General features: G+C 41.8%; 9 protein-coding genes across 12 annotated transcripts; 4 read left to right on the forward strand and 5 right to left on the reverse strand.

Moving 5' to 3' along the window:
• Window positions 1-1269: 1269 nt before the first annotated feature.
• hat1 (histone acetyltransferase 1) lies at window positions 1270-20216 on the reverse strand. 2 transcript variants are annotated; one of them, XM_084084042.1, is made up of 11 exons: window positions 20140-20216; window positions 19288-19359; window positions 18937-19012; window positions 16894-17014; window positions 7530-7706; window positions 7193-7314; window positions 6513-6617; window positions 6023-6129; window positions 5033-5184; window positions 3847-3963; window positions 1270-1992 (listed from the first exon to the last, which is right to left on the reverse strand). In XM_084084042.1, exons 1-11 carry the CDS (start codon window positions 20144-20146, stop codon window positions 1822-1824), a joined length of 1227 nt encoding a protein of 408 aa, XP_083940168.1. In that variant the 5' UTR covers window positions 20147-20216; the 3' UTR covers window positions 1270-1821. The 2 variants fall into 2 exon arrangements, with proteins under 2 accessions (XP_083940168.1, XP_083940167.1); XM_084084041.1 differs by having other exon boundaries at window positions 19288-19365.
• A 4585-nt stretch (window positions 20217-24801) lies between these two features.
• LOC311065037 (electrogenic aspartate/glutamate antiporter SLC25A12, mitochondrial-like) lies at window positions 24802-44494 on the forward strand. Its single transcript, XM_084085206.1, has 18 exons — window positions 24802-24870; window positions 25366-25419; window positions 27872-28014; window positions 28941-29056; window positions 29967-30106; window positions 32118-32264; window positions 33198-33336; window positions 34300-34393; window positions 34913-34997; window positions 36328-36409; window positions 37480-37638; window positions 38606-38658; window positions 38874-38954; window positions 40676-40816; window positions 42077-42215; window positions 43152-43310; window positions 43467-43557; window positions 43650-44494. The coding sequence occupies exons 1-18, from the start codon at window positions 24859-24861 to the stop codon at window positions 43855-43857; spliced, it is 2043 nt and encodes a 680-aa protein (XP_083941332.1). The 5' UTR covers window positions 24802-24858; the 3' UTR covers window positions 43858-44494.
• On the reverse strand, window positions 44444-65523 carry dync1i2a (dynein, cytoplasmic 1, intermediate chain 2a). The gene is made up of 16 exons (XM_084085207.1): window positions 65415-65523; window positions 64097-64216; window positions 63689-63803; window positions 61196-61283; window positions 59471-59592; window positions 53395-53481; window positions 52986-53148; window positions 52806-52905; window positions 51796-51921; window positions 50596-50742; window positions 50055-50168; window positions 49148-49281; window positions 47155-47299; window positions 46844-46984; window positions 46127-46252; window positions 44444-45491 (listed from the first exon to the last, which is right to left on the reverse strand). Exons 1-16 carry the CDS (start codon window positions 65472-65474, stop codon window positions 45378-45380), a joined length of 1902 nt encoding a protein of 633 aa, XP_083941333.1. The 5' UTR covers window positions 65475-65523; the 3' UTR covers window positions 44444-45377.
• Window positions 65524-67872: 2349 nt separating this feature from the next.
• Window positions 67873-76816, reverse strand: cybrd1 (cytochrome b reductase 1). Its single transcript, XM_084085208.1, has 4 exons — window positions 76523-76816; window positions 74931-75139; window positions 68528-68682; window positions 67873-68387 (listed from the first exon to the last, which is right to left on the reverse strand). The coding sequence occupies exons 1-4, from the start codon at window positions 76707-76709 to the stop codon at window positions 68123-68125; spliced, it is 816 nt and encodes a 271-aa protein (XP_083941334.1). The 5' UTR covers window positions 76710-76816; the 3' UTR covers window positions 67873-68122.
• LOC311065036 (uncharacterized protein) lies at window positions 68731-74762 on the forward strand. 2 transcript variants are annotated; one of them, XR_014602787.1, is made up of 2 exons: window positions 68731-73930; window positions 74023-74762. XR_014602787.1 is itself a non-coding variant. In XM_084085205.1 (2 exons), exon 2 carries the CDS (start codon window positions 69735-69737, stop codon window positions 73842-73844), a length of 4110 nt encoding a protein of 1369 aa, XP_083941331.1. In that variant the 5' UTR covers window positions 68731-69267; window positions 69360-69734; the 3' UTR covers window positions 73845-74762. The 2 variants fall into 2 exon arrangements, 1 of the variants encoding a protein (XP_083941331.1); XM_084085205.1 differs by having other exon boundaries at window positions 68731-69267; window positions 69360-74762.
• A 1050-nt stretch (window positions 76817-77866) lies between the features above and the next one.
• Window positions 77867-85022, reverse strand: dcaf17 (ddb1 and cul4 associated factor 17; the record flags this gene model as incomplete). The annotated part of the gene is made up of 14 exons (XM_084084723.1): window positions 77867-78272; window positions 78381-78536; window positions 79448-79531; window positions 79756-79843; window positions 80132-80241; window positions 81223-81368; window positions 82023-82125; window positions 82733-82837; window positions 82910-82999; window positions 83912-83990; window positions 84197-84333; window positions 84458-84551; window positions 84645-84748; window positions 84849-85022. The coding sequence occupies 14 exons, from the start codon at window positions 85020-85022 to the stop codon at window positions 78165-78167; spliced, it is 1578 nt and encodes a 525-aa protein (XP_083940849.1). The 3' UTR covers window positions 77867-78164.
• Window positions 84990-92961, forward strand: mettl8 (methyltransferase 8, methylcytidine). The gene is made up of 10 exons (XM_084084730.1): window positions 84990-85076; window positions 87288-87430; window positions 87778-87869; window positions 87971-88287; window positions 88425-88474; window positions 89455-89515; window positions 90663-90802; window positions 91707-91813; window positions 91979-92044; window positions 92127-92961. Exons 1-10 carry the CDS (start codon window positions 85011-85013, stop codon window positions 92276-92278), a joined length of 1194 nt encoding a protein of 397 aa, XP_083940856.1. The 5' UTR covers window positions 84990-85010; the 3' UTR covers window positions 92279-92961.
• Window positions 92962-93239: 278 nt separating this feature from the next.
• On the forward strand, window positions 93240-113048 carry tlk1a (tousled-like kinase 1a). Its single transcript, XM_084084722.1, is given in 25 exon segments — window positions 93240-93642; window positions 93644-93669; window positions 93671-93713; window positions 93716-93722; window positions 98343-98464; window positions 98926-98997; window positions 102360-102398; window positions 102510-102585; window positions 102690-102733; window positions 103329-103424; window positions 103517-103603; window positions 103730-103822; window positions 104064-104174; window positions 104278-104414; window positions 104647-104835; window positions 105140-105206; window positions 107106-107203; window positions 108667-108748; window positions 108839-108930; window positions 109162-109251; window positions 109597-109766; window positions 110023-110158; window positions 111331-111442; window positions 111528-111635; window positions 111914-113048. Coding segments are annotated over 25 exon segments (2310 nt in total). The 5' UTR covers window positions 93240-93600; the 3' UTR covers window positions 112085-113048.
• Window positions 113049-113363: 315 nt separating this feature from the next.
• Window positions 113364-120752, reverse strand: LOC311064785 (Golgi reassembly-stacking protein 2-like). Of its 2 annotated transcripts, none has more exons than XM_084084729.1 (10): window positions 120603-120752; window positions 117673-117753; window positions 117358-117561; window positions 117149-117223; window positions 116887-117017; window positions 115501-115633; window positions 115244-115370; window positions 114938-115024; window positions 114650-114763; window positions 113364-114295 (listed from the first exon to the last, which is right to left on the reverse strand). In XM_084084729.1, exons 1-10 carry the CDS (start codon window positions 120663-120665, stop codon window positions 114039-114041), a joined length of 1272 nt encoding a protein of 423 aa, XP_083940855.1. In that variant the 5' UTR covers window positions 120666-120752; the 3' UTR covers window positions 113364-114038. The 2 variants fall into 2 exon arrangements, with proteins under 2 accessions (XP_083940855.1, XP_083940854.1); XM_084084728.1 differs by having other exon boundaries at window positions 117137-117223.
• Window positions 120753-144179: the final 23427 nt, after the last annotated feature.

The raw sequence follows: 144179 nt of genomic DNA on the forward strand, positions 1-144179 counted from the left end.
GACTTAAAATGTGTATTTCTTAACACATAACTCACTACTTAAAGTTGCCTCATAACTGCAGACACAAAACAACCTCTATCTCTTATAGGTGTAGGTGTTGCATCAATCTATATCTGGCCAGGCTGTATCCGAGTATTTACAGGCAGGTGCACCGGGCCGGCCTATAATGGACTCACAATGAACTGCTACACAGTGCTGTGGGGGCAGTAATTAAACTTCTGTAAACACAACCGTGTGGTCTGGAAGAACGTTCAGGGTTACATAGCCCTCTGACAACTTCACAGAGGCCTGTATGTTGTCTCGACCATTTCCACACCCAACACTCCCTAAGTCCCTTCAATTTGTAAAAACTGGATAAATATATTATCATGGCATTTTGCCACATAAAGGCTGACGACATTGCTACTAACAACCATGCACTGGCTAGACTGGACTTGACATTGGCTGGGAATGCATGTGACCTCCATCCAGTCCAAAGCAGCTTACTACTTCCATGTCAGACAGTTGAGCCTCCACAGTGCTATGCAAAGTGAGTGCACCCACTCACACCATATAAAATACAGACAACTAAAGTGAGATGACTCCCCTTGTGGCCATGAGTGGATTCAATCATTCTGAATCAGAGCTGGTGAAGCGTTCTGAGGTTTTGTCTTGTTTCAAGTGGAGAGAAAAAATTGAAAATTAACCTAGCAGCCTTCATTTAGTGACAATGTGCTAAAGTATTCAATGATGGCTATTCATCACACTGATCTGCACAAGTGGGGCAACACAGTGGCACAAAGGTTTTAAATTGAAAACCATAACGCTCATTAGCACTCAGCATCAATGGCAATCACAAGTTGCATTAATGACAAGAGGGTGCCTGAACAAAATTACATCCCTAAAATGGTTAAAACAAATAAAGCAACTACTGGAAAATGCATGAATGAGGCCAACTGAAACTTATACTGCTAGAATACACTGGTAAATAAATGAATCTAAACCAATACGTAGTGGGCACGGTTTCCCAGAGCATTCAGTGGGTTAACCGTTTGATTCTACAAACCTTGAGACAATGCTGTTTGAAAGGAAAAATGTTTTGTCAATAACTATTAGACAAATTAAGCTCTTAGAATACTAGAAAATACCTTTTAAAAAACTCTGCTGGTAACTGTGTGCTCAGTGTACTGTACTGTATACGCAGGTAGAAGGAAGTAATCAATTAAACATCATGTAATATTACATTCACCCAAAACAATTATATTACCAAAAAAAGGAATAGAAACACAATTTGAGCAATATACAAAACGATTTATTTATTTCAGTATGAAGTGCTTCAAAACCAGCATTCTAACTTCCAAGAAAGTATTTGACAAGAGATCTGAGAAAAGGAAATCAAGCCAGTCTATTAATGGAGAGGATTCATGTCCTTGCTGGATGGATGGAGCTCCTATCAGCTGTGAATGATTTATGAATCACTGAAATGTCACAGCGTGATTACACACACACGGGACAAAGAGCAGGGTCTTACCCATCAGGCTGCTCAGCCTTTACTGTACATCTACTGTATAAACATCAGTGGGGGATGGGGGTTTCAGTTGTACAAATGGGTTGGGCCAGGCTCGCACACACAGAGAGACAGTCTACAATAGTTCCCCTCCGCTCCAACCCAGCACCAGTAAACCCTACTCAACTATTATAAATCCGTAACGCTCTCCCGCAATTCAAAATCATTACGGTTGAAACCAAAGTCTGTGGCTATGGAGGGCTTTGTACAGGCAGAGTGTGGAACACCCCATGTTTTTGTCTGAGGGTGGGCTCCGGAGTCACCGGGTCGCCCGATCAGACCTGCGATGCAACTCTCTCGATTATTCTCCTGTACTCTCCCAAGATGTCCTGGTAGCTCTTCTCCAGTTCCTCATGCTGCAGTTGAGTGTCCATCTGACCAATATGGGACACCAGCTCCTCTGGCCGCAGGCATTTCATCATCTTGGTCAGTTCCCTCTGGTTCTTCTACACGTGAGAAGTAAAGACACAGTGTCAGAGCACTAACGTACTCAAACTGCTTCTTCACAGATGTGTATAAATCTGTGATCGCTAATAAGTTGCCTTGTCTTTAAGTTCTGAAATTGTTTCAAAACCACAGGAATTGCAATGATAAATAATACTATTATAAATGCTTCTCATGCTACAGACCACATACAGTTAGTAAGACAAAAAATTGCATTGGAAAGAGGGGGAAAGATAGACAAAGTATTATGTAGCGAGTCCGTATGAGTGCTGAAAGGCATTGGACGTAGACCAGAAATTTGGAGCCTGCTGCAGGATGCTTCATTCAAAACCTGCGCTCACTCGCATGCGTGCACATAAGTAACATTACGCACACGTCCACCATTTGTTCACTGGGGAATTGCGGGTAAGAGAATCCAGGCTTGAGCAGGGATGTATAGCCCCCCCCCCCCCCCCCACACACACACACACACACACACACACTGTGCAGGGGCCTCTGCCTAACTACGAACCAAACCTCCTCGGGAGAAAAAATAAAAACAGCATGCATCTGGCCACCAGATCTCTCCTAGCCACTCTCCCAAGGAATTCCTACTTCCCTTTTCACCGCATTGGCTAACCCCCCCCCTCCCCCCCAGTCAGATACTGGCCGTTTCAAGAAATGTGGTTGTACTGCTGACAGCAATCCTCTAATGGTCAGTATGCAGAGTTTCACTGAGACACTAAAATATAAAATGTCACCAACAAACAGGTTGTGGGGAGTGATACAGGAACATGTGCGTACATACACTGACTAATCAGTGATACGCATGCATCCAGGTCTATTCCTTTACAGGCTGATTCAGTGATGTGTGCATACTACAGGTCTGTCCCTTCAGACTATGGTTCTGTTCACCCAGGCCCCGAGTAATATTACAGTATGTTGAGCAAAAACCTGACTATCAATATAAAAGGACTTTTGCATATTATAAACATCACAGACTGCTTAACGAAACGCAAATCGCACCTTTCAATTGAAAGTGAAAATGTGGGAGAAAACTACGAAAATGGCAACAATATGGTTTGATTTGAGTGAGAATGACTGCTGTCCTGGTGAAGTTTGAACAGCACAGCAATAGTCACAATATTCTGAGGCCACTACTTGATAGAAAACATGAAAATTGCCTAAAGAAATATACACACTTGCATGAAAATTATTTCTCTCAATAAAATGCAGATACCAACTAATGGCTCCCGCCTGAATAGAAAAAGGCACAGCAGGGGCAACACCACGGTGTGCACTATTGTAGCTACAACAATGACACATTGATATTTTATAAATTTTCACAGGAAGGAGAAGAATCAATCTTTCAATCTTTCTCCTTGCTCTACCAGGTAACACAAAAAAGCAGCACTAATCAGCTGAAGGCAGATAAAGCGTATAGTACAAATGGACCTTCTTGACTGCTGCAATAAATAGCTGTAATGTCATGTTTTTTCTCTCGTGTTGCAACACTGAGCGTGTTTCTGAAGCAGCAGCTTTGAGGTTAGTCTTATTTGTGAGTGTGGAGGATCTTGAGGAATGGGGCAGTTGTAGCTTAGTGGGTAGAGGCCATCTGGTAATCAGAAGGTCACTGGTTCGACCCAGTATGTGTGTCCCTGAGCAAGATACTTAACCCGTAACTGCCCCCCAAACCCTCATCAAGACTGTCTGAGCACCCATCAGCTGGGTGAAACTGAAACAGAATTTTACTGGCAGGATTAAAGGTCTACCCCTCTTAGGACATTTCTCATTTCAGAATGAGTTTTGTTATGCACGTATTCATTTTTTATACAACATAATATATAGTACCCGATACAATAAAAGTGATATGGTACCTTGTATGGTCCAAAAAGCCTCCTTTTGACCTCAAGCCGGTATTCTCTTGCCTTTTCTTCATCACTCATGTCTGTCCCTCTCAGGCGTAGAATCTCATACACTCGCCTTGCATGTTTCTGTTAAGAGGAAAGAAGAAGGGGGATCAATTTCTCTCTCTTTTGGAAATCTACACAGTTTGTCTCAAGAGGCATATAAAACGCATCGCAGCAGGATGGCACCAGGTCTGCTTGAGCCATTCATGCCTGCTGATATCTTGCCTTTAAGGGGTCTTTTCCATGAAAGGGCCAAGGTGGCAAGAAAAGTCACCATTTATAGTCCCTTTATACAGCAGGCCTCAGGCTGTGACAATCAGCTGCACCAAGAAGGTGTGCACACATACACAGAATTCTTATTTTTGCATAATGGGACTGGGGTTTCCCAATGAGGGGGGTGGGCGGGGGGATTCAGATGAATATTTGTTTTAATCTATAATGTACTATTGCATAATATGCAATAGCAGATAAAATGTTTAAAGAATTGCATGTTATTTCACACAATTTATAACATTTAATTGTTTAGTTAATTAACTGGATTTAATTAAAATCTATTTCAACCTATACAATCTCACCAAGTCTAGGAGAGAAGCTGATTTTCAGCAGGAATAAAGACCTCTACACGCTGTACGATATTTGACCAGATTTGGCTCTCGGGGATATTTTCGCCGACAAAACCACGATCTCAGTCCAGATCGGGCGTTCCTCGGCGAGGTGTTGATCGCGCAGTGTGTAAGGTACTCCGAGAAGAAACACCCCGATAAAATGCGCTCGGCGAGCGATTCCCGATAATTTTTACTTTTCTAGCATGTTGGATATTTGGGTTTGTCGGATCCGATGAGAACCGTGCTACAGCCAATCAGAGCTGACCATTTCAAATATCGTACAGTGTGTTAGTTAGTCAAACTCTCTCCGTTTGTGTACACAGACACACTAATAAAAAGATGACAGAAACACAGCGAGTCAATTGGTTGGTGGTTATGAACTGACATCCTGTATTACATTTGGCACATTACCCTTCTTGCAGTGACTCAGGTTGGAGGTAATGATAGATTTTCTGTCACTGCGGTCACGTTTAGCATCGCAACATGGTTGTGCTTGCAGATGACATTAGTCATTATGTTATTGGAATGCATGGATGTATTGCACGCACCTTGTTTATCTTGAGCTTCTCCTGAGCCTCTGTGACCATGTCATCGGAGAAGCCATGGTGCAGCTTGTCTGTAGAGAAGGCAGGCAGGTCTTGACACAACTTGACCAGGACGAAGTCTCTCAGCTTCACGTAGCTCTCGGAGGGGTCCTCGGCTAGAGGTTATACAACACAGTACGACTATCACAGGCTGATTGTGACGATTAACTTATAAGCCTGTTCAGAATTTTAAGTGATCCATATGCCTCTGTAACTTTACATGGAATACTTCAATATATGTTTCACTTTCTGTCGTGGAGATGTAATTCCACGTGTGTTTGTCCAGTCTGTGCACATGCACATATCTGGGCCACAAGGGTTTCTGTTAAAATGCTAGTAATATACATACAGTATTTCCAATCTCCACTTCTGAGTACTCATTGCCAAGCAACAAGAAGTCTGTGCACATGCACATATCTGGGCCATGAGGGTTTCTGTTAAAATGCTAGTAATACATATATAAAGTATTTCAATCTCCACTTCTGTGAGTACTCATTGCCAAGCAACAAGAAGGAAATATTAATCCCAGGCCCTATATGGGTACTACCATGCTAGCGGGAACTCTCATTCCATTCAGTGGCCAAATTCAAAGTGGAGTAATTTCACAGAAAGGGTTCCTGTCTGAAAAGAAAAAGGGCTGGGATGCTTCTTTAGTATTCTGCCTCTGTCCCTGTGCAAAGCAATTATTTCTATGTAGCTGGTTTCAATAGAGCCTCAGTAAGTATATATTACCAAGCCTGCCTCTTCAAATGAAATCTACATAGGCGGCACAGGGCTCATCCTATTCCGACAGAACATTGAACAATCGATGTCAATGTAATGCACAAGAATATAGGTCATTCAAAATGACCCGTGATTATCATGACAATCTTACTGGGTCATGAAGGTATAGTCCGTATGGTTAATATATATACTTATACAATATATAAACAAAACATTTAGATGCACACACACCTGTAATGTCTTGTACTTTGGGCAACGTGCAATAATATCTGTGCACTGCTTCCAGAAGCTGAGCTCCATGTCCTTCTCCTTGGAATGGTGGCAGGACCAACATTTGGCTGGTTAGTAGAGAGAACATACACAAATGTCATTGCATACTTGGGACTAATACGATAAGATTTTATAGAGAAGAAGAATTTAACATAGGAGAGGAATAATGATGTTGTGCAAGAATTCAACACAGGAATGGAATTATTTTCTATAACAGCAGCCTATGTAATAATCGAAGTTGTGTCCATCAATGTATCAAACAAAATGCTTATCTATAAAGATGTTTTTAGATATTAATCACGTTGGTTTCATAATGAAACAAAATGTGGTTGAATGGTTGGCTATATAAGCCCGTAATTTGGGCTTTTTAGGAACAGGAGAAAGAAATGTATAATTTTCCACTCCTTTTTATACAAAAGAATGGGAAGGCACGTGCTACCCCAGCAATTACCTTACACGTGGTCGGGTTTTGTCTGGGTACACATAGTAATTATAAACTGTCATGTAGCCAACAGTTGCGTAGAGAGTCTCCCCATCTTTATTGTACTTCTCAAATCTGCAGATAAAACACAAAGGCAAGCAGGTCAATTACAGGCACACTCCCATGCAGCGTCCATTTTATGCTCTCCATTCTCCTGTCCCCCTCTTTCCCCCAATGTCAGCATGCTGAAGCAGCCAGGCTCCGATTGGTACACCTGCTACAACCTGAATACATTATGCACTTAATTGGAGTACTGCAACTTAGAGAAGGAGAAGGGGTTGGAGGAGGGATTGAGCTCCTCCAAATCACTTCAGTCCATTTACCCATTGTCAGTATTAATAGGTGCCAGAGTAAAGAAAACACTGGCAGAGGCTCTTTTTACTGTTTAGACATTGTTCTGTGTTTCAAAAGACAACAGTATTCAATTCAGCTCTTGCCCCTGAAAAAAAAATGAAAAGGCCTTCGGGCACAAAGGAACCTCTTGCCAGATCAACATTTCTCCAACGAGGAAATATAATCAAACTGGCTGAGTAATTGGTCACAAGCGCCTCAAAGGGGTGCTTTGTTTTTCAATGACATCCAATAAAGGCTTTAGGTGGGATGGAGAGGGGGGGTTGGAGTGATGTTGGTAAAGGAAGATGGCCACTTACACAAGAAAGAAGTCCCAGTGATCGTCGTCCACGTCAATGAAGCTGGCCGTCTCGATGAACCACATGAGGAAGGTCTGCAGGCGCTCATGGTACTCTCGGAATCCTGGACAGGTCATGTCCACCTTAGGCAAATATTCCACACAGTGTCTGATTAGGTTCCCCATAGAATGCAGGATTGCTGCATGATGATGAACTGTGCCATGGGCATGCTCCACGTACAAATCAAATCCAACAGTGGCAAAACATTTAAAACGTGCTCCAAGATAACAAATTGATGGAAATGTATATGCTTGGTGGTGGTTGTGTTTTTTTTCCCCGATTAGATATGGGTGTGTACCTTGTAAATCTGGTATGTGAGTTCTCCCGCTTCCTCGTTGTGGACTTTGTAAGTGTGAAGTTGGGTGCCGAAGGGCTTGAAGTTGGCCTCTTTCTCCAACAATGAGATGAAGTCGTCAGTGTTGCAGCCGAAGCCAGCAGGGATGATCTCCCTGATCTTCCCTTCAACATCATCAGGCTGGAGAATTACAAACAAAGATTTTTTTATGTAAGTATCAGATATATTTTTGACAGACGTTTTCCTGGTTAACCACTTCCACCCTGGTGTCCCTCTTATGTCATTATTATATTACAATATTTGTAGAAATATTTGAAAAAAATCCAAACATGCCTAATCTACAAGTTAACATGTTGCACATCAGAATATTCACTGATGTGTCATCAGTTTATCTGGATACTGGCTAGTCCATAATGACTGGAGCACTTGAGAGAAATTGAGACACTTTCTGCTTTCACACTCAATCATAAAATGTGCATCAAAACAGTTATTTTTGTTCTTTAATTAACAAAAGCTGCAGTTCTGGCAGAATACAAAAAATGTAAATGGATGAATACATATTTTGTGCCAGTGAAAGGAAAACCATTAGGCAATTAAAACTGTCAGCTGAGCAGAGACCAAAGCACGCCCTCCCCTGCCCCGGTGAAAGAACATTTAATTCAATACATTTGCTACTTAGGTTAAACCATGAATATGTGATGAAGTTGCCACAATAACGCATTTCTGCTTCTCACTGGGCAATAAAATCTAATGAATTGATCTCAACTTAACAAACCTACCTCGGGCATCTATAATAGAGGTCTCTCGTCTAATCCTGCCAATCGAACTGAATAAAATGAATTTACCCTCACATTTTCAAAGAGCCTTGATGACAAAGAGGCCATACCCTTGGACATTTTACTCACTAGATTGTGTGGTTAGTTCAGCTGTAATGTTTGCATTGTATCCATTTCCACAAGGATTGACATGAGAACACTTCGCTAAGCAGTCCTTTCACACCATTTACATGTGTGATGGGCATTAGTTCTGTACAGAAACCCTTGCTGCTCAGCATTGAAAACTGGGAAATGAAGAAGGCCTGAGCAAAATGCACTACAAAAGGCTAATACAACACACTGCTAATTCCTCCCTTTCAGACATCAGCTAATCCAACTGCAAGTAATGCACCTGCAGCTGAATGCCTCTTAACCATTGTGATTGTTCATCCGCATTTCTAAGGAACAAGGAGCATGCTTAAAAGGCCATGGACAAACAAGTCACATTGTGCCGGCCACTCTCCTACAGACTAGACACTGAACTGCACAACCTTTGAGAATAGATGCCACAGTTTGGCATAAATATAACTAAACAATACACCTTTTCAACGTTTTGTTACATTTCTTTTCATCTCTGAGGATGAACACACAAAGAGCACACAAAGTATCTAATTTGTTGTTTGAAATGCTTTAATCGATAAGAAAAAATGAAAATATCTGGGCAAGTAAATATAAAAACCATGCACAAGAATTTCCCAACCAAACACATTTTTATAATTTACAAATGTATCCTATTCATGCGATTACTAACTTAGATATTAATCCAAGTAAATAATATTTGTATTTTACTGACAATTATGAACTCGACATCAAATCAGCCACATTATGGCTACCTCTAGCTTTTGCAATTTTCACAAAGTGCCAGATCTGTGTGCAACTGCAACAGTAATTGGCCTAGCGCCTAAACAACGTTGGCTACGAGCAGTGCAGGATTATAGTGATTCTGGCTGGTTTTAGTGGTAAAAGGTGATCTGTGATGAGAGACTCATATGAAAGTGGCAGCTGCATGAACTCTATCCCTCCCTCTTATGGACTCCTGCTCTACCCTCTCACCAGCTGCACCGCACCCAGACAGTCAGCATGCTCTCAGAGACAAACACTCTTCAGACGCAGCCTGAACTCTGCTACTCCCTAACTCGCTACCTCTGCAGCAGCTGCACTCAAATCCTTAACAAGGTGAACACTCAGGGGTCAAAACAACGGTCAGTAGAGGCAGACAGACAAACAGACAGCCATTTCAGTTTGCTAGTAGCATTAGTTTACTCTTCAAAAGCATGTTGCCGAAATGCTATTCTATTTTGGAACAGGTCATAAGAGCAGGTCTCATGGAATTGAGGATGTACAAGGTACCAAAGATGCAAGTTATGTGTCACTGTCAGTACTAGTCATCCAATTAAATCAAAATAAACTGATCCCGTTTACTGATTCACATTTCACAACCACACACTTTTTAAAGTGAGCTCTTACTCCGACACATTTTGGAGGCAACTTATTTCATGTGTGCTTACAGCTAAGGGTCATACCTTCAGCATTACCCTATCAGCAACCATTTGAAGAACAAGGTCGTACTGACAAAATCAAATATCGCAATATTTGACCAAGTGCCTTGATATCGATAGTATGATGATAGTATATTGTGATGACGGTATATTTATATTTTTTCTATCTAGCTCAAAATGTGTCCTGTAGATCGTCTATTTCCGCAACTTTTGAAAATGTTTTATATTATAAAATATTAAATAGGGTTTAAGTGATAAAAACCAGGTTACGAAATCCAAAGGGCCACACTAGGGCCCCCTGCCATTTCCCAGCTGTAGAGATTCCCCAATGTCAAATCATCTGACCGCTATGGTGAATTATTTCACATGTTGCCAATATTTTAAGAAATATTCAAAGCAGCCAGTGTACTTTTATGAAATCTCAAGGAAATCTGTCGTCCATGCAATTTGTATTTCTCCTTGTGAAAATATGAATGCAATTATTAACCTTGAATATTAGTTACATGTTACAGCTCATATGGGCTAAGGTTTACAGCATAGCATGATAATCGCCTCTTAAATGAGATAGTATCCTGCTTAAAGACAGAATGAATAATTGAGATAACTTTATCCTGCTTAAAGACAGAATGAATAATTGAGATAACTTTAAACATACCGAGTGACCATATATTTGAAAAAACGAATGAAAAGCACTTACGCATCCATCAATTTCTATTTACTTCAAATTCAAAAGTTTCAGTAATTAAAAACTACAATTTTTATTTTCTTTCATTCCTTGTCCAATGTCAGTTCATGTCAGATTTTTTGTAGTTTTGAAACCTGCTCATTTTAGCAATGTATAGAAAACTGGAAAATAAAGATAGTTTCCACTAAATTCCATCCAAAACCTTCCATGAAATTCCATCCAAAACATTACAGGGGGCCCAGATAAACACATTAACGCCAATACAGCAATTCTATTGGGCCTACACGTACAACACTTTGATACAATCTTAAGCAATAGGTTGAGTTTTTGTTCTAAACAGTTTCCAGGTTAAAAAAAAATGTAATCTTCATTTGTACTTAGAAATATATTAGAGATGTCAAGCAGGAAAGCAATTCTCCTCTTCCTGCTGACTCAATCACAGAAGCCTCAAAGATCAATCATGTCTCTTTGACCCCTATACAAAACCTTCCGACAGGGAAAAGAAGGATTAGTGTACTGACATGGGGGTCTTTGGTGGGCTGTGATTAGTCCAACAAAACAGGAGATCTTTTACCAGCATAATGTCACTAGGCAGAGACTGGTCCTGGCTCACTATCAGTTAACTAACATAAGGAACAAAGGAAATGGACCCCAGACCAGGCAGTCTTTTACTTCTATTCAAAGTTGGCTAAGTAATCAACTTTTTTTCCAAATGTCTGCATATGAGGGGTAAAATGTGATCCAGTCACCCTCTTGTACAAAAACTAACCACACTGGCTATTCTGTAATAACATTAAGTTATTACTTATTATTTGGCACTATATAATTTCCCAGTATTGTAGCTGCCATAAAATAGAATTAAATCCTTGCCCTGTTGCAACAGGGGAACTGTTGCAACCTTGTGCTTGGTAATGACACCAGAGAGGGACATTTTTCATGGGACACTGCTCATGCTGTTTGGTCATATCAATTTACCTACATTTAAATTGTCTTCACTTTACTGCCCGGCAGCTCAGTGAAGTATACCAGACTGGCCACCATTAAAAAAAAATGAACAAATGCATATGGGACAGGGACCTCCAGTGTACTGCGGTTCCTGTTGCTGACAACCCTGCTCTTGATCTGGGGATGGTGTAGTTAACCACATGCTTCCTCTGATACACCAGCCACTACTTTTCACCTGACAGTGAGGAGTTTCAACAGGAGAGTATAATGTGTGGACGTTCATGTCATCTTCCCCAGTTCCCCTACAAGATGAAAAGGCATCCCAACCAACAAGTGGTAATTCACGTGTGCATAATCCTCTGCCAGCTTCCCACCTGCATACACTGCCAATTGCGTTCATTGGGAGAGCAGTACTGATGGGAGACAAACATGGGCCTCTGTGGTGGTGGTAGTCTTTTACCTACATGCCAGCCAGACACCCTATTTGTATACCCCTGCAAAAAAGTTAAATACATATACTAGGGCTGTCCAGGACCAACAATGTCCTCACTCGGCTGAAAAAGTGAACACAAGTCTGCTAACTGGGGTGTGGGCGCTGTCAAACAGGCATGGAGGATGACATTAGCTAGAAGGGATAGATGAGCAAACATATCATTGGTGGCTGTTGATATAGGCACAACACGAATAATAAATAACTGTTCGCCAGCAATCCAGCATATAAATACACTGTAAAGCCACAACTCCTCCTCCAGCCGAAACCAGGAGAAGGGAGAGCAGTGACTCAGTCTAGCATGATTCCTATGCTAGTCCTTGCTTTTCATTATTGATGTATTTTGTTTTTTTAAATATTGTATTCATCTTATTTTTAATTCTTACTTCTGCTCAATTATCTCCAAGGATGCGAGATGCACAGGCAGTTTGGCCTTCACTCGAAAAACATTCCATCTTTAATTTTGTTCTTTCAGTCATACTCAAGCTTATTACCAGTTTCTACAATTTGATTTTAGCCCTGAAAGATTGTCTATGTGGATTTCCAATTTAAATGTGTGTTATAGGTTATTTGTTTGCTTGTGTCTACCATATTTTGAGAGAGACAAATGAATGCAGAATTGGTGGGTAATCACACCTGTATGAAACTGTATGTTATGTTTTAGATACCTGGTAGCTTAATAACATTGCACTCAACACTATAGGCCTAGTGCCATTGTCAGAACAGCAGACTTTATTCCTATTTATTTTCATCTGCAATTCAGAGCACTATTCATTCACTTTTTGTTCATGTTGCTGATAATCACTTTCCATCCACTTTCAGACACACAACCTAGAAAATGATTCAGCGCTGTGCCTTTATTACACTATGTCAGTGCGGTATGTGTGCAATTGCGTGCGATTGTGCATAAATGTTTAAGTGTCTAACATGTGTCAAACACATGTAAATTGTGTTTGACAGAGGAAAAGTGAGAGGCAGGCTGGCAATTTTAATAGAATGAAGCTCTCAATGCGTTTTATTTTGATCTCGGGTTTGGAGGAAAAATTAACAGCAACTGTCAGGCTCGGGTAGGACTTTTATGACATGGGTCAATCTCAGGTCTGTGTAGACCTCTAAAAAGGTGAATACTTATTGAAGATGCAGATTAAAAGTTGTATGTAGTTCTGGGTTTCTTTTGATCAATTGACATCGATGTTGAGGTGTGTTTTCACTTAATTTCATGGCACATAGAACCTGTATTTTTTTTTTGGGGGGGGGGGGGTTCTACAAGCAACAACGACAATATTATGCTCTGCTTGGACAGCAGAACACTAAAAACATGAGCAGTGCTTGTAATGGTACTGTAGGATGAGGACTGCGGAGCAACGTGTCTAACATGTTGCAAGTCACCTCACACCAGCCTTCTATGGTGAAATATACATTACCAATTCATTAGTCACTAGTGGTAGACCATTCATTAACACAGGTACTCAGTCAGCCACAAGCTCGACTCTTAAGTCTCCCTTCAGTCAAGTTAATGCCCAGTCAGTGTAACCATATCAATCAATCAACTTTTTTGTCACAACACAGTTGCAGCTAAAAGTGAGGTGAAACTCTTGATTATGCAGGCTATCACGTTTGCGGTTCAAGGGGTAAAAGATTAAATTAAAAGTAAATGGAGAATAAAAAGAGCACAAAGTCTGAAGATTGCAGCATGTTAAAAATCTGTATTCTGTCATATAAAAAGGTCCTAAATCACATGTTGTGCATTCAATAAAGTGCATGTCAGTGTCATGTCAGTCCTAAAGTCCTAAATGAAGACCTAAAACATGCAAATGGTAAATGGTGCATTTATACAGCGCTTCTATCCGAAGCGCTTTACATTGATTGTGCCATTAACCCATTCACACACACATTCATACACCGATGGCGGAGGAAACCATGCAAGGCACCAACCTGCTCATCGGGAGCAATTAGGGGTTCAGCGCCTTGCTCAAGGACACTTCGACACTAACTCTAGGGGAGCGCCCCAGCCCGGGATCGAACTGGGAACCTTGCGGTTTTCCAGTTCACTCTACCCGGCCACTCTACCCATGAGCCACTGCCGCCCTGTGTGCATCAGTATAGTGCAAATCAGTTAAGCACAGGCGACAGGCTTAGGTTTTGTTCAGCAGCCTGACAGTTGCTAGATAAAAACTTTCCACACAACTCTTGCCACAGTCTCTTGTTATGGCCCATGATCCTCCGGTATCGCTTGTCAGGTCAAAAGGTGCAGCAGTGATTCGAACAGGCTGTGGTTGGGTGATGTCCATCCTTGATGATACTCTCAGCTTTGGCTACACATCGTTTCTCACGCATTTCCTGGAGGGGAGGGACACTCACCTCCTACGATGCGCTGAGCTGTCCGCACCACTATCTGTAGAGCTTCGCGTTCAAGAACAGTACAGTTCCCATACCAGGCAGTGGTGCCACTCGTCAGGACGCTCTCGATGGTACGGTTGTAGAATGCCCTGAGGATGCGAGGGCTCACCTTGAATTTCTCAGTCTCTGGAGGCAGCAGAGCCGTTGCTGAGCCTTCTTCACCACTTGCATTGTGGACCATTTCAGATCCTCAGCGATGTGTATTCCCAGGAATCTAAAGTCACTGACCCGTTCCACCTCAACGCCGCTGATGTGAATTGGGGCGTGTCCTCTCTTCGGCCTCCTGAAATCCATTATCAGCTCCTTGGTTTTGGCGACGTCAAGAGAGGTTATTCTCCTTAAAGTGTACTGACCTAGTCTCTGTAGGATGTCTCGCTGTCGATCAAGCCCATCACCGCCGTGTCGTCCGCGTACTTGATGACGACGTTGGAGCGGTGTGTGGCCACGCAGCCGTGTGTATACAGGGAGTAAAGGAGATGACTCAGCACACAGCCTTGGGGGGCTCCTGTGTTGAGGGTCCAAGGGTCTGACTTGGTGTTACCCCTTCTCAACACCTGACGGCGGCCTAGCTTCGTGTCCAGTCTAGCAGGTCCAGTGGTGTTGAATGCTGAACTGTAATCCACAAACAACATGCGCACACATCTGTTCTTCCACACATCAACATGCGTGAGGGCAGTGTCAGTGTGTAAGGCCAAGGCAACTGCATCGTCTGTGGATCTGTTTCGATAATATGCAAATTGCCATGGATCCAGCATGAACCCTAGCATCCCTATTCTGGGCATGTCATGATCAGGAAAACATTCGGCATCTACACTCTCGCAAAGCATAGACTGGCTATTTTCTGTGAAGAGATTTAGGCCCCTTTTAGACGACAACAGTCTCTAGAGAAAACGGCAAAATTAAATATCAGATGTGCCTTCCGTTTACACGGCAACAGCATTTTCGGGGGTTGAAAACGCAACAAAGTGAAACCCCCTTCCAGAGTGGAAATCTTTGAAAACTCTCCGCCTTGCGTCTCCATGTAAACGGGCAACACGGGGGAATCCGCAAACATGGGATGACATGGCTCACGCCGCGTATGCCATTACATTGTGTATTCAACAGCTGTGATAGGAAGTAGAACCGAAGTGGTTCTACTCGCGTGATCTGGCAGCATGTCACCGACACCTAGCATGCACACTACAGTGTTTTCAAATCACTGTTGCGTCTCTGTGTAAACGCAGAATAAAAATGCAATGGCACTTTGTCATTTTCTGTTCATTTCTTTATTCTTCTTTTAGAATAAACAATATTTTTTTAACCCTTTTTCTCTCCAATTTAGTCGTTATGCTAATCGATTCCTCCCCACACACATTTCTGTGTTGTCACTGCTGTCGTCACTGCTAATGACTGACCTGCCAGTGAGGAGCCCTCACCAGGCGGACGTAGAGCCTTTGTCCTACTCCTCCCGCCCAACACTCCCCGCTGACAGGTGCCGCCCCAGCCCATATGAGTATGTGCAATGACCGCTATCACCCTCCCCCGAACACGGGCCAGTTGTGTTCGTGTAGACACTCGACAAAGACGGATGCACCACGGTGGATTCGAACCCACAACCTCCGTGGTGGTGGGTAGTGACTTTACCACTGCGCTACACGAGCGCTCGTTTTCTGTTTGTTACCGTGTAAACGTGGCCTTAGTGAAGAAGTAGCGGGTCAAGGATAGACCCCTGGAGGACCGTGGCCGTTCAAGTATATAGGGCTTTAAGCAGTTAAAAGGCCATATAGGAGCCAAGTCTGGCATGTTTTAGTTTATCGACTACAACTCAGGGGTATGCTTGACATTATTTCTGACCATTTTCTAAAAGATATTCGTTTGATTTTTGAGAAAGCCATTGGATCATTCCATTAATTTCAGTATATGAAAATCAACTTGCTGAGACTTGCAACTTTATTGACATTAGTAATCCAACACAGCGAACACCCTGACACCTTTACTTATTGTCAAAGTTACGTTATTGATGCATTGAAAGCACAGGTTATTTTGAAATGCTTAGCCAAAGTTAGTCACAGGACAAAATGTTGATTTACAAATGAAATTCAACCACACATTTCTTCTAAAGCACTCAATGATAGATGACTCGATTCTTCAGGTAAGTTCAGTTAATGGTAAATGGTGCATTTACATAGCGCCTTTATCCAAGGAATTTTACAATGATAACATTTAACTATGGAATATGTTAATCTAAAAATGTAAATGATATACTGTATGTCCAAAGCTGAGAATAGACAATAATATACTGACGGTGGTACAGTCCTTAACCGACTGGCCTCTTATGGTTGAAGAGGTAAGGCAGCAGTGCCATTAATTCTGCAATTTGTCAAACTGGTTCATCTTCCAATCAAACTAACATCCCAAAGCGGCATGCCGATTGGCACAAAGCAAATTGTTCTTCACGTGTCATGTGTAATGTTTAATTTTGAGACTTTGTTTCCTGTGCTACAGAGCACACAAAGGATTTTAAATATACTAAATTAAAAAGGGAAAGTCTTACCTCCACACAGTCAAACGTCTCAGTGACCTTGGAAGAGTATTTCACTTTGAAGAGGGTGTTCAGATTTCCTGCACTGTAGTATAACTGTATTTGGAGACCTTTGTACCCAAAAGCCACCTCACTGTGGAGAGAACAAATGACTTTGAGCACTGTAAATCAGTCTGAAGAGTCATGGTGCATGTCTGCTAATTTACAAAGAGGGACATAGTGCTGTGCATCATTTACATAACCAGTGTGTTTTCCAGAAATGAGAGGCTCATGATGAACACACACTATCGATCTATCCACCTACAGTGTATATCACATCACAGAAAGGTGCAATTTATTTTCTTTACCAGGCATTACACTGTAGCCACCTCCTGTAAGCTGTTTGACAAGTGAATCACCTGTAGAATAGTATGGCCATTTATATAGCAAACAAAGAGAGAACCTACATTGATTATGCAATTGAGCATGATCTGCTATTAGACTTGCTGAAATGTCCCACTGACTGAGGTAAGTGTAAAAATAAGTACACCTAGTTCTGCCTAATTTATATTAACATAATTGAGATGACATGGCTCCCATAACCTATAGATGCTGAGAAGCACATGCACTAGTGCATGTGCTACAACAAAAACTGTATTTTTTAAGCGTCTCATTTGGTTGCCACTCATCAGTATAATGCTTTTCAAAACATCACACACGACAGACATAACTGCCAATTAACCACTTAAGTAGTAGTGTAATTTGTTGTACAATGACAAATAACAAAAACAGCTCACACCGCATCACTACACATGAGCTTGAACAATTATTTTGTAGGGCTGCCCCCTGAAAATCAACGATTTGAGTCGTCAATCATATCACTATGACTCAGCCATAACCATGTAAGGAGTTACCAGTGCAGCTGCGCCAAAATATGGAGCGTGTTGTCTAAGCTCAATGTGTCGTCATGGCATCAAGCGCAAACAAATCAGTCAGCTCCATGGCGCCACAAAAGGGGGCAATATATGGGCATGTACTGATGACGCGGTTAGGTGATGCACGCACATCTAAATATTGCAACGGGTGCCGGATCCAACTGAACAAATATAAACAAAGAAAAAGAGTCCGCACACCGTCTTAATGCTCCCGATGATTTAATGAACATGTACTGATGACACCAGGGATCTCCATATTTGGGCATTAAAGGGACAAGGACTGACAGATACAGATATTTCCATATATGGGCATATCGGTCGGATTGGCGGTGCGACGTAGGAGTGAAGGCTGCGTAGCAGCCAGAACTCTAGATGCGAGGGCCCAGGCGGCGTAGTGGCCTGAACCTCTGGTTGATTTTAAATGCTCAAAAACTGTTCATGACATTAACCAGTATGTTAATGTGATCTAAATTAAACTAAAATATTCACATTCATTAAGGTAATAAGTATGTATCGAAGGTGGTGTACATGTTTTGTTTTATGAGTGAAGAAAAAATGTATGTCCACACACGATAAACTGCTCTCCCGTCTTTTTTTATTTTAACCCAAAGTGAACAACGTTTTGCCCATGTAGGGCTTCATAAAGTTGTTTTGAGTGTTATATAGCTCTACATTCTTATAGCAATCATGACTATAGAGTGTGTTCAGTAAAGGGTCTTCCCGTCTCTCCAGCTCTTTTAATGAAAAGACGATACATTGTCAGGTTGGATACCAAATTCATACAATCAGGAGGGAGAACAGATACAGGATACAGCATAAACAAGTGAAATGGGAAGTGATTAAATAAAACAATCAATTAGCAGACACATTTAGAACTGCAACACTATATTGAAACTGAAAATGGGTTCTCTCTCCTGACTGGATGAAACTGGCAACCCACCTGAAAATGTATTTTCTGTTCAGTAGAGAGCTCGACAAAGGGAGACCGATGTTACTGAAGACGTCTCTAGCAATGATTACTATCACAATATAGCGTGTTAACTTGAACACTTTTTTAAAAATCATAAAATATCACTTACAGCACCTTTAGATAAGAGACATTCCTTCATATTATATCATACTGTATGGAGACTTGACTCACTCATCTCCATAAAGCTGATGACTGTACTCAGGGTGGAATGTCGTGCCATCATCATCCACATCCTCTGGAAAGCGAACTGAGAGAAAGGGAAACTTATAATTACAAATAAAATTCAACGACAAGCTCTAATCAATCACAAGTTAACTGGGATAAATTAAGCTTAAGTGAACAACAGTCTCTGCCGGTTTAGGCAAGTCAGATTTAAGACTTTCTAATGCTTCTCAGAATCAAATTTAAGACTTCTCATCTGCCCATCACACACACGTTATTATTTATTAGTGGCCTGTTAGTCAATAGTGCAATTTAAGTAATACCATGCTTCTTTGTTGTTATGGCTTCATTTTCTCATACCTAGCTTTAGACAGATGGCTTCATTGGTGTCACACTTGTACTCTGCAAGTTTCTTCTCCATTGCGTTTTGTCCTGGTCCTGGATGAATTTTTTTTGGGGGGGGGCCACAGATTCATATTTCAGGGCTTCATGTTATATTCAGATGGACAAATGTGGCCAATACAAGAAGCTGAGAGAACAAATCTACATGGCTATTGGTGCAGGGGGGGGGGGGAATAGCAAACCAAGAACAGAGCGAAAGGTCAAGTTTACTAATGAGTCTTTATCAAAAATTAATATAGAAGGTAATGTGCAAAAAAACATGACTGTATACAACATGATAGTGCTGTCAAACAAGTCTATGAAGCTATCTATGAAATTAGATTATTTTTGTATCTGCGACACAATTTTATACAATATGTATTGGGGGTCCAGCTGCTTCATCTCTCTCTCAGCTAAGGGGGTCCTTGGGCTGAAACGTTGAAAGACCCGTGTTCTACACCTGACCCAACCATTAACTAGCCGCTGCTATCAACACATTCAAACATAGCCTTTCAATCAAAGGTCTTATCAAATCCATATAAAGGTACCTGGGGTCTACACACTACAGCCAGCTAGCATGCTATTGACGTTAGCAGATTGGGCCTGTTGAGCTGTTTGGAGTGCTTACTGTTTGTAGTAACGATATAGCTAGCTGCAGCTACATAGCATAGCTTAGCTTGCTGATAGAAAATGCATCCCAGCCCAGTTGTTTTGTTTGACAGTAATGCGAACTCAAGCCCGGCAGGTCAACAGCAGCATCTATGGTAAATTGCCAATGGCCCAAACGACTGTAACGGCGTTGTTAAAAGTACACGTTTACCCCCCACTTACCCGCCATTTCCGCACACAGTGTGTAGTATGTGTTGTAAATGTGTTGTGGTGCTCACTGCTGTCCTAAAAGACCCGCGTAATCGGTAGGGCTTCCGTACAGCGTTGCCAGGTTTCGCGAGAGAAACAAGCAAGCATATCTATGCCAAAAAAAAAAGCCCAAAAGAAGCGACTAAAAACAGGCCACCATGAGCACTTTAGTTTAAACGTAATGGCATTGGCTGTTTGAAAATATTTGAAAATAGCCGATCAGCAAGCTCACAGCACGTCGCAATGCGACATTAGGAAGCAAGACCAAATAAGCAACTACACTTTAGAAACAAGCCAAAAACGCAACCCGGAACTACCAATATTTACAAGCAACTTTACAGAAAAAGAAGCCCAAAGTCTCTTGTAATAAGCGGACATGGCAACACTACTGCCGTATGCGTTTCCGCCGCTTGTTGCATTCAGCCGCGTGTAGCCGCGAGATGACAGTGTGTGTGTGTGTGTGTGTGTGTGTGTGTGTGTGTGTGTGTGTGTGTGTGTGTGTGTGTGTGTGTGTGTGTGTGCGCGCGCGCGCGTGCGCGTGTGCGTGTGTTTGTATAAGTGTATTTGGCCGCGGAGGCGCGGACCCCCATCTGAAAAGATTTTGTGGTAGGGATCCCCAGAAGAGAATTATAAGATTGATTGATTGATTGAAATTTTTATTAGGCAAAAAGAATGTAAAACAACACAGTTACATTTATAATACTTTTGTCTAAAAGGTCCGGCCAAAAAAGTCCTTGCGGGCTTGTTTCCATTGGGGTCCTTGAATTAATTTCATAGACATATATAGTAGCAACCAAACAGTTCAATAATCAACATAAGAATACAGAGGGGGAAAAAAATACCATTATGTACAAAAAAATATATATACAAAAAAAAAAAAACATTAGAAAATAAAATAAAAAGTATGTACAAAAAAAGGGGGAGGGGGGGGTCGTCTGTCTACAGGGAAACTGGTACTAGCTCCTCTTTAGGCCTCCAGAAAGATGAGTTTTTAGGGCTGTTTTGAATGAGCCCAGCGAACTGCATTTTTTGAGGGATGGGGTTAGACTATTCCATTCCTTGGTGGCAGTGCTATAGAAGGAGAATTTGCCCATGTTTGTTTTATGGGTGGGTGTTACCAGATTATTGTTTACGCTCCCTCTAGTTTTGTGACTGTGGGTGTCACTAACTTTTTCGAGGTACTTATACAGATATGCGGGTATAGGGGGCATTTCGGGCAGATCTGCATTTACAATTTTGAAGACCAGTCCCATTTTTAGTTGTATAACCCTGTCTTCCACCCTGAGCCAGCCTAGGCTGGCAAAGTGAGTGGGAGAGAGGTGGGTCATGGGCCCCAGTCCGAGAAGTAGTCGAATCAGTTTGTTTTGGGAGGTTTGAAGCTTAGTCTTCAGTGACACTGAGGTGTTGGAGTACCAAGAGGAGCTAGCATAGTCAAAAAGGGGCTGAATCAGGGCCCCCGAGAGGGTCCTGAGTGCCTGAGGGTTGACAAAGGAGGAAACACTGCCCATAAATCTGGTTCTCTGGTTTACTCCTTTGAACACCTTTGTTGCCATGCTTTCACCTGACAGGTGTTTGTCAAGAATACATCCCAAATAGGTAATCTCTTCTTTGCTAGTGATGATTGTGTCATCGACTTTGACCTTGAAGTCATTTACCTTCATTTTACTGAGGGAATGTTTGGTCCCAAATAGGATGGATTCGGTTTTCCCAAGGTGTAGTGACAGTTTGTTATCGGTAAGCCAGGTACGGATTTTTGAGAGTTCAGAGCTGAGAGCTTCCTCGACTTGCAACTTGTCCTCTCCCGAAATCAGGAGTGCCGAGTCATCAGCGAACAGGAACAGTTTGCAGTTACAGGCAGCATTCATGTCGTTAATGTATAGAAGAAACAGTAACGGCCCTAGAATGCTGCCTTGAGGAACCCCGCAGCTCACCGGGAGGGATGAGGACATGGTTCCGTTGATGTCAACCACTTGTTCTCTACCCTCCAAGTAAGATCTCATCCAATTTAGTGATGAAGAGAGATTATTATTCAAAATGTTTGATGTTTTTCAAATATTTTCAAAAATAGCAGATGTACAAGCTCACAGTGCAGCACGAGCTGTGAGCTTGTAGATCTGTTGTTTTTGAATAGCCAACATATACATGGATTAAGTGGTTAAAATGATTGTGATGCTATATTAACTACTTTTGCTGGGGAACTCCCCCAAGGACCCCTGGGGGTCCCCGGACCCCACTTTGAGAACCACCAAGTTGCCACTAAATAAATAAGCTATGGTATATCGTAGATACTGTGTAGACTTTAAATGCAGAGGGATTATTATTTCTTCTCAACATCAGGCACTGAAGATATTATCATTCCACATACAGTATTTTAAACACCTCAAATAGGTTGCTATTGGGGATACAGGATAGGTGGGCACTAGGGACATCTGGGCACCATATTTTTGAGAAGACTGGGCACTAGGAAGAATGGGCACCTGGAAGAGTGGGTACTTTGGGGTGGAGAAAAGTGGGCACTATAGGGAAATCTGGGCACCAGGAAGACTGGGCACCGGGAAAACTGTTTAGCTAGCTATGTTTTCTCTAAGCCAGCAATCAGTTCAGTCCATTGTTTTGTTCAGTTTTTTTCCCATTTTTCAACAGTAGGCTACTCGTTTTTATCAATTTTTAACAGTAGGCTACTATTTATCTGTTTTTTCTATCATTTTATAGTGTACTGTTTAACTATGTTGTCTTCTTTTCTTCTTTTTTATCATTTTATAGTGTACAGTTTAGCTATGTTTTCTCTATCCAAGCATTTTTCTATTTTCTACCATTTTATAGTGTACTGTTTAGCTATGTTTTCTCTATCCATAACATTAATCATTTGACCATGTTTTGGTATCCTTAACTTTTCTCAATTTGTTCTATTTTTTAACAGTACTACTATTTTGGCAATACACTCTTATATTGTACTTTGAAACTCTGTTATAATGTACTTTTGACCTCAGTACTATTTTGGCAAATAAACTCTTATATTGTTACCTGCTGTTTGATGTCTGAATTTACGTGTGTAGTCATTTTGCTTACACAGGAAGATTTTGCAATCAAAGACAACATGTAACGTAAACTATTAATTCACAAATCACAAATCCTGATCGAGAATGAATAATTCAAGACTGAAATTTAGGCCTATAATTCACTAAACATTCACTTTTCAGTCTGGAAACATGGGTTGTATAATTAGTTTGATGCATGGTGCATCAGGAGCCATTTGTTTCTGATTACAGAGGGACTGGTCATGCCCTTGTTGACACCTGTTGCCATGATCAAAATCATATGGTTGAGCCCAGCAATTGTGTTTTCATTTTCATTTTCAACATTGAACTATGTCTTTAATACACCTTAGAGCTGTTGTGTGGAAATAAGAGAATGAAATAAGAGTAACATCTGATGCATTGAATATTTTGGTGACAATTTCTGCCACTTGATAGACAATATATTGTCCAATAGGCAGCACAACACATTTTTTATCATGGCATTTTCAAATTCCAAAATGCTTCCTCCCTGTGCAACTCATTCTCACAAATAGTAGGCTAGTATCGGCTAGACATCCCCTCTGCCCCTTAGAATGGAGATTTCCCAATAACAGAGTAACTGGATATTTCATGCATTTTCTATAGGTTATGCCAAATGCATTTTTATTTGCAGTGTGGCTTCATAAAGTAAACAAAATCATACAGCTCTAAATATATAGAAAGCAGTATTCCGGTTCAGTTGTGAATCTTGTCCTTATTTGACCGAAGTGTGAGGGTTGAGCTGGGTTATAATGTCTTTGCTTATAATCCTACAACAACGCGTGGGCAAAAACTCTGATACAGACGCAGACCCAAAAGTCCATGATTACAGTAGGTCAAGTAACAATTGTGCAATTGGGCAGCGGTGGCCTAAAGGTTAGGTGGGGAAGTGAATGGTCACCACTCCCCCAAAACTGCTGAAGTGCCCATGGGCAAGGCACTGAACCCCCAACTGCTCCAGTGGAGCTGCTTAGTGGCCAACAGACAGTGATTGTACTGGTCAGCTCCCAGGTTTTAATGTATTTGTCTGTCTATGTGCAGGGCGTTGCTGAAAATGAGCACAAGTGCTCAGCTACTACCCTGGGTAAATAAAGAAGAAGAAAAAAACAAAATAAATGGTGTAAGTAACAAAGTACAGTTACTCAAGTGCAAGGTTGAGGTATTTTTACTTTACTGGAGTATTTCCAATTTTCAATACTTTTACTTCACTATATCTCAGAGGCAAATATTGTACTTTTACTCCACTGCAATTATTTGAAAACTTTAGTTACTATACTTTGCAGATATATATTATTATATAATAAAACATGCATTAACCACTTTTGCCCTATTTTATACATGAGATGCATTGTGAGCTTGTAGATCTACTATTTTCAAACATTTTAGAACTTTTACTTTAGGTACTTTAAGCATATTTTGATGCCAATACTTTTGTACTTTTACTCAAGTAACATTTTGAAGCCTTTTACTTATAACGGAGTATTTTTATATTATTTTATATTTATACTTAAGTAAGAATATCTGAGTACTTCTTCCACCACTGCCAGCCACTGTGTGACATCATACTGTCTGCTTCAGATTCCTTTATGTCAACGACAAGCGCCTGCGCTAGTCTGCATGTGACGTCACACCCAGCATGGCGGTCAAGGTGACTCCGTCAATATTTCTTATCAGATATTAATATTTTATATCGATATTAACGCTGCTAATCGCTGTCGGATATGGAGGACAGCTTATCCCTGTGGACGTGTGCGTTTATTTGAACGTCGTTTACGGATCGCAGCGTGGTCCTTATGAGCATCTTTATGCACATCTCTGCTGGCCTGGGAGACAACTGTGATGTTTACTTTGTTACATTGTATCGGTGGATTGATCATTCATGTTTGATGTTCTTAAACAGTTAATTTAACATTCCGTTTTGTTCGTTTGATGGACGCGTACCGCAATAACCGATCCTGCAGACACGGACTGCCTAAAGTCACATCTGAATTGACAGACAGTCTCTGCCGGTCATTCACTTGTGATTCACTGGTGAATGACCGGCAGAGATTATGTTTGACACTATAATCCCAAACTGTAGACAAAGTGTCTGTCTTGGGTTGACAGACCATTTTGATGTCCTATTTCTACGTTTCTGTTATAGGTGCAAGCAACCAAAAGAGCCGACCCTCAAGACTTGAGGAATATATTTCTGAAGGTAAGGAGCGTTACTCATATATGTATGTAGGCCTATTCATTAAGTGAATGCATAATGTGTACTTCAAACGTACACATGGATATTGATGCACACTCATGAAGGGTTTAGTGAGTGGGGTCACATTGGTGTAGCCCATAGTCTGTGTCTTGTGTCCAGTGGGGTACAAAGTGACAAGGAAGGTCATACAAATGCTTCAACTAATTCTTAATGTGATGCAACAAAGAATCCCCCTTGCCTTCACTTGGGGACAATTAGCTACTTTGATTATCACCAGATATCAAAATGTTATATAATGCACATTGTCTTCTCACTAGCAAAGTCATAAGTCCTTGACATTGGTGTGTGCACATTTGTTTACCCCACACACAAACTATTGTTTGGACTACAGTAGCCTACACACTTGTTGCTGGAAACAGAACTGTATTAGATCTTCTACAGTTCCTCACTCTGCACTGTAAAGATGATGTTGTAATATCTAAACGTACAGTATAGGCCTACATGTGTTGCTGTTGGATGATCATTCTGACCTCCTGCATAATATCATCAAGAACTACATGAAGCATACTGCTAGGGGGTGAATGGACATATAATTATGGAAAAGTAGAATGTGCTAATACTTTGGTTGGAATTACAATTCATTTAAAATGTCAATTTAGGAGTGTGCATTGTAGTTTTAAAAGACACGTGGTATGAAGACTCCCACACACACACACACACACACACACACACACACACACACACACACACACACACACACACACACACACACACACACACACACACACACACACACACACACACACACACACACACACACACACACACACCCCACACACACACATACATACACATCTATCTTTTGCTCTCTCAAACTGAACAGGGCTGGATTCTGAATGCCTGGCCTTTCTGTTAGTGGTTCATGCAGTGCTTGTGTTTCCAGAGCTATCTCTGTGCCAATTTGAAACCCAACCTAGACTCTAAAAATGACCTTTCGTCTTAGGGCCTATATGGGGACTCAGTTTTAGCTCCACAGTGCATTGGGTCCTCGACTTTCACGAGACAGTTCATTTCTACAATGAAGAGTATAGTGGTACTTTTTGGGCAATGGATATACAATTGCTATAATTAAAAGATGAAATAGAATCATTTTATTTGCCTTTGAAACATTATATGTAATTGTAAGTAACATACTGATATCACAAATCAGAGGTTATTTATTACAATGTATTGCATGGCATCCATTATTTAAACTATTAAGTAATGCTGTATTGTTTATTCAAAGTAAATAACTGCTTTCAGTTTAAATCTAATTGTCTATCTGAATACAAGATAAAGACTACCTGTACCTATGCCCCACAAAAACATAATCAAATGAAAGGAGTCCAGAAACGGAGGATAGTCAGAAAAACAAAAATCAACTGTACGAGCTGTCACACATAAAATGTACACAAGGGAGTCAGAACAAATTTACTATTGTCCTAAAGAAAGAGAAATAAATCGCAGAGAGTTTTAATACGACAGAGACTGTGCTTAAGGTGCCGTAAGTGATATTTTCTTGTAAGTGTTATAATCTGATAGCAATCATTGCTACAGAGTGAGTGTTCAGTAACAGGGGTCTCCCTGTCTCTCCAGCTCTTTAATAAACAGAGAATGCATTTTCAGGATGGGATACCAATTTTATACAATACAGGATACAGTATAAAGAAGTGAAATTGGAAGACATGAGCAAACAAAAAATGGAACTTGAACACAAAATAATAGAAGCTGATACATGGGTTCTCTAGTCTCTCCATCTAAATAGCTGGAGAGACAAGGAGACCCCTGTTACTGAACACACTATACTATAGAGCAGGGGTCTTCAACGTTTTTCAGGCCAAGGACCCCTTAGCTGAGAGAGAGAGATGAAGCAGGGACCCCCACTATATATTGTATAAAATTGTGTTGCAGATTTTACTTTTTCATACATTTCATAGATAGCTTCATAAAGTTGTTTGTTTGTTTGTTTACACATTATCTTTTCTATTAATATGTTGGATTCATGTTCATGTGTATATTCATACCTTTAACCGAAAATAGCTGTTCCTATCACACAAATATTTGGCAGCCTCCCTTTAGTAACTCTGAGGACCCCCTAGGCCATACTGCATGTCTATATACATGCAGTATGGAGGATGGGTCCCCTAGGACCCAGACCCCCTGTTGAAGACCCATGCTAGAGTGTTTGTTCATTACTATAGAGTCTATAGTAATGATTACTATTAGAATATAGAGCTTGAACCTTTAAACAAAAAAATAACACTTACAATACCTTTAATATTCAATGTACTTTTGCATGCGTCCTTAGCAGTGCGCACATCACAAATATAGATTTAAATCCACATAAATGATTTTTTAGACATTTCTACTTGAACAAATGCATTGATCTCAACTGTATGTTTGTCTATACATGCAGTATGCGAGCGTGGTGGAGGATGGGGAACATTACATGACCCCCAAGGACTTCGTACAGAATTACCTGGGTCTGCATAAACAACCTCAGCACAATCCCAAAACTGTGCAGCTCATTGCTGGAGTGGCTGATACCACTAAAGATGGGTGAGTATCTCTGGAATTATCTGAAAGATATTATGGAATTTTCCGAGTTCCTTCAGTTCCTCCATTAATCATGTTTTAGGTTCCCCCAGAAATATTTTATGGAACTGATAATATTGGCACGAGATATCAGGTTTTCTTCTAGTGTTTTTTTTTAATGTACATTTCAGCCAATGAAAAACTTTGCTGTTATTATTATTATTATTTTTTTCAAACTGTGAAACCATACATACTAGTTGTCTTGATGAATTCCATTCACCATTATCAATGCTGTTCTTGTTTTTATGGCTGTTATCAAACGATACATTTCTAATTCAAATGGGCTCGAGGATACTATCAGAGCCAAATTGCCACTGGCTATCACATAAAAAGACACTTTCCTCTTATAATACCTACACTGTAAATGAACACTCAGGATTTAGTGTTAATTACTTTTTACACTTACATGTACATTTTTACACTCAGAGTTAAATGAACACTCAGGATTTGACAGTGTACAGTGTATTCCACTTTCTCGCTCTAGTACCCCTTATTAAGTTGTACTCTGTATATAGAGTTAATTGTTGCTTAAATGAGCTACTGTTACAGCGGGTGCTGTAAACTAGTGAACAGTAAACTGCTGGAGAGTTAATGATTTATTACAATGATGTTTGCGTAGAGTCAATTGCCATCTTTATCAGTCAGTGTTACACTTAAGGATACAAATCCACTAGAGATAAGATAAGATCCCCATTTGACTTTTTAAAATAATGTTTGGTCCTAAATAATATTGTAAAATGCATTTAAATACAATAATATCACTGCACATGTTTTCACGTTGCTGTCTCAGATATGTAATATTAGTATTTAGGATTTTAACTAGTTAGTTTAGCAGCTTTATGGTTTTGTCCTTTTTTGTCCTTTTTTGTCTTTCTTTCTTGTCCAAACAGACTGATCTCTTTCCAGGAGTTTCAGGCCTTTGAGTCAGTTCTGTGTGCCCCGGATGCCCTGTTCATAGTTGCCTTTCAGTTGTTTGACAAGACTGGCACAGGGGACATCTCATTTGGTATGTACATGAAGATGGACATCACCACACTGGTGTAGGAGTGCACTTCCTGCTAGCGTACATCTTATTTACAGTGGATGTATCACTTAGTCATTAACGTATAGAGCCCACAACACATTAATGATTCCAAATGAGTGCAATTGGTGTCATTCGATTTGTTTAGGAAATAAATGTGTATCGTTTTTGTTTAAGTTGTTTTGAGTGATCTACATGGTGCCTGATAACATCGATACAATACAATCGATACAACAATCGATAGAAATAGAAAAGCATAGACCAGACATTTTATAGTAATTAATCTGTGTTTGTTTGATGCGATGGATTGAATGGTACGACTAGGAATAAGTGTCACTTGTGATCTATGCTTTTTTCTATCTACTGTATGCTGGGACCGGAACAATTCATGGTAGTCACAGTGTTTCAGTAAGCATTATATATAGATGACTCTGGGTTTCAGGTCATCCTGTAGCATCTGCAGCCAATGAATAGTGTGGTAGACTGTGTTTGTCTTACTATAGCTGGGCGTCTGGTGCCCAGAGAGCGTTGTAGAGGCCAGCTCCTTGTGTTCCTTGGGTATGATAGTGGGCGAGTGGTGGGGAACGCCACATTATAACCACTTACATCTGACAAGAAGCATCCTGCATGAATCCAGCATGTCACCAAACTGAGGGCCACAGAGTCTTACAAAGAGCTGCCCTTTGTGTGAAATGAAACATGCTCCTACGTATGTGGGAAAGGGTCTATCAGGCAGCCTTAAATCCCACACAGACTCTGTTAATTCCATATTGACTATTTATTCAACTTGAGACCACAAATGACACAAGGATGAGGCAGACTTCAAAAAGCTGTGTATCTTGCATGAATTTCCATCAGTTCTCTGTTATTATTCATTAATTTCTCATGTCACCAGAGAATGTGCGTGATATCTTCAGCCAAACCACAGTCCACCACCACATCCCCTTCAACTGGGAGTGCGATTTCATCAGGCTACACTTTGGCCATGAAAGGAAGAGGCACCTCAGCTATGCAGAGTTCACCCAGTTTCTGCAGGTAACAGGGACACATTCTAGACCCACGTTTTCTGAAATGATTGTTTTCTATATTTCATGTCTTCTATATTCAGCAGTGGTGGACCACCACTGCAATACTATAATTTTGCTCCAAAAACAAAAACAAGTGTTTTGCTTTAGTGCTACAGTCTTTGTTTTACATCTTGCATGAGGTTCAAAATTGGGACCAAAACCGTGGAACCAAAACCAGAATGACCACAAACTACCTCTGTTATGAAAAATTATAGTGTAAAGATGGTGTGGCCTAGATTAAGATAGAATGTGATATAGTGCAGTCCCTCCAAGATTTCATAATTTGTTAATTGCAAAAACAATAAAAAACACTATTACTAGTTACTATAAAACCACAAACAATTAGCACCTAAGAAGGTTCACAGGTAAATGACCTGAGCAAACAAGGAATACAAAGTATATTGTAATTGAGTGTAATGAGAATTTTCCTGGTTTATGTTCGATCAACCAGTCAGATTATAGTTAACGCGCCAACACACATTCTGAGTGATGACGTGAGGAAAGTGCTCTCTTTGAGGATCACAATGCTCTCATTCACAGGACACAAATGATGACCAAATGATCGGATGGACCTAAAAATCATGTTAACTGTATGTCACGGCTCAATCTCAGTGACCAGAACTAAACGCCAAATGACAGACTTTCTGTGTGTCTTTCGACCACCACATTCCTTGTATCTCAGTCGCTGAGTTTCAGTCAGATACTCTTGACTATGAAATTGGATATTCGAACTGTTAAAGAGACATTATGTTTTTGTTTCCTTTAATGGGAGCTGATTGTACGTTACTGAAGCTTCCACCTTGTGTGTAGGTTTTCACTTGGCTCAGCTCCGTAAAGGGAAGCTCTATGACCGAGGTGTTTGGTTGGAAATGGATGTCTGTGGGCCTCAGAGAGATGCTGGGTGGTCTCTGTCTGGGTGAGAGTAGTTAGACAGACTAAACTCTTGCTCCGCCAGAGTGTGGGATCCCTCAGAGCACTTTGTGGTTTATCATAGTTGACTAGGGCTTCCCACCACTACACCAAAGACCCTTGTGTGTGCAAGTTTGAATTTAGATCGATCAATATTATTTCCTTTCCTAGCTTCCTTTCCTCTGTCATGTTGCACCCGATTCCATTTAGTTTCTCTGATGGCCATTGTTTTGAGTTTCTCCCTTCAGCAACAATCCTCAAAATAATTTTGAAACATTTCTTGAGTCCAGTGGCTAGATTTGGTATCATGTTCATATTTCAAACACACTTTGCCCTGCCACCTTGTGGTTATTCTATTATTCCTGCAACTGACCGGCCAAGTTGCACTCCAAATCTGCATGACATAATAAACAAGGATCGGATATTGTTTTGTGTTTTTATGCGTCTCAATACAAAAAATCAGTCATCTCAGTGCTATAATCAGAACATGGAATTAATGACAACAGTTTACTGACCAACTAATGAACAGTATAATATACTGATGAAGAAAAGTACTGCAGCTGACCTCTCCTGTTATAGGGTGACTTATGCAGATGCAAGCAGAGATCTCGTGGTTGTATGCGATGAGCTTTGACAGCAGACTTGACCCGGGGTCAGTCTCCCTCTGCATCCCCTCCTGATTGCACGGCTGTCATATTGAATCACTCTCCTTCTGGACACACCTGCCGCCCATCCCAACTCACATAAGCTCGCTGCTCGGCTCTGGCCCGAGATCAGTCTACACTGGACATGGTTTCCATTAGTCTCCAGAGAGACAGTGGTGATTACAAGAGGCCAGTGTCGTAACACTGTCACATCTGATGACTTCCACTTCGCTAAAGCAATGTCTAACGCTGATATCATTAGACTTTCTCTCTCCAAATGTTCTATCTCACCGCTGTTCCGTAATGCAATGCTCCTCACCACAGGAGCCCCCTTTTTGCTTACTTTGTTAGCTGACTGTTTGACCATCTCTCTCTCTCTCTCTCTCTCTCTCTCTCTCTCTCTCTCTCTCTCTCTCTCTCTCTCAGGAGCTGCAGTTGGAGCACTCTCGCCAGGCTTTTATACTGAAAGACAAAAGCAAGAGTGGCACCATCAGTGCCATGGACTTCAGCGACATCATGGCCACCATCAGACACCACATGCTGACCACGTTTGTTGAGGAGAACTTGGTCTCAGTGAGTTCCAGAAAGCAGCACACCTGTCGTTTCAGTTTAACCCATTAAGACCTGAGGCTGATTCTACGAATGCCTTCTAAATCATTATGGTAGTTCCAAACAGTTTTTTTTGTGCCATGGACCCCCAAAATGATGTATTTGACTGCGGACCCCCATTTTAAAATGTTTTGTGCCAGGGATCCCAGAAGAGAAGATTTGTGTTTTGAAAAATCCAAATTATTTAAAAAAAAATCAAACACTTTCAAGACTGGTGGTGGTAAAGCCCCTGCCCACCACCACGTAGGTTGTAGGTTCGAATCCACCGTGGTGCATCCGGCTTTGTCGGGCATCTATGTGAACACAATTAGCCCGTGTTCGGGGGAGGGAAGACGGGCGGGGAGGGTGATATTGGTCATTGCACGTACTCCTACGGGCTGGGGGCGGCACCTGTCAGCGGGGAGTGTTGGGCGGGAGGAGTCGGACGAAGGCCTTACGTAGTCCCGGAGGGGGCTCCTCACTAGCAGGTCAGTCAGTGGGATACAACAGCAGTGACAACACAGAAATGTGTGTGAGGAGGAATTAATTGGCATAACGGCTAAATTGGGAAGAAAAAAGGGGGTAATAAATAATTATTTTTTTTTAAGAAAAAATGAAAAATAGCATATGTGCAAGGTCGCAGAAATGAGCTTGTAGATCTGCTATTTTTGAATAGCCTATGCAAAAATCAAAAATGATGATTCACATCCATGTTATAGTTTTGTTGTTGACGTGTTGAACCCATTTTATGCATGGGTGATTTGAGTGGAGATGGTCCACTAGCGGGGCTTTTAAACTCTTTTGTTTTGTAAGTAGTAAATCCGTCATCTTCAGCAAGTGGTTGTATGACAAAGTATAAAGGGGGAATTAGCCCTTGTATTCAGGAGGAATGACAGCAACCTTGTATCTTTCCACCAGGCCGCTGGTGGCAGCACATCCCACATGGTGAGCTTCTCCTACTTTCGTGCCTTCAACGCGCTCCTCAACAACATGGAGCTGGTTCGCAAGGTGTACAGCACTCTCGCTGGCACACAACGAGACACGCCTGTCACCAAAGGTAATGCCCTGAACAAGTTGCTGCTGCACAACACTGATGTACAGTACCTGGAGTTATAAGCGTATGCATTCCATATGTTGTTTGCAAAATGCTACATTTCATAATGTTATATGAAATGTCATTTGTTATGTGAAATGTGGCTTTTCGATCATGCTTCAACTCTTTTGACAGAGTGGTGTCAGGGAACACAGGGAACATTATACCGTAGCAATAAATTGATAAGGTAAATAAACATCATAATGTGGTAATTGGTTTGTCCCTTCTACTGTTCGTAGATCTGTGGAACTCGTAGTTGAACTGTTAATTACGTCTCCTCCTGCCCCATCTTTCCCATAGAGATGTATACTTTTACTTTACCCTGCTACTGTACTGTTTCTTTATTTTCCCCACAGTCTCTTCTCAGTTTCCCTCATGTAGGACAGACTTGGGTCAAATAGTCATTGCCAATTTCTTTCATTTCGGTTGGCTGGGTTTTACTGCATTTCAGCAGAGGTGGCCTAAAGGTTAGAGGAGTGTACTTGTGGCAGAGAGAGCAAGAAAAATGTGGGGGGGAAGTGAATGACCAACATTCACCCTTCCCTCAACACCTCATTGAAGTGCCCTTGCGTGCGTGAAACAGGGCGTTGCTGAAAAAGAGCAGTTATGCTTAACGAAATAAAAGTTTAAATATGTAAGTCAGAGTCACAGAGATGCATACAGTGTTTCCTGTTAATGTACAAATATTCTGGCACTCATTGTCCTGCAGAGCTAGAGTAACCCCACCCATTTTGCCCCGAGGTGGGTTAGACAAAACCATCAAATATTTGCTATCACTCTTTGACCCAGGTCGGTATAATATTTAGAACTAATAAGTCTGCATTCTCTCTGTATGAAGAATTAATGTGTTTGCCATGGCTTTCCCTGAATACGAACCTGCTTTCACTTTGCATGACACCATTTCCTCTTGTCGTCATTTTCATACAGAGGAGTTTGTTCGTGCGGCCAATAAGTTTGGCCAGATCACACCAATGGAGATTGACATCCTGTACCAACTTGCTGGTCTGCACTCCCACTCTGGGTAAGGTTTAGAATCACTCTGTCCTTAAGTACACATTAAGTATGTTTTCTTTACTACTGTCCCTGCAGCCCTCAGCATTCATTCAGTATATATACTGTATATTTAAAAAAACAGTTCTATTTCTGATTATCCCTTGAATGGAATAAAAATGTTACAGCCTCATTTATTGGATGTAAATTCTAAGTTATTGGCCATTCTGTTTAACAACAGTGGCTCCACTGGTTGATTTACAAGACAAACATAAAACATGGATGCAGACTTTATGATGCATCAGGCCAGTGGGGAATATTTGCCTCTCAGCTGAGATTGGTAACAGAACACTATCATTTACTTGTTGGATTGCGGGCACCTTTCCAGCTTTGTTTGTCTGTTGTTTATATAAACTCATGTTAAAGCTGCAATAAATTTCAAGTTATAAGGCCATAAAAGGTCTGTGGAAAATCTTACATCACCTGCTTGTGATAGACACAGGGCTGGCTTTTTCCTGGCATAACGTAGCCATTCTCCCCTGCTGTTAAGACGGCTGAACCATACAGACATTGAGAGGATAGCGCCGCTGGAGGAAGGAGCCATGCCATTCCACCTGGCGGAGGCCCAGAAACAGGTAGACAGACTGACTGACATCTCTTAATACCCTTCACCTCCTCCAGCCTTTTATCTGGGCCTTTTACTCCTTTACCCTGTAACCCCCTCTGAGAGAGGAGCGAGGAGACTGTTCAATGACTGAATTAGGAGAGTGCCCATGTTTCTTCTCCCCTTGTGAAGTGCATTACTAAAACTCCCAGATAAAAGTCCACCAATTATAGGTATAAAAGAGGCGTGGATTGTTTGCGATGCTGCTCTCCCTGAAAGGATGTCCTATTTTATTCAGCGGTGCTTGGACGAACACATCAGACGCAATCACACATCTGAGGAGCTAATAGGATGCTTTTATCAGTGTGGGTCTTCGGGAGTCTTAGGAGCCTTCGGCAAAGTCTGTTTGGAGTGAGAGCAGAGTGCAGGGGTGGTGGGTGAGTAGGGGGGGGGGGGTGAGGCCTGGGAGCGGGGGTGATCTGGATCTGGGAGAATGAAATGGTTCCTGCCTCAAACCGGATGACACGGCTTTCCATATCAGGCTGTAGTCAGACCTCTCAGGCCACTCATGCTCCCGAGACTTCTGCTCAGCGTTGTGGAATTTGATTCCTGCAAGGGGGGGAGGGGGGAGGGAAGGACGTGGACATGTTGCAATTCTCAGGTCTGCCCCCCAGTAGGAAGAGGCTAATCGTTTAAAACCTTTTGATCAGGACCTCAATCTCGTTAGCATGCAAGTCTCAGTGGAAGCAGCTGGGGGAGACGGAAGCAGCCCGATCTGCTCTCTGCTCCTCTTAAGATGTTGCTCACTCCCCCTGGCCTGGGCATGCATACTATGACTGAGTCTTACTCGGGCCGTGTTATATTCATGTAGATACTTATCTGTACATGGAAAGGCTTGTGGGACTAATCTGTTCCCCTGCACCACAGGGAAAACAAAAGGGGCTCCACTCACAACATCAAACACCAGAACAGAGATCAAGTAGATATAGACGAGAAATTATGCTTTGTTGTAAAAATAACAGAAGACCTTTAGCCTCTAGCCTCTTGCTAGCCTCATACTAATCAATTGTCATCCCTGGAAAACTGTGAGCAGACTCCACGACCATACACACTCATTTACTGTATCCAAAAGCTGGACTGTCTGTGATATACAATACTGGCTGGTGAATTCGATGTTAGAGCCTGACAGGTCTGCATTCCATTGCTCTCCTCCTTTGTTGAGTGCTCCGTCGCATTTTTCCTCTTTCCACAATGTATCTGGTTCACTATAGTTTAATAGTCAGCCGATTCATGGTTAGTGTCCTGATCCCTCGTCTTTCTCCAGATTCATTTGACCACTGGTGTCTTTTCCCCTCATACAGCATGGTCACGATGCGTCTCGGCCCGTCTGGCTCCAGGCTGCTGAGTCTGCCTACAGGTTCATGCTGGGCTCAATCGCTGGAGGTGAGTGACATGTCTGCCACAGAGCCCCCCGGGCCGCCGAGGGGTAACCCTAGCTGGGCTAGACTGGCGCGTTGAGGCCCCCGGGGCTGGCTATTGTGCTGTAGGGAGAGGGGCTCTGATCTGAGACTCCTGCATTGTGGTGCTGTGCCACCGGTGGCTCCAGGCTGTCTTTAGGGTCGGAGCTTTGGAATGACACAAATCTTCCGGAACCGCACTCTGGAATCTCTCGTCCAATTACACTGGAAGGAACTGATACAAGGGACCTCTGACATACAGTAACTGCCCCTGAGATAGGAACAGAATTGGACTTTTTGTGTGCGTTTGCATGTGCGTATGAGAGCACATGTGCCTAAACGTGCACATCTTATTGCATATGCTCATGACTGCAGCCTATATCAATCCTAATTGACCTTTGGCACTCAATTCAGGTGTTAGAGGGGCATCACAAATGGACAGTGAACCCACCATTTCTTTATAGTTGTAAATAATGAACCTTTCTCACACTTTTTGCTGACAAAGCATGCCAGCAGCATTTGCATGTTTGAGCAAAGAGTCATTACGGGGGCCCTTTGATGTCAGACAAGACATGGCAAGCCAGTGTGGCTGAAAACAGGATTTAGTGCAACCTGCTGTAGCTCTGCCTCCTCAGACACACTGCTTACCCAAATACTCCCTACTGTCTGACCTGAATGGCTGTGTTCATGTAGGTTATGCACACACACACACACACACACACACACACACACACACACACACACACACACACGCACACGCACACGCACACGCACACGCACATGCGCCTGTTTTTAGCATCCTTGTAGCAATCAGTGGACAACTCTCCGCCACTACTAAATTCTTATGTGACTTGTCATGTAACTACATGTATTTCACAGTGTCTTAGGAAGACATACAGAATATCACATTTATAATTACAGTGTTTGCAGACTGCAGAGTGTTAGATGGTCTAGAAATGATGATGAAATCAGAAATAAAATGTATATCTTGCAACTTAATATTGATTGTCACCAGGGTGCTGCAGGTGTGATAATTAATCCATAATATGTTTTTAGCCACCGGTGCGACGGCGGTGTACCCCATAGACCTGGTGAAAACCCGCATGCAGAACCAACGCTCCACGGGCTCCTTTGTAGGAGAACTGATGTACAAGAACAGCTTCGACTGCGCTAAGAAAGTGCTGCGATACGAAGGCTTCTTTGGCTTCTACAGAGGTAACACACTTATGTAACAGAACCTGGAATCAGAGTGTACATATTGTATATGGGGGCGCAGGGGGTGGGGGGGTGATTCTGGTGGGAAAGCATCATGAGTTGTCAGTGTGCTAATAATATCAGCAGCGTGGTTTGCTAATTGATACCAGAAACCTTTGCCCTCCCTATTCAGCATGGAATAAAGCAACACCCAGGGGTCACGTTTTCATTATCTCTGTACTGAGGGAGAGCTCCCAGAGGGAAAACGTCCGACCGGGTTCATGTAGTAGCACTGTCTGATCTAGCTCCGCCAGCACGGTGATAATGGTGTTGAAGGCTCGTGATATACAACACTACCCCCGCCCTGGAGCCGTTCAGATGAGGGAAGTCAAGACTGCCATCTACTGCTGTGTCCACCACGGCAGCTCTTTGTTGCTCTGCTTGGCCCCCCCCACCCCGACGCACACACACCCTTCCTCTATCTCTTCCACACGATGAGAGAGTGATTGACTGAGAGACAGACACGCTTGGCTGTTTTCTGGCTGCATACCAGCAGCGGTCACTCAGCAGCTCCTTCAGAAGTTTATCTGGCCCGATGAGGGACAGACGGTGAAACAGTATGGTGGTTATCGCCGCTGTAGCATGCACCCCCCCCTCAACCCACCCTCACTCCACTCTGCTCACCCATGGCCACACAGCTCTCTCTGTTCCCCACCACAGTGGGATCAGGCCTTGACAATGCTGATCCCGCAACACACTAGTAGTGTCATATTTTGGGCTTTTGTTTAATTTTCAATGGAGTCTTTGTGCTTTTGGTGCATCAGATGTATGAGCCATATCTGTAAATATTTATGGGGTTGTTTTACCTGCACAAGAATCATGCAGATTATATTGTACTAACTGTCAATGGATGTATTCATCTCAAGCCAGAGTTGCTGTGTCTGCCTGTCGGGTACTGTAACGGTATCTATGAATGATATTTTTGCAGGTCTCATACCGCAGCTCATTGGCGTGGCCCCGGAAAAAGCTATCAAACTTACGGCAAGTCTTTCAGTGTTTAGTTCAGAATGCCCTGGGAGAAAAAAACGAAATAAAATAGTTTGGAATGAACAACTATGAATGATAAATAAATAGTGCATGGCAGAAATACACTATTCAAAATCAGGATGTGGCTGCAATCAAATGTTCACGTTAAAATGTTGTGCTATCAAGATGCGGATTGTGTCTCAAATATCTTTTTTCTTTTTTTTCTTCAGATGAACGACTTTGTAAGAGACAAGTTCACCACAGAAGATGGGACCATCCCTCTGTTTGCAGAGATTCTGGCTGGTGGATGTGTAAGCAGCCTAATGACATTTTGAATTCTATTTATGAAAATGCCCCAAAAGAAAGGTTGTTCACTTAAACCTAATACATCTTGACGTGAGGCAAAGAGAAGGAAAAAAAACATAACATTTCATTATTTTGTTGGATTATAATGTTGCTTTAAGTTAATTGTCATACATTTATCAAGAGCATGAATTCATCTGACTGAATCATTTCTAAGTATAAACTCCTCGTTTTCAGTTTATACCAATATTGAGTAATTCCATTCATTCAGCGCATGACAGATTACAATAATTCAATAATAACGGATTGACATCCCAAATTTGTTATCTGAATAGACAGGGTTCCTGATCCCTGCTAATTGTGCACCATTTGAGAAATGATGCCTGTGTGAACAGGCTATTTTTACCTCCGCTAATTTGCCACGCTGTAACATTTTGTAAGTGCATCAGTGGATTAAAGCAGTAATTCCCTGTGTTCTCCCCACTCCACTGACTGGGCTGCTGTGAAGTGAAACAGACGATCCACGGAGCAGAGCCCGCAGGTTGCTTACGGAGGAGCAGGGTCTGCAGGGTTGCGACCTCTGTCAGTGTGTAATTGGAGGAAGGGGCCCTGGAGGGCCTTGGATGGAGTTGGCTCTAGATCAGTGTGATTGAGTTTGACAACATGGCACATACCTGAGGCTTGGTCTGCCACAGGCCTGTGGACACCACACAAGGACATGTCTTCACACAAGGACAGCACCAAGGATGCTTCCACCACCCACTGTTGACCACTTGAAATAGAAAGGGATATGTCTTGTACGTGTCCTGCCCTTTTTGACCCCGGAGATTTCTGTAAAGAGAAGCTTGCGTTTTGAGTGTTTCATAGGAACTGGTCCACCTCCTGACGTGAAGCACAAAAGTTAAATGTCGCATTAATCTGAAGGGATGACATGTTAAGTTATCTTACCCGGCAGAAGGGAGAAATGAGGAAGATAAAGGAGATGGCCACAAGGGGGATGAGTGCAATAAATCAGAGTAGCGGATATTCCCCTTCCACTTTGACTAAATGTGAGAAGGCTTTTTTTAGATCATTGCTCGGATGTTTACAGATAGGACCCCTGCCCTGAATGTCACCAGCAGCCATCCAGGGGCCTGATTGAATTTGGGGTGGGTGATAAATGTGCCTGAGTCAGAGGGGGCTGTGCCTCGGGGGCCTTGCTGCCTGGACCCCGATGGGCCCGGGTGATTCAACGGTTCCCCTTGGGAACGGGGTGAATTGGGGAAGTGTGCGGGCCGAGGCCAGGCCGGGCCACTCACCCCTCCACAGGAGACGCCTCGGGGAAAGGGAAGGGGCAGAGGGCTGGGTGCCGGGGTCAGAGCCTTCCAACCATGAGCCAGGGCTTCTCTTCACCCCGGTGCCTGTTTCAACCTGACCCCACTGGCTCCTCTATCAATGCCTGCTTTTTTCTCCCCCTGTCAAGGCCACTCTTCTGATAACATGAGATCAGATTGAGAAATAAAGTATCTTTTGTGCATCGGTTTACCCAGATGATTTAAAAAACTATTTATCAGGGTGAAATGCTTACACATCACATCATTATCGTCGCCACCCGAGCTTGACCCCTCAGATGTGGTTAAAGGGGTAACCTCGCATAATTAAGTCAGTTGCACAGTGAGATGACCGACTCAGCCGCTGCACCGTTACTGTTGCAGCAACCGCATATGAACCCTGTTGTTGTTTCCTACAGGCCGGGGGTTCGCAGGTCATATTCACCAATCCTTTGGAGATTGTAAAGATCCGTCTGCAGGTGGCTGGAGAGATCACCACAGGTCCCAAGGTCAAGGCCCTGAATGTAGTGAGAGACCTGGGCTTTTTCGGCCTCTACAAGGTAAGGTCAGCAGGTCTCCATCTGCAGCATCCTTAAGCATGTATTCTGTAGCCCTGTCAAGTGTCAGACAAGGGCGATGGAAGGCGCCCGTTCATATCACAAAGTTACACTATCAGCAATTCACTGATATCCATTTGTTGTTCATTCCAATGCATTATATTAAACACTACAACATAGCATTGAATGTATACATTGGAAATGTTACGGTAGCTCAGCTGATATACCAGCTTGCATCATTGCAGTTTACTCATTGTTCAACACACGGCATATACCAAGTGTTGTGTATACAAATTTGTAGAGTATGCATGTGTACGTAGGCATAATTGAGTTCAGAATCTGGAATTGAGGATTACACAACCCTCTGACTCTTGAAATTTTCCAAAACAGTGTTTAACATGCAAAATACACAGCAGCCAACAACCAACAGCAAATTAGGGAGGGATTATGCTCTGCTACTGCTCCCCTCCAGATCCTTGTGGGTTTTCTTACATCTTGAATCATGTGTTCATAGTCCATATTTTAATGAGTAGCAGACAGTGTGGGGCTTGTTAAAAGACTGACTTCCTCTCAGTAGATGGAGCCAGCAGCCCCAGGCCTATGGTAAATGGTAAAGCTGTGTGTGTGTGTGTGTGTGTGTGTGTGTGTGTGTGTGTGTGTGTGTGTGTGTGTGTGTGTGTGTGTGCATGTGCGTGCGTGTGTGCGCGCGCACACATGAGTTATGGAGGCCTAAAGGGCTGCAGTTCTGCCTGGGGGCCTTTGGCTCCTACTGTGACCACCACAGCCCCCTGTGGGTTGGCTCAGACAGCTCCCAGGCCAGATAATTCCCAAGGCAAAACCACACACGCCTCAACCGCTGCCTGTACCCCTTTAAGTAGGACCACAGTCCACTCATGTTTTATATCAGGGAACATACAGTAGACAGGAGGAAGGTCTGCAGCTATACTTTAGAAAGCACAGCATGAAAGCTTAGAAGACTAGGCTTTATGAAGGTATGCATGGGAATAAGAGGAGAAGATGCCCACATTGTGCTTCACTGTGCCGCCTCTGCCACATGCCAAATTAACCTGTACAATATAATGCTTTCCGAGGAGCACTATGCATGATTACCGTACCATTCTCAAAAGTAATCAGGGGAGCATAGTGTTGTTTCTTTGTCACTCTGTCTCTCTTTGTCTCTCTGTGGTCAGGTGTTAAAGAGTAGCGTTCACACAGGTGTCGTTTATGCGGTAGTACAAGGATTTTTTTGTGTGTTTGCGGCAGGGAGCGAAAGCTTGCTTTCTCCGTGACATCCCCTTCTCCGCCATCTACTTCCCTGTGTACGCCCACACCAAGGCAAAGCTGGCTGATGAGGAAGGCAGGGTGGGGGCACTGCAGTTGCTCACCGCTGGAGCTATTGCAGGTAACAAATACATGTACATCTGGAATGTTCAGGCACTCTGGCCGTTCAAATTCTTAGTGTTAGTAGACTATATAAATGCAAACAAATGTGATTATTTTTTTGCATGTGAAGATTTCATGCGATGTATGTCCATATTTTAGTATATAAATTATAGCGAATATATCAATATACTCAGGCAGGAGTGGGCAACCACCTTTTTATGATCTACCAGGTTATCATATTGGGCTATTGAGGTGGTCAGTTGAACCTTTTCAGCTCAGACTTTATCTTAAATGTATTCATATTAAAGTATTGACTCATTCTTAGGTTTTATTATTAAATTATTGGTAATATATGATATACTGTATAGATCAATTTCAAGTGTGCAACTTCTCCTTTATGAGGAGAAGTTGCGTGACACAAGCCCAGGGGTGCCGCAGAATACTTTGATAATATTTGGAGTTTATCAATATCACCTCAGTTCAACCACTTTGACCCTCTATACTTAATAAAACTGACCTGAGTTGCAATGTACTTGGTGCGTTCTTTTTTGACCTACACTAAATCTCCTCGCCAAAAATAGCTGATCTATAAGTAAATCAGCTATTTTTGGCAAATGTTCCGCCCAGAATAGGGCTGCAAGTTACTTATCTGTCCTAATGGGAACTGATATTCTCTCAAGTTTTCCTCCTGACAAACTATTTTAGGGTGAAAGATTTACATATTTCCTACCTACCGTAATATGGCATAAATGTAAGGTGCCATAAATTAACAATGTAATTCAGGGGTGCAGTGAATAAAAAGGTTATTTACAGGGGTGCCCTGAGACAAAAAGGTTTGAGAACCACTGCTATATAGCACTGCAGCGTGACGCTGCAGTGGGTTGTCAGGATGCCATACCATTTATGCATATAGTGACAGTGCCTCATTATGTCGGTGGGTGATATATCTCATAAGGAATACCGGCCGCTTCGCTGGTGACCCCTGCTGATGTCATCAAGACCAGGCTCCAGGTGGCAGCCCGTGCGGGCCAGACGTCATACAACGGAGTCATCGACTGCTTCAGGAAGATCCTTGCCGAGGAAGGGTTCAAGGCATTTTGGAAGGGAGCAGGAGGTACTGACTCACGCATACATGATGCACCGCAGTCCAATGAGTGGTTTCATGACTAGGAAATGAGGCTCACTGTGGACGCTATAATTATCATCCTCAAGTCATCAGAGAAATATCAGAACCCTACCAGTGTAATTTTCGAACTTTCTCTTCCATCAGCCCGCGTCTGCAGGTCTTCGCCACAGTTTGGCGTGACCCTGGTGACCTATGAAATGCTGCAAAGATGGTTCGAAGTCGACTTCGGAGGACAGTAAGTACACTTACCTTAGTGCACCCACATTATATCATTAGTGTTCACGCATGATTTAGTCATTACCTTAACCTTAAACCTCTCCTCTGCAGTCGTCCTACTGGTTCTGACCCCACTCCCAAGTCCAGGATTGAGGATCTTCCGGCTCTGACGGCAGACCATGTGGGAGGCTATCGCCTTGCTGCTGCTACATTTGCCGGCGTGGAGAGCAAGTTTGGTTTGCACCTGCCCAAGTTCAAGCCCTCTGGAGCAGTGACAGCCATACCAGCCGAGCACAAAAATGAGCCGCAGGCCTCGTAATGCCTAGTTCATGCTTTGTCGCCATGACGGTGTCGCTCGCTGTAAATAACTGCGTTTAGAGATAAAGCGAAGATGCGTTGTGTTTAGAGTGTGAAAATCTGCTATTTTAGGCGAGCGATGCACATTTATCACTTGAAAATCAATTATGTATGGAGAGCGACACCATCTGCCACAAAGTAGTTAGCCGACGCACATTTCTATGCTGACTAGCGAGGGCTGCATGCTCCTAAAGTCCAAAGTCCCAATACATTTCCCAGCCTTTATCCCTCCAAAATGGTTGTATTGAAAAGGGGAAGAAAATGGAACACCACTGCCATTTCATTTATATGCATTTGAATGGTTGTAATAATTTGAATGCTGCATGAATATGGCTTTCATAATTTACTTTGCATAGCTTGCACAAGTTTATTGTACATATTGTACTTCTCTGTGAAGGGACATTATGGCATTATGGACGACTGTTACTGCGTTTCTCTATGCGAAGCTTTGGTGTGCACGTGTGAAACGAGTCACATTTCAGTGACTTGAGAGAATGTACAGATGTTTTCAAAGTGTTTATTTTGAAATCATGACCTGGGTCTTGGGAAATAATTTAAATGTATTTATTGTATTTTGTTGAAATAAATCGTTAAAATTGTTTTGCTTCGACTGTGTGAAAAGTACATTCTCAAATTTGACAAAGTTTGGAGATTTGGAGGACACAAATATGAGACTTGTATGCTGAGAACGTCACATCATACTGTACAGTAGTCTAGATATGGAATTCATTCAGAAAATACAGCATACACAATATCATTTTCTTGAGTATACAGCCATCTCAAAAGGTATACCAGCTGTATCATGGAAAGCCTGTTTTAAGCTTTATGTAGAGGTAAAAACACATTCAACTGAGGAAAAGAGGCATTTCAGTATTTTATGAACCGTTTGCTGACTACGTCATCTCGGCTAAATAAAGGACCCATGGAAAAAGAATAATGGTTCTAACATGTTTACATTCTTGGGCTTAGTAATGATGTGATGGATTTACTACAGCTTAAGTGGAAAGGTAGTAGTACACTTAATAGCACAACAAATTTATATTTGGAGTAAGCCCATTAATAAATGGATTATGACACTGAACCTACACAATTCCACTGGCCCATACAATACACTTAAAACAGATAGTGGACCTTTAAGGCACCTGGTTGAATCTTTGAACAAAGAACAATTGGTTTGTATTTGGGAGTATGGCTTCATCTCTGGTACTGTCTGAGGTGGAGGTGGTTCCTCATCTGAATCCCAAGGAAGGCTGGTGATGAACCAGCCAATAAAGAAGGCAGAGTTTACAAAATAAAAACAGCAGTGACAAATCTAACTACAACATTTTCAAAAGTAATGACAACAATTGTGAACATTGTTGCAATAATTGAATTGTTTCCTCTAATCACGTTGCTGTAATGATATCTCCTTCCATCACAATGGGGCTAATATTCAAACGCATTCCCCTGGTCCCTACAATGTCATGTCCAATAGCAACGACATCAGGCAGCCAGGCGCTGAGCGGCCAGTTCTTCTGCGTCGTCTCTGTTCTCGTTGATCTCTGCCAGTGTCCTAACAAAACGAGTCCACTCGTCATTCCGTGGAACAGCGATTTGCTGTGGGGGGAAAAACAACAAAGAGACATGACTCAAATTCCAAACACATCCCTCTCTGGGGGCACGGGATCACAGGCAATCTCACAACTGTCACCGAGACCTAACCCCGCTCTCACAGATCAGGGGAGAGAGCTGCTCTCCATTTGTAAGCCTATAACAGCCAATGGCAGGCTCAAATACTCAAAAAACCATACGGGATAGTCCTCAGGGAGCTGTGCTCTGACAACAGTTTGATTGTTGTCTACATACAATAGACAGGCCTAAATGCCTGATTTATACTTAGTTGCACGCTGAAAATAGATGATCTACAAGCTCATAACGTGTCACACTGCGACGCATGAGCTGGTAGATCAGCTATTTCGGGTGCGTGACACTGCTGCACAACTAAGTGTAAATCAGACTTAAGTGTACTATTATACCGAGAACACTTTACTAAAATCCAGCTTGGGAACCAGCCAACGCATAGGCAGTTCTCCAATCAGAACTACAATAAAAGTCATACGTGGTTAATAAGCTGATTCGCACACATGACAACTATAAGTTGTTTATCCACTGCTCAGACAATATCCGATTCCTAAATATTCAAATAAGTGATTGATAGTAACACAAATACCCATAAAACAGTCAGTTCTCACCTCTCCTACATCATAGACACGAATCTGTCCATCAGAGTCTCCCACTGCGATCTCTTTGCCAGAGTGAGACCATCTGAGTCTGTTCAGAGCAGGGTTTCCTTGTACTGTGACGCTGGCTGTTGGGACCTGAAACGATACCACCCAGTTAGTCACAAATACACAACAGTGGGAAAAAACTAAATAAAAATTAGTATAATGCCTACGTGGAGCTGTGTAGCTGTTGTATGGGACAGGCTAACATTAAAATGTTCATTGTATGAAAAAAATCACACCCAGTGTGAAGTGGGCGGTGTCCATGACTCACTTTAAAAAAAGGATTTAAAAAAAGGATTTAAAAAAAGGACAAATGACTTTTTTTAAAGTCCATACTGCTATTCATAGGGCTGCACATGTGTCATGTGTTTCGCTAGCCAATCACAGTCCTGAATTTGCAAAGTCAGCCAATCACATTACAGTTAGTGGTGATGACACTAGCTGTAATGTGATTGGCTGATATGAAAAAAGTATCGATTTGCATTAACAATGGAAGGGTTAGGGGTACACAATTTTTTTGGTCGGTGTCCAAAACTCACTTATACACCGCCCCAAAAATATGTACTTATTAAACAGAGATTTGGTATAGGCGGGCTTATACTACACAGAGTTCTCGTCTACTCTAGAAAGGGATACAATGTAGTCCGATACATATTGTGACTGTATCTAGTGGAGTCCCAGTACCTCTGTGTCATTGTTGAGGTTCCACAGGTCAAGATGGCCAACCCCATCCACACAAGCAAACACAGCAGGATGAGTGGGGGACCACATGACATCATAGACGTAATCCGAATTATCTTCAAATGAGTACAATGGCTTGTTATTCTGCAAACAAATGTTAAAACGTAATTGAAAAATAAACACCAACATTTTCCTCCTATATGCACAATATATAATAAATAAATGATGACAGTTACAGCTTAATACATACAGTTTTATGGAGCTTCTCAGTAGCCAATGAATAATCTTTGATAAATTGCTTAATTGGCTCATACCTTGGTGCTCCACAGCTTGACTGTCCAATCGAAGGAGGAGGTAACAAAGAGGTGGGAGAAGTCCAGGGGTCCTGCAGCTGTGTGGCAGTCGATCCCAGTGATGGGTCCATGGTGGCCCTCAAACATCTCACTGATGCCTGCTTTACTGTGGGCCACAACAAACAAGTAATGTCAAGATCAGACCAAATCATTGTGTTACATTTTTCGAAGTTCGGACGCTACAACACTGTGCTGAACTCTCACCCTTCAAGATCAGACTATACTAAATTAACCAGATTTTTAAATATTCATGCCATTGTAGATGAACATACAGCATAGTGCACAATTTTTAATGTTGGCAATGAGAATATTTTGAGTATTCATTTATTTCACCAGGTATTCACTTGAGACTCTTTTTTGAGCAAGAACTGGCCAAAATAGCAGTATTTTCAAACATACAAGACACAAACACAGACAAGAACATAAAAGGCAAAGCGATGCAAGGGGATACATTTGAGCTGTAGTAGACAACAGGAGGGAAGGTGAGGCTTTGCAGGAGGTTGCTGGGTACAGAAAATCACGTTAAGGAATATAAATATGACCACATTATACAGAGAAACAATAACATTATGCCATCTCATTTGTTTTTTTTAATTGTCAGTTGTGTAACATGGTTAAACACAGCTACTCGAGAATTAGCATCAACCCACAATAGGCCAGAATAAGCGCATCGTTTCTTATTGATTGACATGTGTTGTTCCTTCCCCCTGATCTCTGCCAAACTCGGTGCTCAATTGGGAAAGACAACATGGGTAGATTTCGCAGTTAAAAAGGAGTTGTGTGTGTGTGTGTACTGCCGGTCACGACGAGAAGTGTCAATGAATGCCTAGTCTAACATGGTGATCGCTGGTAAATTCCAAACTGTTACATAGTCTTCGCTCGCCATTAAATTACACACACCACTGATAACAATCCCTCATACGTGTACTTTCCGATGCACGCTGAGCAAGATGCCCGATAATTAGTCAGGCCCACAATATTTGAACATAATACCCTGTGCATTGCACAAGAACAACCATCAATTATAGAATGAATAAAAACCCCAAGTGGAAGTATTTCACATTACATTATTCTTTGCGAGTCAATTGGGCATGAGGGAACGCAACAGGCTCAGATGGACCTCTGTCGGACGTATTCACATTAAATCATTTTACCTCTATCAAGCCATTACCAGCAGCGCGGCAAGAAAGGCACTGCCTACGGCCTCTCAACCACATGTTGCAGAGCTGTTACCAGACTATGGCTCTGATAATTACGCAGAGAGGTAAATACTCAGCATGAGTGATGCTTATGCGTTATTAACTGGGATGAGAGTATCATACCATTGTAAATGAGGTGGAAAATGATTCCCTCAATTACAGAGGTGATTCTGCTATGCAAAGCCGAGCAACCATCCCCTCTCTGTGGTCTCGGCGTATACTGCAGGACATGAATGCCGTGTCTCGGGGCAGACCTGCCACACATTGGCAGTGCTGATTGGAGCCATGCTTCTCTTAACAGTGGGCCTAGGGTTTGCTGAAGCCCAGCTCTTTCTCGAATGACAGCATTGTGGGACAAACCTCAGTATTCGAGTCTCCCCGGGACAACCGACTGTAAACAACCTCCCTTACTCTGAGAAAAATCCTCAAAAGAGAGAAGAAGAAAAAAGAAAGGGGGAAAAAATGATTTGTTTCCCCTGCATGTGTGCTGTGTTTATGTTGAACGACCTTTACAAACACGACTGACAAGCGGAAAAGAAAAACAGGATGGCTGGGCAGGAGTGAAACCTCAAACAGCAAGAGATCAAGTGCTGGATTCACGTTGGCGTTGGGAAGTGAGTGGGGTATATTTATTTGACACACTGTTGGGGCCTGGGTGGGGCCTAACAAAGTAACAAACCACCTCAGTTTCCTGGCGGCGCACACAGCGTGGGGGAGAGGGGCGCTGGGGACGGCTGGCTGTTGTGAGAGCGTACCTTCCATGACGACACGACATGTAGACAGAGCCGTCCTCACTGCCCACCACAAAGTTGTTGACATCTCCGAGGGGGAAGGACATGGAGGTGACAGCTACGGTCTTGGACTGCTTGAAAACCAGCTCCATGCTGTCCTGTAGGAGGGAACATGGAATAACATCCGTTAAACAAGCTCCCTGCTCAGCCTTTATGGTAACAGAAACAATGCCAACCACAACCTATAAAAATCACTTGACAGCTTATTAATGCATAATCCAAATTCAACTAGCACTATATAAAATATTAACATCTGACATTGGGGAGGCTTGGTGGCAGAGTCGGAATGACATAGTCAGTTAACCCATTGAGACCTGAAGCCTATTCTACATGTCTCCTAAATCCCAACAGTATTCTGAAAAAACTTATGTTTCTATATCAGTGATGCTCAATCTTTTTCATGTCAAGGACCCACAAAATGATATGTATTTGGCCGCGGACCCCCATCAAAATATTTTGTTCCAGGGACCCCCCAGAAGCAAAGATTTGAGTTAAAAATGTTCGCTTTAAAAATATATATATTCAAAGATTTGCACACATTTTCACGATTTAAAAAAAAAATCAGATCTACAAGCTCATAGCGCGGCACTCGGTGCCGCGCTATGAGCTTGTATATCTGCTATTTTTGAATAGCCCAAAGTGTAAAACAATGCTTTTTAGCTCAAGTCTTAATGGGTTAAGTTAATTTCCTTGAATGAAGTTATAAAAAGTGAGGTTATAACAACTATACCAAGGTGGACGGCTAAAATGGATGGGTCTAGTGAAAACATTTGAGATTTAACATGTGTAGCTAAAGTTCCCGATGAGGAGAAGTCACTATGCAGTGTTTCGGGAACATTCAGTGACACAAAAAAAAAGACAGTGGCTGTACCTGTGGCTGAGACAGCATGTCCAGGCTCCAGGAGCAAATCTTGCCATCGGTGGAGATGCTGATGAGGTTGTGGGCGTTTTGGGTACCAACCACATTCACACAATACACTGGGTGCTGTACAGAGAGCGGGCAGAAACAAAAACAGATGTATTATTTTGGTTTTAGTACCGCGCATAAGACAAACACAAGACAAGAATATATCGTATCAGCTGTTCCTCCATAACGAGCTGGCTGAACAGCAGCTGGACCTAACCATCATAGTTGAGTTGTAACAGGTTCCTTTCACAGTACCAATGTTGTTCTTTGTTCTCTTACTTGTCTAGTAGGTTGAATTTTGTATGAATGTATTTCTTTTGGTTATATTTGAGTGCCAACACATGGCACTCAGTTTATACACAAATACTCAAAGGACCACAATGGAAATTAGCTCTCAATATAAGCTTTTTTATATTCGATGCTTTTGACAGATATGTACAAATATATGGCAATTTTTCTGCATTTTTGTCAATATAAACATCAATCAAAAAGCTTCTTAGTGTACCGTATGGGCTGCTGCTGACAGTGGAGTCCTCTGCACTGGGGTCCTCTTGTTACTCCGGTTGTCCCACAGCACTATCTGTCCTGAATATGTGCCCCCCACTACAACATTAGGGTGGAACTTGGCGAAGGCAGCGGACATAACAGCAGACTGAAGAGCAAAGACAAGAAAATATAAAGCAATTAGAATTAAATAAAGGGGGGGGGGGTGTCCTGAGACAACCCAGTGACAAGTCTGCTGCAACGTACCACTGTGTCACTTCCAATCAAAAGAAATGCAACAAAGAGAAACTCTATTTCAGGATCACTAGTAATGGCTTAATATAGCTGCTACAGCATTGGCCAGGCTGAGGTACAGCACACTGCTTATTTTCATTTAGCTTCAACGAATCTTGTGTTTTCCATGACTCACACCTCAATACTGACAGCACCAAGCTGAACCGCAATCCCTGGGCCGTCCAACAGGATATATTGTGTATGGATTATGCTGACAATATTCATGCCACTTTATTCTGACTTAGTCCTTTGTCACTAGGTGGCCTGTGACCTTCTGCAGCCCTGCCCATCTTAACCGCCCCCCCCCCCCATGACACATGGGTGAAGAAAATCTCATTTCAAGCCCACTTGGAGGCATGGAGAAAAATGCATTCACACTTCTGTTCAGTTTTATTCAACTGAGCAATGTGCCTGCCTCTACATCCGCTCTGGAGGGAGCGACATGTGGTTCTACTCAACTTGTCTTGGGCTAGGAACCTCGGGGCACGCAGTGTAAAAAGGCCGGCCAGCGGAGGAGCTCTACCGCCTCTCCTCACTAGCCTGTCTGAACACAGGGCCCTTGTTTAGATGCACACGATAACCACCCCGGTTCCACACACTTAATCCTACTACAGCACTCAGGTTCCATCTAGCAGCGGGCACCACACAGGTCTTCTCCGGCGCCTCACTAAACATGTGTTTTTGGACAGATGTGGTGGAGGTGGATGCCAACCTGGTGAACTCACAATGTGGATGAGGAGAGAACGAGGGGCAGGGGAGGCGAGAGACGAAGGGGGAGAGGAAGAGAGGGTGGAAGGGGAGTTGGCAGAGTTCCACACTTGTCAGAGAGAGGGAGCCACCCATGATGACGAGTGGAGGGAGAGAGGGGGGAGGGAGAGAGGGGGGAGGGCGGGTTTTGAAGACTTGAGGCTACGTTTTGCTTGTGTACCTGACAATGGAAGACGTACTCTGGCGTCGCCTTCTTGTACTTCATGTTCCATACCAAGGCAACGCCGTCCGGCTCATGAGGGGCTTCTTCGTTGTTATTGTATGAGGCAACCAGGAGTTCAGGATACTGGTGACAGAAAAATCAACCCAAATGAATGTCAAGAGGAAGTAGACATGCCCCCCAGGCTTGGCTCCATGTGAACAAGACTAGCCAGTCCTCAGTGGTGCAGCTGAATGAGTAAGCACCCTTTCTTCAAGATTTATGGCCTGGTAAACAAAATCCCCCCACCCCTCATACAACTCTGGTAAATAAAGTTTGTATTCCAGCTCATAAGTTTGCCCTTAAAACTACAGTTCTGTACGTACAGAAACACGGTCATTAAGCTGACCACAGCAGGTTGTAGATCAGTGTTGGAACTGAAGCCGCCAGTGAATTCTAAAGTACACTGGCAGAAATGGCTGAGGAAAGAATGGTTAGAAAAGCCTTCGAAACACTACCCAGATGTAAACAAACCATTAACCTCTGCTGCCTCTCATATTCAAACTATTGAGCTTTACAGTTTGTGAATACACAATTTCAATTCACAAGGGTATGCATATCGCTCTGAGCAAGCAATGTTGTGAACAAAGGGTTGGTGTTCAATCAATGTCAAGATTCATTGTGGAACAGTGAATTAAATGAATACAGACACAGGAGGAAACAAATCGTTATGGCCTCCAACTAAGTGACAATTTGTGCGTGACATAACTTCCAGTTCCTGGGGGACTTGTGGCTTAACGTAAACTGTCAAATTCAAGCTACGTAATCATAAAGAATTAGTGCTCCGACGAGGTAACTTATTTCAACAACCAATTAGCACTGTCTAGGCATATTCCACTTTAACACAAAACCAAATAACTCTCACAAAGATGAGAAAACAAATCACCATCATTAATGCTTAAAGGGCCAATTATTTAATTAATTTGTTCTGCCAATGATCCAGTTATATTCAAGAGTTTTAACACATTCACCTGTGGGGACCAGTCTAGGCAGGTGACCACACGGTGTTTAGACCAGTGTTCATCCATGAAGTGCCTGTTTAGAGACAGCTTCGCTCCAGCCTGGATTTCTCTGATGAAAAAATAATCAACCAATCAATAAAGGCACTTCTAAAGAGGACAAAATTAAAAGACAAAAACTACCCAAAATACCCTTCTTTCTCCTCCAGGTCACGGCCGCTGTAGTCAAAGAAGACGTCCACGTGCTCAGACAAAGCCCTTTCCACAATGCGAGTAGTGTGGTCAAAGAAAGTCATGAACTCCTCGGAGTGCAGAATCTGCAACTTTTCCTCCTCTGTCAGCTCATGTGGCGGAGCTTTACAGACAGATGCACAAAGAGAATCAATCAATTATTAAATGCAGCCCTGATTATTTCCATCACGACTGAAAACACAACACACTGGTTCCCAGGACTTCCCAGGACTGTAATACTAGAAGACCACTGGTAATATACAAAAGTAGGCTTCCCAAATAGACATGATACGGTTCAATAAGTCTTAGTTCAGTCAGTAAGGGTGGTTTCTGATGAAATCATGGCATGCTACTTTCACAGACACGGTACCTTCCTCCTCCTCGTTCTGGACTGGTTTCTCAGTCTGGGTCTCAAGCACTGGTTGTGGTGGAGCAACTTCCTCCTCTTCCTCTTCCTCTGTCGAAGAAAAGGTGAACTTGGATTTTATCACTGGATCAAGAAATGAGCCATGCTGAACAGGCCATCTAATCAGACATTTAGCTACACAAAAAGACTTGAATCATTTCCTTTTGTTTACTTTTAAATGATGAAATCTAGTTAGCAGAGATTCAGGTTTTGTGTATAAATAGTAAATAAAAATCTAATTTAAAGTGGAAGGAACAGACAAATTAATAATCATGACAAATGATCATGTAAATTGGTGTCCACATAAAAAAAGGTTTCATTCCTTTTGGACTCCACAGCTTCAACAACCATTATTTCCTTCTTTCATAAAGCTCCACTCTGTGATTACTGTTATGGCAAGTGGCAATGGACCGATTCTGTATCTCTGCCTTGCATTTGTTTGGTTTGCCAGCACAATGTAGCCTTTCAGAGAGAACCTGTCCCTCTATAGTAAGAAAGTTTGTCACTTGTGCAGGAGGGTGGCGACACCACGGGTGTCTTGTCGTCATAGGGACACCCGTGCCCCACCTCCTCCCCATCTCAGTTAATGAGATCCAGCCATTCAACAGGGAGTGCAGTTGTCAGTGAAGCCATCTCCACTGTGGCCCTGTAACAAGTTGCCCCCCACTAGGCCAAGGGGCAGCAGGGCAGAGGGTGTGGAGCAGCTGCCCCGGGGCCCATCCCATTGGGTCTGGCCAGCTGACGGCATGGTGCAAAAGCAGATGGTGGCGCAGGGATTGTCTTGTTTCTTCCTCAGAGGTGGCATGAGGATGGCACAGAGGTTTTTCCGCCTGGCTGCCCCCAGACAAGCTTCTCCCTGAACGGCAAGCCCATGCAATTACCATCCCAGCAGGGGGCTTCCTTCGCTTGCTATTCAGCCACAGAGAATGTACAAAAAAATACATCTTGTAGGGCTGACCAGCTGTCAAACTGAACACCGGCTTCATAACAGATGAACATGCCTTTTCAAGGAAACAGCTTTCAGTTAATGTATAACAATGCTGAGAAGAAAAAACGAAACAAAAACACAGATTCATGAAGGAGAAATATTTGTCTGGTTCCTTTATAGTTAGCTGTATAGTTCATCTATGGTGACAGTACTACATGGTAGCATTTCCCTCCCACTGAGAAAATCTAAATGATAATGTCATCCATCACTTTGACCATAAGTGATGGTCACACACACACACACACACACACACACACACACACACACACACACACACACACACACACACACACACACACACACACACACACATGTTCCTGGGGTACTGGGGAAGAAGGTTATTGGGTGTTCTGATGAGTTTACAGAACTGGGTTGATGACACACAAGCCATTTCAATGAAAGGCCATACTCTGGAACCAACAGGAGAAGGTTAAAATCTTTCCTTTCAAGGGCCTCAATCAGGCTTAAAGGAAAACAGTAATCACTGTCTTTCAGCTAGTCCTGGCCGTGCTCGTCAGTGCCTTTCCCCGGCGAGGCAGCCAGAGCAATCAACCTGCCAGACATTAGGAGCGGACAGACAATCTGAAAATAAAGGGTATAATGCACCTGCCAGCCAAAATTGCCATTTGGAGAAAAGCTAGTGATCCTGGTGACCCCTTTGGGGGATGTGCAAAGGGGGTAGTGGTAGGGGTGTGGTAGCATGTAGGGGACGGGGTGGTGGTTTGGGGATGGGGGGCACATTTAACAGAATTCACCCGGATCACTGATGTCCTATACACTGACACCTCCTCTCAAAGCAGGCCCAATTATGGCTTTTGTACCACTTAAGGAATAAAAGCTTTTTTTGTGGGGGGGGGGGGGGGGGGGGGGGTAATCACTGGTCTTTGTCAATGGACAATATATATTAATGTAATGCAAGCACGACATGCATCAAACTGTGTTTTAAGTACAAAACTAAATGACCTTTACTTGCTGCTGCAGGTGTCTCCCTCTATCTATAGATTGACAGAGGACAACAAAGAGGTCAAACTTCACTAATGTGTATCTCTTTGTTTAATCTCCTGCCTTGTTTACAGCCATATTCACATCAGTTAAGGAACATAGCAGGATGCTAAATGACTTCCCAGCACACAGTTCTAAAAAACTCAGATACATTATTTTCTCCTGAAATACAGTAGTTCTATGAAGTTATATTCTTATTGGGTATAAAAAACAGTCCAAAAACAGCAAATTAAAATAGTTAACATTAGAATAAAACACGACAATACTACTGTAAATACAAAGTGAACCAAAAGATGTCAGCTGTCAAAGATGCTGGTCATTCTGAAAGAGCAGACCGATCAAGATTCAGTCATCTGCGAAATGGCAGTTTTGCTCTTTCCACTTTTCCATCACAGGTTAGAGTGATCTCTGCAGGCACATAAGACTGGAAGATAAAGAGAGCCAGAATAACCCAGAAAAATCCAAATCCGGTAGTCTACACAATGCCATATGCCTGTTAACCACTTAAGGCCTATTAAAAAAAAAACATTTCACCTCACGACATGCCCAAAATAGGGATGCCAGGGTTAAAGCACAGACCTCTATGGTTCCAATAACACAAAAAGACTAGCCCACCCCCCACACACACATTCTGAACAATGAGCTATTGTATGACAGAGGGGATACAATAGATATTTAGCCTAAGAGTACTAATCATCAGATGCATAAAAGGTGAACACAAGAGTGGCACTTGAAACAAGGGCGCCATTAGGTTCTTTCTTGATTAAGTTTTGTCCTGCCTCTGCATTAAGTGATTGAAACAATCAAATTGAATCGAATCAATTTACTGAAATACTCCACTCCCTCATATTCCTAACAAGCCTTTTTAAATACAGCTCCAGACAGACCAATCGATGAATACCTCACATATCTTTCTCCATAATGAAAAGAAAGCCTCTGTTTAACGAGTGCTTGCATGCACTGCATTATTATCTACTAGTGCAGTCTTAACATGATGTAGCACTTAGGCAGACATTAACTGATCTACAAGCTTTACTCAAGGCATACTGGCGGAAAAGGAGTTTGGAGGTCTTCCCGGGTCTACCAACATAATACCAGAGACCCATACGGGTTTGGTTTCATGTTTTATTATGTTCTACTATTGGGTCCAGGTCGGGTCCCATTCCATTACAATGGGTCCGGGGCAGGACTGTATACGGTACCATTATGTGTAATACCCAACTGGATCATTGAAGAACTGTGATCAAGAGGTATACGTATGAAGTATTGTATAATGTGCATGATCATTAATCTGACCTAGGATCAGATTATACCATAAAATAAGGTAGGAAAAAGTGTCAGGAAGCTGCATCAGAGTTGACTTAAGTTAAAAGGCAAAGAGTGAGTATTTTGTTCCAGGGGCCCCCAGAAGCAAAGATTTGAGCTTTAAAAATAAATATGTATTCAAAGATTTGCACAAACTATTTTTGAATAGCCAACCAATGTGCTATATTTATAGCTAAAATCTAAAATGACACAGATGCTTTCCCGGTTTTAATGGGTTAAAAGGAATAGGTCCTTTTCAAATAAATGCAGATATAACAGTTACAGTTATCTGTAACAAAAGACTTCTTTGTTAATTTACATTGCATTTGAATAACCATAAGCCTATGTGATAGCCAACTTTCATTTCTTTGTTGATAAATTGGTCTAATATAAACGTAGGCTACTGTAACTGTTATTTTAATAATCCATTTAATATGCAGTTTAATTTTAATAGGAGAGAATAGGCTGCTATGTACAGTAGCTGCTAGATTGCATGATGATGGAGCCCATATAATACCTGACCTGTCTCGGATCATGGGTATCTCCTCTCGGACATGCTCCGGTCGGTTTTATCTCAGAACCAATCAGATCCCGGAGCAAATTCATTTTAGAATCAAACACTACTTTTTTTTTTTTTTACAATTTATAATAATTAGATTAAGCTATACAGTACTTTTTATGTTAAATTGATCTTTTAGTCATGGACATGAGAGTGGTCACAGAGTGGCAGTGCATAAACAAGTCCAGTGGAGTCTGTATTTCATGGAAAGTTGGAAAAGACCAAAAAAAAGTCCACTGTAAACTATTGATTTTTAGGCTGTTTAGGATGAGGGGGGTATGTTTTAAATGGACAAGTGGCATTAACTTAGTGATATAGGGGGTGTTCTGCAGACACTGCAGACACTGTAGGAGACAGTGGGCTGCAGCAGATAGGGCAAGGCAGCGGCTCCCACTCATGCCACCGCCCGCTGACCTTGAGAGTGTCGTGCCGCCACCTCCTCTCGACAACATGATGAATCGCTCAATCAGAGCGCTGGTCCTGACGCCACCCCGCATATCAAATATGTGCGGAGGGGAGTGAGCAAGGATGGGGGATGCTGTCTCATCGAGTGCCAGGAGTGATGGCGTGAAAAGCACAATGTCACTGAGTGTGTTTTGTTATGTGCCTGTTTCGGTGAAGGGAGAAGACAGGGAAGTGAGGGAGTTGATGAAATGATTACAGAGTGGCAGATATAGGAAGGGGGCCCTGGTGTTGAACAGTCGGCAGAAACCGTCCTTGTTTAACATGGTTTTACACTGCCCTAGAGAGTCTGTGGGCCACCAAAATACAGACAAGAGGTTTCACTCTTTATCTTTCAATAGCTCTGCACAGATATTTCCCACAACATTCTTTTAATCGCTCTATGCTGTATACTTCGTCATAAGACGAATAGCGAAAACAGCCGATCTAGAAGCTCACCTCGGGTTGTGAGCTTGTAGATCTGCTTTTTTCCTTATTTTTGAAAACTTTTGTTAATGTCAATATAATGACATGCCCCTGAGAATCATCTGACAAAGTACCTAGCTCTATAACTATATATAACTATACAAAGCAGCATCACAAGAGATAGTGTTACCTGGCTGCCAATAAACTTCACAAAATTAAAAGGGCACATAACGTATAGCACTCACTAAGCTAGTAGTACGAGTAGTAGCTAACAGCGTACTGGGAAACGGGCCTGGCTTAAGGCCCATAATGCATTATTCACTACATGTCATCACACTGTGCAACAAGGAGGAACAGCGGCACATTCAGAAATATTACATATTCCATGCCACATGTGGTCAACATGTGGATCTTTGTAGTAGTTCAAATATTCTCTTCTTTCCCAAAGAGAACAGACAGCCACATTAAAGCTCCTGTGCAGCAATTACATACATATTGACATGCTTCAGATGCAGTGGGCAGACGTATAAACAGCCCTTTATATCTGCCCCTCAATCTCAGTTCTCTTTCCTGTATTGGCCTTCTCGTCCTGCACATTAATTGTAGCAGAGGCCTATTGGTATAGAGGGGATGTGGGGTCCAGAAGAGCAGGCCTTGTGTGTGTGAATTTAATCTCCCCTTTGACTTCTTATATTTCCCGGGCCCCTACAATTTTCCCTGACTTTCATCTCTAAGCTTGGTGAGGCAAGATCATTTCTACTGCTTGCTCACTTCCTGTACCCTCTCGTATGATCATACAAGGCAGGCTTCTGGCCACAACATACAAGCTCGAATGCATGCAGAGGGACAGACTCCCCCCATCCCCTCCCCTCACTCTCTCTCTCACTCACTCACCCTCTCTCTCTCACACACACTATCTGATATTATGAGTCAATATTATCCTTGAAAGGTACTGTCTTTGTATAAGCTGTGAAGCTTTGTAATCTACTGAGAACAGGCATATAACTATAAATGTAACTAAATGATATGGCTCAGATTTTCAGTAGGCCTAAGTAGTGCTATATACAGACTTTTAAAGAATTCCTTTGGGTTGAGTTGGCTCTCAATATAATTATTTATGAATAGATCTAGTAGTCAAAATAATTGAAACCTAAACTTTATTAGTAGAGTCTTGTAAATCCAGCTTTGTAGTTGTTATATTGCACTGGAATTGTGAATTAAACTGAATTATTGGATGAATTGCAACACACACAGACACACACATACACCTTGGCGTTGCATTTCATGGATAAACTTAAACAATCTCATAGATGTGTCACCTTCTTTTGGCTGGGTCGTTACAGGTGTCTGGGTCTCTTTGGTGTAGGACACAGTTTCACGTGGAGGGAAGTCCACTTGGGTGATCTTGGCCATTCCCAGTGTGGCCTTTAGAGGTGCACGCCTAAAAGCAAATCAGAACTCAAACAATGCACAGCCCAAAATTAACAGAAGACCAGTGAAGACTTTCAACAGGCCACTGTAAACACACACAGAATACAAAACTGTCCTCGCCATTTAACCATACTCACACCTTGCGAGTTTAGATCTAGGCACAAGCATTGATTGAAACAAGCGGTTTGTGTGGAAGAAAAGTGCCATTAGGTTTGGCCAACACCAAATAACTATTCAATATTCTGACGAATAGTCTGACACACACTGGCGCATGCATGACTTGACCGTCTAAGTTCTCTTGTCTGCATTAACATGATGATGACGTACAGTAACCATGCTGTAGATAGAGAGAAGGGAAAATGACCAGGAAAGGAGAGAAGATAGTGTCCAGTACCCCAGCTCAGAATCAGAGTGAAGTTGAAGAGTGGACGGATCAGAATCCCAGTGCAGAGTCCTGGTTAGTGTCACAGCAACAAGGCGGCATTAGTGAGCGAAACAGGCAGGCAGGCATAAACCAAGAGAGGACATAAGTTAGAGTTTAGGCACACAACATGCTGATTGGACCAGAGATCCCAAAGCAAATGTACTTTTAAGCAAATATCTAAATCAAGTTTCAATCTAGGTGTAAGTTACGGTAACTATGACTCTCCCCCCATGTCATATCAATGACTGAATCTGTCTCCAAAAAACTATGGAATGGAGGACCTGCTTGAAATGCATGGCCACACAAACCTACTGAGTGGGATGACATCGGGTGTAATGTGCAGCCTGAGGGGCTGATATAGCCTTAACTATGTCACACCAAAGGCTCTGAGTCTTGTGTAGATTGAGAGGGAGAGACACAGAGAGAGAGAGGACCCTTAGGGAGAAAACATGACCTCCATGTGCGTAGGAAATGGCCATGCTGGTGAGGGAAATGAGTCAACACGTAGGGGGAAGAACTCCCTGGGCTTGATGGGACACTGGGGGGGCTAAGGTTTCAGTCCAGGGAAGGGGCTGTAATTACGGGTTAAGAAGTCCCTCAGGCATCGCAGGAGCCTGCTGTTTTATTGTTCATTTAGGATTCTCCTAATTCAACAGCACAAATTAAATAAACATGCACACCCTTGGCATAAACTAGTCATCATTCAGTGTAATAACATGAAGCTCTGTGCCAAGTTTTGCCCTGGGTGCACCGTGCTGGTATTGTACACATGCTTTATAATTGTGTGGGTTTGGACTATGATTCAGAACTATGCAATGTTTACAAAAGCAAAATGTCTCTAATGCTAATAGAAAGGTGATTTGCTGCTCAAATAATGTTTCTACATCCTGGGTAGATGAGTTGTTCATCAAATGTATGCCAATGAGTTGTTGTATGATGTATGTATGATGCAAGAGCTTAAGCCAGATTACAAAGTGCTCACAGAAATACAGATAAAAGATCTGTGAAAACACTAACCCAAAAAAAGCTTTTATGTTTTGCCTAAGGTGGTGTGAGTCCCTAGTTTGTGACACAATTAATAGCCTTGGCATCACTCCCACACTGTGGTGCGCTAAGCAGATGAAGGCTCCATGCTGGAAGAAAGCAAAGCATTTTACTATTAAAACATTATGATGAGAGGTGTGCATACCTGGGTCCCACGGCCCCATCAGAGTCTTGGCTTCCTGTTTCGCTTGGTGTGCCCACCGATTTGGAAGTGGGAGACATGGGTGGAGGGCCTAGACATAGAAAGAGGCAAATTGGTCCAAGTCTGATACTGTATAATAATTAAAAGGAAATTTAAAAAAGCATCATTTTTTAAAAGCTTTTAAAACAACTCAAGCAGTAGAAAACAAAAACTCTGATGCTGTGCTACGTTAACGTTATGAGGAAATGCATTCAGGACAGTACAGTTATCTAATTCCACTGTACAAATTATATAAATTATTTTATTTATTATCACCCATCAGTTCTGGTCCAAACAATTTGACAGAGCTGTTTGCTGCCACCATTGGAGGCTTCATAATGATTATTTAATGGACCTTTTCTGCCACCTGCTGTTGGCAATGTGAAATTTCTCTTTGTGGTTGTGAGGATTGTCTGTTTTACAAAAAACAGTAGCCAACAGCGTCAAAAACAATAAATATTGGCAGCCAACTTTGTTTATATAATGTTGCAATGACCCAAGTTTGCTGAGTTCGCCCACGCGAAGAACAAGCCATGCCAAGCCATGCCATGACATGTCAAGGCATTAATACTTTACTGTGAAAACTGCACACTACCACACAAACCAACTCAACATCAATGGGAAAAAGAGAGGGACCAATCACAACAAACAGTAATCTCAGTCATGGTGTTACACCAAAATACATAACATAAATCAACAAATGAACCACAACATAATCCCCAAACGCATTCCCATATTCAAATAATGACATAAACAACACAATAAACACACTTGTGCCCAGGGGCATACTGGGAAATGTCATTCCTCCTTCTAACCAACCACCCGTCCGGGACACTACATCCTGGTTAACATAGCGAGCTAGCACTACCTGGTGCGGTAGATATCTATATGTATTTGTGATTAGTACATACTGGTACAACTCTTGGCTGTGCGGTGAAAGGTCAGCGGCAAGAGGGGTCAAAGTTGAATTTGGTTTCATTTTGAACGTGGAGTCAGAAGGTGGAAAACCTGGTGGACACCAGAGCACAAGTCTGAAAAGTCTGACAAGCCATCAACCACTCCTCACTTTATACCATGTTTTCCAGCTTCAGGACATATTCTGGGTTTTATAAGATCCACTCCTGGATATTATTTTGTGCTATTATTCTTTCATCAAGGACTCTGCTCCTGTTGGGATATAGTGGAGAGCAAACACACCTCAACTCAGTTGACTCACTTTTGTTTATTGTGAAATAATTTAACCCCCTTTCAAGTGAGTAGAAACATGTATACTGCCACCGATTTTATAGTTAATGTAGGTTACTAGACAATTTATTTTGTCTAGTGCCTGCTTGAGAGTTTTTAAGTATTTTAAGGAATTAACACATTTCTCCTCAATACTGCTTTTAAGTCAGTCAAGTCATTTATTAATTTGCCTCCCAGACAACAAAATAAGCAGCCTACCTGGGGGAGAATATCGATCTTCTCTCTGTTCTAATTAGTATAGTGGTACAATCTCTGAAGCCACCTACTGCCTCAGAGACACAGCAAATCACGACTTTCAGATTGGACAATCTGTGAGTAGAGCCCAACCGATATATCGGTCTGGACGATATAGAGGTTTTTTAATAGGTCTCAAGAATGAAATAAAGTTCAGTTTGTGTGTGTATTTTAAATGTACAACTCTGCTTGTTAATTGTATAATTAACTTATATGAACATATATCTCGGCTGTCGGGCAGAAACCAGCTAACTCCAAAATTTTCATTTTTCAGGAAATGAAAAAACTAAACAAAAAGTGGTTAGGAGGTTTTGTTCATCATTGATAAGAACAGCTGAATGGACCTCCAAGCTCACAATGAGGTTGGAGGTCAAAAAGGTGTGGAGCCTGGAGTCGGCAAAACCAACTAACTCCACCCGCCTTTGGAGGTTTAGCTGAAAGTTTGAGGATCCAATGGAGTGAGCTAGTTTTGTCATAAGCGCTTTTTGATACTTTTCATTGGTTCAATATTGTATTAACCAACACAAAGACGTAAAGGGTGTTCAATAGCACTGATTTATGAAAAAAATGTAAAAGCTGAAAAATGGAGTTCGCTGGTTTCAGCCAGACAGCGACGAAGTTTAATATGTATACTTATTTGTTCTTTTGCTTACAATTTAAATATTTGCAAATATAAACTTTAATCAAATGTAAGTTTTTCAAAATTATGCACTTTTTTGTTTAGTCTTTTGTAACACAACACATTTGTCTTAGCATCAGTAATTAATGGACTAGGACTTTCCAATATCGGGATCAGACCCAAAGGTCTGGCATCGCATCGGTCAGATCTCTATCTATGAGGAAGTTATGGCTTGTTGATACGCAGTGACACCAAGTACTGAGAAAAGCGGATTCAAGTTTTATGAGGTTTTTCAGATTTCACACCTCAATATAAACTGGCTAATATTGCCATGCACATTCTGAAGGGGAGAAACTTACCAACAGGAACATCAGGAGTTATGCCCATGCTCTGCAGGATGGTGTCAGCTTCACGCCTCTTCTTCTCCAGGTCAGACTCTTCAGCGGGTGGAGCGACATCTTTCTTCTGGTCAGCCTGGAAACATGCTGCAATGTTAGTATCTCTACTTGAGAAAACATTGCCTTCGATCTGAATTTATTACAGCAGATTGTGGGTAATAGAAAGGGAAAATGTGAGCTTCACAAAATTGTACAGTATAGTGTTGCAATCATATAGAATGGAAGAAATAGATGACACAAACAATAACCTAATTCACACACACTAGTATTAGTTATCGGTCTGATATACGAATAGTGTCAACTCTTTTGGGTTTGTTTTTGTCATCTTGATTCATGAAGCAAAGTAAAAGTTAGGTTTAATATTGTTACCTCCTTCTTCTTGCGTTCCTCCTCCTTTCTCTTTTTCTCCTCTCTGATCTGTGCCAAGCGTTGTTTCTTCCTCTCAAGCTCCGCTTTCAGCTCACTTTTGTCTGACATGATGCCCAAGAGCTGAGTGTATACAAACAAAACATTACCTTTGGTCATCACACCCCTCTCAATTGAGCAGCAATCCATACGTTTCATGTCCCACCCAGGTTTTGTACCCAGGTCTCCCAAATGAGACCACATTTCGACCTCTCAGTCGCTATCCCTGCTTGTCCAGTGGAAATATTATGCTTATGAGCTTCAGGCAGTGAGTACTAATTGTCAACCAGGTGTCCTACCCAACATCTAAATGTCTTAACGGAAGAGTAGTGTGTGACCACTCCAACCATTGCAGATAAGCTACTTAAATTGTATTAACATGAGCTCTATCATACAGGTTAGAGGTTCTGCATAGTAGTGTATATCTGTCTGTTTTCTTAAATGTCATCATGATTTGAGTGCGTGGGGATCTCATTTACAATAAGTCATTGTGCTTTTATGGGCGATCCAGTTTAGAGAACCTTGTATTGTACTTCCATGTACTGTTTCCATGTCTTTCTAAACAAAAGGATTTCAATCAATCAATATAACAATTTATGACTTTATAAGTTCCGGATTGCAGCTTTAAAGGAAATCTGTCTCATTGTCAAGTAGACTTTTCTAGTCAGAAGGGCATCACCTGACTATTTCAGCTGAGCATTCTAATGAACAGCCTCAGTCAGGACCACCATGCATAGGCATAGCAGTGGTTAGCCCCGCAAGCTAACGTTATCCAGACTAGATACAGTGAATGAATGGATGGAACACATGACATTTTGCTGTTACGGATGTTTTTAAACTGATCTCTGATCATCCTAATCTACATGTCTAATGGTGGAATCAAATCATTAGCTTCGATGCTAGTTCAAGTACAATTGGTGGAAGTTCCAACATGTCAGAGAGCCCCACCCTGTATGGTAGCTGAAACCATAAAGGTTAGCCTAGCTTTGTAACTTCTTTCATTCCGATGTGATCAAAATGTAACGTTACACATCACATGACATGGCATGTGAATCTTTCATTTAAACTAATTTGACGCTAAACAGATCCATAAAATATTTAAGTTATACGTTGTGGCTAAGCTAAGGCAACATTGTCATTTTGCCTCTTCAACAATGGTCGTTGTCGTTGCAAACTGGCTGAAGTTAACTAGATTAGCTATTGTCTATACCAGCAATCACTCAATGTTGGATTTAGTGATTTAAAGATAGCAGTTTTATGTAATGTTATGGTCTGCACAAACCTTGGATTCAGTTTTCAAGTTGACAACAAATCTTTTTCCTGAAACACAGCCAAACACCATCCGATGTGGCTACGGATCAGGAGGAGGGACAGACGGAATCATTTCGCATACACACGCTGTACTGCAACTCTGCCAGCAGGGAGCAAACCTGCCCCAAAGATGGTTCAACATACACAGTCATCTGAGGACAGTCTCAACCAGGTCTAGAACACACATCAGTATTCTGAATAATTGATATTATTTATGAGTGATTATGAACACAGTGCAAATATGGATTGAATCACATTTGTGCTATAGTTTCTTTTCCCCATTCAGCAACCATCAAAGGCATACAGATCCATCAAACAAAATACATAATATTGTGTAAAAGGTACATTTTCCGTAATTAATTGCGAATAAAGTTTTTTGTTTTAATCTTGATGATTATGGCATACAGCTCATGAAAATCTAAAATCCATATCTCAATTCAAAATATTAGAATATTACATATTATAAACTACTGTATAAAGAAAACATCACATGGATGCACCTGGGACGTATCATCAGTGTTGTAGCGTGGGGTCATAGGGTGTTTCGGGTCTCGCAACAACATACACCCTCGCCCAGGTGACCCAGCCGGGGGTTGATCAAGCCCCGACTTACGTCCCAGTAGCTACCCACGGTCAGTCCTCTTAGGGAAAGACAGGGCCACTCAGTCCGCTTCTCCGGAACTACTCTGCCGGGACTGGGGGAAGCTCTGGCACGTGGAGGCACTAGCTCTGTGGATGGCCTCCTGGCCGGGCTCCTCCTTCGTCTCACCAGGTCCAGGACCTGATCGTTGCACCAGACTCCCCCCGATCCAAACATTTCCTTCTGGCGTGATGGTCGTGGTGGTACTGCAGGCTCCACTTGCGGCTTGCTTGAATGGCCCTCCCAAAGGCCTCACCGTGGATTTGTTGGGCTTCTTCCTCACGGAAGACACAGGCTGGGGCACTAACCCATACTGCTCCCGGATGCCGTCTACATTCCGGCTGTCACCCGTCTCTCCAGTCTTACATAAGACCACTCAAAAAAAGGATTTATAATACAGAAATGTCATCCATCTGAAAAGTATGTTAATTTAAGCACCAAATACTTGGTCTGGGGTCATTTTGAACAAATTACTTAATCAAAGGGCGTGGCATAAAGGTGATCAACCTGTGGCACTAGATGTTATGGAAGCCCAGGTTTGCTTTGATAGCAGCCTTAAGCCCATCTGTACTAGTGGGTCTGGTGTTCCCCATCTTCCTCTTCACAATACAACATAGATTGTCTGCAGGGTTCAGGTCAGGCCAGTTGGCTGGTCAATCAAGCACAGTAATACCATGGTCAGTACAACAGTTACTAGTAGTTACTGTTACTAGTAGGCACTGTGGGCAGGTGCCAAGTCTTGCTGGAAAAGAAAATCAGCAACTCCATGAAGCTTGTCAACATACGGAAACACAAGTGCTCTAAAATGGATTTGCTAAAACACAGTGGACCAACACCAGCAGATGACATGGCACCCCAAATCATCACTGACTGTAGAAACTTCACACTGGACTTCAAGCAACTTCATCTCCAGACACTATGGGTCCTGGATTTCCATATGAAATGCAGAATCCAAGTTGCATGAAGGTGTCATGGGTGCCATGTCATCTGCTGGTGTTGATGCAATCTGTCCAGGGTCAACACAGCCATCTACCAGGAGATTTTAGAGCACTTTGTGCTTCCGTATGTTGACAAGCTTTATGGAGATGATTTATTTTTTCAGCAGGACTTGGTACCTGACCAGTGCCAAAACTAACTGGTATACTGACCATGGCATTACCGTGCTTGACTGACCAGCCAACTGGCCTGACCTGAACCCCATTGTGAATCTATGTTGTATTGTGAAGAGGAGAATGGGGGACACCAGACCCAAAGCAAACCTGGGCTTCCATAACACATCAATTGTGCCACAGACTGATCACCTCCATGCCACGCCCCATTAATGAAATAATGTGTTAAATAGTAGCCCAGACCAAGTATAGCATGCATAAATTAACATACTTTTCAGATGGAGGACATTTCTGTATTATAAATACTTTCTTTTGAGTGGTCTTATGTAATATTCTAATATTTTGATTTTCATGAGCTGTATGCCATAATAATCCAGATTAAAACAAAAAAAGGTTTGAAATATTCCACTTTATTTGCAATGAATCTATAATATATAAAAGTTTCACTTTTTGAATTATATATTTTTTCAACAATATATATATTTTTAGATGGATCTGTATATATCAAACAGCTCCCAGTGACAAGTCAATAAGTCAATATTTTTCACCCACACACACACCCACACCCGACCCCCCCCCCCCCCCCCCCCACACACACACACACACACACACACACACACACACACTTACTTTAGGATATGGAATGTAGAGAAATACAGAAAATAATAATGCAATTAGACAACAGCTTATTCTTTTATGAAAACAGTATTTTTCTAGCAGTAGCATTCAGTAACAAGAAATGTGCGTAAACAAAAATTTACTGCAAAAAGAGACGCAATGCCAAAAGCATTTAAGGTGCTATTTAGAGACAAAGCAGCATTTACGGTTCTATTTAGAGACAAAGCCATTTATCAAGAATGATATCTGCCCTTTTGCCTTTCACTTTCCCTAAACCTTGTAGACGGAATGAGCTGGTGGGTTTGCAGTGCATCACTTGTCCTGATCAAAATCATCAGATTTATTACTCCTTCTCCTGACGTGTTCAGCGTCTTCAGACAGGACTGGACCGAGTTTATTGTCGGCTTCCCCTCCCCCGTTGGTATGCAGAGAGTCCAGGATCTGCTGGGCATTTGGGCGTTTCCAAGATGATCGAGTGGCAATCCAGAGGACGAGAGCTCCAAACACCACAATAAGAATGCCCAGAATGTTCACAAAAGTTGCCTCTGGAGGGGAGTCCTTGTACTTTGGGTTCTGCCTTAATAATAAAGACCGCCACCCCACAAAAAAAGGTGTCAGTTTCATAATAATATATTATATTATATAATAATAAAATATAGACGTGGCAATGGGGTTCTGTTATTCTAGAAAGGTACTTTATTGTATGTCAATACTTACAGTCCAAAAATAAGTTTCTCTGTGATGCCCATTAAAGCAGTTGCTAGAACACTGGCAAAGATGAAAAGGCCACTGTAGATGTGAAGGGGCATAAATGCTGCTCTCAAGGCCACAGGAGTAATAGGTATCAAGTATATCCCTATACCTAGAACAAGCTGTTCATGGAGGGAGGAAAGAAACATTCACAAATTATGTGAGGTACTAGCAAGGTCCACTATCTTCTAGATTGAAAATGTGTTTTGTCTCTCGTAATCACATCCCCAATCTGTAGCATTGCCCCAGTAGAAAATGGAATAAATGAAAGCACAGTAACACAATTAGACTAAAATGTATGATACCAAAAAGTCTAACTTATTGTCATGCACTAAGTGCAAATCAATGAAAGCACTGATTTGATGTGTGTGTGCGCGTGTGTGTGTGTATATATATGTTACAGGTAAATTGGCATTCCAGGTAAATTGGAAAAGAAGCTGTGGAGTCTCACTAGGGCGCCGCCCGACAGGTAAGCACCTCACCAGGGAGAAGCAGTGGGAGAGAGGCAGAGAGAGGCCAGACAGACAGCAGCGCAGCCTGGGACACGTCATAGAGGGGCGGTACCTACCTGTCCTCATCATGAATCAGCCCCAACTCCGCACACCTGCGCTGGCCAGTTAGGTGTGGCCCACAAACATTTAAAAGCGCAGCCACTCTGCCTCATTCTCCACTGGCTCTCCTGGTGACTGGACAGGTGCTTTCGGGCGGTGAGTGAGATCCCACATTAAATTCCCTACACCGTTAAATGACTTTGTGTGTGAATTTGAGAACTAAAAGAATGTCTCTTTTATTTTCATAGGCAACCTGATGGATCGAGCTTTAAACACCAAATGTGAATGTGAATGGAAAATGTCCCCAGACCTGGGAGGAATTTATGTTGATTTCCCTATTATGATTTAAGTTTGCCAAATAACGTAATAACAAGAGCTCTCTGAGCTAAGAGGTTGAATAAAAACCCTTCATTGGGCTTGTACCCTGCCTATCTGTGTCTTGGCCTTGATCAGTGTCCCACATATGGTGGAGAATACGGGCAACACTGATCTACGACATAGAAGCTTATCTTGAGGTATTCGAGCGGACCGCAGCCAGGGAGAGATGGCCGGCAGCAGAGTGGGCCTCGCTCCTGGCGCCTTTCCTGACGGGCGAATCACAGCGGGTTTGTCGCGACCTGACCATGGCAGATGCCAGAGACTATCGTAAGCTGAAAGAAGCGATATTGGCCAGCCAGGGCTACAGCCTGCCCGCCCGGGCGCAGCGGTTCCACCACTGGGCCTACCAGCCGGCCCAGCCACCTCGGCCCCAAATAGCGAGCCTGTTACGCACCACGCACAGCTGGCTGACGAGTGGAGGAGAGCCACCCATAATCGACCGAATCGTCATTGACAGATGCATCCGATCCTTGCCGCCCGACGCACGCCGCTACGCCTCGCAGGTGAGCCCAACCTCACTGGAGGCCCTCGTAGCTCTGTTGGAAAATCACCAAGTCAGCGTTGAGATGATGAGGTCCACGCGCGCTGACGCACCCAAGACGGCGCCAGACGAAAAACCCAGCCGTGACCGCCGGAGGGCCCAGCCGCCACCGCCGTCCACCAACCGCACCGACGCGGCCGTCGCCGAGGGCCCCGGCCGGGGCGCCCAGCAGAGACGCTGCTATGTATGTGGCCAAGCCGACCACATTTCCTGGTCCTGCCCCGACCGAGACCGCGACGTGTCAATGGGGACCGCCGCCAGCTCCGACCCGGCTCGCCCCTGCCTGCACACCGGTACTGGACCTCGACGCCACGCCCGACTGCCGGTGAAGATAGACGGCGCTGACGCCCACGCGCTCCTCGACTCGGGCAGCGCCGTCACCCTGGTCCGCGCCGACCTGGCAGGCCGCCTCTCCACCGCCACCGTGCCCGTGTCGTGTGTACACGGCGACGTCCGCCACTACCCGGTGACGCAGCTGCGGGTCCAGACACCACGGGGAGACGCCGTGGTGCCAGCGGGGGTGGTGCCGAACCTCCCCGTGCCGCTGTTGATCGGCGTGGACTGCGTCCTATTCGAGCGGTACTGGAAGCCCGGCCTGCAAAAGAAGCCGCCCCACCGACGACGCCGCCGCGCAGAGCGCAGCGGACCCCCAGCTCCACTACACGCCTGCCCGGCGTTTCGGCCCACCTCCCCCGGCTCCGAGAGCGGCGCCTCGCCAGAAGAGGCTCCAGGCGCCCCAGCAGCGGACGACGAGGAGGCGAGCGCAGGAGAAGAGGAGGTCCATTCTCCGCCAGGCCGCGCCGTCTCGACTGCGGCGAGCGACCCCGACCCGTTCGCCGAATTCCCCAGGCCCGAGTCGCCCGAAACCCCGAGGGGGGGGGAGTACGCCACCGCCCAGTGGTGCGATCCCACGCTGGAGATGGCGCGTCAGAGTGTCGCCGCCATTGATGGGAAGAAATGTGACGGGGTGAGTACACTAAAGCCCCCGTACTTTCTTGTTAAAAATGGACTATTGTATAGAGGAGTGATAGACGAGGGGGGGGAAACGTTAGAACAACTGCTTGTGCCTAAATCATATGTGTCACGAGTCCTGTACCTAGCACACACGCACCAGTTGGGTGCTCACCTGGGGGTGAAAAAGACACACGAGCGCATTCTAGCCCGCTTCTACTGGCCCGGTGTTAAGCGGGCCGTGGAAGATTTTTGCAAGGGCTGCCCGGAGTGTCAGAAGTCCGCCCCCCGACCCACGTTCCACAACCCACTGGTCCCGCTACCCATCATCAGCACGCCATTCTCACGTCTCGCCATGGACATCGTGGGCCCGCTGCCAAAGTCCGGCCGCGGACACCGCTACATTCTGGTAATTCTTGATTATGCCACTCGATATCCAGAGGCCATTCCCCTACGGACCGCCTCGGCCAAAGCCGTGGCCCACGAACTTATGATGATGTTTAGCCGGGTGGGGATAGCCGAGGAGGTCCTTACTGATCAAGGCACATGTTTTATGTCGAGGGTTATGACGCTGCTGTACAAATGGCTAAAAGTGAAACGTATACGCACCTCTGTATATCACCCTCAGACTGACGGTCTCGTGGAGAGATTTAATCAGACACTAAAGAAAATGTTGAAAAAACTAACCACTGTTGATGGGAAAGACTGGGACCAGTTGATCCCTTTTGTACTGTTTGCCATCAGGGAAGTGCCGCAGGCGTCCACGGGGTTCTCCCCCTTCGAACTGGTGTACGGCAGGAGACCCCGTGGGTTGCTCGACATCGCCAAGGAGACCTGGGAGAGTCAACCCTCCCCCCACCGCAGCGTCGTGGACCACATTGAGCGCCTCCAGGCCAGGGCCAAGGCGATCTGGCCCCTGGTGCGTGAGCATATGGAGCAGGCGCAGCGGGACCAGGCGCGCACGTACAACCGGGGCGCCACTCTCCGTGAGCTCCAGGTGGGGGAGAAGGTGTTGGTCCTCGTTCCCAGCAGCGAGTGCAAATTCCTCGCCAAATGGCAAGGGCCGTATGAGGTGGTCGAGAAGATGGGGCCCGTCGACTATAAGGTGGCACAGCCCGGCCGGAGGAAGGGCCACCAGATATACCACATCAACATATTGAAGAAATGGAACGCCACGCCGCCGCTGTCCCTACCCGCCCTACTCGCCACGTCCGCCCCGCCGAGCCTGCCCCCGGTTCCCCTCGGAGAGGACCTCTCCCCCGCGCAGAGCCAGGACGTCAAGGAGCTGCTGGGACGGAGCCGAGACGTATTCTCCGACCTGCCTGGACGGACGAACGCCATACGGCATGACATACGCACCACGCCAGGGAAAGTGGTGCGCCAACGGCCCTACCGGATTCCAGAAGCTAGACGGGTGGCGATTAAAGAAGAGGTGGCCAAGATGTTGGAGCTCGGCGTCATCGAGGAGTCGTACAGCCCCTGGTCCAGCCCCATTGTTATCGTCCCCAAGCCAGACGGCTCCCTGCGGTTCTGCAACGATTTCAGGAAGCTGAATGACGTTTCCACGTTCGACGCCTATCCGATGCCGCGCGTCGATGAGCTCATCGAGCGCCTCGGCCCGGCCCGGTTCGTCAGCACCCTCGACCTGACCAAGGGGTACTGGCAGGTACCACTGACGGACCGGGCCAAAGCAAAGACGGCCTTCTCCACACCCGAGGGCCTCTACCAGTACACGGTGCTGCCGTTCGGCGTACACGGGGCCCCCGCCACGTTCCAGCGGCTCATGGACCGAATCCTGCGGCCGCACCGCGCCTACGCCGCAGCCTACCTGGACGACATCGTCGTACACAGCTGCGACTGGGGCCGACACCTACAGCACCTAGACGCAGTAATCGAGGCCCTCAGACGCGCCGGGCTGACCGCCAACGCCAAGAAGTGCCGTCTCGGGCTGACCGAGACCGACTACCTCGGCTACACGATTGGCCGGGGCTGTGTGAAGCCACAGACGCGCAAGGTGGAGCGCGTTCGGGACTGGCCCCGTCCCACTACGAAAAAACAAGTAAAGTCGTTTCTCGGACTAATATCATATTATCAGAAGTTTATTAACAATTACTCTACTGTTGCAGCCCCGCTGTATGAGTTAACCAGGCAGAAACTACCGCACCACGTAACCTGGACGGACGAAACGGAGACGGCGTTTCAGCGGCTGAAGAGCGCACTCTGTGAGGAGCCGGTGTTAAAGGCCCCCGACTTCAGCCAGCCGTTCCTCCTGCACACGGACGCGTCCGGCACCGGGCTTGGAGCGGTCCTCGCCCAGGTCATCGATGGCGAGGAACACCCAGTGACGTATGTGAGCAGGAAGCTGTTAGACCATGAGAAAAACTATGCAACAGTTGAAAAAGAGTGTTTGGCGGTGAAGTGGGCCATACACCACCTCCGCTACTATCTATGGGGACGCACTTTCACTCTCATTACAGATCACGCACCATTGAAGTGGATGGCGACAAACAAGGACAGGAACGCGAGGGTGACGCGCTGGTTCTTGGAACTCCAGGACTACAACTTTAGGGTGGAGCACCGGCCTGGAAAGGACATCCCGCACGCAGACGCCCTGTCCAGGATGTATGAGGAGGAAGGAAATGAAGCCCCCGGCACAGGCGGTGGGCTTAGGGGGGGGATATGTGGAGTCTCACTAGGGCGCCGCCCGACAGGTAAGCACCTCACCAGGGAGAAGCAGTGGGAGAGAGGCAGAGAGAGGCCAGACAGACAGCAGCGCAGCCTGGGACACGTCATAGAGGGGCGGTACCTACCTGTCCTCATCATGAATCAGCCCCAACTCCGCACACCTGCGCTGGCCAGTTAGGTGTGGCCCACAAACATTTAAAAGCGCAGCCACTCTGCCTCATTCTCCACTGGCTCTCCTGGTGACTGGACAGGTGCTTTCGGGCGGTGAGTGAGATCCCACATTAAATTCCCTACACCGTTAAATGACTTTGTGTGTGAATTTGAGAACTAAAAGAATGTCTCTTTTATTTTCATAGGCAACCTGATGGATCGAGCTTTAAACACCAAATGTGAATGTGAATGGAAAATGTCCCCAGACCTGGGAGGAATTTATGTTGATTTCCCTATTATGATTTAAGTTTGCCAAATAACGTAATAACAAGAGCTCTCTGAGCTAAGAGGTTGAATAAAAACCCTTCATTGGGCTTGTACCCTGCCTATCTGTGTCTTGGCCTTGATCAGTGTCCCACAAAGCGCTTGTTTTCACCGCCCCCCAGGCAATTCTGTAGAACCAACGCTAGAGGGCAATGCAAGCCATACATGAGTCCCACACCACACCACACACGCACGCATGCACGCGCGCACGCGCGCACAAACGAGCACGCACACACGCATGCGCGCACACGCACACCCGCGAACAGCCTTATTCCATGCAGTTGAAGGGGGCGAGCCTGAGGAGGCGGGGCTGGCGGGCTATGTTAGTGCAGGTAGTGGCAGTTGGGGCAAACCATAGAGGGGCAAACACAGTCCCCACAACATCATTTACGATTCTGTGCCTATCGGTACATAACTCGGACGGCGCTTAGTCGACTAGCAGACCATCGGCCGGTCGTCGCGGGCACTCCTGGAGGCGCGAGTGCCTCCAGGTTTATATTATATAAATTATATAATATATACCCATGTATATATTATATACGGTGTATATACCTGTATATATATATTATATACAGTGTATAAACCTAAACCTAAATGTGTGTATGTATACACACACGCACGCACACACACACACACACACACACACACACACACACACACACACACACACACACACACACACACACACACACACACACACACACACACACACACACACACACACACACACACACACACACACACACACACACACACAGAGTATAATGTAATACTAATGTGATGTAGCTACCTGTAGAGAGTATAAGATGACAGCGGCCAGTCCCACCCAACTATGTAGGCTGTACATATTGGGGATCTTTGCAGCATTATGGAAGTCAAATACTGCTGCTAGCGCTATCACGGTCAATATGAAGGCTAATAAGTGTAAGCCAGCATGAGTAAACTTCATCACCAGCTTACTGTACTTCCACGTCCATGGGAGTCTGTACACGATAATGGCTGAAAGAGAACAGATTATTTGTCATTTATCTAAAAGTAGCGTAAATGCGGATTATTATTGTCCCAATGACCAGACCGCACCAATGCAACTAGTCACAACTTTTTAATTCCTATTAGCTGACCTTGTATTGAACTGTAACTTCAATACAAGGTCAGCTAATAGGAATAAAAAAACAACAAGAAAGCCATTGGCTTGTTTCCATTGGGGTCCTTTGTACTCAATTCATAGTGACATTAAATGACAGACAGATATACACTACTATACATAACATCATAAAAACAGTTTAGTTTCCAGTGGTGGAGAGTAACTAAGTACATGTACTCAAGTACTGTACAAAAAAATACAATTAGAGGTACTTTTACTTTACTGGAGTATTTCCAATTTTCTATACTTTTACTTCTACCCCACTACATCTCAGAGGCAAATATTGTACTTTAAACTTTAGTTGCTAGTTACTTTGTAGATTTTGATTATTATTACAAAACATGCATTAACCAGATTCAGCCCTATGCATACTTAGGCTATTTGAAATCTCTAAGCAATGGGTTGTGAGCTTGTAGATCTGCTATTTTCAAAGCAGTTTTTTACATTTGAAACTTGTGAAATGGGACATTCTGCAAAAGGAGTACTTTTACTTTCAGCATTTTAATGCGAATACAATTGTACTTTTACTCAAATACATTTTGAACTACCGGACTTGTAATAGAGTATTTCTACATTGTGGTATTGGTACTTTTATTTAAGTACAACATGTGAGAACTTCTTTCCTCCACTGCTCCTTGCAAAAAGGTTTTTAAGGACAGTCCAGTCCACACCAATGCAACTCGTTGCAACTGCCATTGGGGATTATGGTTTGTTTATTTATTTATCTATCAGGGACAGTGCACATTAATCATTGAATCAACATGTCAGTTTTCACATCCACTAAATGAGTCCGAGTTATCCAAAGGTTAAATTTCAGTAGTAAACATAGTTACAGTGAAATATGAGAAAAGACACCAGTGACAAATGAAGTTGATAATTACCCATGAGTACAAATTTGGTTAGCTTTAAGCCATCTCTTAAGGTTGAACTTGAAGGTCAAATAGTTGGTGCAAGTTGGTTGCAAGTAGTTGCATGTTGCAACTTGCGACTTGCATTGGTGTGGACTGGACTGTCCTTAAAACTGGAGCAGTGGTGGAAAGAAGTACTGGATTGTGACATTTTAAAAACAAACGTTAGAGCTACATGAATGATACTTTTTAGGCTCTCGTACGTAGGTAAACCATTACATATTCCGATTCCGTTTAAGAAACTGGTGAAAATGAACGTCACATTATATTCACGAATTTGGGGTGAGAAATATTCCTTTTCACTAAACAGAAAAAGAGGAATTATCTCACCAATTCCCTGCAAAAATATCAATCCGGTAACGATTAAGACCGGATGCCAGTTGAATTCGGCCGATCCTCCATCCCATGCCAATCCTTCTTTAAACTTGAGCACCCAGATCAACACAAATGTAATACAGGCAAAACCAACGAACGCAGCCGCGGAGATGAGGAACACGAACTGCTTAAAATCCTCCATCGTCAACGACAATCAACACACAGTCAGGAACTGGAGGAATTCTTCTGGCTGCTGCTCACGACATTCAACAAGTCCAGTCTACACTACTACAGCGGGTTGGGTCATTCGTGGTCACATGACATAAGTTATGAAAAATGTTTGGATTAGTTTGCATATGCTGACGAGGCGAGGTTTAGCATCCGCAATGTTTTGTAACTTCTGTGGCGGTTACAATAAATTACACAATAAATTACACAACAGGAAAAGATGTCAAGCATGTCCTTTGTGCATGCTCTGATTTAAGCCATTTCAACTGACCATGACCGACCAGTAGGCTAGACCTTAAAACATTATTCAAAAATGATAATACGTATATAGCAAACACACTGGTATTATACTGACCATGGCATTGATATTTAGATGCACAAAGTGCATTTCTCAAAGTGAGTGCCATGGCAACCTAGGGTGCGTGACGCAAGCCCAGGGGTGCCGCAGAATACTTTGATATTTGCGATTTATCAATATCGCCTCAGTTCAACCATTTTGACCCTCTATACTTAATAAAAACAGACCTGGGCTGAGTTACAATGTACTTGGTGCATTATTTTTTGACCTACACTAAATCTCCTCGCCAGAAATAGCCGATCTACAAGCTCAAAACATGTGAGCTTGTAGATCAGCTATTTTTGGCAAATGTTCGGCCCAGAATAGGGATGCTGACGTTCAAGTGGTATCAATTTAGTTATTTATCTGTCCTAATGGGAACTGATATTCTCTAAAGTTTTCCTCGTGACAAACTGCATCTTAGGGGGAAATATTTACAGATACCATAATATGACAAACGTAAGGTGCTATAACTAAACAATGTAATTCAGGGGTGCCCTGAATGAAAAAGTTATTTACAGGGGTGCCCTGAGCCAAACAAGTTTGAGAACCACTGACACTCATATGATACACACACTAGGTTATATATCAATAACATACAATGCATATTTTTCAGATACATCAATCTTCTATCATAAAATGTTTGTACAATATTAATTGTTAGTTTGCCTTTTTTGTGTGGCAATATTAGCCTTTTGAAGCATTCATACAGTAAGCTATAAAATAAAAGGCACTCTCCCAACGATCATAACTGCAATCCTGTTTTAATTGAACACTGACCGAGTACAAAATGTAATCAAAAATGTACTTCCAATCTGTATTTCAGTTTGCAATACAACAACACGTTTACAGAAATTAGTTTTATTTTATTTTAATATTAACAGTTGCTGCTGTACACTGGATAGCCAAAACATAGCTATACTATTAACAGTGTGATTAACATAAATGCTGTAATGAGGAAGGCAGCTCCAAAGGTAATTGACAACACAAGCAGTTGAGTAAAAAAAAATGTTCAGAAAATGATAGAAGTCCATAGTCATTTTGACATTCATTTCAAACAATTCCAATGATTTTCACTGAAGCGTTACAGCCTTACGATCCATTAGGCTGGAGTTTGTAGACATGGCAGCAGAAATGATTGTTCTTTTGTTCAATATGAACAAGTGTCTCTCTGTCAAAGTACAGCTCATGTTGGTAGGTCTGGAACAATAAAAATGTGTGTAAATATAAATAATATGCGTAAATGAACAAATACACAACAGACTTCAATTTTCTTTGCACAAGGCTGGAGAGATGTCAGCCACTCACCTCATCCCAAGGTTCTTCAAGAGGAACTGTTCGTAGTAATTCTCCAGTCTTGTTGTTATGAAGCCTCATACTGGCTCTTCCTTCACCCCCTTCGTCAGACACTGCAACTACTGCAAGAAGGTCCAGCTCATCCTCATACTCCAACATACGGAAGGTCTGTTAAGTAGACGTTTTTGTTGTTAAACTTGAGTAATAAAATAACCTCTACCAAAGTGGTAGGTACAGTATCATAGAGCAAATAAACATTCAGATTCCATTCTGATTGACTACAATTGGCTTTCAAAGTTTGTGGGAGTGGCCGTTTTGCAAAAAAATGCCACAAATCATGAACCGATTGCCGTGAAATTTGCACGCACACTCACTGTAGGCCAAGGAAGAACCACCACTCCAAATGTTTGAAATCGGCCTCATAGTAGCGCTACAACAGCTCACTTCATGTTTTGGCCAATAACTCTGAAACTGTAGGTCGTACAATCTAAATTTGTTTTCTCCCTGGATCATCAAGCAACTCTCCAGCCATTTGTGTCAAATATAATTTTCCGCCATTTTGCGTTTTCTTAAAAAAACACTTTTTTCTACTACTACTACAGATTTCGTCCTAAACTCACAGAAATCGGTATACATTATCTCTGGGATCATGCAATCAATATGTATCTTGATACACCCTTTACAAGCATGTTATGACATACTGTAACCATAAACAAACACAGATCCGACCGCTATGCACATAATATGGTCATGTGCATATATAGGACCAACCGACTTCAAACTAGGCATGTGCATTGGCGCGCCTACTAGACGGACAGATACAGAGATCTCCATATATGGGCACAAAAGGGATACAGACAGACGGGTACAACGACATGGCCACCTTCCAGTTTGCAGGCCCTTGGTAGGCAACCCGGCCTGGCGGAGACCTATGCTTCGAGGAGCACACTTTTCTAGTTAAATATTACAATAATATGTGTATTATGCAATGAAAAGGCTTTGCTTGTACTCAAGGTAAAAAAAGCAGTCAAACAGATTATTTGTGAGCTTCCAGAAGAAAGATTCATCATTTTTGATACCTCTTGTGCTGGGTCATCATCCAGCTGATGAAATCTCCTTTTTACAGTGCGGCCAGAGGAGGTGACAGTGACCATGGAGGTAGCCTACAGCAGATGGAGAGCAGGTGAAATGAGCAATTTTCATTGAAAATATAAGCACTCTTTCTGCAGTGTTGAGATGGTTCTGCTAGGAGGGTATGTTTTTGGATTGAGATTTCACCATAATATCCCTAAAAGTATGATAAATGGGGATTCTTGTCAGATAATACATGTAACAGACCGCCCATACAGTAGTATGGACAAATACAGTAACTTAGTAAAGCACTCACACTATTATTTCGACAAGCAGTAATGGAGAAGTCTTCAGCTACTTCACATGGTAAACCACTCTTCAGCTCATGTCGAATTTTTAGCATGCTTAAAAGAAAAATACAGTGTTATTTGTTTGTTGTACATTATCAAAACTGGTATAATTACAGGGACATCTCCCAATTAAAGCCAAATTAAAAGTGTGAATAATTTGATTATTAAATGCTCACAAGAACACAATTTTCATTTTTTGCCAACTGATGTAGGTTTTTAACAACAATGTTTTAAGTTTAGTTTGTAAGAGTGGTGTGGGTCAAGAAGATTTTTTTGTTTTTTTTTACATAACCCCAAATGGACATTGCTCACTGCTCAAATGCAGGTGTATCTGGTACTCACTTAATGTTGCTAGGGCCAAAATGAAGGACTCTGCCTGAGAGATCCGTGTGGAAGTAGATTACATCACTCTCAAGGGAATACCCGTCCATTTCTTGTATTCCATTGATTGCCTAATGTAACAATGCACAAAAAACTATGGTACATAAAATATAACAAAATATGTAGTTGACAGTAAGAATACAAGATATTGACAAACATGCGTGTGTGTGTGTGTGTGGGGGGGGGGGGGGGGGCTACAATAGATAGCCTTTTGGTGTTATCCTTTTAGACAAAGTGTTTGACTGTACTTGTGCTGTTTTTACATTTCTGTCTAATACAATATTCAATCAATCAATTCCTACACAATTGATTTAATTTCCATTAGATTTGTGGGGTATTATTATCGTGTTATAAAAATATTGTATTGTTGTGTTGGTACAGTCTCTGCGGAACATGTCCCAAAAACATTTTCCTGCTTGACTATATGTATGACTAAGTTGCAAATAAATCCCTCTTGATTTTCATCTGTCTATAGATTTGGGACAGGCTTTTGAATAGTGCTACCCTGCTCAATCGCTGAGTTGAATACAATGAATGTCAAAGACATCTGTGGCCCTTAACCCATTCAAACCGGGAAAGCATCTGTGTAACCACTTCAACCATTATTTTATACTTTGGCTACTCAAAAATAGAAGATATACAAGCTCATAGCGCATTACTTCTTGCTGCGCTATTATGAACTTATAGATTTGTTTTTTTTTAGAAATCTTGAACATTTGTGCAAATCTTTGAATATATTTTAAAGACAATATTTTAACTCAAATCTTTGCTTCTGGGGGTCCCTCGACCAAAATATTTTGAGATGGTGGTCCGAGGTCAAATACATATCATTTAGGGGGTCCTTGACATGAAAAAGCAACAATGATGTAAGCAACATACATTTGGAAAACATTTTTAGAATCAGCCTCAGGTCTTAATTTAAACAAATGGCATGTTTAAAAGTCTCTGACCAACTCTCAAACACAGAGGAAAGGGGCAGCTTGTTTTTTTCATGTGCAAAATCAGAGTATACTCTGAATGTATGATGAATGTGAATAATATTGAAAGAATACCAGAGTGCCATCTGCCAATGAACAGATGTGGTGGGTCCCCTTGTATTTCTTCTGAGGCGGTGTATATATGTAGTGCCATGGGAAACCTCCAATCTCCACCATACCGTCTCCACCATATTGTAGCTCAAAAAGCACTGGAAGACATTCTGTGCAATAATGAGGACCAATTAATTCTGCATATTATAGATATCAAAGATTAAAGATACACTAATTTGGCACCTATTGCATGCATGTCCCCCTAGGATTTCTTTTAATCTTGTGTTTTGCTTTTATATCAGATCCTTTCCATTATTTACAAGTCATTTTATTGCCGATTGTCTTAATGGTATCACACATCGTCATGTTTTTGTTCAGCTTTATTATTTTTTAATTTCATGTAACAGTTTATTTCTTTAAGTACTCTGTAATGAAAGTATACAATACTGTCACTGTCAGGCAGAAACCCTGTATCTCCTTGTATTAGTTAGTGCCTCGTCTTACGAGTGTGCGAAAATAGCTCACAACGTGTTGCGATGCAACGCGCTGTGAGCACGTATATCTGAAACATTTTTAAAGTAAAAGTGGTTATGATCATGTATAGTCATATACATGTATGCCATAGGCTTTTATAAATATTGAACCAATGAAAAGTATTCAGAGCTTGTGACTAAATAATAAGTATGTTGGATGCATTGGAACACAGATTCTTTTTTCGGACATACAAGGTTTCTGCCCGACAGTAGCGATATATCCTGTAATATATATTACAGGATATTGGAAAATGCACTGAAGGCCAAAAGACATAAGAAACATTGTCCTACCTTTTATTTGGATATTCACTGGAATACCAAAAGGAGCATTTCCTACAATTTTCCCCCCATTGCAAGGGCTCTGCTCTCCAAGTGTCAATTTATTTGTCATATACTAGGAAAAAGAAAAATATTAAATAATATACAGTACATCAGACAGTGGAATGAGTAGGCAAAAATTGCTAAAGAAAGAACAGGCATCATAAATCCCTATATTCATGGGAGCATCCAGTTTTGCCTTGACCACAATGGACTTACTGTACATCATTACAGTAAGTCCATGTGGTCAAAGCAAAACTGCATGTATTATGCATTACAGTGTAATGCATGATTCAGAAGACATTGCTGTGCCAATATTTATTTAGAATGTTAAGGACTGTGCAGACTTTAGAAGCCTGAATTTCAAATAATGAACATCCAGAATGAAAATGAATAATTCCTCTCCAGAACTGGAAAAACTTGTACAGTGCAGGTATTTTGACAAGCCTTTTACTAAACAGACCAAAACTAGCTTACCAAAAAAGGATATTCTACCATTTACCTTGTCTACCTTATAAATCTGTTTTCATATTACATCAATAAACTAGCACTGCAGATAAATGTATCTTTTTCTGTGCTATTCTTTTGATTTCATAAAAAACTAATGTCTAAGACAATGATGTTTTAATTCAGTGAGAAATGTATGTCATTGGCTCTAAAAGGATTACAAATAAAGTATGTACCTTATTCATGAGGTTTTCAAAGCTATACAGCTTCACTGACTTGTTTTGAGAGACAGCAAGGATACCTTGAGACAGAATAACTTCAGTAACACCGTTCCCAAATACCTGAAAACAAAAACATTGTAAGTCAAATATAACTCTCATAAATACATGGGGAGGTAAAAAGTGGATGCATACCGTTTTGTTTATCTCCATAATGCCCACAATTTGCAAGGGGAAAACATGGAAGATGGCGAAGTGCAACAGCGTATTCTGACTGATACCTGCCTATAAAATGTAGAGATGAAAAGAAAACAAATCACATTGGTTGCCATGCAGTTTTCCACATTATTTCTTTAACATCCATACAGCTTTCCATCCTGGCCCTAGTGAACTTAATGGAAATTATAAAATGTCCTTGGTATGGCTATTCATGGCTAACTAAAACAATTTATGCCATTCTGTGCAATACACCTCTCAAAATTCTATGTGACCCTTGGGCTCATGCCTTTGTTATTGCCATCGTTATCTTTCTCTTCTGGTTTTCTAAATGTCATTTTCACTGTATGCTCTCTAGTAAAGCAGAAGTACATTACATTAAAAAAAGTTTAACAAAATTACAGATTCAGCCCATTTGCCTGTCGTGCTAAAAGTGTTGGTTTATTCAAAACTGACTTCACATAAAATCTCTCTTGAGGAAGATCCCATGCTAGGTACCTGCCAGAAACAGTAAGGTTGCCAAGTTTAGATAACAGGCAAGGAAATTCAGCCCATTTACCTGTCGTGCTAAAGGTGTTGGTTTAATAATGAATTGCATTTTTATAGCGCTTTTCCAAGTGCTCAACGCGCTTTACAATGGTTCATTCATTCATACAGATGGGGGACATTGGGAGGTGGAGCGGCGAACAGTCGACGCCAGCGTCCCCACTTTTCCCACATTCACACACGAATGGTGGCAAGCGAGCATTGGAGGCAATGTACGGTTCAGTGTCTTGCCCAGGGACACTTCGACATGTGGTCAGGAGTAGCCGGGATTCGAACCGCCGACCCACGGATCATTGGACGACCTGCTCTACCTCCTGAGCCACAGCCGCCCTATTCAAAACTGACTTCACATAAAATCTCTCTTGACGAAGATCCCATGCTATGTACCTGCCAGAAACAATAAGGTTGCCAAGTAAGGAAATTCAGCTCGTTTACCTGTCGTGCTAAAGGTGTTGGTTTATTCAAAACAGACTTCACATAAAATCTCTCTTGAGGAAGATCCCATGCTAGGTACCTGCCAGAAACAATAAGGTTGCCAAGTTTACCTAACAGGCAAGACAAGTTTATTTGTATTGCTTGTACATTTCAACAAGGCAACTCAATACGCTTTACTTACATTTTTTTGCAAAAGAAACATTATAAAAAGACAGAGGACATAAAGTCAAACTGAATGGTTTAACTTCCAATAAGGCAATACAAAACTCAAAAGTGTGAAGATACCTAAACTTATAGTCTGGTGAGAGGTAAACTTTCTGGATGACTTCTCCAGTTTCAGTTGATAGACGACACAACCAACTGTTGGCTGTCAAAGCCAGGAGGCAGGGTTTATGGTCAGAGGGACTGGGCAATGTATTTTCCTATGGGCAAAAAGAAAGTCAGGTAGTAACTATAATCTGCAACAGACATTTATCAATTACAATTTCAGAGCTAAACCCATAGGAATCAAAGGAATATTCAATAGCAATGTGCAATTTCACTTACAAGTGGGCTCTGACACAACAACGCATCTTCAATTTTCTCAGATTTAGAAGACGGTTTGGACATCTTGTACAGCACCTGAGGCTCTGAATCAATACTTAAAAACAGAAGATTTATTGTGTGTCAAAATCTAAACGTTGTCCATGTTATTTACTAAACCAGAAGACAAAACACCCAGACATATTCTTACCAGCTGTAGCAACTCTGGAAATTTTCAAAGTATAGTTTTCCAAACTCATAGCGCACAGGAGATTTTGAGGTTTTGCTCCAGACCTTGATGAAGTTTTTGTTGTCCTGCAATTCAAAATAGACATAATAATTCAACATTACCACAATTTTCAGGATATTAAAATAATTTAAACTGCACAAATTATAACTTTGTGCTGCTCATTACCTGGAGGACAAGACCTCTCATAAGTTTCAAATTTTGTATTGCTAAAGTTGCAGCATCGAAGATCCCCCTGGACCTTAGGTCCAGCAGCTCAGTGATACTCATCTTCTTTCTTCGTTTTTGTGCCGGCAGCACTAGGGGGCATTGAGAGCAAGCCGAGTGCTCATGAGCATCCATGTGAGGGGGACAAAAGGCAACTTTAGCAGAACCGAGGAACAAAACAAAACTCTGGTAAGCACATTCGGAGACAACAGCCCCTTAACAGTCTGTTTCCAGCTTTACACTTTTAGCAGGATCGTTCAAAACTATGCGGCGTGGCTGTTCTACTGAAGTTTGTAACTACATTCATGTTTACTATTACTGACGGTAATCTCTGAGCAACCTTTAGCATTCTCTTCTATTAGGCTTGCTCGCAAATGTGTGACATGAGGCAACAACACATTTTAGCGACATATTCGGGTCACTAAATAAACAAGTAATTGGTCACAAAACAACGTTATATCATGTCCACCTCTAGCAGCTAGCTAATGTTAATAACAGACCACACTTCCGCTAGCTTTCTGTAGTCTTTGAAGCCCATTTCCGACTCCGAGTGTGTCGCTGGGTTATATGGCATATCCGTTTATGTGAGCCTTGCTACTGTTAGGCAAAAGTTATTCCACATACATTTTTGTACCAGCAAAGGTACATGTTATTTCTACGTATTTAGGCTACTACAACCAGCATAATGTATTCAAATGTTTTACTTAAGTAAACGTATCAATACTGCAGTGTAGAAATACTCTAGCTGTTACAAGTAAAAATCCGGAATTCAAAGTACAAAAGTATAGGTATCAAAATATACTTAAAGTACAAAAGTAAAAGTACTCATTATGCAGAATATCCCATTTCACAAGTTTTCAAATGGCCGAAATTAGCCCTAGAATGTCTGTGATCTTACATACATTTCAAGTGTTTCAAATACACAGTCATAGATAACCCTCGTCGGCGCGCTGTGTAGTGACGATCTGCGCGGCCGTAAAAGTGCTCTAAACTCCGTCTGTACTCACCCAATAATTAATTCCTAAGACTTGGAGTCATATTTTGTCCTCTAGTTTCATATCCATTTGAAAGTTCTGCCAGAAAACGTGTGTTTAGTCAAATATCTCCACTTTTCCACGAGCTTCACACGGACAACTGTCTTGATGCGCTAGGGGGGCGCGATTTGAGTGACGGACCCATTTACTTGAGTGGGTCTTCAGTGGGTCCGTCACTCAAGTCGCGCCCCCCTAGCGCATCCAGACAGTCGTCCGTGTGAAGCTCGTGGAAAAGTGGAGATATTTGACTAAACACACGTTTTCTGGCAGAACTTTCAAATGGATATGAAACTAGAGGACAAAATAAATTAGGAATTAATTATTGGGTGAGTACAGACGGAGTTTAGAGCACTTTTACGGCCGCGCAGATCGTCACTACACAGCGCGCCGACGAGGGTTATCTATGACTGTGTATTTGAAATACTTGAAATGTATGTAAGATCACAGACATTCTAGGGCTAGGCCGAAATGTATATAGGGCTAAAGTGGTTACTGTATGTCTTGTAATAAGAATCCAAATCTACAAAGTAATCAGTAACTAAAGTTTTCAAATAATTATAGTGGAATAAAAGTATAATATTTTCCTCTGAGATGTAATGGAGTAGAAGTAAAAGTACTGAAAATTGGAAATACTCCAGTAAAGTAAAAAATACCTCAAAATTGTACTTAAGTACAGTATTTGATTAAATGTACTTAGTTAATTTCCACCACTGAATTTTTGTGAGTCATTTGAGTCTAGTTACAGTAGCAAGGATCAACACATTGTTTCTGCTGTGAATAGTTACAATTATAATCTCTATTGGAATAACACTACCTCATAGATATAGGTTTAGAAATGAACCCTAAATGTACACACATTTGTCATGATCAGTCTATAATAGAATATTATGCTTTAATTTACATTAAATGTAAATGAAAGCATAATTAGAAGACATTCTGTCCTATGCTTTTTTTGTTTGTTATTTGCACATAATATCAAGTTTGAAATACAAATGAGTAAGTATAGAAACCTAGAAAAACCTAGAAAAGTGCGCTCCTCGCCGAGGAGTCAGCGGGGCACAGGTCTCTGCCAGGCCGGGTTACCTACCCGGGGCCTGCATTCATTTTTAAGTCAGCTATTTTTATTAGGTGGTATTTATGGGTGGTTTCCAAGTCAGTTTGTCACCATGTTACACCAAGAAATGACATTTTAGAATCTTAACTTAAGCCATTTGGATATTTCATTTATTTGCTCATAATTTTTACTAGTTTTTACTAACTTAAATGATTATTTAGAAGACATTCTTTATGCTTGCTTGTGTGTGGTACTTGTCCTAAATTAATTTACCCGCTTTGTAAATTTACAGATTAAATGCATATATTTCAGAGGCTCTGTTTTGCCTCAGTGGCTAAAGATCTATGCAGATTCAGATTCCCCATGAGACTATATAGCACTGGAAGCAGACCTACTGCTCCCCTAGGAGCAAGGATTTTGACCAGCCCAGAGGACACCTTCAAGCACAACATGTGGTTAGTATTGCAGTTCAGGATAAAGGCAGTGGGATAACAATATACCTTACTTTTCTGTGTGGGTATATATTGTTGTACCTTGCAGTTTACGCACCCATTGGTTTACAATATGTCATCTTGAATCTCTTGAATCTTGAATATGTGTTAGGGATTGGGTTTAATGCATCATAATCAATGTTACTGTGATAGCTAATTAGTTGTTTTTATTTATAGCTCAAATGTTTATGTGGGCTTTGAGAAATAATAATAATCAAAACATTTCTGTACAGCACGACTGGTAAATTAAGAATGATTCACCACAGTAATTGGGAGATAATATGCATTATATATACAGTATTATGTTTTAGGGATCATGTCAAGTGGACCGAGGAGGAGAGACAAAATGCCTGTCAAAAGGCAGAAGAAAATTCTTGTGTAAAAATTCCACAAGAAGAACAAGGCAAGCAACATTTTCATCTCTCACATTTGAGTTACATGATAAGTTAACATTTTTTTAAAACATCAACATCACTTTAAAATGGATTCACATTACCCCCACAGGTATATATGACGCAGAAGCTTACCAATACTGGGATAGATTTTATGAGCTGCATCAGGACAAGTTCTTCAAAGATCGCAAATGGCTGTTTTTAGAATTCCCGGAACTTCTTCCTTTGGGGCCTGAAAACATTGCCAAAGAGGGGTGTCAGGGTGGGCCCCAGACCTTATGCCTACAGCCAAGTGGGTCTGGCAGGGACACAGAGACCGTGTACAACCAGCATAAAGTTCCAACTGAAAGCCAAAGCTCCTGTTATAGAGAAGCTGTAGAAGGAGGTGCCTCTTTCCCTGGACAACATGCCACGTTTCGTACCTTGGAGGTTTACTATGTTCATCTTTATTGACCTTGATCTATGATTTCTGTGAACCACAATGCTATTTCTATTGATACACACAGGCAGAGCATTATACGATACTGTGCTAAAGATGGTCTATGATTTAACATTTATCTTCACAGGTTGGATGTGGGGTTGGCAACAGTGTTTTTCCTATTGTTAGTTCAATTAAGTGAGTATAATTTTTGGTCAGATTTGGGTTATAAACTATAGGCTACAATTTATTTATTTTCTAGTCATTAAATCTACAATTTGTTAATTTAATCTCTGTGGTCTCTCTCTCCCAATGGAGAGATGTCATTGCAAAAATGTCCAAAACTACAAGACCATCTGCTTCAAATAACTTTCCTGACTTTGTCAGCCATTTGTTGTCCTATCCGACTCCAGATTTCTCAATGGAAAAGTAGGGAGACTACCTTATTATGTTGTATTAACATAATCTACCATACAGATTGCTTAAAATAATGTTTTATTCATTAAAATAAGTTCCAGATTGTAGCTTTAAACATGGATTCTCATTTCCATTGTTTTGTCTTGGTAAGCAGGCATACAGAGAAAATAATGGATCAGAAATCTTTAATCTTAAAGGACGACTTCGCCCATTTTCAACCAATCTTCATATACATGGTTCTCACTAATGCTCATGATAAAATGGTACCATTTTCTACTCTGTCTGTGTCTCATAGGAGGGCTGTGGACACTTCAGAAACACATCATTAGACAGGTTTTTTCCAAACAAGATTTCACATTTTTTATTTAGATTTGTATTAACGCGAGAACAATGACTTCCATTATAGCATGCTAACTTCCCTGGAATAGAAAGCCTGCAGTTTCTATTAGATTGGATTCCCCATTGATGATGTCACTGGTAGAAGGATTTCTGAACTGTCCACAGCCCTCCTCAGAGAGACAGACAGGGTAGACAAAAATGTTACCATATTATAATGAGCATAGTAAGGACCAATTATATGAAGATAGGTTGAACATATTCTAGATTGTTTGTGCATATTTGTAAACCCATTTCCTGTAGCATGTTGCTTTTGATAGTGTTAATTACTTTAATTTCTTGAGTTATTTCTCATGATTTTGCATTTGTGTGATTTTAAGTGCTGCTACAACCAGCAGCTGAAGTTGTACTGCTCTCTTTCACAGACAAACTGGGGCATTTTTATACTGTTGTGACTTTTCCCCTCAAGCCATTCAGCTGGTCAAGGTATGTTTTTGAGGTATAAAGTAGGTAGACGGTATACTGTAACATCATCAACGTCATTATCTTCACCGCGCCGGGAGGCAAAGATTATGTTTCTCAAATCTCTCTGTCTGCCCGTGTGTCTCTGTGACTAATCGAACGACTAAACAGCAACAACCAGTTTGTGAACGCTGCAAGTAGGTCATGGAAGATATTAATATGATATTAAAATCGTCCATTTGACCTCCCCATGAGTTCAGTGCAATCGGTGTGTACATAGATCCAGCAGCAAACATAGATATAGCATTATAGTTACTACACAAGTCTATCAGTGTGTATTTACGTCTTCGTGCAGTTCCATCTTCAGCATCCTTCTCAAAAAGGAACCCTTCATCCCTCCTTTGTACATGTCCTAATCGTCTCAACCATGCCTCTCTTGCTTTATCCCCAAACCTTCTAACCTTGGCTGATTTTGTTAGTTGTTGTTTGCTTGTTTGGGGGGGGGGGGGCTTTTCTGCCTTTATTTGCTGTCTTGTCACTCCTAATGAGAATCCTAACATCCTCAATTCTGCCACCTCTAGCTCCGCCTCCTGTCTTTTCGTCAGTGCTACCATATCCAAGCAGTAAAGCATGCCTGGTCTCACTACCGTCTTATATTGTACATCTTCCCTCTCACTCTGGTACACTTCTGTCACAAATCAGTTCTAGCGCTTTCCTCCATCCGTTCCACCCTGCCTGCACTCTCTTTTTCACATCTCTTCCACACTCCCCATTACTTAGTTTACCCCAGGTATTTAAAACTCCTTAACCTTTACCACCACCTACTCCTTGCCTCGTCGCTGTTCCACTGTTCTACAGTGTGTTTTATCCTTTTGACAGATATTTAAAAATGTACAAATATGGTCTGTATATGCATTTTTATCTATAAAAACAAACAAAATTAATCAATCAATGAACATGTCCCACCAACGTTTTGCAGCTTGTAGCTGTATGAGTGACAAATAAATCCCTCTTGAATCAATCAAGAGTCTTGATTCTGTGAATCTTCAATCCACCTGCCTTACATTAATTTCATGTATGTTTAAGTATTCCACCAATTTAATTTAAAGGGCATTCTAATCGAGTAATGCTTAAAGTGTTGTTTTTTCTCTCCCTCTCTTTGCTCCTATAGAACCATCCAGAATATGATCAGTCTGTTTGTCACGCATTTGTTCATGACATTTGTGAAGAAATTGCCTCCTTTCCCTTTCCACCGCAGAGCCTGGATGTTATTCTGATGGTCTTTGTGCTCTCTTCCATTCATCCAGAGCGGTAGGTGAAGGTTAGAAGACAAAGATAGGAACGACTAATGTCATTTATCGCCTGTCAGACCCCAGAACACCCCAGCCCCCACTCAACCCAGCAACTCATCACACCATCCCCACCCCCTTTCCTTTGGCTTTGTCTGAATGTCATCACTAAACCCGCAAAATCCCTGATCCTATATTACACACTGTTCATTTGCACTGCTTCATATTAATTTAGAATATTGAATCTCTCTCTCTCTCTCTCTATAGTCATTCATTCGTTCGTTCTTTCTTTCAATATTTCTTTCCCTCCAGTTTGTGTGAACAGTCTGCATTGTAATAGTAGGGCTCAGGTGCAATGCAACTTAATGCTAATTGTCCATGCATCTCCATTTAGGAGCCAGTCTTCTGAGTGTTAATGACTGTAGCCTTTGCACTGTGCTGTTGCAGGTTGCTCTCAGTAACTAGCAGTGACATTTTACTTCATACTGAGTGAGCCAGTGAAAGATTGCAGCTGCTTAGGATGCTGAATATGGACCAGCAGCTAGACAGCTGTCACCAGCCTGCTTGAATACATACTGGTGCATTTCTTTTCTGTTTATATTTGATCCAGTTTTATATAGGCTGGCCAACTTAAAATCTTACCGATATTATCTGGAACTGTAGTAAGTGAGGGCAAATAATTAAGATGGCCTCCACTATAATTAACTCATTTATATTTTTGCATGAGATGTTGCTTACCAGAAATAACTGATTAGCTGGTATTTTCGGCCGGCTACATGAACAAGCATGAATTAGAATTTAGTCCTCCATGGATCTTACACTCATAAAATAACAAATGTTATTTACAAATTGCAGGCCAACCACAACCATGCAGCAACATACTTACACTGCATTTTGCCACTTTACATCATTCCTGTACCTTACAGAATGCAAGGAGTTGTGAACAGACTATCTAGATACCTCAAACATGGAGGTACATTCCTCTTCCGTGATTACGGCAGATATGACCTTTCACAACTTAGATTTAAGAAAGGTGAGTCTCCAAAGATACACACACTGTTGCCAAGCTGAAAATATTGCAATGTTTGTCTTTGAAATATGACAGTATTCTATTCTGTATTCATATGTGTGTACCTTTGGTACTGTATATCTTAATATACTGTGAAATTTACAGTGAAATATTTCCTCTTCCCATCAGGACAGTGCCTATCAGAGAATTTCTACACACGCAGAGATGGAACATGTGTTTATTTTTTCACAAAAGGTGTTTTAAAACTCCTTAATTCTGAAGGATGCTACATTTTTGTCCAAAAACTTGCAGTACTAATAATGCTTTGTTTTTGCAGATGAGGTTCATAGTTTATTTTCTAATGCTGGACTGGAACAAACTCAGAATCTAGAGGATAGAAGACTACAAGTGAACAGAAAAAAGAAAGTACTAATGCACAGAGTCTGGATACAGAGCAAGTACAGGAAGTTACATCCACCTGCATGTTAGCCCCCAAAGATTAGGAACCAGTCCAATGATCCAGAGCCTGTCTACAAACACAAATCTCTACAATTTAAGAAATGGGAGGACACTCATACAACCTGTGAGTCACACGCAAAGGCACCAGATGTTGTTCCTTCCAAGAGTATACAAGCTTTACCAGAAGTAATATAAACTTTTTTTATTGTTTGATGTGTTTTGATGTTTGATCATTTTTCGTTTTCTTTTAGTTTTTTTTAAATGTTATCTCAGAGCGGTCCCCTTGAATTGTAAGAAATATCATTCATACTGTTATGCAAATGTTTTCTAATAAAACTTGAACTTTAGAACTTTACTTACCCACAGTATGGAACCTTAGCTTTTCTATTTTACCATTTTAAAGTTATAGCTAGATATTTTGTTATTTTGTCTCTTTTTTAATGAATTTCTTTGGTCAACATTATTGGGGGAAAATGTTAATACAATCAATTCTTACAGTCAATAAACAAAAAATAATAATTATGCAATATTGCAATTTTAGTGGCCTGCTGTCTTCTTTTAACTTTAACACTGCATTTGTCAGAGCACTTTTCCTTTCAAGTAAATCTGAGGTAAGATGAATTACAAAACAGTTAGAAAATGTCAGTTAAAAAAGTAAGAATCACACTATTTAACATTATTATTACATCATGATTTGTGTGCGTGGGAACTCATTTTAAACTAGCTTAGTGCTTTACAAGTTATCCAGTTTAGTAGACCTTGTATTGTGAATTGTACTACTTCCATGTAATCTGTTTCTCATGTCTTACTAAATAAAGTACATCAATCAATCAACAGTAAATAAAGGCCCCGTTATTAAATTATATAGTCATTAAAAGGCAAAAAAAAATCCATCATCCTCGCGATAAAACTTTGCACACGATGTTGGTGACGTTTCAGGTCAGTTCACTGCTCACCATTGAGCTACTGCTCACACAGAGCAGAGGTATAAGCCCGTATACTTCGTCGTGTGACTGTTCCGCACGCCGAAAATAGGCGCTCTACAAGCTCACAACCAGTCGCCGGCGCGACTCGTCGTGGGCTTATAGATCGGGCTATTTTCTGCGCGCGACACCGTCGTACGGCGGGGCATAAAGCAGGCAGTAGAGAGAGGTAGCCCGGGAGGGATCTAGGACGCACTGCTGAGGTGTGAAGAGGTTTGTGGGCGAAATAAAAAAAAGGATATATTAGTTAATACGACTTGACGCTAGCAGCTGCACTCATGCCACTGGTCAATTAGTTGATTTCATACGTACCGAGAAGCATGTTGGGGAGTTAAGCAACAAAAAAAATCTATACAAAAAAGTACCTTGATGAGTGTCAAAAGTAGTGGAAGTTTGGAGGGGACGCCATCTTTGGTCCCAGCGCTCCACGTCCCCAACACGGATTGTTTTTTCATCAACATATCACGGCGGTGGTGACGGCTAGAAGGAAGGTATGGGGAAACGTCGCCAGACGCACGAGTCGTGTCTTTATTTTTGCTCTGGAATTAATTTCGTAACGTATAAGAAAGAGGGTGTTAAAATGACGAGCTGGTGGTCTAGCAGGCTAGCTGGGTTGTAGCTAGCTATGTGAAGGCTAACGTTAATTTATACCTCCTCGCGTGACCGTGTCGTTCGTCAAAGATATACTCATTTTCAACTTGTCAAAGTGTCGACGTTCGTCGCGTCGACACTTTTTGCGGCTTTGTATGACCTAGTTTCTATTGAACGACACAGTTGCGCGACCAGTATAAACTAGGCAATGGTTATAGTATCGCGTCAGCTACAAAGTCCATATTAAAGCCCATTGGCTAGCAGCTAGTAGCAGTGAAGCTATGAAGTAGTACTGTGGTCAGAGGCCAGTGCAATCATCTCATCATAATGTGCACAATGTGCATAAACAACGGACAGGTTCACTGCCATGACCACTGCATCTTAGGCATTGCGATGCCATGGCATTGATCTGAATGGTGTTAAGCAATTTCGCATGGTGGTTGGCGTTTTCATTGGCATGGTAGCTAACTAAACCAAAATAGGCTTGCGATTAGCTCCGATCTAGACTTATATACTAGGTTAACTGTGCTGTTTTCTTGCCAATCTTATCTTAATACATATAATGTACAGTACACACCGGGTGTGTGTGAGAAGAACTCTCAACACAGAGATCACAGGGGGTAGGTAGGTGTGTTGCTATGAACATCTACTGCTGCTGTGCTGGCAGCTGTAATCAGTGTCTTAATTTGACACGTAGGGATAAGTAGCTGAACTCTGGATTCCCCCCCACCAAAAGTCAGGTCGCATACATTGGATCCGTGCTAGTCTAGATGCCATATCCTTTGTGTTGTTGCACTTAGGATTGTGCGTTATGCATGTGGCATATACATACATACATAATATACATACATACATACATACATACATACATACACGCAAGCATGCATTAAGTGATGTTGCCGTTAGTGGTGCAATTATTGAATTAAATTGCCCTGCTAACAATTTTATACACGGAACAACTTCACAGTTTTAAATATCAAGATGGCGAACTTCCACGATCAAGCAAGCTGATGCTGGCTGCTTGATAGATCCTTGGCACCTATCATCCATGCATTGATGGATTTAAATCAATCGAGGCTGTCTATGACACAGTGAAATCAATTACCTGATTGGCCAACATTGAGAACATGACTTTCTTTTAGTTGTGTGATTGATGTTTTTGTTAAGCCCAGCACAGTTGTGATCACATTCTGCTGGCTCATGGCCAAGAGATTTTAATGACTTTCCAAGTGTCTGTCATAAACAGGTGGTCACTCTGCTGAACAGCAACAGCATGGAGTTAAAATGACATCGACAGCAAGAGTCCTAAGGGTTCAACCGCTTGCTTCTGCAGGGGCTTGATGATAGTTGTGAATGTGTTATTCAAACCCAATTCATGTTTGATAGACTGTCATCCTCCTGGCCAGTAAACGTAGGGCCTTAATGTGTATTGTATTTCAGACATAGAAAAGTTAAATGAGCATCATAGACTCTGGTATCAACTACACTTATAGGGGGATCCTGAATGTATTTTTTATTTTGTTGTATATATGAATGGTTTACATTTTACAGTATGCTATTAAGTGATTATGGGGTTAATTTGCACCCATTTTAGTATATTCATTTATTCATTTATCAGATTGTTATTATATCATATTTGCTAAACCTTAAGGCTTAGCTGATGGGACTTAGCTGGTGACTTAGCTGATAGGACAAAAAGTATTATGATTTTGAGCTTTTGTTTTTCTTCTAAATTGGAGGCTGAGGCTATTAATCATGTAGTGGAACATAAGTAGCCTAATAGGGGGCCTCATTCTTGTGAAATGCCAGGGTTCACTTTTTAGTATAAAGTAGAGGACAGCAATGTCAATAATGCATAACTGGACATAATTTCAGAGGTGGCAGAGGCCTCTGTGAAAAGTTTTTGATTTACTACTAGACATATGTCTTACTGTGATTTGTTATTGTTGGTGATGTTGAACTTCTAGTGATGGCAGGAGAATAAGCTAGGCCAATGCTGTATTTGTACCATGGCTTTTGAAAATACTCGATAGGTTGTAGGGTGTCCATCAAATAAAATGTATGTATAACAAAGAGTAAATGTTGGGTAGACCTACAATTTTCTTCAGATTTGTTTGGATGAGTAACCAACCATAAGTCATAAGTCATGTATTATGACAGCAAGGCATGCACGTTTTGTGCTAGTTTGCTGCTCATTGCCATTCTGGGAATATAGAATCTCTCCAGTTGCAGTTCATATATTGTGTCCTATTGTCTGTTATAGTGAACAAGATGCTTTTTAATTGATTAAGAATGTGATTATTACTTATGGGAAACGCAGTGATTGTGTTATTAATCATAGGTATAGGTAAATATAGGCTATTGGTAGCAATATGTTATACATGGCATATTTTGGGTAATAATAAACATAGTGTGTTATTATGAATGCTTGAACAAATTATTAAAAGACCTGTCTAAAAATCCAATTACTTTACATTAAGTATGTTCTATGCAGTTGTGGTCCCTTTTTTTATTTATTTTTTAATCATAGCTTGCATAACTTTGGATACTGTCTCCTTTGAGTGCTGTATTTCACAGTATATGTAGCCTCTAAGATTTGTTGGACAACATTATTTTGAGCTAATTTATTATTAGTTGGAGGAAGGTGTCGCTACTGGTTCATGATTGATGTTCCAGTTGAGTTGATGTTAATTGCCCACAAAGAAATGGGCACATTCTCTTGCTCACCTTGTAGGCAAATTTGTTTTCCCTCATAGTGGAAAATAACTGATTTCTCTAGAATGAACTGTTATCCTTATCCAGAGAGTAGATATTTCACTGGATCACATTTTTAATATGGTTGTTTTAAAACGGTAGGATAAGCGTGTCAGAAATATTAAATAAATTAAATGGCAACTTTCACATTTGTTTTTATAGCAGGCTTGCAACACGCTGATAAATAAGATTTTAAGCACCTGCTTGGTTGCCTCTCTGTTACTAATCTGTGTAATGATATTTTACTATGACCACAGTCATTAGGTGGAGTATTTACTCTGGGTCTGCTGCATCATACCTGTGTTACGTGACATTTCTCAAGTTACTTCATGTTGCACTGAAATAGGCCTATCTTATGGCCACAATCTGTTATGCAAGCCATAACATTACAGCAATTTTGTCTGCAAGTTGCGAATGTTTTATGTTGTTGCTTGTATGTCATAGTATAGGCTAGCTGATGGATTCGACTAAAGCTCTTGATTCTGGGTTTTTAAAATAAAACCTAATTGTGACATTGAAAATAAGTCCTGTGTATGTGAATAGACACATTTTCATTAGATCTATTGTTGTCTGATCATGTTGCAGAGAGTTTTGGTTCCAAATGGCATTATCTGGGATTTCTATGTCAACTCCCTCGAGCCAAATTGTACTGCATTTATTATGTCACCTCTGCCTCACAGATGACTGAGCTCACATTATTCTTAGGCGTATTAGTCTACATGTTGGTCTAGCCTGCGTTTCCAAATCTCCAGAGTGGGTTTGGTTGTCTCTTGGATTTCTGGTCCACCTGCAATGTATTCCCTTTTAAATATCTTTGACGTATTTAAAAACAAAGGCCAGAAACCTCTCTGTACTGCAGCAGAGAAGAGATGAGCAGCATTAAATGAGATGCCTGAATCTTGGCTTATTACTCAATGTCTGTTAGCATGGCCTTTGCTTCACGAACACACAAAGTAGCCTATTATTTATAAGGTACATGCATGCATGGATGGTTCACCAAAAGTATAATGATACATCATACATTTTTGTATACTTTCTTTGGTCATCATCAGATAGCCTCTCGCCACTTCAAAAGATTTCATAAGCCCCTACTTGCCGCACTGTGCGGATACGTGTTGAGGCACCCTAGCCCTTTGTAGATTCAAAATGGTGCTCTCATTAGAGAAGAGGTTATGTCAGTAAGCACTGAGTGATCAGACCTCCTCTGAGGCTGCTGTGACGCTGGACCCAGGGGAGTTATAGCCATCTCACAGGGGAAGAACTGGCATCACTGCTGTGCCAAGCAGTTGTAAGATTGCTGTTACAGTCTCTTGCCATAAAACAAATCATAGCATTTGATTCCTTTTTACTCTTTGACTTTTACTTAATCACGTTTAAAATGTACACTGTGGTAATGTTTAGGTTTTTTAACCCACTACTAGGAAAAGATGTTGAGACAAAAGTAAAATCAAGCCATACTAACAATACATAAACTAATGTATAGGGAATTTACTGTACTGATATAACATGAAAGTATTCAAAAGTGTTTTAAACATCAGCATGTACTTGGGAGTGTTCGTGAGAATACGAATTAACATGGTAACCTCTGATAAAAAAAAAGTATAAATACTTTGGCTTCTTGGAAATGTTTTTTTTTCCCCAAATACATTTCCAGGCCACTCCTGTACCTGCTGACCGTGCATCTTTTCAATAGAAAACATGCCCTTGAGTTAGGCCAGTCTTTAAAATATACACTCAACAATGTAAATTGTCGCTAACCTTCCCAGGCACCATGGAGGAGCTGCACAGCCTGGACCCCCGAAGACAGGAGCTGCTGGAGGCACGCTTCATGGGCGGCGTCAGTGGCAGCACGGGGGGCAGCACTGGCAGCACCAGTGGGGGAACCAAAGTAAGTGAATGCGTGCAGCACTGTCTACCTAGCCAACTGCGTTCATGTAAAAATTGCTCGTCAGTGAGTTTAATCATTAGTCTATACTAGCCCGGTGCCCAAAAGGCATCGGCCTATTCGGAGACCACCGGAGACCTGAGCAGGTCAGGGACAATGTAATATCGAGAACGATGCAAGTTGGGAATACATGCCCCACCCGGTTATGCAATACCCGTTGTACCTGTTGTTAGAGTATCCAGTGAGTGTGGTACCTGCGGGCGTAGGCCTACTCGGGAACGATGCAGGTTGGCCAACGGGTTGGCTAATCAGGGAAGCCAGACTTATATTCGTGTTTGTCTCTCTTTTTTGTTGGTCTGACTGAATTGCCACTTGGGACAGACTGACACACATTCAGTAATGAGTAGATCATGAGTTTCTTTAAAAATAAATTACTTAAAATGATCGTCTCTTGTCTCTTTCAGGGCTTGACAAACAACGAATGTTCAAATCACAGCTTTGGCAGCCTGGGATCCTCGAGCGACAAGGAATCTGAGGTATAGTTAGTTTGAATTGTAGACCATACATGGAAACTTCTGACATTGTTTCATGACTGGAAAAGACCACTCCCTTTGGATTGTTTGATAAGGTGGATTTTGCGAACAGGAATACAGTGTTTTGCAAGTGGAGAGAAAACAATTTACTACAGTGCACCTCAAGGGGAATTTAAGAAATGTGGGGGTGGGTGGCGGGCCATCAAAATGGCAGTGTTATTGTGAGGGCAGTATGTCACTTCTTAATTGGGTTAACACAGTGGGTATATACTGTACACTGGAATAGATCTTTTTGCTTGATGTACCCTGATTAAGGGCAACACCATGATCTTGCATTTTCTGACCCAGCTTCCATGATGCTCTCATTCGCTTGTCTAGCAGCGGATACCTGTGCTGCTAATTCATGCCGATGCTAGCATTCTTTGTGACAGTACCCTCTGTACTTGATGATATGGCTTATGGAGGCAGGGTAAGTTGGAGACATGGTTGTGGTGGTTGATGGAAGACTCCAGCTGTGATATTAACCTTAATAGTCCTGAACCATCACATCATGGAACGTGTGCCGCTACAGACTGCAACCACGTTCACAATGGCCGACATGTATGGTGGTTTACTGTATTGTGCGCTTTCTCATAGGGCTCCCTCCCACCCTCCCTGTGTCTAGTTCACCCTCCAAGCTGGTGCAATAAGTCACTGATGGCTGGGTCTCTTAAATGGGAGAAAGGAGGGAAAACGTAGTCTGGCACAGTAAAACGTGTTTGGCCACTGAGCTGCTGAATGCGCACACATGTCACCTACACAGATGCCCCCCATACGTCACACACTCCCTAACGATGCTCTCCAGTGACACACTCAATCACACCAGCACCTGTCAGCAGATTCCTCGACTGCACAAGGCTGTGGCCTGATTCTCTGGGCCTCGAACCACTTAGTGGGAAAATGTAGTGCTACTTGTTTGTACACGCAGCATGAGATTGTTGTAGGGCTGCAAAATATATCAAATTGTAACCATGATCACGATTTTGGCCTCCCACAATTAAATGAACATGATCGACTGATATTGACATTTAAAATGCGCTCTGCTCAGTCGGCTGCAAACCATATTAAGCAAAAGCAATGCCCTTTTGATTACATTTTGTAAGTTTTGCTATGTCACAATTATTATTATTATCTCCCTGATAGCAATTAGTTTGCATAATCGTCAGTATCGTTTCATTCATCTGTATAAATTAATATGTGGGAAAAATAGCAAATAGCTGATCTAGACGCTCACAACACGTTGCATCAAGGTGTGAGCTTGAATGTATAACATTATTAAAGGAATGCCCTGATTTGGCCATAGTACATTATTTATTGATTATTGGTACCGGTCATTGTCAGTAATTTCTGTCTATGTTTAGTTATTCGTCATATCTGCCGGGTGCAATTTGTTTACAAAGCTTAAAATGCAAACAAAAATGTCATTTAGATTTATACTGTATACTCCCTTTCACACGTGCACTGTAGTATTATGGACGTTGTCCAGACTTGAAACGGAGGGGCTATATGTATGATCGTTCCGGTTCAGTAGGATCAGACAGCAACAGACTTTATGCTGGCAGGACCCTTGACTTAAGTCCGGGTAATGTCTGATTTGACTCAAACCACTGTGAATTTACATTTAGCAAGTGGACGTGTTCTATTGTCGAGGAGTGAAGAGCCTCCCCTCCTCCCAAGGTATTTGGAGAGAGAGACATAGTTAATTGAAAACCAGTTTATTCATTCTGCTTTTTATAAGCGTTGAGTTGGAAATATTCACCCATCAAACTTCCATGATCAGTGGCTCGGAAGCAAAACAAAACACAAACTCTTTAGTCATTATAGACTACGAGCTACATCTTGTCTGTACAGAGACCAATGTTATTTTCCCACCTCGGAGGACGGCTTGTTTCGATGAAAAGTAGGTTGTAGCTCGTTGTCTGAGAAGAGCAAAAAAGGGGAGTCTCCGCACACTGATTCGGTCGCTCGGACCTTCATCAGGCGTGCCTAATGAAGGTCCAACTGATTATTTTATTTTTGCTGTAAGTGAAGACTGTGCAGGGCTCCCCCCTTTTGCTCTTAAGTTCATTACTCCTACGCACCTGTCCATTTCAGTAGGTGTGCAAAAGGACTTTTAGCTCGTTGTCTACATTAGGCCTACTATGGTAGGAACTAGGAATGATGCTTCTTTTGGGTTTTGTATGGGTGCAGGTCTGGATCTGTGCCTCTTTGCGCCCTAGTAGTCCAGGGGCCAAGCCAGATTTTGGTACCACCTAAGGTGGCCGTACATTTTTGGTATTTTTGTATTCCTACATGTCTCTAGTTTATATTTTGGTATGATACATCTTCCAATTCAGTAGCTTAATGACAGTAATCACTCTAAACCGGCTAATGTATCCGGTAGGAGACACAAAGTAGAACCTTTGTGTCTCCTACCGGAAATACACCCGGGCATCAAATTATTGCGACAAAAAACAAAATATATCCATGTATTCAAGGCTTCATGGGGTGTGCAATTGATAGAAAATACATCATTTTTTGGGTGAACTCCTCCTTTAAGTTTCCCAGGGGGACTCTCTACCCATTCAGCTATGACCACCCTAGACCGAAGGAGGGTCAACTTTTACAAGCTTATGGAAAGCAGTCTTTTTGCAAACACCAAAAATCTGAGAAGTTATCAATTGCACACCCCATGAAGCTTGAATACATGGATATATTTAGTTTTTTTGTCGCAATAATTTGATGCCCGGGTGTATTTCCGGTAGGAGACACAAAGATTCTACTTTGTGTCTCCTACCGGATACATTAGCCGGTAGGTAGTGATAACTGCCATTAAGCTACTGAATTGGAAGATGTATCATACCAAAATATAAACTAGAGACATGTAGGAATACAAAAATACAAAAACTTTACGGCCACCTCAGGTGGTACCAATTTGTGAAAATATCAGTGTTGGCCCCTGGACTATAGGCAAGCTTTCTCTTAATTCTCAACTAAAATGTCATAATCCTGACAGTAGTACAATTTGTTTTAATTTATGTGAAAGTGCAACATTTCTCTTGTCAATTGTGATCTCAATATATTAATTTTGGCCATAACCATGCATTGTTATTGTTTACTATTTTTATTGGACTCATTTAGCCTCTCGTTTGGATTGAAGAGTTTTGTATGAGATTACCAGCTCTGTGGCCTCTATTTAGACTGCAGAGCCCAGTAGTAACTGAATTGCCGAGTTCTAAAACATGCATCATGGCCTCTGTGATCAGATCTATTGTTTACGCGAAGATTTGACTGTTAATATTTGTTTTGGCATTAAAAGGCTCTCACTCCCATCCTTTCCTTCATAGGGGTCAGATGTGAAAAGGGGAAGTTCTCCTGCTTATTCGGTGAGTACAATTTGTTTTTAATTTTATTTGAGGAGGAGTAGCTACAGTATATATTGACAAAGAGTCAAAATGATTATACAGTAATGGTTGTTGAATTGAATTCTCCTAAAGACTCCTGAGAAGAAGCAGTCAGAGTCATCCAGAGGCAGGAAGAGGAAACCTGATAGCCAGTCAGAGAGCAGCCAAGGTATGTTTCTCTTTGTCAAACATGCTTTTAATATTGTTTCTGGATCATTGGAGTATGACAGAAATATTTATGTAAATTACAATACTCTGCCTTCTCTCTCATAGGAAAATCTATTGTGCGAGGACCCAAGATTAGTGATTATTTTGATGTGAGTCAAAGTCTTTTATAATTCATACATAAAAAGGAAGTGCTGGATGAATGTTGTGTGCCCTGTTGAGTGTGTGTGTGCCATGATTAATTTCCGAGTCCTGTCTAATGTCGCTTTTCCATTGCCAAAAGAAATCCCTCGTAATATGGGGTTGTGGTAGAAAAACGTTAGAGAACTCCTGTTTGAAAGACAATCCCCAATGCAGTCTTCTAATACACCAGCAGTTACACATAGGAGACATCCTCACAAAGAGAAGATTCAAAAATACAAATATTAAACAATAGCGTGTGGCCGTAACAACAACGACGACGACAGTATTCGTGATTTGCAGTCTTCCATGGAGTTTGTCCATGGATGTGCGTTTGTCTGTTTTGATGCTAGTGAGCATTCTCTGAACGGTCAGTAGTGTTTACATACTGTATATCATTATCAGCTCCTCAGGTGGTACTGAAAAGGTACCTGTTGAAGGCAAAAGGCCATGGCGAGCCAGGACTATGCAAGCGCCATAAAATAAAAACGCTGGGAAAAGAGTCTGTGTGCATATGATGTTGCAAAATGGCAGGCAAAGATCTCACTTGTCCTTGTTGACTTTTAGTTCCAGGGAGGAAATGGGTCCAGTCCAGTGAGAGGTCTCCCCCCTGTGATACGCTCACCCCAGAACTCACATTCCCACTCCGCTCAGGGTTCATCTGTAAGTGATCACCACAGCATTCACAATCCACTCTGTCGCTCCATTCCATATATCCTTTACTTCATGCAAAACTATTGCTCTCTTTGTTGCAGGTTAGACAAAATAGCTCATCTCCTACAAGTCTGTCTTTTGGGGACCATACAATGCATCCAAAGCAACTAGCAATCAAATGTGTTCAGGTAAGGATGAGGATATTTGGACCATCTTTTCAAAAGATGGCTCCATTCTTCATATTATCTAATTGCATATGCTGAGAATGTTTTGCAACACATTCTTACTTGTGCTGCTGTTTTTCTGCCTTTCAGACTGACCTTACTGGGTTGAAGTTGGCTGCTCTTGAAAGTAACAAAAATTTAGACCTGGAGAAGAAAGAGGGAAGAATAGATGATTTGCTAAGGGTAAGGAAATGGTGTTGGGAGCCGTTCACCCATTGGCTGTGACCTACTGTTGTGACATAATCTACTTGATTGAATTGGGCAAGCTTTCTATTTAAAGTTTGCAAACAATTGCAACAAACTAAGCACAACAAGGATCATTGGTTGTGTCTCCACATTATGTATAGCTAATTAAGTAATGAAATAATCAGTGGATCAGGAACATAATTGTTATGTTTTCTTTTTTATGTTTTCTGCTACCTAGGCAAATTGTGATCTCAGGAGACAGATAGATGAACAACAAAAATTACTTGAAAAATACAAGGAACGCTTGAATAAATGTATCACCATGAGCAAGAAGTTGCTCATAGAAAAGGTATGTGCATTGTCTTGTTACGCTGTGTGTGTGTGTGTGTGTGTGTGTGTGTGTACAAATGTATTTGGTACATATAATCAGATGATGTTGTGGTGTTTTCCAGAGTACCCAGGAGAAGCAAGCATGTCGAGAGAAGAGCATGCAGGATAGACTACGTTTGGGTCATTTCACCACTGTGAGACATGGAGCCTCCTTCACAGAACAGTGGACTGATGGCTATGCTTTCCAAAACCTTGTCAAGTAAGAGCCTCTTTAATAAGATTGTCGAGGTTTCGATTTGGTCCATTACTCTCAGGAAATGCTTTAATCTTTTTAATTGTTTTGCTGAAACAGTCTTATTTTGGCTTTTTCCAATCAGATGCTTTGCAGAAATGCTGTACTCTTATTATTTTAAGGCGTTAACCGCGAGTGGACTAGATGGTACAAAAACAGTATCGATTTTTTCCCCTCCTAAACATTCTTTTATCCACAGACAGCAAGAGTGGATAAACCAACAGAGAGAGGAAATAGAGAGGCAGAGAAAGCTCCTTGCCAAGAGGAAACCCCCGTCCTCCAACAGTTCCCAATCACCAACCACAAATTCTGAGCCAAAGCAACGCAAAACCAAGGCAGTGAATGGATCGGAAAGCGATCCCTTTGTAAAGCCCAGTCTACCTCAGCTGTGAGTTTAGGCCTTGGCAAAACCATGGCTATAAGACAAATCGACACTATCCAAGCAACAGCATACTACATATACAGTATTTACATTGTTCTTGGTTTATTGTTGAATTGTGATGGTGAATAAAGCAACAATGAACAACCCTGTGTAGTAAGGTGGCTTAGTAAAGATGACACCTGAGCTGAAGAGGGAAAGAAAACCCTCAAGCCAAATGTTGACCAAGCAGCCACAGGATGGTTGCGTTTTTGTAAAGTAAATGTCTGCACTGGAAGATATTAAGTGTTTTTCATATCACTCATTTCCAAAGGTTGACTCTAGCTGAGTACCACGAGCAGGAAGAAATATTCAAACTGCGCCTTGGACATATCAAGAAGGTTAGTTGAATTCTGAACCTAGCCACTTTTAATAAAAATACTTTATTCTTGGAGCATGAATGGAGGTAGCACCATAGAGGGCCAACATTGTACCAAGTTAAAGAAGCGTGGGACCTGAAAGTGTTAATTCACTACATTATTGAGCAATCCATCATCATGACAGTGTGTCATGATGACGTTAGTTCTATGAACTAACTATTCTCCCAACAAAATGCTATGTTTGCGTGAGTGAGCTCTGCTCTTGGTTCTGAACGTTAGACTGTACTGCTGGTCGGTGATTTTACCATGGATCCTCGATTCCTCACTATTTGTTTCCATCAACCTCCGACGTTCATCTTGGAGATTTTGCAGTTTCTGTCTACGGACGCAGTGGACTGTGTGTACTATCTCTCTCCATTAATTAATTGCCATCTGGTTGTGTTAGTCGCTCAGACAGCCTTTCTTCGAACTGTCCACGGTACATTGCTGTGGTCAGGGGTGAGAGATCAGACGGCGAGCCGATCACACAGTGAGTGACTCCTGCAACCTGTGCACAACTGTTGTGTTAAATGAAAAAAACATATACTTTTTTACATGCATGTCTAACTACGATGCAAGTTATACAAGTAGTGTTGAGCTGTGGTGCGTAGGGAGGGAGAGACACTGATGGACTTGAACTTGTTTTCTCGGTTGAGAGCATGGGTTATAGTGGGGGAGAGAGCCTGTTGCTTTTAAGGCAAAGCTGTTCATTGAATGCTTCCCAGAAGAGCAATGTTGACGTAACTGTAAGAGGTTAGCTGAAAAGAAATATATATTTTACATGCATGGGGATGGAGTGTCCATCTATGATGCAAGTTATAAGGGAGAGACCGACAGAGACAAGAGGTATACCGATGAAGTTGATTTAACTCTGCTAGATGAAAGTAAAATTAGCCGGTCTGCCAGCCTGCAGATGGATATTTATTGTTTCTGTTCTTCCATACACACATTTGATCATCTTCAAATGCCTAGTCTCATGTACTTGGTCACATCTCGTGCAAGTATTAAGTCAGCCACATGACGTTAAGGAGGATGATTTGTGAATTACTCTTTACCTGCTCTACCCTGCCTATGCCCGCCAGTTATATACATTTTAGTATTGCCAGCAATGTACTGGCATTGTTGTGTACTGCCCTAGTGTAGCGGTTAGTGCACACGCCTTTTGTGCGGATGGTCATGAGTTCCAACCCTGCCTGGGGTCGACGTCGGCAAGGGCATGTGGTCGCAACAGGTTCCTAACGAAATCAAATGGGTTCAGATCTGAGCCATGTCTCCTGAGGAGGCGTGTCTGAAGCCTGTTCTGAACGGTAGTCTGCAGATGTGAAAAACGGATGATGATGGCTGTGTAAACACAGCTTTATATTGTTTGTATTCCATTATAGATGGACATAGTGACATGAAGTTGGATAGATACCTTTATTGATCCCATGGGGGAAATTGAGGTGCCAGAACAGAAGTAAAAAGTTAAGGTACAGTAGGTACATTGCATAGAAGTACAGTAGGTAAATCACAATAAGACATAAGACATCCTAAGACATAAGGCATGTTAGGATTTTAGGTCAATGAACTTGCTAATCTTTATTTTAACAAGGGCAATGGTTTAGAACTGAGTCAACTGAATACATACTCACTTCATAGATCAAGACTTTAGTGTGGATCTCTTTGAGGATGGAGGGAACCTATAGACTGAAGTATTTGTTGTTTTTCCACATGAATAAGCATCAGTGGCAGTCCCTCAGCAGACCCTACCATGTGTGCCGTTAATATTTAATACAGAACTAGTCATAGACTAGATGTGGGTTTTGATGAGGTCCTGTTCCTTGTAGTCAATGTTCTGATGTTCCCCTTGTGTGTCTGTTTGCGTGTTTGAATCATTTATAGGAGGAGGCTGAGATCCAGGCAGAGCTGGAGCGTCTGGAAAGAGTGCGCAACCTTCACATTCGGGAACTGAAGAGAATAAATAATGAAGACAGCTCACAGTGAGTCTGCGTCTCTGCACTGACGTCGGCTCTGGCTGTACTGCGCACAGGGCCGACAGTCAGCGGTCATAGTGATATTATTATTATTATTATTTAGTAGTACAATGCCTAGGGACCACTGGACCACAGTTCCTCTTGCTGGGAAGCTTGTTGGTGAACGTGTCTGCTTGCAGATCAGTCACTGGGAACCCAGTGTTTTCTTTTTTACATTTGTCAAATTTTGGAATTACCATACCTACACAGTGTTATAATACCTACACAGTGTTAATTTTACTCTTGGGAATGTACAAATGTACGGTCCATTTGGGGTTAATCCTATATTACAAGTAAGACGCGCAATGAGAGCGTGAGTCACATGGGCTGCACACATACTGCACACAGACAGAGACACAAGCCGAGCCGAGTTACATAGTAGGCTCCACTTGGGCGGAGGCGCGGCTTCGCCGCACCCAAGTAGAATCACTTTTCGGTCACAAATAGAATCACTTTTCGGTCATTGCATCGTCTATTTCTCACTTCAAATGTTTTCAAAAACATTCTTGAGAGCAACGTTTAGTTGTAAATGACATTGTTTGTTTATTTACATGGCTGTCATGTTGGATAAAGCATAAAACCAAGCAGCGCAGGTTGATATGAGCAGGTGTTCTGAGTCTCTGATTACACAGCGGTCCGTTATAGAGCGCATCGGTCATTATCCAGAAATAATGACCGATGACTGACCAATCAGAATCGAGCATTCAACCAAGCCGTGTAATAAACATAAATAAACCCCATACGCCAGGGTTCCCCAATTACTTTTCCCCAAGGGCCAAATTATGTCTCGGGTACCAAGCCGAGACAAAAAAAAATAGAAACAATTAGAAGCCGGCTTCTAATTTTTTCTTTTTTTTTTTTAAATTGAAGTACTTTGCTAGGTGTTTTAATTGTGGTGTTTATTTATGTATTGTTTTGTTTGAATGTATGCATTGACCGGAGCAAAACAAATTTCCCTTGTGGATAATAAAGACATCTAATCTAATGTCTATATATGGGCATATATGGATATCCAGTTGTGCAGAACCGCAGATCTAACTAATATGCTCATATAATATATGAACATACCCATATACAGGGTATGGGCATATACTAATGACATCAGGGGTCTCACATAATGGGTAATGGTATAAAAGGCACACAGGTAGATACAGAGATCTCAACATATGGGCACAAAAGGGACGCAGACAGACGGGTACAACGGGTACTCTGACAAAGCCCCCGACACTAGGACTCGGACATATCTGTCGGATCAGCGGTGCGACGTACGTGTGAGGACCTCTAGTATTTCTCAGAGTAACAAATGGATAAATGAACACATGAGGATTTACTGTCTTATAAATGGACACTTGAGGATTTACTGTATATGTTTTTTTTTCTTATAAATTCTTATTCAAGTCTTTATCTGTCTGTCCTCCCCAAAACAAAAGATTCAAAGACCACCCAACGCTGAATGAGAGGTATCTGCTCCTACACCTTTTAGGGAGAGGAGGCTTTAGTGAAGTTTACAAGGTAAGTAATTGAATTCATTGTATCATAAATATTTACTGTGGGCTTGTCTTTTGGTTTTTCATTTAAGCTGTTTTTTTCTCCTTTTTATAGGCTTTTGACTTGATTGAGCAACGCTATGCTGCTGTGAAAATCCACCAGCTCAATAAGAACTGGAGAGAAGAGAAAAAAGAAAATTACCACAAGTAAGACTGAACACGTAACCTCATGTCCATTAACTAATGACTTATGTTTTTGAGTGTGGCAATATATGCAGACAGTAAATTATGTTCTTTGGCTTTGATAAGTCCTTTAACACACTTCAAGTATGTTTTTTTGCTACACCATAAGCTTAGTGTCTGGCTATTCCATCAATCTAAAGTACCTGCACCTTTCAGTACAAGCCACTGGTAACATTACCTCCTCCTCATCTTCAGACATGCATGTCGAGAATACAGAATACACAAACAGCTAGACCATCCCAGAATTGTCAAACTCTATGACTACTTCTCACTGGACACAGACACGTAAGTCATTCTTACCTTCCTATTCAGAGAGTTTCTGTATTCCACAGTTCAGCAACATGGGGAAATTAACACTAGACACCAGCCAAATGTGGGTACATTTTCACTCTGGCTGATAGGGCAGTCTACCAGCTACTTTGGCAAATAACCAGCCATCATTCAAGGATTCTGTTCTATATTTAAAAAAAAATCCTATTTGGTTTGTAAAATAGTCCCAAGTGGCTGTTGAAGTTTGGAATCCATCAGCCACTGTGGCTGTTGGACCAGAAAGTTGACTTCCTGCCCATGGCTTGTTACTATTCAGAGAAATATTGTGAAGATTTATTCAATCTGTTCTCTGTGCAATAGTTTTTGCACCGTTCTGGAGTACTGCGAAGGCAACGACTTGGACTTCTACCTGAAGCAGCACAAGCTGATGTCTGAGAAAGAGGCGCGGTCCATTGTCATGCAGATAGTGAACGCACTGAGATATCTGAATGAAATCAAGCCCCCCATCATCCATTATGACCTCAAGCCAGGTATGCTCACTCACCCACTCTCTCACGCACGTGTGCGTGCGTGCGTGCACACACAAACACACACTCTCTGTCTATGAGAGTTGGATGATTAAACCGTCAGATACACTCTGAATACCATAATTATTCCATACCAAACAAGGTTGTGTTAAAATGGTGATCAGTCAATGGGGTGAACAGTAAACTAAAGCTGAGACTATAATTTGTTTCCTGGGTGATGATTTGGGTCTGCTTAATTTGTTTTCCTTCCCTCTTAAAGGCAACATTCTGCTGGTGGATGGCAACGCTTGTGGGGAAATAAAAATCACTGACTTTGGCTTGTCCAAAATCATGGATGATGACAACTATGGTGTAGATGGGATGGACCTGACGTCACAGGGTGCAGGCACCTACTGGTAAACGAAACGGTCAACATGCATGTAGATTATATATTATAATACACTAGCTACTTAAAAAAAACCTTCTAATTTGTAGTGTCCAGACCGGTTCTGGATCTCAAACTTACTTGGGCTTTCCAATATATATTACGGGCCCCTACACAATTAGACGTGAACAATAATGTAGGTACTATGTGCTTAAAATGTGTTGTTTAAGCACATAGCACGTTTTTATGGCTGACACAGACTGATGTCAGAGGTCTAGTTATATTGTCATAGTGACGTGGGTGTGGTATGTTTATCGTGGCCGTGATTTTTTTTTTTATGGCTGAGTCAGACTGATGTCAGAGGTCCGCCGGCCCGCCCTCCCATTAGCCAATTTTAATATAGGATTAAAAGGATAATGGGGGAGGGAAGCCGGGTGGGGAGGGTGATATTGATCATTGCACGTACTCCCACGGGCTGGGGTGGCACCTGTTGGCAGAGAGTGTTGGGCGGAGGAGTAGGACAAAGGCCCTAGGTCCTCCCGGTGGGGGCTTCTCACTGGCAGGTGAGTCTGTAGGATACACTGACACTTTTTTTGTGGGGGTAAAACAAATTATTGCCTACTCTAAATTTAAAATTCTGCTCTGAAAATGTGTATTTATTCTGTGTTGCTTAGGTAATTTATAAAACAACTCATTGAATGCCAAATAACAGATTTAATATTACTAGCCTACTTCCCAGGGAGCAAAAAAACCTGTGACATAGAATAGTATGTAAGAATTTTCATTGTGCCATTTTGTTTATTACATTATAAGTTAAAATCAACCCCAATGTTATTCCCATTCACGGTGTAAATTGAAAATATACACAGACCTACACAGACCTGCTCAATCCATAGAATTTTGTCAACAAACTATTGAAAGTTATTATATAATATTAGTGCCTGTCACTGCTAGGACATAGTCAAAGTGGTGTGGATAATGTATAGTATGGAGTGTTCCATAATGTTGGTTGCAGCCTGAAAAAATATGCCCCAACTCTTCTGCCTACAGTACATGACGTAGGCACCAGAAATGTACCGGAAGTGTATTACTGCTTTTGGCGACCCCCTGACATTCGCTGAATGTCCCCTAGAGGGCAGTACTGCCTTATTGCAAAACATTAGCCTTGACTGACTTGCTCTTTTCTTTTCTCTGTGGCTGCAGGTACTTGCCTCCTGAGTGTTTTGTGGTTGGTAAAGAACCACCAAAAATCTCCAATAAAGTGGATGTGTGGTCCGTGGGTGTTATCTTCTTCCAGTGTTTGTATGGAAGAAAGGTAAAGATGAAGTGTTATCTTTTTTTCTTAAAAAGAAAGAATGTTTTTTTTAATGTCCATAACAAATCATGACAAATATTTTCAGCCATTCGGCCATAACCAGTCACAACAGGACATCCTGCAGGAAAACACCATACTAAAAGCTACCGATGTGCAGTTCCCCGTCAAGCCTGTCACCAGTAATGAAGCAAAGGTGTGTGTGTGTGAGAGCAAGATGTAATTCTGAATATGAATGCCATCATAGTAAATGGTCTTTCTTTGTTAAAGATGCAGGTAAGTTACATTTTTCAGTGTTCAGTAACGGGTCTTCCTCAGCTTTAACTTTTTAACAAAACATTGTCTTAACCAAAACATATCACTTACACTACCTTTTAATGTTTGATGAAACAAAGAAATTGCTGTATTTTTGTATTGCTGTAATGACGGATGTCGTATAAGCTGAAGTGGTGAAAATTGCGTCTCCTCCCTTAGGGCTTTATAAGGCGGTGCCTAGCCTACAGAAAGGAAGACCGTTTTGATGTTCACCAGCTGGGAAGTGACTCCTACCTGCTCCCTCACATGAGGAGGTCTAGCTCCTCTGGGAATTTGCAGATGAGTGCTGGTGGTTCAGGAACAGCCACGTCCAGCATCATCTCATACTGACTGCTTTGCACTGTGAAGGAAAGATGGACAGACGGATGGACTGACCAACCAGCTGCTCCCATGACTGCACAGCTCCTGCACAGGTTTGGGTATAAGGGGGAGGAACAGCCAGGCTCCATGCAGCTATGTATGGAAGGAGCAGCGCATTTGGGGACAGTGTGGTGAAGAGGTTTCTGACAATTCCTCTTCGGACCCGTGCCAGGTGTCTAATTGGTGTTTACCACGATTTGGATCAATGGCAGAACTTGAATTTATGAAAGGATGTTTTTAAAAGAACATGGGTAAATGGACCTTGTGAAGGTCTAACAGAGCACTGAAACTGATAAAGTAATCTTGAAGAAATGTGACTGGACACTTGGTGAGTTTGGAAAAAGCCTTAAAGGGCTGAAGGGAGACCTGGCAGCCCGCCGTTTAGTTGACTTAACATGGTCCTGCCAGGGTGCAAATGATTGAGCTGCTAGGAGTTCATTTACTGTTAGGAGAGGACAGTCATAGTTTATGTAGGTCTACAATGATTTCACTATCAATTTGGCTCTTATGTTTGTTTTTGTTTTCAGAAAGTGTTAGGCTTTAATTTGAGTTACACTTAGCCATGAGAATGTATTGTTTAGCATACAAGTGGCATCTAGTGTCCTATAGGCCCAGGCAGCATACTAATGTTTAATGCACAGAATAACCAAATGTAGAAAAATGACAATGTACAAAATCCTATGCAGGAATAGTAATAAGCAGATTAATTGAGAAAAATGTGTATATGCTGTACAGGAGATAATTTTTTCAATTTTGAATTGCAGCAGTACCATTCTGTACAAATGTTTAACATTTCCCCTGTAAAATTTGTTTCATGGAGTGTTCATTTTGCTGCTCTTGATGTTCTTACTTTTTAAAGGGCTGTATGATCCATTTTGGGTACAAATTGTACAGTTCTGTTAAGAGTAAATAATGATAATAAATACAGTAAAGTCATTGAATTTTTATTTTCAAGCCGAAACATATTGCACATCTGCTCTTAATGATTCCTTTGTCCTGTAGTATCATATTGTGATTGTGCCTTTGCTTTTCTCATTTGTAAACTTACACTGACACCTTGTGGCTTCCAAAGGGACTGTATTGTTTCAGGCTAAAATAGTCACGTTTTCAATAAGAAAAATGTTGAGCCAGAATGTGAAGTCCAGTTGTGTATTTCTCTTGTACATTGCTGCATGACCAAACATTTCAAATTATCAAACCTAATGAGTAATTCAGGATGAACCTTCATAACAAAAGGCAAGAGACGAGGTAGAGAAAATACATCCTTTAATCAAGATAAGGATGTGTAAATATTAATTTACAAATCAATTCATTTTTGTACAGCAAAGAACGATTCAGTGTAGGCTACAGTGCTGCAGCACACAAACTGCTTTTTTTTCAAAAAACTCATCTATAAGTTAATATACCCCCATCTTCCCCTGAAGACGTTTATCCCCCATATGTAGATGTAATTTTATTTGCACATATGTGTAACAGGTGTCATGGTTGCCTTACTCCCAATTTTACACTGAGTTTATTTTGAAAATTCATGACAAATGCCAGTGACTTGTAGCTTATGTGCCAATATTTGTGGCTCATTATTGACATGATGCCAGTGACAAACTACTTAGATTTTTGACCGCATACTAATTTTAAAATGTCTTCTTTTAAACCCCTTAACTAGAAACCCTAGATGAGCCAGGGGATTTGATCAAAAATAAATATTTAAAGTGCCCATTGTAACTTTGAATTCAACAGTAACTGAAGCTTTAGGTTGGTGTATAGCAAACCATCACCAAGTAACGTCTATAGGAGCAAGTAAGTAGCCTTAGTCACCAATGGTTCCTAAGCCATGTGGCCCATAGGAGCAAGGCATTCATGACAAGGATTCATACAGAGTTAAGAGCAGGCAAACCAGATTTGGAGATATGTCTGCTAGGAGGCCTCAGGACACTGCAACACCTGTTAGTTCAGATGTAGCCACTGACAGTGGAACGGAGGTGTTGTTCAGTGAACTATTAACCATGTGGCTCGTGGTGGAACAATATGTGTCCTGTATGATGGCAGGTGTAGTGATCGTCGAGTCTATAGGGGGCAGAACAAAATCTGATGGAGACAGAGTAACACCAGGTATTGCAGGAAGATGAGAGGGCAGCATGCCTGGCAGGGTTAGGGGAGGAAGAGGACCCAGTGGTGGGAAACCTGTGGAATACAGCAGGAAAGGTAATGTACACCTGGGAATAAACTTAAGAGGAAATAAGTCTCGCACACACTGGCTCCATATGTAGTGCCTACAGGCCTTTTTAAAAAACAATAAGGTTTGTAGGCCGAAAGGTCATCATTAAAGTTGCAGCATAAAGGGCCAGAGTGTGCAACACTTTTCCTCTCTTAAACCTGTTGCAATACAACAGACATCATTGACTGCACAATCAGATTTTTTATCCAACGGGTACATTCACGCCAGCAATGCATGTGTCCCTAAGTCATTCAAACTGGTCAGAACAGGAGATGGTAAAATCAATTGCACATTTTAACAATCTGACATAACGATAGTACCTGCTTGTGGTAATCCGCCAACTCTGGGTAATGATACTTTGCCCAAATCTGGCAGCATGATATTGAGATTTGGCAAATTGGGTAGAGGTGGTAGACCAGGTAAAGGCATTATACCTATGTTGTAAAAAAAAAAAAAGGAAGAAAAAAGGCAAGACCACTGGGTCAATATGTCAAATGCTATGAGGTGTAGCAAAGCCATATTGTAGAATATAATTTATATCATATAGAATAGAATCTTAGCTGGCCTTGGCAACCACAGCTGTATAGATTATTTTATTTTTTACTAACCTGGTAATGTGTTGGAAATATAGACAGGAGGTGGAGGGGTCAGGGATGAGGTGTCCTTGGTAGGCAGCGTTGGTATAGTGGGAACTCCTGCATTAGGGACAGAATTGCAATTACCATTACATTACATGTTTTATATCCATGTTAAACATCTATATTTTTTTCTGTCAAGGTTCTCATACATGGTATGACTACTACACCATTTTTTATTTGGAAGTCTGTTAAGACCGTAAATTCTCTTGCTTGCTAAATGTTGATCCTAACAAAATTGGTTTGAAAGATTTGAATATGTGAAAGGCAGAAGCATACCCGTTTGCACAGCGCTAAGGATAGTGGGTGAGACTGAGCTGACTGACAGGCCCGCGAGATGCTCTTCTAATCTGGTGACATTAGTTGCAGAAGATGGCACAGCAGGGCTGATAGCTGAGAGCTGCACCTGAAAAACAAAGTGCACTTTTGATACAAGATGCAACTCTGTGCCTGGTTTCAGCAGTCCTGGAAAGACTGGAACAAGGGACAAGCTGACAAAGTCATAATGGATAATCAAACTACATTCTTTTGCATACCTCTGTAAAGCCATCCTTGAGTGGAGGAGATGGTTCACTGGGAAGCGGTGCAGGGAAATGTATTTTCTTGCCTTCTTCAAACGGTAGTGTAGGTATCCTGTGCAAATAGCCATAGCCAATCCCACATCCAAGGCTATAGACACAACATCCACAATGTTTAGGAGACAAGACAAACATCCTTATTTGTATTTTATTCTCCTTTTTCTTTTAACCAATGTCAAACCGGTGTCCCTATAGAGCATTGAATGCCATTATAAGCAAACATTTTCAAAACATAAATGGAAGCTCACAACACGTCACACACTCAGCCTAGCACTACCAAGAAATGGCATATTATACCAGCTTGTGGCAAACTAAAACCCTTGAAATGTATACTGTCATAACTCTTGCATCTTACTAAATATTACCAAATAAGAACAAATGACATACATGTTATTGACAGGGATACCGTTTCCGACACTTATTTGTAAATCTGTGTATATAAAACATATCTCCTATCGAATCTCTTAACACCAACATTGTTCATGTGAAGCAGTTTGTATATTTGATCTATTTATCGGCTAAAATGAATATGTAGAAACAAGCTGCGGCAGTCCTGTATGACTGTCCTGCCCGCCTCAGGATACAAGAAGAGTAGGCACTAAGGAAGAGTGGGCACCTCAATGTAAAATGTGCAATTTAGTTTTTTTATATTTGAATAAAGGTTTTAAGTAGCTAATGTAAAGTATACATGATTTGAACATGCACGGTACATCATTATCAGACTTAAATGTAGGCTTAGCTATACCCTTCAACTTCTTTAAGCTCAAAATTATTGGATATACAAGTTTTGTAGCAATTGCAGAAATATTGGACCTCAAATATTCAATCATGTATACTTCACATTAGTTTTTTTTACGGTTTTATATATATATAGGTTTTAACATTTTGACCAAATAGCCAATTTTACATCGAGGTGGCCACTCCTCCTTAGTGCCCACTCTTCCTATTACCGTCCCTCGACCTCGGCGGAAGGTCTTTCGCGCCTAGACTGGCCGTGGAGCGACGGACAGTCTCCAGTACGGCTTATCACAGTTTTAAGCCAGCGAAAGTGGCCTGAGGAGCGCTGTGGTCAGCTACTGTGAACAGAATAGCTCGCTTACAGCGGTGGTGATCCAGAGCGAGGAATCTTTGACCGCCCATCCAGAGCATGGAAAAGCTATAGCGGACAATGAGATTCAACCATTCGAACCAATAGTCAAAAAGTAACGGGAACGCCCCCTTCTTTTAATTAAAACCAATCAAAACACCACAGGCACTCCCCTTTTTCGACGTGTTTCTAGACCAGCTTGCTGTACAAGCTGCTAAAAAGCCACACAGATGATAAACCTCATTGTGATGTCATACCTGCCTTCTCCACCCCAGTCACAGTTTGGAGTGATGACCACCTCCCGGCAGCTGTCTGTGTCAGTGTTGTAAACATAGAGCTTCAGTCCCTTCCCATCGTGAGTTTCAATGAGGGAGTACAGATCTTCACTCTGTTGAATAAACACAAGTTAAAACGTATGAGTTTAATCAGTATGTCACAGAATTTGTCCTTGGGGATAAATTTAGTTTCATCTTATTTTATCTGCATCCTGTTGCAACAGGCAGGTACCTCATTCATTACTGTGTCAGCTCCTATAATATAGTCAGTGAAGGGTCTCAAGCCAGCCAGGGCTGCAGGGGAATTGGCCTCTACCTCCTGGAGACACAAAAACATACAGAATAGCATGCAGTAGAATTCTTATTCTAAGCTGAAAAACAATAAGCATCAGTTTAAGAACATATTTTAAGACCATGTCAGCAGCAGCCAGAACAGCTGGAGAACGCACTCACCAGAACATGCCAAACATTTTCATTAGCTCCTTCAAAGCTGCAGAAGCGAATGCTGACCCCCAGGAGACCCTGGCCTCCCCACATGTTGCTGGGTGTGACAGTTGTCTCTCTCAACTCCAGTGTCTTGCTACTGTATACCAACATCTTGACTGGTTTCTCCACATTGATCTTCAGCATTTCTTTTAGGGTGTCATTGTCTCTGTTCTGTTAACAAAGTCATATTGTTAATAATTATATTACGTGTTTACTATTTGCAATGGCAGCTCTGACAGCTGCTTACGATCAATTGGTGAAATGGTATTTTAAATTGTTTACCAATCTATTGTCACTGATAGAAATAATGAAATCAAAGAATGGCTCCAGTCCTGCACGATGACCAGGGGAATTCTCTTGCACCTGCAAAATAACAAGCATTGTCAAAATAAACAAACTAGATTACTTGTTAAATGCAATCCAAATAAATAATAAATAAATAAGAGCAAAGACAGTATTTATTGAATTATTTATATTTGCACAGCATTATGTACTTTACTCTTTTGCACAGTATATTTGCACACAAAGATGTTTGATCATGATGGGCAAGTGCATTATAGTCAGTGCAATACCATAAGAGGAATGTGCAATATGTTTCAGTGCAATATAATATTTGGCAATATATATGTGATGTTGGACTGGGATTTTATTACTGCTTATGTCTGTCTGTTCCAGGGTGTTCGGGCAAAAGAGTCCCCAGGGTGCCCGAGCGCCATATATGGGGGTTGGGACTGGACCACAGTAGAAGAGAGAGGGGGGGTTTGTGTTGTATATTGGAAGCTGCTAATAGTGTGATATGGTTTGGTTTGCAATAGGGTGCATACGTGATATGTATTTACCAGGGGTATTGATTCAGCTGTTTAATGGAATGTGTGGTTTAGATTTGTTGTATGTTTTAGGTAACCTGCAACATGGTAGAACCCACACTTGATTGGCTCAGCTGAGTATAAAAGGCTGCCAGAAACCAACACACTCAGTTTTAGTTAAGTATTAGGACATGGTGGAGCTGCCGACCACCATGCCACCTTTTGCTGCTGATGCCTTTATCCTGTCTGTGAAATTTGGATGAATAAAAGCACCTTTGGTTGCACTCTACCTCCTGACTCTGTGCCTTGAGTCGTCACTCAAGGGTCCTTCCGGTCGATCTACACGGTCACAACTTTTTTCTGTTCTGGCCCACAGTGGTGGTGGAATGAACTTCCCACTGATGTCAGGACAGCAGAGTCACTGCCCATCTTTCGCCGCAGGCTGAAAACCCAACTCTTCAGGAAACACTACCCTTCCTCTTTGTCTGGCCTACTTGTTGTTAACTAGTTGTACGAACTCTTGTTTTATTGTTGTATTGGATCTTGTTTAGTCGATTGCTCATTTGATTTTGCTATTTTGTCTCATCTGTTTAAGAAAGTAGGTAGCTGATATATTGCACGTTTACCTTATCGCTAGGTATACTCTTGGTTGCTTGTTTTTGCAGAAAATGCACTTAAGACTTCTGGTGATTAGTAGTTTTGTTCCCTACCTATGTTGAATGCACTTGTTGTAAGTCACTTTGGATAAAAGTGTCTGCTAAATGACTGTAATGTAATGTGCTGTTTCCAGCCGCTTATTGGGCCAGTCCTTTACACTCGGTCAGGTCGCCTGGAGGAGGGTGTCTGTTGCAAGACCCGAAACACCCAGTGACTCCAGGTAACAACACAGATGATGTGTCCAAGTTTGTGCATCAGTTGATGTTATTAACTATGCTAAATTATATATTCAAACAAAAATTCTCTAAAACATTACCTAACTTTATCCATTTATCACATGATGTCACACATGTCGCCTATGTCAGTGGTTCTCAAAGTGGGGTCCGGGGACCTCCAGGGGTCTTTGAGGTGGTTCCACGGGGTCCCCAGCATAATTAGTTAATAGCATCACAATCATTTTAACCAATAACCATATTTTATACTTTGGCTATTCAAAAATAGCAGATATACGATACATTTCGTGCTATGAGCTTGTAGATCTGCTATTTTCGAAAAATCTTGAAAATGTGTGCAAATCTTTGAATATATATATATTCATTTATTTTTAAGAGAACATTTTAACTCAAATCTTTGCTTCTGGGGGTCCCTGGAACAAAATATTTTGAGAGGGGTCCGCAGACCTGAGAACCACTGTTATTCAGTAGGTACGGAACTGAGAAGATTCAGACTGTTGAGGCTGACAGTTCTGGGATGCTAGCTGACATGGAACACCTGCAGCCCATAGGATGCAGCCACATAAATAAAGTCAAACACCTAGCAACCAGTGGTGTAAAGTAACTAAGTACATGTACTCAAGTACTGTACTTACAATTTTTAGGTATTTTTTACTTTAGTGGAGTATTGCCATACTTTTACTTCTACTCCACTACATCTCTGAGGAAAATATTATTATTATTATTTGAAAACTTTAAGTTACTAGTTACTTTGTAAATTCAGATTACTATTAGTAAACATACATTATCCACTTAAGCTCTATATATATTCCGGCTATTTGAAAATAGTGAGCTTGTACATCTGCTATTTTCAAAAGACTTGAAATGGGACATTCTGCATAATCAGTACTTTTTACTTAAGTATATTCTGACGAAGTAAATTCTGAATACCAGACTTTTACTATACTTGTAGCATTTCTATATTATGGTATTGATACTTTTACTCAAGTAAAAAAAGGTGAGTAGTACTTCCACCACTGCTAGCAACCCGTTCACTGTTGAGTGGTGATGATCGAAGAGGTCAGTGCAAATGAATGCGAGTCGCATCTGGTTAGCAGACACGACGTTCACACAATAGGCTCTATGCACAGCAGCCATATTATGACTTCCTTCACAGGTGTTACCAATGATACTAATGAAGGCTCTGTTCCATTTAGTGTAGCACAGCGGTTTCCACGAGCCCCATAACTCTGAGTGTACAAATGGTTCTCTCGGTGGCACTCGGTGCCGCGCTATGAGCTTGTATATCTGCTATTTTTGAATATCCAAAGAAATCTAAAATGACAGAGACACTTTCCCGGATTGAATGTGTTTAAGCTATAACTAGGCTAAGTTTGAACTTAGTGTGAGGTGGTGCAACTGGCCCCTGGCGTGCACGTTTGCTAGGAACAGAGCTAGCTGGTTTGCTAACGGTTTCAATTAGAGATGACCAGGTGTGTGGTGACTAAACTGAACGTTTAAAAGTGACCGTTCTTACTCTGAGGACGTGGTAACCTTCCGTCCCCCCGCCGGGGATGTCGACACTCTGCGATCCACCCATGTCAGTGTCCACTACACACGCCCTGGATGGATGTCCGTACGGAGGGCTGCTGGCTGGCTGGTCTTGACAGCCACTTCAAAACAACCACTGCCCTTGTTGCCAGGTTTTGTGAGAGAAACAAGCAAGCAACCCCCGGGGTAAGTCTATGAAAACCATATATATCTATGATGAAAACAAGCCCAAAAAGAAGCGAGCCCGGGCTTCGCCCTTGGCTATTTTCAACAATTAATCTCGAAGAAAATTATGGTATAATTTAGAAACATTTTTTACAACACAAATCTTGGATGGGATGGGGGTCCCTCCCTGGCATAATATTTTCAGCTGGGGGGGTCTGCAGACACATATATATTAATTTGGGGGTCCTTGACTTGAAAATAGTGAGTACCAGTGGTTTAAACAACATTTAGGAAGCAAGACCAAAAACGCAACCCGCAACCCCCCACCAACAAACAACCTTACAGAAAAATAAGCCCAACGTCGCTTATAATAAGCGGACATGGCAACACTGACCACTGCAGTCTGTGTGTACAGCACTATTGGTGTGGCGTGCTAGGGTACAGTGTTTTCCTGCGGTTCGCGGATCCAAGTACTTCCGGTAGTGTACACCCTGACCTGTAGATTATTTTGTGATTATTATTAATTATATATTTATTATTAATTATACATCCCACACCCCACTTTTGTTAAGTTGTTAAAGCTATTTGATTTCCCTCTCACACGTGAATGACATTCACAGACACAGGGAGTGACCACTGAGGATGAGCTGGTAAGGCCTTCTCATTGTCCCTAAAACCAGGCTGAGAAAAAGGTGATAGAGATTTAGAAGTGGTAGCTCTACTCTCTGGAATGACTTACCACTGTCCTTAAAAAAAGTGCTGAGTCAGTCGATGCCTTTAAAAGGATCCCTGGCTAATAAGCCAAATATGCCTTAATGCATTATAATTGACCTCTATAACTAACATGCAAAATTAAAAACACTCTAAATATTTTAGTTATTTTAGAAATGGTTAATTTTTTACTAAACTTCCGTCACAAGTTGATGATGTCATTTGTCCATGTGTGGTCCAGTTCTATGGAATGTTATTAGCATGTCCTAATCAAAACAACAACTTAATACTTCCTATTAATATGAACATCAAAACAATATTCTCAAAATGTTGTATTAGTTCCATAGGGCTGGACCACCACACATGGACAAATTATTCATTATAGAGGGCAATTATAATGTATTAAAGGCACAGACATTTTACTAATTAGTCAGGGATCCTTTTAAAAAACTGCTAAAAACTAATTTGTTTCTAAAGCATTTTGGTTTGTAATGTTTATTTCTATGTATTGTTGATTACTAACTACTGTTTTTGTTACGAGTGTGAGTATGCAGTAGAGAGTAGAGTTAAAACTCAAAGCTTAGGTTCAGGACTATTATGTTTATTTCCCTGATTTGCTCCGTGTGTCCTATGCTTTTGGCTAAAGTGTCTTTAAGTATTTTATTTTCTGTAAATATCTTAAAGGAGGAGTTCACCCAAAAAATGACTTATTTTCTATCAATTACACACCCCATGAAGCCTTGATTTCATGAATTTATTTCTGTTTTTGTGGCATTCCTAAGACAATAATTTGATGACCGTGTGTATTTCCGGTAGGAGACACAAATAATCTACTTTGTGTCTCCTACCAAATACATTAGCCGGTAGGAGACGGGAATCAAATTATGAACAAATTATGAATCCATGGATTCAAGGCTTCATAGGGTGTGCAATTGAAAGAAAATAAGTCATTTTTTGGGTGAACTCCTCCTTTTAAGCTATTAATAAAAATGGGTTTCACTCCCAATTTATGTTACATCCCTTTTTCCTCTAGACTATAGGGACTATAGGGCTGCTCTGTTTGTAACTTATGTTTTATTGATGCTCTATTTCACTGTGATTTATTTATTTATTGTACAGCACCTTGCAACATTTGTTTTGAAAGGTGCTCTATAAATACATTTACCTCACCTTACCTTACGGGTAACAATTCCACCCTCTCTCTCTCACATACGCGTGCACACTAATTTGTCTTCATTTATAATTCTGTCTTATTTGGTACATTATTGCTCGGGAGGTTGTAGCCTGGTTCTGCTTGTGAAAGGAATACTGATTAGTTTAGATGAATTGAGTACAAAGGAACCCAATGGAAACAAGCCATAGTGCTTCCTTGGGTTTAATATCCTCTTAACAGACCTTGTATTGAACTGTACTTCCCTGTGCCTGTCTTTGCGAACTGTTAATAAAGTATTCAATCAATCAATCAAAAGCATAAAAATCAACTTGCTTGACATTTTTTGTTGTAAGGTGAGTAATGAGCTGCGTCAGCTGCCTACCTAGTAAACTATCACCGTCTTTTTATCCATTAGCACAGCCTATCAATGTAATTGAAAACTTTATTATACACATCTCAGCCTTTGATTTGATCCTATCATGTTGGAACACAGACTGGAGAGAATGAAGGTGCTAGGGATCAAGTACTGATAAGCAAGATCATCATCGCTATCATAAGACTGTGTATGGATGAAGTGGATTAATGAATATGTAATTGAGTATCTCTATAGTGCAGTAGGCCTTATCAAATAATTTGAAATAAACTTGTCCAGGAGTGTGACTCTCCTCATCAATCATGAGCGATCCTGTCAGTCTCAGTTTCTGTGAGTATTAACCTTGATACCTCTCTGGTCCAAGCAGAATGTTGTGATGTTAGAAGATTCCATCCTGCCCAAGGGAAGGAAATCTAGCATATTTGTGAAATTTCAAGCAAACATCTTTTCATACTATGGTCTAAACCAGAGGTCTTCAACAGGGGGTCCGAGACCCCTAGGGGATCCGCGGAGGTACTGCAGGGGGTCCGCGAAATTGTTGTTTTATTAAAAATGCACAATAACATGGTATGTTTATACATATTTTGTAGAGAAAGAAAAGGTCTTTTGCACACCTACTGGGACAACCTGTGGGTAGGAGCAGGCTCCAGGCAACCATTTGTTCATGTTTAATTGTTTATACATATAAAACACAATTTTATACATAAATATACGATATATGTGGTGGCCTACCCCCTACCCTACGAGGTAAGGGGTCCCTGCTCCATCCCCCCATCAGTTTGGGGGTCCCTGCCTGGCCTGAAAAGGTTGAAGACCCCTGTTCTAAAGCAACAAGGTCTACCTCTTCTTGGACGTTGTGGACGTCATACGGACTTTTTTGATGGTGTATTTGCAACGCAGCTTACTTTAATCAAAAACAGCTGATTCAGCAGAAATAGTGCAAAAAAACAAGACTCTCCCCACCAAAATCGGCAAGAAACACCGGGCCGGTTGATTATTGCATGATTATTACATTTTCCCGCACATCGTATCCAAACAGTAAAGGTAGTCCAGATGTTTTACATTTTAGCGACATTTTAGCGTTGAAACAAGCGTTTAAATCGCTTATTTAGTCAGCCTGTGCCATGTTTTTCCAATGCAATCTTACTGGAGCAGTACAGCGCATGCGGACGGGGGTTGACTGGCCACAGGCTGACTAAAAAAGTGAGTTTAAACGCTTGTTTCAACCCGTTGTTGAAAATGACTTGGACGATAAAATGTAAATCATCTGAGAGAAGGGGGGCTAACCTTTACCTTTGTGCAAAAAAAGGTAAGAATCATGCATAGACCGGCAATAGACATTTAAAGGGAAACGAGTACAGGCTACTAATCCTACATACTTACTGCTAGTAACCCCATTCATACTTTAAAATGTTCATCTTACTGTGGACATGTTTGCCTGAAAAGGAATCTTTGAAATGTTTAATAGTTTTAGAATTGTACTCCTTTAAAAGTTCAGAGATTTAGAATGGAGGTCGATGCACGAATTTGGGACTTCAAAAAAACTCTTTCACCTCCATTCACAGATCAAAAATTCCACCTTACTGTGGACATGCATGCTTGAGATTTTTTCTTTGAAATCATTTGTAGTTTGGGTGATATTTAACTTTAAGCGCCCAATGCATTGTCAATGCGGCCAATGGACATTTAAAGGCAGGCTTACAACTACATACTTACGCCTAGTAACCTCAATCATACTTTAAAATGTTCATCTTACTGTGGACATGTTTGCCTGAAAAGGAATCTTTGAAATATTTAATAGTTTTAGAATTGTACTCCTTTAAAAGTTCAGAGATTTATAATGGAGGTCGATGGACGAATTTGGGACCTCAAAAAAACACTTTCACCTAGAAACTCCATTCACAGTTCAAAAAATCCACCTTACTGTGGACATGCATGCTTGAGATTTTTTTCTGTGAAATCATTTGTAGTTTTGGAGATATTTAACTTTAAGCGCCCAATGCATTGTCAATGCGGCAATGGACATTTAAACTTTTACCTGGGGCTTTTACCTCTATCTAATATTGTATTGAATGTCACACAAGTTAACAGACTCTGTTAGAATCTCTGTGGTGCAGTGGTTTAGATACAGGGCTTACAACCAGAAGGTTCCTGGTTCAAATCCAACAAGGACATCTTTCCAACTTTTTTTGGGGATTTAACTTTCGTTTCGGTAGTGACAAACTTTCGTTTCGGTAGTGACACAATGGTGATTTTTTTTTACTAAGTCCAGAGCTCGATGATTGTTAGGGACCAAAAAAAAAAGTCACTACAAAGTACTACTCTAAATTGCCTGAAACGTACTCCTAACAGGTTTTTGGGGGGACGATTTTGGCCTCCACACTTAGTGATTTTTTCGGATTTAACTTTCGTTTCGGTAGTGACCAACTTTCGTTTCGGTAAATGGTGAAAAAAATAAATTTACTAAGTCCAGAGCTCGATGAATGTTAGGGACCAAAAAAAAAGTTTAAAGGAAGTTTTTCAGGGTAAAGAGCGAGTGGGGTTTGAACCCACAATCTCTGGAACATGTTGGCAGCATTGGCATTGACTTTACCCACTGTGCTACCAGCTGCCTTGCTATGAAAGGTCTCTTGTAGAACAACACACAACAGTACTTTAAAAAAAGAAAAGAAAAAAGAACTTTACAGCATATTACTTTGTCTATGGTTTGCTGTGCTGTTACTTGTCTAGATGTTTCAATGTTAATGAACCCCAATGGAAACAAGCCTTTGGCTTTTCTGTCATTATTTATTTGGCCTTCATATTTAAGCATGGCACAGTGGCCCACTGGATTAAAAGCCTGCTTGAGAAACGGAAGGTTGTGAGTTTGATTCTTAATCCTGACATTGTGTGAAAATAAAGACACATCAAAATATGCAGTTAAAATTATTTAGTTTAGCTTAGATGTTTCAATGTTTATGGAAAAAATCCTCTGTCTTTTTTGTGATCAATGTATTCTATTTGGCTGTTCTAGCAGTCACCACAATAGCTCACTGTGAAAAGACTCTTTCTGCATGTCCAAAAGGTCCTGGGTTCAAGTCCCACAAATATCAGAAGAATCTTGACGTTTTAAACAAATCCTTATTATGGCCACCCCAGCACAATCTTTTCAGATAGAGCCAGTGGCTCACTGAGTAATGGTGCCTGCCTATGGTACGGGAGGTTGCAAGTTCAAGTCCATGTTCTGACAATGTACCAAGCTGTACACAATATCTTCTTTTTTTCCCTCCAAGTTACAAATTCTCTTTCTTATGGGGGGTCCTCGCACTACATCTTTTGACATGGGCGTCCACGGCCATATACATATCAATTTGGGGGTCCTTGTCATGAAGATGTTAGAGAACCGATCTGACAAAAGAGACAGCCATAGCTGAATGGGTAGAGAGACTACCCGGTACACAGAAAGTCACAGGTTCAAGTCCCACCCCATTAATATGTCTGAGCGTCATGGTAGCACTTTACAATAATGACCCGTTATAAAGCATTTATAAACGTTTATAAGTAGTTTGTAGACTATTAACAAATCATTAACAACCTGTTTGTTGACATTCGTAAATTATTACTAAAACCTTTATAACTACAGTTACAAATCATTTATAAAGTATTAGTAAGTAGTGAACTATTCATGAATAAGCCATTTATATACATCTGTAAAAGATTATTAAATCATTTGTAACGACCCATTCTAAAGCATCTATAAACGTTTATAAGCAGTTTGTAGACTATTAACAAATCATTAACAACCTGTTTATTGACATTCGTAAATGATTACTAAAACCTTTATAACTACGGTTACAAATCATCTATAAAGGTATTTTATGACTATTCATGAATAAGACATGTATAATACATCTGTAAATGATTATTAAATCATTTGTAACTGATGTTACATAATATATACAAGCTATTGGTAGCTTGTTCATGTTTAACATATGCTTTGTTAAACATTCCTAAAGTATCTATAAATCCTTAATACATGTTATTATGTGCCCTATAGTAAAGTGAAGACAGTTCATCATTTACAACTGTCTGTTAATGTGTTTGTTCATGTTTAAAATGCTTTGTAAAACATTCCTAAAATATCTAAGACTATGCATTATTATACTCTACCAGGAAGGCTGTACTTGTCAGCCATCTGTTAGCTCAATGGGTTGAGACGCAGTATTCATGATCCAGAGGCCATGAGTTCAAATCCCATTGATGTCTTTCCTATGATTCTTTCCTTTGCAGACTGGCTTCCAGAAGAACAACTGAAAACTACCAGGAAGGCTTTACTTGTCAGCCATCTGTTAGCTCAATGGGTTGAGACGCAGTATTCATGATCCAGAGGCCATGAGTTCAAATCCCATTGATGTCTTTCCTATGATTCTTTCCTTTGCAGACTGGCTTCCAGAAGATCAACTGAAAACTACCAGGAAGGCTGTACTTGTCAGCCATCTGTTAGCTCAATGGGTTGAGACGCAGTATACATGATCCAGAGGCCATGAGTTCAAATCCCACTAGTGTCTTTACTCTGATGCTTTCCTTTGCAGACTAACTTCTAGAAAAACAAGTTAAAACCACCAGGAAACCTGTAACTCTCAGCCAACAGCTTAGCTCAACTGGTAGAGCGTCTGTCCAATGACATGACTTGGCTTGACTTGAGTGGGTTCGATTCCCACTCGAGTCAAGTGTCCCCGGTAACTTGAGGCAACGGATAAATTGACTGATATCCTTAGTGATGCTTCCCTTTGCAGACTAACTTCTAGAAAAATAAGTTAAAACCACCAGGAAACCTGTAACTCTCAGCCAACAGCTTAGCTCAACTGGTAGAGCGTCTGTCCAATAACATGACTTGACCTGACTTGAGTGGGTTAGATTCCCACTCCGAGTCATGTGTCCCCGGTAACTTGGGGCAACGGATAAATTGACTGATATCCTTCGTGATGCTTCCTTTTGCAGAATAACTTCTAGAAAAACAAGTTAAAACCACCAGGAAACCTGTAACTCTCAGCCAACAGCATAGCTCAACTGGTAGAGCGTCTGTCCAATAACATGACTTGACTTGACTTGAGTGGGTTCGATTCCCACTCGAGTCAAGTGTCCCCGGTAACTTGGGGCAACGGATAAATTGACTGATATCCTTAGTGATGCTTCCCTTTGCAGACTAACTTCTAGAAAAACAAGTTAAAACCACCAGGAAACCTGTAACTCTCAGCCAACAGCATAGCTCGACTGGTAGAGCGTCTGTCCAATAACATGACTTGACTTGAGTGGGTTCGATTCCCACTCGAGTCAAGTGTCCCCGGTAACTTGGGGCAACGGATAAATTGACTGATATCCTTAGTGATGCTTCCCTTTGCAGACTAACTTCTAGAAAAACAAGTTAAAACCACCAGGAAACCTGTAACTCAGCCTACAGCATAGCTCGACTGGTAGAGCGTCTGTCCAAAAACATGACTTGACTTGACATTAGTGGGTTCGATTCCCACTCGAGTCAAGTGTCCCCGGTATCTTGGGGCAACGGATAAATTGACTGATATCCTTAGTGATGCTTCCCTTTGCAGACTGACTTCTAGAAAACAAGTTAAAACCACCAGGAAACCTGTAACTCTCAGCCAACAGCATAGCTCGACTGGTAGAGCGTCTGTCCAATAACATGACTTGACTTGACTGGGTTCGATTCCCACTCGAGTCAAGTGTCCCAGGTAACTTGGGGCAACGGATAAATTGACTGATATCCGTTGAATAACTTGTAGGAGTGTCCTGGTTCAAATCCAGTCACCACCTTAGTAACTGAAACCGAATCTGGCCAATTCGGTCTCAGTTACTGAGATAGATAGAGGGTGTGTAGAGTAGGCGGAGTAGAGTAGTGAGTAGAGTAGGGGTAGAGTAAAGAGGAAATATAGTCGGGGAGTAGGAGTAGGTCCCAGAAGGGCCCAGAGTAGGGGGAGGAGTAGGAATAGGGGGAGGAGTAGGGCCTAGAGTAGGGGGAGGAGTAGGAATAGGGCCCGGGGTAGGAGTAGGGCCCAGAGTAGGGGGAGGAGTAGGAGTAGGGGGAGGAGTAGAGCCCAGAGTACTTGACTCAAGTCAAGTCATGTTATTGGACAGACGCTCTACCAGTTGAGCTATGCTGTTGGCTGAGAGTTACAGGTTTTCTGGTGGTTTTAACTTGTTTTTCTAGAAGTTATTCTGCAAAGGGAAGCATCACGAAGAATATCAGTCAATTTATCCGTTGCCCCAAGTTACCGGGGACACATGACTCGGAGTGGGAATCGAACCCACTCAAGGAAAGACATCAATGGGATTTGAACTCATGGCCTCTGGATCATGAATACTGCATCTCAACCCATTGAGCTAACAGATGGCTGACAAGTACAGCCTTCCTGGTAGTTTTCAGTTGATCTTCTGGAAGCCAGTCTGCAAAGGAAAGACATCAATGGGATTTGAACTCATGGCCTCTGGATCATGTATACTGCGTCTCAACCCATTGAGCTAACAGTTGGATGACAAATATAGCCTTCCTGGTAGTTTTCAGTTGATCTACAGATGGCTGACAAGTACAGCCTTCCTGGTAGAGTATAATAATGCATAGTCTTAGATATTTTAGGAATGTTTTACAAAGCATGTTAAACATGAACAAACACATTAACAGACAGTTGTAAATGATGAACTGTCTTCACTTTACTATAGGGCACATAATAACATGTATTAAGGATTTATAGATACTTTAGGAATGTTTAACAAAGCATATGTTAAACATGAACAAGCTACCAATAGCTTGTAAATATTATGTAACATCAGTTACAAATGATTTAATAATCATTTACAGATATATTATACATGTCTTATTCATGAATAGTCATAAAATACCTTTATAGATGATTTGTAACCGTAGTTATAAAGGTTTTAGTAATCATTTACGAATGTCAATAAACAGGTTGTTAATGATTTGTTAATAGTCTACAAACTGCTTATAAACGTTTATAGATGCTTTAGAATGGGTCGTTACAAATGATTTAATAATCTTTTACAGATGTATATAAATGGCTTATTAATGAATAGTTCACTACTTACTAATACTTTATAAATGATTTGTAACTGTAGTTATAAAGGTTTTAGTAATCATTTACGAATGTCAACAAACAGGTTGTTAATGATTTGTTAATAGTCTACAAACTACTTATAAATGTTTATAAATGCTTTATAACGGGTCATTATTGTAAAGTGCTACCATTGTCATTTCCTCTGAGAAGGTGTGGGCAAAGGGACTTTAGATGCACTGTTGCAGATGGTTTTGAACTATACAGTACATTAAAACACAAACATATTGATGTAGTAGAAAGTAAATGTTTACACCTAGAAGCCTTAGTTAACTTAGTTACTATGTATAAAGTAAGTTTGAATCAGGCATAAATCCATTTAAATAAAATTAATTTCACTGGTGGAAAAAGTACTCAAATGTTTGACTTAAGTCAATATTGCAATGTAGAAGTTTACTTGAGTAAAAATGCAAAAGTATTGGTATCAAAATGTGCTTAAAGTACCAAAAGTTAAAGTACTAAAATGTTTGAAAATAGCAGATCTAAAAGCTCACAACGTGTCGCGTCGGCACTCCCCTCTAACCTAGTGTTACTAGCATAACATTACTGCATGTGGAAAGGACCCCATCATTGCATGTAAAAAAAACCTGAACATTCTGAACACAGAACAGACTGTAGGTCTGAACAAGTGTCTCAGGACATGGTGATGGAAGGTGCAGTGTGAGGCTTCATAGCTGAATGGAGAGAGAATCCACCTGGAGAGTTCATCGGAGTGTGTCATCGTGTCTATGAGCAAGGCATTGGACCCCTAACTGTGGTAAACCATCAGCTGGGTAAAGCTGGAAACTGAGTCTACGCCACAGGATCAAATAGGTCAAATTATTATTATTAGGGTGATGTAATGGTATTTTTTATTCCCCTAAATGCACAGGACAGCAGTTTGTCTGGTTTCCTCCTCTCTGTAAATTAAAGATGTTTAAGGGCATATTTGAGGTTGAAGGGAGAGGTCAAAAGATGGTTTGTGTGGATCGGCAGATTCGTCACTCCGCTAAGTAATTCAAGATGTAAACTCCCGACAATGGCGTTGAGTGATGCTAGCGGCGGCGATGATATTTTGACTGCAATTGATGTTCTCTTTCTGTAATCAAACTGGGGAGGTTGTGGCTTCATGTGGTGTTGCTTTTACACTATGGAAACATCCAACGTAGTATGACAGCATATACTTTCTTTTACAACATAATATAGTCTTGACTTACTTGACTTAAGTGTCCTCCATTTCACTCGGTTCTTAGCGGTTCTTTCAAGATCTCCCCAGTTGAGCCCACTCTCTAGTATGGAGCCTTTCTTTACACCCACATACACAATGCACTTTGCAATGCTTTTTTAACACATGTTTTCACCTCTTTCTTTCATCTTCGCTTTTATGTGTATGCTTTTTACAACGCTGCCTTTTCCCCATGCTAATTCACACCCTTTCTATTGCACATGTACGATTGTCTTTACAACGGATGCACGTTCTTTTGCCTCTATTTCATGCCTCTTCACATTCATGCCATAACATGTTTACAAAGCACCACAGTCAGCACACACCACTTTCACACAACGCCACTACAAATGTTTCCCATGCTATCACGCCTTCACAAACCAACAATGTAATGTGTAATGCCTTTTTAACACTCATGCTTTCACCTCTTTCTTTCATCTTCCCATCTTATCTCCATGCTTTTCACAACCTCGCATTTTCTCCATGCTAATTCACACTCTTTCTATGCACATGTATGATTGTTTTCTAAACGGATGCTGCTTTTTTCCCCTGTATTTCATGACTGCACTTAATCCTTTTCATCCAATGTGTACCTCATATACTGTACATGCCACATCACTTCTCAGATGCCGGTCATGATGCCACACCACAACGCCAGCTTCACACCCCTTCATTGCAGCTGCCTGACAGCCAAGGTAGACTTTACTGCATTCCCAAACTTCCAGCCATTCTCTTCGCAAAAGCATATGTACAACCTTTTCCCTCACATCACCAACATGCACACAGAGGAACACTGCCAGTCTGTGTGTCTGTCTATGTGCGTGGCCCTTTATCGTCTGCAACACGCAGCCGTCCTTGCAATAATCACATCCACATGCCATTACTGCTCATTCCACTACCTCATCTCTAACTATCTTCACTTCCCAGCTCAACTCCTCGCAAAGGACACACACCCGCACGACCAGCAACAGCCGCCAGACACACGGACACGCACATTCACCCAGCCCCATGCCACAGGTGATGACTCATGCTATTACATTGACCTCCAACACATTCTCTTCACTTCAGGGACCTCTTTATTTCACATCCTCACCACATCACCCTCACCTACTTCTCTTCCACAGTACACCTACCGTGTCAAAAACACGTTGCTCATTGATGCCTTTACTTGCCTTTCCAATGCAACAAATATATCCACCTCAACTGTCTTCCATTATTAGGTGCAGACCATCAACCCAATCGCCTCAGCACACACCTGCCTACTGGCACAGAACAACAACACCACAACACAGTCACCACACACCGGAGCACGCTGCACACACAGCAGGCCCTTCCTTGCAGCTGCCTCACAAGCAAGGTACTGCCTAATGCAATTCTCATTACTTCCACTCATGCAGTCCACTGTCATCCATGTACTACCTACTCTTTCACATCACCACCATGCACACACAACTACAGCCTGTGTGTCTGTGTGTGCGCGTGTGTGCGTGTGTGTGTGTGTGTGTGTGTGTGTGTGTGTGTGTGTGTGTGTGTGTGTGTCTGTCTGTCTGGCAGTGTGTGTGTGTGTGTGTGTGTGTGTGTGTGTGTGTGTGTGTGTGTGTGTGTGTGTGTGTGTGTGTGTGTGTGTCTGTGTCTCTCTGTCACACAGAGTGTCTGTGTTTCACTCTATTGTCTGCACGACACAGACGTCCTTGCGCACATCTGTTGTCCTCAGGTGGACGTCCTCTGCTGTTGCATTGGCCTTCACATCACACTCTTTGCCCTCATTGCCTTTCACCTTCACATTGCTTCACCTCCACAAACAGCACCACACACTATATACACCGCAACATACATGTGTGTGCAATTCTTTCCGTCTCCACCCCACATTCCTATGTACATCTTCACACTGAACACTAGCTACCTACTACACCAGCCCCCAATATCTATCACTTACATCACACAGACTGCCTTACTGCCAATTCACGCACCTCTCATCCACACTGCATAATTGCTCCTCACACTACTTCATAGCCAACTGTCTTCACTTCTCAGCTCAACTCCTTGCAAAGAACACACGCTGCCAGCAGCACCAACCGCAGCCCAACACACCGAGACGCTCCTTGAGACTTTTGCGCCAGGCTGCAGCCACAGCACAACCTTCCTTGCAGCTGTCTCCCAAACAAGGTAATGACTTATGCTCTTCTCCACTCTTGCACACATTCTCTCCACTGCACTGTCATACACCCTATACTCACACACCACATACATGCACACAGTCTGGGTATGTGTCTCCCTGTGCATTGCGTGTGTGTGTGTGCATGTTCTGTCTGCAACACACAGCCCTCTTTGCCCTTATCTCTGCTCCTCAGTTGCCCCTCCTCTGCACTTCCATGCACTTCACATTCCACATGACGGCAGTCATTTCACACATGCCCTATAACTAATACACTGCTTCCCCCTCCACAAACAGCACACCACACTACATACACACCAACATGCAACGCCTGCATGTACTACTCTCTCCACCCACACCCCTATCTACATTTGCCTGCCAAAGGGCCTGACCGTGCAATGGTATCTGCTGAAGCGGATGGCGTCCAACCGGCACGTGATGAGATTCGTGGACATGCGTTCAGTTGGATCCAGTGAGGCCTGCTGGAAACTCTTCTCCTTCAACATATCAAAGAACCACCCTCCTGTCAAAGCCCTCCGCCTGCATCTGAAAGAGCAGCAGCAAGTCTATTTTGCCCATGGTCATGAGGAGACTGTGGTGCAGCAGGAGAGGGCCACAGAGTTGACTGCTTTCTTCGACAACAATGACAAACAGAAAGCCCTCGCAGGTCCACACTTCGACCCTACAACCATGCCGCGCTATGTTGACATGCCTCAGAAATACACCTACCTACCACAAACCAAAAAATGGAAGCTCAGAAAAAAAAAGGCAGTCACCATTGGTCGCGTCCACACCGTCAACCCCGTGGCAGGCGACGTCTTCTACTTGAGAATGCTACTCCACCATGACCACTGGAGAGGGAAAACAAGTTTTGACGACCTCTACTCCATCAATGGCAGGACCCTGGAAACCTACAAGGAAGTGTGCAGGGAGCTCGGCCTATTGGATGATGACAACGAGTGGGCCACTGTACTCACTGAGGCTGCAATCACACAGCTGTGCCCACAGATTCGTCTCTTATTCGTAATCATCCTCCTCTTCTGCCAACCAGCTGACCCCAAAACACTGTTCAACGACAACTGGTCACAGTGGACTGATGATTTCAAGCGCACAGCACAGCGTAGGAATCTCTCCTTCACTGAGGACCAGCTGAAAACCATGGTCCGACTGGATCTACAAGCCTCACTCCAGTCACATCACCAGGACCTCCACGACGTTTTCCTGGAACCAATGACTGATGCTGAAAAGGCCACTGTCCATGGGCTGGTCAACATGGAAGACGCCCTCATCCGTGAAGAAATGAACTACGATGTGCGCGAGCTCTCCGCCACTGTGGAGGCAACAATACCAAAGTTGACTACAGCACAACAACAGATTTACGACACAGTCATGTCAGCTGTCACACAACAACAAAGCCTACAAGCCTTCATATCTGCACGTGGAGGCTGCGGTAAAACCTTCCTGCTCAATGCCCTCCTAGATGCAGTGCAGAGTGTGGAACCAGGTGGCTGCATTGCCCTTGCCATGGCCACCACTGGCATTGCAGCCCAACTCCTTCACCTCGGCAGAACGCTCCATTCGCGCCTGAAAGCTCCTCTCCACCTCACAAAGAACACTACCTTGAACATCACAGCACAGAGCAGCCTGGCCAAACTACTACGCCGCTCACGCCTCCTGCTGATTGATGAAGCCACCATGATGCACCGCCACCTGCTAGAGGCACTTGACCGCTCACTGCAAGACCTACTCCAGAAGCCAAACACTCCATTTGGTGGCAACATTATTGTCTTGGCAGGTGACTTCCGACAGTGTCTCCCAGTGATTCGAGGGGCCAATGAGGGCCAGATTATAGACAGCTGCCTGAACAATTCCACACTCTGGGAAAATTTCTCCGTCTTCTCCCTCACAGAAAACATGCGCGTCAAGGCCAGTGGAGACCCACGTCTGGAGGACTTCGACACGTGGACCCTCAGCCTTGGCGATGGCACAGCAAATGATGCCAACGACTTCGTCTCCATCCCTGAAAGCATGCGTTTCCACATTCAACCTAACACAGATCGCAACAACGTCGCAGAGGCCACATCCATGAAAGAATTTTGCAACACAGTGTTTCCAGACTTGCCTACCAATTACGCACGCACTGACTGGCTGCACGGCAGATCACTGCTTGCCCCTACCAACAAAGAGGTGGACACCATCAATGACATCATGGAGACCTGGATGCCAGGTATGGCTACCAAGCTCACCAGTGCTGACACCCTGGTGGACTACCAAGATGTTATGCGCTTCACCATCGAATATCTCAACACCCTCTGCCCCAGTGGATTTCCCCGCCACATCATCACCCTCAAGCCTGCAATGCCCTTGATGCTACTCCGCAACATCAGCCCTAAAGACGGACTGTGCAATGGCACCAAACTCTTCTTCCAGAGGTCCCTCAACAACAAGCTCCTGCTGTGCACAATCGCAGCCACACAAAAGGAAGTCTTGATCCCTCGCATCAAGTTCCTTCCTGAAGCTGGACAGTTCCCTTTTGACTGGGCCAGACGACAGTTTCCGATCCGCACTGCTTTTGCCACCACCATCAACAAGTCCCAAGGGCAGACCCTCAGAAGAGTGGGAGTCTGGCTACAGTCCCCTGTCTTCAGCCACGGACAGCTTTATGTTGCCAGTTCAAGGACGGGTGACCCAGCAGCCCTGACATTTGCCATACCGCACCAGACAGACCACACTGAAAATGTGGTTCTCAAACAAGTGCTTCTTCCACATTGAGGTAAAAGTCTTGCATTCTTCCATGTGCCATTTGTAATTGCTCTACATAATTGACAATACCTACCGCTTCAAACACAAATCACTGTCTTCACTGTCACATGATCCATGGTGGACGTCTCACATTGTGTCCTTCCTTCCCGCCTTCTCCATTTCTCCCATTCTGCAGCCTCTGTCATGGATGACTATCTGTGTAACCTCAGCCCGTTGCAACTTCCCTTCATGGTCAAGTGCTCCTTCACAAAGAGGTACGTCTGCTGCATTGTCACATGTGCCATTTCTCATTCATCTACATAAGTGCTGCTGACAATGACGCAAATTACCACTTCACAGACATTTCACTGCCTTGCCCGCACACCAGCGCCCGTTCCAGAGACCATCTCACAGCAGTCCTCCACCACCTGCAGTGGCCCCCCGTCAAACAAACAATCCACTACTATTACTACAGTTTCCCCCCTAATCAACGTGACGATGAGCTAACCAATTGGTGGTTACCAAAGTCGTTGTGATACAGGGATACACTTTTATCCCGCAATGTTCCAACAACTTCTGGCACCACATAGGTCACAACCCCCTTCTGCTCATCACACAGCACCACAACTGCTGTCATCAAAGTCACCGCTGCCATTCAGCCATTCTGCAGAGCCTCTCATGACAACCTGCGCCACCTGCCGGCCTTGCAGCTTCTTTCCTGGACTACTGCTTCGTCCCCCTTGAGGCAAGGTTCATGCATTGTTACATTCCTTTCTCATAAATCCACATAACTAATAGTGCTGCTGCTTAACACTTCACACACATATCACTGCCTTTCCTTTCACATAATCCCTCTTCAACATGTCACATTGTGTGGTTGATTCCTGGCTGCTCTTTCACTCCCATTCTGCAGGCCCTGCGTTGCCAATCTCTGGGACCTGATGACGTGCCAACTTCCTTACATCATGGACATCTGCTTCTTCCCCATTGAGGTACATCTGTTGCATTCTTCCATGTGTCATTTATGCTTGCACTACATAATTGTCAAGGCCTACCACTTCACACAAAAGACGCTTCCTTACACTGTTACATCTTTTCAAAATATCCATTCCTATGCAAGGCCCAGTAGCAAACAAAAAAGCACACAACCCCGCAAGCTATTCCGCCCTACGTACACACAACACTCACTCACACGATCAGGTGGCAAAAAGGTGAGTCTGCATTGAGCCAATATTCACAACGCCTCTTTGCAAACAACAGAATCCCACGATCCACCTCCCTTAAAGGAGCATACATCCCATCTTAATGCCCACTCTGTGCTAAACACAAAGACAGACACACGTAGGCACCAGCGAACGCAAAGCCCCGCGCAACGGCTGGGGTCTCGGGGGGGGGGGGGGGGGCGTAGTCCCCCGAGACTCTAGTAAATGGATAAAGTGGTTATAATGTTTATGATGCTACCTTAACTACTCTAGCTGGGAACCCCCTGAAATCCCCCCAAGGACCCCTGGGGGTCCCCGGACCCCACTTTGAGACATCGAAGAGCTTGTAGCTGCGTTAGCATTTGGAACCGTATCCATCACACTAAGAGCTGGTGTGTGGACTTCACGTATGATAAACCATTAAAATACCAGTGGTCCTCAAACTTTTACGTTTCAAGGACCACCATAACGGGTCCATTTGGTTCCATTTGTACACTAAAGAGTTACAGACCTGTAATGGTCCATTTGGTCATCAACAATTATAATGATAATGAAGGATCCCAACCCTACACAATGAACATAAAGAATAAAACAAACCATGTAAGGGTAAATACAACATTATGAACATAAAGATAAAATAAACCACATAAGGGGAAATACAACACTATGAACAAAGAATTAAACAAACCATGTAAGGGTAAATACAACACAATGAACATAAAGAATAAAACATAAAACCATAAAGGGTAAATACAACACTATGAACATCAATAAAACAGACCATATAAAATGGTAAATACAACACTATGAGTAGGGCACTGCAGGGAATTGAACCCCATCCCGGTAAACCAGGAGAACCACACCAGAGCCTTTGTTTTTATGTTATTTACAAATCACATTCACTCATTTACATTTCAACAGTAAAGTCACTTCACAATTTTCAATGTAGATATTCATCTATACTCTTTGTCCAGAGTGACTCACAATAAACAAGGTAAACACATACATAGAATACCATCACATTCAAATACAGTAAATGGAAGTTAAAACAAAACATACATTACAACTGAAATATTTTTTTGTGCAAATATTACATAATTTCCAATGATATTATCCATGAAAGACTAATGCTATTATGTAATTTTGACAAGCCTATGAAGTCATGACGACCAAGAAGAAAACAGGAAAACAATAACCCAAAATACATGTCAATAATTAACATTACAACAATAAAAAAGGAGAAAAACTAAAACAAAATACAGATAAGATACAATAAACTAACAGATATTCAAATTAATATTTGCACAAAAAAAAAACTCTTGCTGACCTCCCTCATCTATCCCGTCACAGTTCATCCATTTACCAATTTAGTTTATCCACTTAACAAGGCTGCCATGTGAAAGGACAAGTCCGGACTAGAATAACAGCCTTTTTTCCTACTTTTATTGATCCCAAATGACTGGCCATGGAAAATTCATGAACAGGCCATAAATAGGTAGCCATGTTTTCACTCCACACAAACTTTAAGGAAAACTCCTTAGACAAGAAAATATATTTGCATTTTATTTGTTCATGATCATAAAGTGCTCCAAGAGCTAAGTGAAAAGTGCAGCAGCAAACTTTTGGGTCAAAGGACCATCGTCAGTGCCTCGCCTACTGACCGCCGTGAATAATGAAGCTTTACCCGCAAATGACAACACATAAATCCACATCACATACAGCGCCTATGGTCATATGTGATGTGGACTGACGTGATGAAGACTTACCTGCACATGACTGAAGTGACGTGAAATGATAAGACGAGACGCAAATCAAATTACGCAAAATGAAACAAGACATAAATCCACATCACATACTACACTACACTACACTACACTACACTACACCAGACATACACTATGGTCATATGTGATGTGGACTGACGTAATGAAGCTTTAACCGCGAACGATTAGATCTGATGATATAGCACTGACGATGGTCCTATGACCTAAATGTTTGCTGCTGCACTTTTCACTTTGATCACTTGGAGCACTTTATGATCATGAAACGAATAAAATAAAAATAGCTTTTCTTTGTCTCCGTCTAAGGAGTTTGTGGAGGGAGTCTTTTTTTCTGCCAGTTTTGCTTTGTTTTTGAGACCAGCTACAGTCAGTAAATATTCCTCTTTTTCCTTTTAGTTTCCTACAATAAAAAAAAAGAAAGAAATGTACAGAAATAAAACGTTATTTTTCAAAGGAACCTCATATATTTAAGGAAACATGGAACAAAATGGACCCTTGTCCACTGTTTCCCAAGTTATGGGTCGGGACTCAATAATGGGTCGTGGACACATTTTCTTGGGTCATGAGTAAATAAACCCCCCCCCCAACCTGTTAATTAAGTATTCAATCAAAGCTTCCAGCAGGTGATTGGCCTGTGGATTACGGTTCATTGAACATTGTAATGTATTAAATACATTTGAAAATGACATTGGTTTGTTCTGAATAGAGCAGATATGACATATTGGAATATTGTTGATGTCCAAAAAACATTATACAATGTGAAAATAGCCGATCTACAAGATCAATGTCACAAAAATAAAGAAAAACCTTCAAAATAATGTAATTTAGGAAAATGCTAAATAAGAAATTCCATAAAGAAAAGAAAATAATGAAAATCTACAAGAGTGAAGATCTACAAGCTCAAACTAATTTCATAAAGTAAATTTAAAAAAAAGCAATTCCATAAAGTAGGGGAATCATTTGTTTAACATGCAACTTACATTTAGTTGAAATTTAAACCAGTGGTTCTCCTCCTAAATATTTGGCAAAAACATTAAGATTTAATATAAAAAAAGTTATACTAAATAAATAATTTATACTAAGTTAGTACCAATGGATTGATTGGTCTTTAAAGCATGATCTGAAAAGGCCCACCCATCTGTCCACTTAACACGGCTGCCATGTTAAGTGGTCAGATCCAGAATAAGGTTGAGAACCACTGATTTACACATTTCAAAGATCTACAACTACAGCAGATGAAAACATAACCCTATGGATTAACACTCTGTACATGAACATTTAATTAAAGATCTATAACTACGGCAGATGAAAACCTAACCCTATGGATTAAGTACATGAGCAACATGTAATCAAGTTTCACAATTAAGATTGACATTTTTAGAGGAACTTTATTTTATTTAACACTTTTTTAAAGCTCTGTGGAGATTGTTTTAATAAAAACCTGATAATGCTTTTAATCGGGTAAATGACATATAGATCATATTTGTTATCAAAAAACAAAAATGTCGACAAAACTTACGTGTGAAATAAAATCTTGACTCCTCCAACCAATTTTATATTTTTAAAAATTGTAATAATGTAATAATTTACAGACCATAAATGGGTAGCTATGTTAACATCTTTTAAAAAAATATAAACCGATTGAAGAAAAGACTCACTCCACAAAAACCTTATGGAAAACTCCTTAGACAGAGACTAAGTAAATATATTAGTGTTTTAATTTGTTATGCTCATAAAGAGTTCCAAGTGCTAAAAGTGAAAAGTGCAGCAGCAAACGTTTGGGTCAAAGGACCATCGTCAGTGCATCGCCTATTGACCGGCATGAATAATGAAGCTTTACCCACAAATGACAACACAGAAATCCACATCACATACTACACTACACTACATTACGGTCATTATGTGATGTGGACTGACGTGATGAAGCTTTAATTGCACTGACGATGGTCCTACGACCTAAATGTGTGTTGCTGCACTTTTCACTTTGAGCACTTGGAGCACTTGATGAACATAGAAAAAATAAAATAAAAATATATGTTCTTAGGCTCTGTCTAAGGAGTTTTCCTTAAGGTTTTTATGGAGTGAGTCTTTATTTCTGCCAGTTTTCATTTGTTTTTGAGATCAGTCAGTAAATATTCCTCTTTCCTTTTAGTATCCTACATTTGTTTTACATGAATAAAATAACATATTTAGAGTAGTAAAACGTTCTTATGTTTCAAAAGAACCCGATACATTTAAAAACAAAAATCAAAGTAATAAAAAAAAAAATAGCAGATCTACAAGCCGAGCTTGCAGCAGATCTGCTATTCTCACTAGGTCCCAGGGAGACATCACATTTCTCTTTTGGGTCTCGAGCAAAAACGTTATGAAAATCTTTACACTGAAATGTTTACATTCCAGAGTGTTTTTGCCATTGCTTGTTTATTGATAATTTCAGATCCAGATTCAAACAGTGACTATTTTTTCTGGGGTCAAATAGTAAAATTAAAATGAATTAAAAGCACATATAAGAAGCAAGCAAAATAGAACATGTGCCATTTCGTGAAAACAACAAATCTAAGCAATAAATTAGAAACAAAACGAAAAAAAAAGAGGTTGTGAAAATAGATTTACATGCTGGTTGTGAGCTTGCAAATCTATTATCTTCACTAGTTTGGGTCCTGAGCTAAAAGGTTTGGGAACCTCTGCAGTGGCACAATGCCTGGTAGCTGTTAAATATAGAGCTTACAAATTTTGAATGACATCAGTTATGACTGTAATGTTTAGAATGCAATCACACAGTTATGACTAAGGTTTATTTTATTTTCCAGGAGTAATACAGTCTACAGTGACTGAACTGCCTCTTACACAGTGTCACAGTGGCTGCTAGCTGATGCCTATGAGTTCAATTCAAAGTTTACAATTTAAATGGTGAATTTATCTATAGTACCTTTAACCAAAGCACTTTGTAATGTGCATTACATTCACCAACATACTTAGCAGGGGGAGAGATAGAGAGATGAGGGATAGAGATAGAGAGATGAGGGATAAAGAGACAGAGAGAGGGATAGATAGAGAGACTCGTATAATTTACATCATTTGTGAACGATTGACATAAATCATACGAGGCGCATATGACGCAATGGCAGCAGCATTCTTTGTTTCATGTTCTCTGCATCAGTCTCAGTCCAGCATCAGTCCATTTTCTTCATTATTCTCCTGCCAAATGACGAGCATTGTACGCAAACAACGTGAAACGAAGTCCACATCACATACTGGTCATATGGTTGTATGTATCGTTTATATTATATTATTATATTATTATTATTATTATTATTATTATGTGATGTGGATTGACGTGATGAAGCTTTACTCGCAAATGACGGCACAAATAACGAGTAACTAAACGTGATGCACATGCCGACATCCGTCAAACACCTTCACATCACATACTGGTCATATGCGATGTGGATTGGCGTGATTAAGCTTTAACGCAAATGACGCAACGCAAAATCAATTGTGCCAATATTTGTCAGCAATACAGCAACAGCATGAATGACATTAGTACACAACACTATGAATGACATTAGTACACAACATACAACACTATGAATGACATTAATACACAACATACAACACAAGCAACAGGAATAACCAAAGTCATTAAATGCATATGATATGAATGATGGCCCTACATCTCTCCCTGTTCTGACCTACTGTAAACAACGGCGTGTACCTCGCCTAAAAGAAAAAATTGCCGACCGATGTGAATGACGAGCTATCCGCAAATGTCGTGAAATAATCACAAAATCACATAAATCCACATCACATATAACCCTAACCCTACGACCAGTAATGTGATGTTATTATTATTATTATTATTATTATTATTATGTGATGTGGATTGACGTGATGAAGCTTTACTCGCAAATAGCCTGAAACGGTACAACGGCAATAAAATTACGCGAAACGACACACGACGTAAAGGACGACATGCATCACATACCTCCACATATGTTCATATGTGACGTGGACTAACGTGATGATGTTTTACCCGCATATGTTGTGAAATGACACAACACAAGACATACATCACATCAATGCACATCACATACGGCCCCCCTGTACGGTCATATGTGATGTGGGCTGACGTGATGAAGACTTACCTGCATATGACGGAAGCGACGTGAAATCAAATGTAATTTTTACCCGCATGTGTTGTGAAATGACAACACATACATCACATCAATCCACATCACATACTACACTACACTACACCATGGACTTATGTGATGTGGGCTGACGTGATGAAGACTTACCTGCACGGATATGACGTGAAATCCTGAGACGCGACGCAAATCAAAACGCAAATGACGCGAAATGCTACGAGACATAAATCACACAAACGCTGGCCGTGACCCAATAATAAAAAAAAAACTGGTCCAGTCCCTTACATATTATTCACGAATGACGGGCATTGAACGCAAACGACGCAAACCGCTGGCCCGCCACCCGTTAAATGACGCAACGCAAGCGGCACTGATAGTGCAAATTTTACAGTTAAAGCTAAAAAAATGTTTAGTTGATACTATGACAGGGCAAAAAAAAACTATATATTTTTAACTTTATCAAAAATAGATAAAGCACAAATATGTTTAACTATGTGAGTTTGCTATGTGACCAAGAGCCACATATACTATACCCTGTCACTATATTATACAACCTAGTATACATATACTGTACCCTGTCACTATATTATACAGCTTAGCGTAGGCCTACATATACTGTACCCTGTCATTACATAAACAGCCTGGATACGTATACTGTCAGTACTACAAATAGAACCAAATGGACCAGAGTCCATTTGGTTCCATTTGTAAAAAAAACTCAAAGACACACTAGAAGGAAAAAAAGTTATAACTTTATTCAAGCAGATAATGAAGAGAAAAGAGGGGAAGTTAAAGTATGGAGGTCAGG

Source organism: Gymnoscopelus microlampas, assembly GCF_963454915.1.
Source record: "Gymnoscopelus microlampas genome assembly, chromosome: 17".
NCBI classification, from domain to species: Eukaryota; Metazoa; Chordata; class Actinopteri; order Myctophiformes; family Myctophidae; genus Gymnoscopelus; species Gymnoscopelus microlampas.

What these genes read in the sequence shown, in the direction of transcription:
- hat1 (XM_084084041.1), bottom strand. An exon ending in AAAACCCGACCACGTGTAAG is followed by an intron (nt 6,130 to 6,512) that starts GTAATTGCTGGG and finishes TCTACTAACCAG; the next exon opens with CCAAATGTTGGTCCTGCCAC. An exon ending in GGCTTTTTGGACCATACAAG is followed by an intron (nt 1,993 to 3,846) that starts GTACCATATCAC and finishes TCTCACGTGTAG; the next exon opens with AAGAACCAGAGGGAACTGAC.
- LOC311065037 (XM_084085206.1), top strand. An exon ending in AGTTCACCCAGTTTCTGCAG is followed by an intron (nt 30,107 to 32,117) that starts GTAACAGGGACA and finishes TCTCTCTCTCAG; the next exon opens with GAGCTGCAGTTGGAGCACTC. An exon ending in CTTCTTTGGCTTCTACAGAG is followed by an intron (nt 37,639 to 38,605) that starts GTAACACACTTA and finishes ATATTTTTGCAG; the next exon opens with GTCTCATACCGCAGCTCATT.
- dync1i2a (XM_084085207.1), bottom strand. Translation starts at nt 65,474, where the DNA reads ATGGTGTTTGGCTGTGTTTCAGGAAAAAGATTTGTTGTCAACTTGAAA. An exon ending in TCAAGCTGTGGAGCACCAAG is followed by an intron (nt 46,985 to 47,154) that starts GTATGAGCCAAT and finishes ATTTGTTTGCAG; the next exon opens with AATAACAAGCCATTGTACTC. An exon ending in GTGTCTATGATGTAGGAGAG is followed by an intron (nt 45,492 to 46,126) that starts GTGAGAACTGAC and finishes TTCCCCCCACAG; the next exon opens with CAAATCGCTGTTCCACGGAA.
- LOC311065036 (XM_084085205.1), top strand. Translation starts at nt 69,735, where the DNA reads ATGGCAGATGCCAGAGACTATCGTAAGCTGAAAGAAGCGATATTGGCC.
- cybrd1 (XM_084085208.1), bottom strand. Translation starts at nt 76,709, where the DNA reads ATGGAGGATTTTAAGCAGTTCGTGTTCCTCATCTCCGCGGCTGCGTTC. An exon ending in GATATTTTTGCAGGGAATTG is followed by an intron (nt 75,140 to 76,522) that starts GTGAGATAATTC and finishes GTTCTCTTTCAG; the next exon opens with CCATTATCGTGTACAGACTC. An exon ending in GAGAAACTTATTTTTGGACT is followed by an intron (nt 68,388 to 68,527) that starts GTAAGTATTGAC and finishes TTTATTATTAAG; the next exon opens with GCAGAACCCAAAGTACAAGG.
- mettl8 (XM_084084730.1), top strand. Translation starts at nt 85,011, where the DNA reads ATGAGCATCCATGTGAGGGGGACAAAAGGCAACTTTAGCAGAACCGAG. An exon ending in AGGAACAAAACAAAACTCTG is followed by an intron (nt 85,077 to 87,287) that starts GTAAGCACATTC and finishes CATATATTTCAG; the next exon opens with AGGCTCTGTTTTGCCTCAGT. An exon ending in CCTATTGTTAGTTCAATTAA is followed by an intron (nt 88,475 to 89,454) that starts GTGAGTATAATT and finishes TCTCTTTCACAG; the next exon opens with ACAAACTGGGGCATTTTTAT.
- LOC311064785 (XM_084084728.1), bottom strand. Translation starts at nt 120,665, where the DNA reads ATGGGTGGATCGCAGAGTGTCGACATCCCCGGCGGGGGGACGGAAGGT. An exon ending in CTATCAGTGACAATAGATTG is followed by an intron (nt 117,562 to 117,672) that starts GTAAACAATTTA and finishes CTTTGTTAACAG; the next exon opens with AACAGAGACAATGACACCCT. An exon ending in TCAAGGATGGCTTTACAGAG is followed by an intron (nt 115,371 to 115,500) that starts GTATGCAAAAGA and finishes TTTGTTTTTCAG; the next exon opens with GTGCAGCTCTCAGCTATCAG.